Source organism: Lissotriton helveticus, chromosome 2_1 (assembly GCF_964261635.1).
Source record: "Lissotriton helveticus chromosome 2_1, aLisHel1.1, whole genome shotgun sequence".
NCBI lineage: Eukaryota > Metazoa > Chordata > Amphibia > Caudata > Salamandridae > Lissotriton > Lissotriton helveticus.
This window is the reverse complement of record NC_136059.1, coordinates 287354830-287499008: the sequence shown is the minus strand read 5'-3', so window position 1 is coordinate 287499008 and position 144179 is coordinate 287354830.

Below are 144179 nucleotides of genomic sequence, written 5' to 3'. Positions count from 1 at the left end.
GGTAGCTATGACCCGATGTGAAAGCCTCTAGTGATCATCATTTTGTAGTAAACAGTCTGATGACACTTCTCTCATTCCCCCACAGTTTTTATCATACCTATGCGGAAGTAAAGAACGCCGATGAGTTAAAATATTGGGAATTGCTGTAAAAACCCTAACCCCTTTTTTAGATATGTGATCATCACCCCAGAGCCCCCCTGTGTTCACCCGAACCAGGCCTAATCTTAGACGTAAAAAGCCCGTACATATAGAAAAAAAGATGGCCATCTATTTTAAAGAGACTGACAACTTTAGTGCTGCGTTAGTTTTGCGCATATAAGATGCCCATATATATATAGAAAAAAGATGGCCGTATTCTTAAAAAGATAATGATAACTCTGATGCTGTGGATCTCTAACGGATAATTAGGTTTACACATATATTCTCTAAGCACGTCTATCCTTCTGTCCTTTTGTTCCTATCCCTTCTTTAGCGCAACTCGACCTGAATGGGGAAGAAAAACTCGATTTTATCATTGTTATATCTAAGACCCTACTGAAGTACTGTGTCAACTATGGACCCTCTGAACCCCAAATGTGGTTGAAAATAATTTTAACCTCAGGTATTTTCCAACCCTAGTGTAATAGTCTAAGGTTCTGAATTCTATCGTCAACACAGGGAATTTGCTTTATTTAACGGATACATTTGTCCCCTTTCCTGCCTAGAATACCTGAGATCGAATATCTGTCCAGATATACGTGATTTCTTACAAATCTTCATCCTTGACTCTCCCTCTGTAAGTATCCCTTTTGTTATCTGGATTCATATGCTGTATCCCCTATGGAATCTTCATCTACCACTACGATAGCGCTATTTGATTAACATTAAAAAAAAACCTCTCTGGCAGACATTCTATACCAAAGCTTACACTGGCCCCACTATGGTATAGCGATAGCGCTATTTGATGAACATTAAAAAAAAAACTCTTTGGCAGACATTTTATACCAAAGCCTACTCTGGCCCCACTATGGTATACCCTTGTGAACTCTTAGGGGAATGTAGCGGCACCTATGATGAGTGTGAATGAACCATAAAAGATAGTGAATGAGTGTTGAAAATTTAGAATGCGGCTATACCCACCTTCTCCCTGGTCTATCATGTACTGACCTTTGGCTTCTCCATTTTGGGAAGACTAAATGTGGGAGTGAATATATGATATCAGAGCCTTGACATATATATCTAAAGATATCTGTTAACATGAGTGACCAAAATATCGGATGTTTTATTGATGTTGAAATTGTTTTTTTTAAATCCATATGTGATCATCGTAATGAGAAATGTTTTTTATTCACAGCTTGTGTGTCCCCCTCCCAGGTTGTACACCCCGGCCCTGACGAAGGTGCGGCCTACTTCGGCCTAACACCGAAATGCGCGTCGGCGTGATTCATATGGACGGCAGCATCCTAGTCCCTGTGGACAATATTTTTTCCATCAGTACTGCCTCCATAAACTGCACCCTTGCCCATGCAGCCATAATTCCTTCTATCGGTTGCAGGCTTTGCTGTACAAGTATGAATGATGTGTACGAATGAATATGTATTTAATTGAATCCCTGAGTATATGTATGTATGTGAATTTACCCTGTATGTATGGGAGTGTGTAGAACACCTATGTATGTTTAATCCTTCTCTTAGATATATCGGGTGAAATATCCCCTCTTCTTTTCTTGTTTTATCAAATGAATCCTAATTGTTTGTATATGGAATATATCCAATTTGAGAAATGCTTAATCCGAAAATATAAATAAATAAATAAATAATGGACTAAAACATCAGTGATGTTATTGGCTCTGATACATAGTTGATGTCACCCCATTTATAATTTTGTGGATCCCCTAGGGGACCTTTTGAGACTTATCTTGGCAGGGTTGTTTGTTTCTTCTATTTTGTATTGCCAACCTTTGATGATTGCTGCGCTATATGGATGGGCCCAATAACGATGACCCTGACTTCTTTACACAGGTGTGTCACCACATATCATCCCTTGGCCCGGCTGCGCTCCTTTGGGGGGGCGGGGGACTTCAATGTCACACTCTCCACTGACCTGGACCGTTCTGGCCCCCATGCCTCTCACCCACGTGCTGAGGCTCTCCTCAGTTCCATTCTCACTGAAAATTCCCTTTATGGTGCATGGTGTCATCTGAGCCCCGAGGCTCGCGAGGGCACTTGCGTCACTGGCACACGCAGCTGTTGGTCTCGGCTGGATCTCTGGATCACATCCCCTGATGTCTTGTCCATGCTCACCTCTACCGTTCACATGGCACGCACCTTTTCTGATCACGCACCTGTCCAGCTCTGCCTTCGTCTCCCCCTATCTCCTCGGTGTGCGTTCTCCTGGCGGTTTCCCACTAACGGGCTGCATGGCTCCATTTTCTGCAATGAGATCCAAACAGCAATCACTAATTACTTTGAACTCAACGAAGGCTCTGTGGATTCTCCTTCCACATTGTGGGAAGGCTTCAAAGTCATTATTCATGGAGAATGCATCTCCAAACAGTCCGGAGTCTTCCGGTCCATCCGCAGCACGCTCGATAAATTGGAATCGGAAATCAAATCGCTGGATTCCTCCCACGCGCCGACCCCGGCCCAGAATTACTTGCCCAATTTCGCGGTAAACATACAGAATTCACTGAGGAGGCCGATAGGCAGCTCTCCTTCTTGGGCAGGGAGGCTCGGGCACGCCAATTTGGCGGGGCGATCGACCCGGCAAGACCCTGGCCGGTCTGCTTTGCCTGCCTCACGCCGCATCCTACATTACAGCACTTCAGGACGGTGCCCCAGCTCAAACCACTTCCTCCACTGAAATCCAGACGCGTTCACGGATTTCTACACAAAATTGTACACGGCGGGCTTCACCCCCTCGCAAGAGGTTTTCGAACAGTATTTTGACACTATTCAGCTTCTATGACTCAAATTACAATTGGGAATTTCTTGATGTGCCCTTCTCTAAGGAAGAGATACTCGCCGCTATTAATGGTATGCCCGGCGACAAGGCCCCTGGTCTGGACGGTTTACCTGCATCTTTTTATAAGACTTTTGCCCCGCTTCTAATACCGCACCTGGCCGCCATGTATAATGAATCATTTGAGTGCGGTCAAATCCCTCCCTAACTTCGCAAGGCCATGCTGACCCTCCTTCTCAAATCGAATAAACCTCCCGAGCTCCGGTATTCCTATTGCCCTCTTTCCCTTATCAATACGGACAATAAAATCTTTGCCAAACTGCTCGCTTCCCGCCTTCTCCCTCTTATGCCACATATCGCCCTTCCAGACCAGTCTGGGTTCATTCCCGGCCGTGTGACCTCCCACAATCTCCGGACCATTTTTTCCGTATTACACCAGATAAACCCATCGCTCCCTGCGGTTGTTGCCCTGCTTGATGCTACCAAAGCCTTTGATACCCATGAATGGCCTTTTCTGTTTTCACTCCTTGGATTCAGCCCGGTTTTCATGCGTAAAATCTTGCTCTTGTACACTCTTCCCACTGCCTGTCTCCGGGTCAATGGCCAAATATCCGATCCCATCCCCATCGAGAGTGGCACCCACCAGGGAAGCCCGCTCTCACCCATGCTTTTCGCTATCGCAGTGGAACCACTGGCAGCTAGACTATGACAGCACCACACTCAGAGGGGCATCGGATTCGCATCCCGCGCCCTCTTGGTCTCTTTGATCACGGATGATGTCACTTATACATCTAGAACCCCCAAGACAACCTCAGTCCTCTGGTATGCGAGATTATTAGGTTTGGGGGTTAATCAGGTATACAGGTGAACTGGGACAAGCCAGTCCTTTCCCTCTCCGCGAAGCCACCGTGCTCTTCACCCCAGACTACCCTTTTGTGTGGGTGTCTGGCCCTACTCGCTATTTAGGTGTCTGGCTAAGCAGGGACGTGGACGAGTTATGGAGGGCTAATTTTGGGTGCGCAGTCGACTGGCTCGAGTCTAAGATTCCTCATTGGAGCCAGCTGCCTCTGTCATTAGCGGGTCGGATAGCAATCACCAAGATGGTAGTGCTGCTGAAGTTTTTATACTTATTTCTTAACGTACCCGCTCACCTCACTGCTCATTTTTTCGCAGGGTCAGTTCGCTACTCAACTCACTTATCTGGACTGGTAGGCAGCCCAGGATTGCTTATGACACCCTCACCCTTCCGATGTCGCGCAGTGGTCTTGGTGGTCCTAACTTTAAATTCTATGCACTCTGCGCTTAGGCCAGCTTTTTGAATTTTTGGATTCACCCCACTCCTTTTCAACCGCACGTGGCTGTGGAGGCAGATCTTACTGCCCCAGTGCCTTCTCTCTACTGCCTTGTTCGCTCCGGCCCCACTCCCACGCACTGAAATTGACACCGTCTGGACCTTGCGTTGGGCCTGGGAGGGACTCCGCCGCTCCCATGCTCTCAGCAAACACGATGCCTACCGTTCGACATCCGGCGTTCCCTCCTCTTCAGCCCTCTGGTATAGCTAAACATGCCTCCTGATTAGGGTTGAACACACTAGCGGATCTCTACCCGGGAACACTTTCTTCTCGCTCGCAGACAATTCCGGTCCTATGGACACTTTACTTTTTTATCAGGTTCGGGCGATCTGCAGGGAGTTGCACCCCTCGTTCCCCCGGCCTCCTCCCTCAATGGCTGCTCTTGATCTTCTGTATGCGTCCTCTTCTCCTCGGAAGTTGGTGACCAGGCTTTATGGCCTCTCGCTTGCGGCTACCTCTGTCTCCACTGATCGTGTGGCTTGGGGAGCGGACCTTGGTATTGATATCTCCCAATCTGACTGGCTTTATTGATGTAACCTGACTACGCGTTTGTCCCCCAGCTATTGCCTGCGCCTTATCCATTTTAAATATTTGCACAGGCTTTCCTGCACTCCGTTCAATTGCACAAGCGGGGGCTCATCCCCAGCGACTGATGCCTGTGCTGCGCTGCTCCGCTCCAGCTGCAGATTTCTCCCACCTTGCCTGGCTCTATCCCAAGGTCTCCGACTATTGGCAAGAGGTCTGCACTGCTATTTCGAGATCACCTCCTCGTTGGTCCAGCCTGACCCCCCGCTCTGCCTCTTAGGTTTTGTTAAGTTCTGCCCAGACGCCTCCAGTCACTTGACTGACATGCTGCTGGTCCTCACGCGACGCAGGGTTTCCATGTGCTGGGGTCCCAAACCTGCACCCAAGTTCGCTCAATGGCTCGAGGATGCCTTGCGCTGCCAAACCTTATTGTCTGAATTCTGGGACCTTGTGCCTGCCAGATCTCATCCACTTGACACTTGGTGTCAGATCTCCTTGCCTGCACCCCCACAAGCCCTGCGCCCTCTCCTGCGCTCCCCGCCAGCACTGTGCCCGCGCAGCCGCCGGTGCTGGTCCGCGATCCACTCTCCCCTTTTCCCCACTCCCTTTGCTTGGGCCTGCTCCTCCCCACACTGCTCTGGCGCCGCCCTTCACTTAATGTCTTTTATTCTGTTGTGCCTGACGACATATGTGATATGCTGTAGCCATTTGATGTTTTATATACTGGGTCAACCTTACAATCTTCCTTTGTTTACAAGTATATGGTGCTATTATTTGGTGCATGTCTGCAACCTGCCTTGCCATTTTTTTAATAAAGGTTTTCGAAATAGAAAAAATAAAAAAACAACCTCATCACCACTGACACCAATACACTTACTCTCCTAAATAAAAAACACCCAATCCAAAAGATCCAACAAGCAATCTAGCTGGTACAACGCTGACCTCAGAGAGTACAAAGAGTTTGCAAACAACTCGAAAGGAAAAGGAGAATCACCTGAAGAACCACAGTGGTGTATTAAGACCAAGTGAATGGCCCTGACCCTGAGAATTGAGTCTAGCTTCAACAACTGCAGGGAACGAAGAACTCTGCAATGAACTCTGCAATAACTGCTCTAAAAAAAAATCACCAAGTTCTACAGCAACTTCGAGCCCCAGCCACCCCATCCACCTTCTCAGTCTGCTAACCTCATCAACCAAAAACTACTAACTGACCCCATAGAACCCTCTATCCATCGAGTATAATACAGCAATAATGATGACTGTCCACTCTGGAGCTCTCACAGACCCCTACCCCACCATATCTACAATTTGCGAAGAGCCATGATCCGAGCTGCACTCACTTTGATCAATACCTCCCTCAAGACAGCGACCTTCCCAGATAGCTGAAATGACACCAAAGTCGCCACCATCCTCAAAAAACGTTCAGTGGACCCTGAAGTTCTCAGCAACTACTGACCCATCTCGTTGCTCTCCTTCCCAGCCACATTCATTGAGTTGACCCTTGACAGATAACTTCCTGACCACCTAGAATGCCACAAACTCCTGGACGACTCACATTCAGGATTCCGAAACAACCACAGCACTGAAACAGCCCTCATCACTGTTACAGATGCCATAAGCACCATTCTCGACTGTGGACAGACTGCACCCCCCATCCTCCTCGATCGCTCTGCCACTTTTGACGTCATCTCGCACCACACACTAATCATCAGACTACACACAGCGGCAATACAAAGACCAGCCCTCTAATAGATAGATTTCTTGTTCTCTGGGAGAACACGATGAGTCAGGCTCACACCGTTTACATCAGAACCCAAGGACCTCATATGCGGAGTCCCACATGAATCATGATTGAGCGCTACACTTTTCAACATATATATATGACTCCTGTGGCTAACATCATCAGATCCCACAGAATCAACATCATCTCCAGCTTATTCCCCCCCCCCTCCAAGACTATACCGTCACTACCAAGATCGACTTCAAACAATGCATGGCCATCCTCATCCTGGACAACAACCACCATGAAGTCCCAGGTCAATGCTGTCATCTCCACATGCTTCCACATCATCCGCATATAAACTTTTGTGGCTCCCACTGGACACTAGACGATCATCATGCAGGCCTAATCATTGCCACAAGCTGGGATGCAATCCTGGCGGAACTACCACAGAGCACAGGCGAAATAGGAGGTGACCCCCCAGTAGACTAACACAGTTGATTGAAAACATGCGTGTGCACCACAATTCCAGACTAATTGAGACACTCGGATAGTAGCTATGTATTTGAGGTACATACACACATATTTACAAGCTACCGTAGGGTATGAACGCACAGGCTGTAGACATAAGAAAAATAAGCAGGATCTGAATAGGGAGGTGGGTGGGGTGCTCGGGGTTGGTTTAATGTTTCTTTTTGGTTTCTCAGTTTTAGTCAAACTAATCTAATACTCCTATTGAAATGTTCCTGGACATCACAAATTATGAGTAGTGTAACAACAGTATGTTCTGGTCAAAACGGTCTGCCTACTCTCGTAGGGATATTATGGTATACTATGCATAAATAATGCACACTGGACTTAAACAACACCCACGGCATGAGCAGTTGCGACCCTATAATTTTTAAAGCATATGTGATGTAACAAATGTTTCCTCAATATATGGTGATGACTGTAATGCAAACTGTTGATAAAATGCAGGCCGAATCACAAACAGATTGGACTTCGGCAAAGCACTGTATGCTGGTATCCCAACCCATCTTTCTCACAGACTTCAAGCCATGTAAAACTGCACTGGCAGATTCGTCCTCTACCTCTCACGCTGATAACCCACCACACTCCTGCTCAGAGAGCTCCAATGGCCCCCCTTCCAAAAGTATTGCAAGTTCAAACTTCTCACACATGCATTCAAGTCACTACACAACATGGGACCAGCATACCTCAATCACCGGCTTCACTTCCACCAACCTACTAAACAACTAAGCTCAGCATCACTCTCATACACACCCTGCACCTACATAAGCCGAACGGGAGATCGATCATTCTCCTAGCAGGCTACCAAATCCAAGAGCGACTGCTCCTTACACAACAGGACTTCTTCCTCAATTCTTGAATTCCGCAATAGCTGAAGACCTGTTTTTTATGTCGTGGACCGTAGGCTGCGCTTGCGCAGTCTCGCTCCGAGATTTAATGTTACTTAGTATGGGGGCATTAACCCCCCCTCTTCTCCATTGGCTGGCTTCCTAAACGGAGGCCAGCCATTGGAGGAGAGGGGTGTCACTCCCTTTAACCCCCGTCTTTTTCAGATTCGGGGGTGTCTTTTTTTCGCTTCTTTCTTGTTTTCTTTCTCTCCTCTTCCCATTGGCTGGGATTTTACCTTCCAGCCAATGGAAAGAGGAGAGAACGAAAACCACGCCCCCGAATCTGAAAAATACGATGCTTTCTCCGAGGCATTTCTGCTTCGCCTCGGAAAAAGATGGTAGTGTGATGGCCGCCTGTTCCCTCGTTGTGCGTGTGTTCCCTCCCAGGCACGGGAGTTAGCAATTAATAAAATGCCACTCAGAGATTCAACTAACAATGGGACATTAGGCAATTACGATACAATAGGAGGTTAACCACCTTGCAATTCAGAAAAAAGCAACCCGGCACTTCATACGCTGAGCTGCTTTCTAACTCCGCATTAAACACTCCATGATGCAAGCACATTATCAACTTTTTAAAGTATCTCAATTATTTACACTTGCTCCTAAAGTTGGCGGCTTCCTTTAATGCTTGGCACTCAGTCGGTAGAAGGCGGGGAAAATGGCTGGCCAGAAACTAGACCCTGCAAGCACGTTTTGTATTCGTTTTATCCGTTGCCCAGCTTCTGCGTCGCCCTCCCTTCCCCCCCACAATATATTAGCTTCATGACCAGCAAACAAAGCGTGCGCGGGGGCTGCGGCGGCAGCCATTATCACCGTCCTTTGAGGGTGAGCAGCCGCTTTCTTTCTCATTATGACAAAGAGGTTTTTGCAAAAGGTGCACTCCGTCTGGTGAACGGCCCTGGGAACAGTGAGAAAAACAAAAACAGAATCACAGCCCCCCTGTGCCAGATAAAATTAGGCAGGTTTCACGTTAGGTGAATTAACAAAAAAAAAGCCAAATATTTAGCCCGTTGGTCTCCGTGGAAACGCTACCAAACTCCCGATGTCCCCCATCCTTCCTCCTGCGAGCCTCTTTTAAGCATTTCGCACAGTGCTTATTATCCATTTCCTTGCACTCACCTCGCGCTCACCTTTACTTCAGACGCGGCGCGCGCCTCAGTCCGCCGCGAGACAAGGCCCAAATGAGAGACTGATTAGAATGATCCCGGCTCTGGCCTGACCTCTCTTCTCTGCAGGTGAGAGTGTCCCTCATTCACCGGCTAAAAGAAGTAGAAACGATGGAGTGTTTGTTTTCCTTGACTCCGTTCTCCTCAGCCCATCGGCAAATTTACAGCGACGAATATGAAGTTTTAATGTTCCCACTGAGCATCTCATTGTCACCAAAGGCGTTGAGTCCCTGAGAGAGAAAAAGGTTAGCTCTTGCAGAAAATGACCCTTATGGCGTGATTGTCTCCAGACCCTGGCCAGCGGCGAGCTGGCAGCCAGAGTGCCCTGGTTGCCAGTGCAGTGCATTTGGATGTAGGTTAACGCAGCGCCCTGTATGTTGTTGCAAAAGTGGAACCACTTTTAATGTCTTCTTGTTTACGAGGGGCCCTCACACGGGCAGACCCTCACCCAGTCCACGCCACTCCATGAGTCAGGCCGCGGCAGCACATGCCGGGTGCACTGAAGGCCCTCCGGTCTGCTCAGACGCTGCAGCACCCATGCCCAGGAGCCCCTCACGTGCCCCAGTCCATCGCCAGGGCCACAGGCACTCACTCACTGTGGCACAGAGGCATGGAACCGGTGTGTGCTCTCCTGCCCCTGCCCACCACGTTCATTGTGCTTGCTCTCCTAGCCCCCCCTCGCTGGTTGTGCTTGCTCTCCTGCCCCTGCCCCCTCGTTTGTTGTGCTTGCTCTCCTGCCCCCTCGTTGCTTGTGCTTGCTCTCCTGCCCCAGCCCCCTCGTTGCTTGTGCTTGCTCTCCTGCCCCCTGGTTCGTTGTGCTTGCTCTCCTGCCCCTGCCCGCTTGTTGCTTGCTCTCCTGCCCCTGCCCCCTCTTTGCTTGCTCTCCTGCCCCTGCCCCCTCTTTGCTTGTGCTTGCTCTCCTGCTCACCCATCGTTGCTTGTGCTTGCTCTCCTGCCCCCTCGTTCGTTGTGCTTGCTCTCCTGCCCCTGCCCCCTCGTTGCTTGTGCTTGCTCTCCTGCCCCCTCCCCCTCGTTCGTTATGCTTGCTCTCCTGCCCCTGCCCCCTCGTTCGTTGTGCTTGCTCTCCTGCCCCCTCGTTGATTGTGCTTGCTCTCCTGCCCCTGCCCCCTCGTTGCTTGTGCTTGCTCTCCTGCCCCTGCCCCCTCGTTGCTTGTTTCAATTAGTCTTCTTGCAGGACTAACAAGACTGCTTGTACTAATGCCCAGCCTCATCACATGCCTATTCTCATGCCCACCCTCATCACACGCCTACTAAGCGACCGAATTCCCTTATGGGTGACAAGCAGAACACAAATCCACCTTCCATTACATTAGTGGCTACATAAAGTTTGCAAGAAGGGGTGACAATGGCAATTCACACCTGTCACCTCAAAAATTCTTATCTTTTTTTCTTAAACCGTGATTAACTGCAATAATTTTGTGAAGGAAGGATATAATGTCTATAGTAGTTACACAATTGTGCAGCTAATTCTATCTTTCGTAAGATTATTGGGAGAAAATCACACTTAATTCTTTTAAATGATTTCTCACTGCTAAGAGTTTAACAATGTGTGACACCTCCTCTATAATAGGTACTTTGTAGCTACATCAGAGTGAGCAAATATGTTTATTCAATTGAATATCTCCTGGGAATCACCACTTGCTGATCCTTTGGAATAATGTTAGAAATACATTGTGTTGTTTTTCAAGCTGTCATTTTATAAATGATTTGAATCTGCAAAGAAATTATGTAGGATGATCTTGATAATTCTGTCTCTTTGGCTATTTCAAAAAAGATTGATATTTCTTTACAACTTTGAGATAAAAGTCTGGTCTACATCAGCCTGAGCATTTTGTAATTCTGTGTGATAGCGTCGCCTTCACCTTTCCTGGAAACTGTTAATTGTAATGGCCAAAAAGATTCCTGAAAAAGACATAATAGCCTCCCCTTGCATCTAATGTCTATCTGGTGCACGTGCAGTCATCAGTTTCCCAAGTTCTTCGTGGATGCTCTTAGCCACATTATACATGGGAAAAGCTGCAGAGCTGCTAGTCCAGGCTCATGCTTCATCAATGTTTTTGTTTCTAGAAAGGAGCAGTGAGAGACGTTACCTGTTTGTAGACTGCTGTTGGACTCCTGCCTTTTGCAAAAGTGTTTGTAGGAAGGGAAATCCACAACAATCCATGTGTTCTTCCATGGATGTGGGGTTTCTTCTGCAAGCACAAAGGCTGCATTAAAAAGGGGGAATCCTTACATGTCCATGTTATGATATTTGAGAAGTGGATCAGTACTTTGCAAATAGTGCCCAAACCAGTAAAATCAATAGGCAAAAATATAGCTAGTGTAGAAATAAAGGTTCAGTCCTCAAAATATTTGCAACATTTGATGGTATTTGTGAATTAACTTTGCCAAACTATATGTTCTGTCTGTTTAACAGAAAGTTGTCCCAATTATGATCCAAATAGGGATCTAATTAAAACCCAAATACTGAACTTTTATTTGAGTTTCAATGTTCACAATAACCTGCCATCCTCTTTTGGCATCCCTAATTATTCCTAATGGCTATATTGTTTTTTTTATTTGAACCAATTTCTATTTTATTCATATACGTAAAAGAGAAGATTATGTCTTACAGTCATTTTTAAACAAAAAGTTTTCATGATGGGCTCTGAGATATGACTGTTTCAAACCTCAACACTCAAAAAGAAATCCCCAGTCTGGATTCCATTGACATTTGTAAAAATAATTGTAAGTTATGTGCTAGACATATATTTCACACTTCATGGGAAAGAGTACTGTACCTAACTTTAAGTAGACATATCATTATTTTAATAATATTGACCACTGCATGTTTCTGAACCTTAAAAAGACCAGGGCACCAATTTATCCATCTAACATTTCTCTTTTGGGCTCCTGGGTCCCTCAATGCCTCCTTGTAAATCCTTGCTCTAGCAGAATTTAAGTTTGCACTTTGTCACTACCATATAATTGTAAGAAAATTAGAAGAATATAATGTTGTATGAAATTAGAGTATTGTTTGAGGGGATGGGGCACCCATATCAAGTAATAACTACATCATGTGTCAGGATGAACCCTCAAAGTCACAAAATGAACCTAAGCTAAGCCACCTGGTAGCTATGGCACAGAGAAGACAAGCTTACTTAGAGGCAGTGTGTTTATGTGGTACCAAAACAGTAATAGGCACATTATAGTAAATGAATAACGCCAACGCAACAGAAAACCAATATGGTAAATCGGATTTATGATTATTAAAAAATGTAAGGCTCTATAAACACCAAAATGTGTTACGTGCCAATGGAGGTCATCTAGTTTTGCTTGACCAGATCCTAGGCACAAGTTAAGGCCAACCTCGCTTGGTCACAAATGAGATACTGAAACCAGGTCAAAGGTTTTACTTTCGGACATAGTCTCTGAGATGGAAGTCAAAAATCTTCAGCAGGGTAAGGCAGCAGGAAATAGCCGAAGAGGGCACCACGTTGACAAATAGCCACTGGACAAGGTCTTTGTGACGCCATTGTCTTTTGATGAGAAAAGACAAAACATGAGATATTTTAACTTCACACCCAAGGAAGGTCCCTATCCTGACAGATGCTTTTGATGCTTTTGCGTGGTGAAGATTTCTACCTTTAGACTTAGTCACATTTTCGGAATGTGGATTCTTCCAGCGGGGCAAGGCAGCAGGCTGGAGCCAAAGAGGGCTCCATGAGGACTGAAAGCTTCTCCTTGGGGTCCTGCTGGAGCAGTCTTGCTCAGGAGGAGTACACTTTGATAACAGGGGACAGCACTTGGGGAGCAAGACTCACCCCAACAGAAGCCCTTAGCAGGGTGTTGTCATTGCTACTCAGTTTACAGAATCATGTGAGTCACTGAACATACCAGGGAGGTGGTCTTTTTTTGGATACGTTCATGGAGATGCAAAATGATGATTCCCAAAGCTTTGAAAGCAGGGGTGAGTCTCAAGTGTTAAAATGTAATAGTACCATAATGAACAAACATAAATAGAGACTGTTGGTAAAAGAAAACAAGGTTGTCAACTAATTGCTTATAAATTTACTTTGAAAGCACATTACAATCTAGCTGGAACACTCCTGAAGGTTCTGGATCAAGTGTGAAGGGTCTGGAACAAACCAGAAGATTCCTGTGCAAACCAGTAAATACATTGACGGTACATGGCAATCCAACTGGAACAAGCCAGAATGTTCTAACACAAGCCAGAAGGTTCTGAAAACAGTAATGTGATTGTGGCAGCACTCTTTGATTTCAGGAGTGTATAGATACCATTCCCTTGGACCACACCCTTTGCTACGCAATTGAAGTTCCACTGAAGACATCACCCGTGTTTCTCCTGCTGACACAACTTACCTGCATATCCAGGAAATCCTCTGTGGACCTTGCACTTCCTGGAGAGTGTTCTCAACCATCTGCAAGAGATGAAAGAGGCAAGAGAAAGCTCAGTACATTTAATGTTTACCTCCTTCGCACGCGCATGCAAGTCAGGAATTCGAGGCAAGGGAATCATGATTGAGCAATAGTAAAATAACTTGGTGAACAAAAATCCAAGATACTTGATTACTTACAAGGTACTTAATTATTATTTGGCGATTCATGCAATCTGCGCTGACCAGAGAGAGACATTAAGGAAACCATGCAGCATGCAGGCAGAAAAGGCCTCTTGGAACTTCTTATATCCTTCTAGCTTCACTTCACTTTTTTGTCTTGGGTTCAGGAGGGAAAGCATATCCAGTCTTTTAGGCTCTTCTCATGACACAGACAGCAGCGCCAGTCCTCTTCGGCTCTTCTATAGATCCAGCAGGATGTGTTCTGAGGAGAGAACTGTGTGGATGCCACATTTATTGCTGGCAACAGCCAGTGGGCGAGGTTGACTCCTGGTCCCTCCCTAACCCATAGGTTAAACGTTCCCTAGGGGCAATCCTAACCACTTTAGCTATACATCCTGTGTGCCCTACTGCAAACAATCCCACAGTGCCTCTCCCTGCCTAAATCCAAGATTGCTATACCCTTCTTCTTTTGTGCAAATCCTGTGTACCCAACCCCGAGGTGTTGTCAGTGGAACGAACAACCTCCCATCTGTGGTCACACTAAACCAGTTCCGGTGGCAGCTCCTCTTCCACAGGGATTGGTGCCGGCATGACTGGAGGAACAAAGAAGGGCACGGCCCAGGTATCAGCTAGCATTTGCCTGTGACCAGGGAGGCCTCTTTGAAGTTGATTAAATTCCTGGGCACAGCCCAGATGGTCATCCTGATGGAGGATTATAACACCTCTTCACGCCCTAGACCTTTATCTCAGCTCTGGGAGCAAGTTAACACCTCATCAAAGGGGCTATTCAGCTCCTAGATAACAGTTGGTGCTCATGCAATTGGCCCTCCAGAGGCTTTAGGCAAGAAAAATGTCAATTTATAAAATCACTGTAACAAAATAAGTAATTACATATGCTGGAATATAGTTGAGAAGACATTGGTTTATTGCTACTCCACCAATAAACAAAACAAGAGTGTCTCAAGGAGTAGGCTTTGCCACAGTAGGGAGCAATGGACTTAAGATACAGAAACGACCTCACTGGGACGTTTGAAAAAAAGCCCTCACTCACCACCTAGTGATGACATGCTTCATCATCGGGCTCCACCAAAGAGACCGAGTGTCTCTTTGGTGTGCTGCAACGCCAGATCTACTGCGGAGCGGGATAGTGAGTTCAGGGCGTGTTGTGCAAAATTAAGCTAACGAGTGGTGAGGGTATAAAAAAGTCAGTAGTGTATCAAAAGGTAATTTTTATTCTATGACCACTAAAGACAATAATTAAAATTATGTGTATGGAAGCAGTCCACATTAAGATGAGTGGTAGATTACTATGTATCAGTCGACATGTTTCTTGCCATCGAAACGGTGTAATTTTACCCGGCAATTCTTCAGGACTAAAAGTGTTCTATACCCTGGTGGTATGGACGCGCTAAGGCCCACCCTTACCTAGGGGCGTGAAAGTGAAAATTAAACAAAACAGTGAAAAAGTGCGAAAAATTAGGAAGAATAAATGTCTTCCTAATAACTCCTGGTTTAGGAGGCTTCAACTTTGTGGTTTCTGCACTTGGAATGGAAAAGGGGGACATAGACATACATATAAAACAGAACAAACATTTAGTATTGATACTGAATGCTACTGTAGGTCTATGGTGCTCCAGTCAGTGGCAAAGAGACAACTGTGGTAGAATAACATTATTGTTATCACCATCTTATGTCCCTGGGTACTTAGCTGCTAATAATTGGGAAGTGCTGTGCACTATACGTGATCTGAGCTACGTGTAACTGTGAATAAAAACAAGAAGAAAGACTTCCACGTTAGCGATCAAGTTAATGGTCACAGATTGATCTCAATAAGTAAATAATAGAATAGAATAGAATAGATGTGGATTTGTAGAGCGCGAATTGTTGCCCGGAGGCGTCCAAGCGCTAAAATAACCAGAACCTACCAGAGGGCTATAGAGGAGGTGAGCAGAAGTTAGCAAGGTAAATTAAAAAGGTAGGTCTTTAACTGTTTACGAAACACAGAGAGGTTGGGATTGAATCTGAGGTGCAGTGGCAGGGTGTTCCACGTTCTGGACGCATTGTGGGCAAACGTCCTGCCACCCGATCTGGCTCTTTTTATTCTTGGAACCACTGCTAGGAAGGTCTGGCTGGAGCGAAGACTTCTGTTGGGGGTGTAGTGGGTGACTAGGTCGCGGGTAATACTAGGGCCAGTGTCCCAGAATGCTTGGTGGGCTATGCACATTGCTTTAAAAAGAACTCTCTGGCGAACCGGTAGCCAATGCAGGCTGACCAGTCCGGCCCTCACAGACTGTCTACGAGGGATTTTTAGCAGTAAGCGCGCTGCGCAATTCTGCACTGTCTGCAGCCTGCGCAGGGTGTACTCTGGGGCGCCGAGATAGAGCACGTTGTTAAAATCAATGCGTGAGTGTATAAGCCCCTGTATAGCCACCTGTTTGGCTTCCATGGGAAGGAGGGGAAAGATTTTATTTAACATCCTCATGATGCCGAAACAGGTGGCTGACAGTTTTGTTGCCTGCACATTGAAAGACAGAGATCTGTCTAACCACACTCCGAGGCTCTTGATATTGTCTTTGGGAACTGGAGGAAGACCCAGACACGGAGGCCACAGAGAGTCGGGGAGGCAGAGATCTGGGGGGCCTAGGAGCATCAGCTCTGTTTTGTCCCCATTCAGCTTGAGGGATGAAGAGGACATCCAGGACTTCACCTCCTCTAGGCATTCTCTAAGCCCACCTGGCGTAGGGCGGTTGGCCTCCTGCGCCAGTGAGACCACCAGCTGCGTGTCGTCCGCATAAGAGATGATCTTAACCCCGAATGGACGGACGACCTCTGCCAGTGGTCTCATGTACAGGTTGAAGAGTGCGGGCTCAGAGAGGAGCCCTGCGGAACTCCGCACTTTAGAGGCCTGCTGGAGGACACGGACTCACCCTCAAAGACTCTAAAAGATCTGTCCTCTAAAAAGGACTTCAACCACGACCAGGCTTTATCCTTAATCCCGGCGCTGGACAAACGGTACAGTAAGGTGTCGTGACTGACCATGTCAAACGCCGCACTTAAGTCAAGGAGGATCACTGCCACTGATCCTCCTTGATCCAGGATCTTCCTAGCTTCCTCAGGGACCATGAGGAGAGCGGTCTCAGTCCTGTGTTTCGGTCTGAAACCCGTCTGGGTGGGGTCTAGTAGGTGATGGTCTTCCAGAAAGCTTACTAGTTGTTGGTTTATGTGTTTTTCCAAGACCTTGCTCACCCAAGGGAGCAGGGAGATGGGACGGTAGTTACCCAGGTCAGTCGGGTCTAAGTTGGGTTTCTTCAGTAAAGATCTGACCATGGCCTGCTTCCATACGGTCGGGACAGTGCTGGAGGTAATAGAAGCATTTAGTACCTCCCTAATAGTAGGCAGGGTGATCTGGGAAGCAGCCATTATTATGTCCGGCGGGGCAGGGTCGTCCGGAGAGCCGGATTTAACTCTGTGCGCTAATGATTCAAGGGTAATAGAATCTAGTAGGGAAAAATGAGTCAGGGTGGGTTGAGGAGAGGAAGGGGGGGAGTTGGGGGTATATTAGATTGGGTTAAAAAGGTAATCTTTTTAGGGGGGAAGGCTGAGTAGATAGTATTAACTTTCTGATAGAAGAACTCAGCAACGTTATTACAGTGAGTGATGGATTTTTCGGCCTGCGGGGCAGAGGGGGGAGTCATTAGCTTTTTGACGATCTGAAAAATCTCCCTAGGCTTTGACTTGGCCAACAGTATTCTATTGGAGAAATAGGTGGCCTGGGCTGCTTTTACTTGGGCTTTGTACTCGCCGATAGATTCTCGGTAGCGGGTTTTATTGTCTAGCGAGTAATCTAACCGCCAACGTCTTTCCGACCTTCTACATAGACGTTTCTTGTCTCTGAGAGCCTCCGTGTACCAAGGGGCGGTTTTGTGGGGACGTTTCAGCGTGACCTTACTTATTGGAAGTATTGCGTCAAGGGTTTGCGTGATCCAGTTAAAGTATGCCTGGTTGGCTAGGTCGGGGTCCTCCTGATCACGGGGTTGAGAGCTGGCAAGTTTGATAGACCAGTTATCAACCGCGAGACGGGTCCAGGCTCGCATGAGCCTCGTGGTGGGTACCGTTGAGGATGGTTTGAGCGAGGTCCAGCAGATGGGGAGCAGGAAGTGGTCTGTCCAAGGCAGGGGGATTAGCGGACCGGCTAAAAGATCAGGGCAGTTACTGAAAACAGGGTCCAGCAGGTGGCCCTTGACGTGAGTGGGAGTAGTGACACGTTGGGTGAGTTGCAGGGCTGCTAGATCGTCTGCCAAAGTGACGGCTGTGTGGTCTGAAGGGGAGTCAAAGTGGAGGTTAAAATCGCCTAGCAGAGTAAAATTGGAGGTGGTACTGATTCGGTAATAAAGTGAATTAAAATGTCTCACTTTTCTGGTGTTTAAATAAATCACCATGGGTCACAGGAGGGTGGTGGGAACGTATTCGGCACACCCTGTTCAGTGTCGAAACCAAAGGAAAGACATGACATAACTGTAAATACGAGCAGACATTGGTAGCAAGATCAGTACTTAGCTTGGTGGTCTCGGTCACATGGATAGGAAGGATTTACTCACGCCCTTGATGCTCGGCACCCTCAGTCTACCTGCATCGCCCTCGGACTGGACCCTGAAGATATTAGCGCGGCGTCCGGTTGCCGTTTAAGTCAGTAAAACAGCGAGGCAGCGAATGCTTCCGGGTAGGCGTGGCCTGGAACGATGCCTCGTCATCGGACTGTATCAGCCAATCGGAATACAAGGAGACTAGTGACTCTGTGGTCACATGAGCGGGACTGTCAGGAAAGTGGTTGCTAAGTGACAGCGAGTAAACGAGGGAAGGGCGCTTCATAAAGCACATAGAGATTACTCGTATAACTTCGCCGGAGATGCTTTCAAGTGAAGTATTAAGGCAGCGCGGTTATGTTAATAGATCACGGGAGTCTGATTTGTCAGTACTCCGAAAGAGCTCGTAACCAACGCTGGATGGTAGTTTGCATGCCTAGAACTATTAAAGGATGCCTGATAAGTAGGGTGGTGGAGACAATGAGTAATTCATTCGATGTCTGACCCTTATTGTAATCCATTAAGTCTACAGCTAAAATAAAACGGAATACTGATTATATTGTTAGGCTATGGGTGAGGTGGAGACAGCATCATGTTGAATATCAGATAAGGGGTGATTAATCGAACTCCATGTGACCATTACTGGACTCACTAATTTATTTGATCACAGTGTTCCAGGGGATATCATCGTTAAGACCATTGAGGTGTGTCCCTAGTCTGTAGACCCACCTCTGTTCTTTCTCAAAAAGGCGGTTATTCATGTTATTTCCGCTATTCAAATGTTCAATGATAGTCCATTGCATGTCATTGGTGGTATGATTCAGTTCCAAGAAATGCCTGCTCATTTTGGTGGTTAACTTTTTGCATCTTATATTGGAGCGATGCTCGCAAATTCTTTGTTTTACCTTATGGCTCGTCATTCCTACATATCGTAGGTCACACGGACATGTGATTAGGTATAACACGTTTTGTGTGTTGCAGTTCGTGTGGTCTTTTTGTGCCCAGATTTTTCCTGGCTCAAGCTCCAATGCTTTAGAATGTGCAGTGAGATGGCAGACACTGCAATTTGCGCAGGGGAAGTGTCCCGTAACCCTAGGTAGGCCCCAAATGTCAGTGATAGATCTTTCTATGACTGGGGCTACAGTCTTTGGTCGTGTGTGTACCAGAGCATCTCTTAAGCTTCGTCCTTTCTTAAAGAAAAATAGTGGCTTGTCCCAGTCTTTGTTGGTGCTGGACAGAATCCTCCAATTTTTGTTGATTGATTTCTTCATGTAATTTGACAGAGTGCTATATGTGGTTACACACGTGAGCGGTATGTTTTCAGTGTTAACAACCTTATCTTCTAGGAGTGCTTCCCGTGGCTGGTTACGAGCCCTTTTGTAACCTTTATTTAGAGTGCACACTGGGTAGCCTCGCGATTTTAATTTTTCGGTGAGGTCTGCAGATTGCGTCTTGAAGTCTTGGAGATCCGAACAGTTGCGTCTTATCCGTAAATACTGACCATATGGCAGATTTTCTTTCAATGGGCGAGGGTGAAAACTCGTGAATTCAAGAAGGTTATTCCGAGCAGTGGGTTTCTGGTACGTTTTCGTAGTGAGTCTTGTGCCGGTAACGTTTATCGTCACATCCAGAAACGTCGCCTCAGATTGACTTGTTTCAAAAGTGAATCTCAAATTCGGGTCAAGTGTGTTGATCCAGCTAAGGAAGGCCTGTAGCTGAGCGTCACTGCCTGTCCATACCACCCGGACGTCGTCAATGTAGCGTTTCCTGATTTTGATGGATCTCGTGTGGGGGCCGTTGGGTTGTAAGATATATTTCGCCTCGAAATCCGCGACGTACAGGCCCGCCACACTGGGGGCAAAAGTACTGCCCATTGACGTCCCAATGGTTTGCAGGTAGAGATTGTTCTTATAGGAGAAAAAATTCTCCTTAAGCGCTATAGTAGCGCAATCCATGATAAAACTTTTCGATGCCTGATAGTTCCAGGTTATTGAGTCTAAGGCCGTCCCCAGGACCCTGATAGTGTCGTCCTGGGGAATGCTGGTGTACAGACTCTCGATGTCTAGCGTCACCAGTGTCACCGTATCACCTGTAAGGTCTAGATCTTGGAGCAGCTGGAGGAGGCTTTTGGTGTCTTTTAGATAGGTAGGGGTACTTTGAACTATCGGCTTCAGATAGTGGTCGCAGAAGCGTGATAGGGGCTCTAACAATGAGCCTATGCCCGACACAATAGGCCTTCCTGGTGGTGGCAGCCGGTTCTTATGCGTTTTGGGTAGCATGTAAAAGTAAGGTGTAATACTTTCATTCGTGCTAAGAAAATCTGCTTCATTTTTGGAGATTTCTCCCATCTCTTCCGCTCTCCTGACTCGGGTGTTGATTCGTATTTTGAGGTCTGGTGTTGGATCTCTTAGTAAGGGAGTGTAGTTCTTTCTATCATCTAAAAGGATTTGGCAAGCCTTCTCATAGTCAACCGTGTTTTGTATTACCAGTCCACCACCCTTGTCTGCTGGCTTAATTGTGATATTTTGGTCATTTTGCAGTGATTCCAGTGCATGGTATTCTGCCGTACTGAAATTACTAAAGGACTGAGTGTTCTGGTAGGTTTCAAGGTCCAGAAATACCGCTTGCTCAAAAGCAGTAATGGCAGCTGGTACTGATTGAGTCGGGGGAATGAAAGTAGAGCTTTGTCTCAGTCCAGCGTCTCCTTTTCGTGACATTTCATTCGGATCTTCCTTCCCTTCGAAGAAAGCCTTGAGTTTGAGCTTTCTAAAGAATGCTGCAAGCTCACAATGGACCTTAAATGTATCTGGACGAGCCGTTGGAACGAAACCAAGACCTCTTTCGAGGACCTTGATTTAGATGGGGGACAGAACTTTGTCCGAAAGGTTAGTTATTAGGCTTAGAGGCCGCTCGTTCCCGGCTGTTGTTCTCTGTTGCGGGTGTGGTTACTCACCGCATCGTTGTCTTCCCATGACACATGGTTCGTCGGTTGGTTTGTCCCTCTTCTCTTCCCTCTTCCCCTCCTGCCCAAATCTAAAAAAGGCTGGCGGTATTGTTGTTGGAAGTCGGGAGGTGGCATGAAGCCTGGGTTCCAACCCATCATCGGGTATGGTGGTTGGTGAAAGGGGAACTGGTGACCCATTACTGGCATCTGGGGTGGTGCTGGCCATCTTGGTGGCTGGTTATGGAAGCCCTGGCGTCCTCTGTTGTTGCGGTTTCCCCTGTTGCCTCGCCTTTTGCCTTGTTGGTAAGACCCGTTGCTGGATCCACTGCTGTTGGATGTGTCGTCATGCGACTGATCGTTATTGTTTGGATTTCTAGTGGGTGGTGTGAATGAGGTAGCTGAGTATGGATAAACGTTCTCGAATTCAAACTTTTTCAGGTCTTTCTGAAATGTATTGACCTTGGCTTCCATCAAGTTATCCTTATACTCATTGAGTTATTTGTTTATTTCCTCGAGCTTCTTTTTGTAGCCAGTTATTGTTGTTCGGAATTGAGACTCAGTCTCCTGAATTTCCACCTGCAGGGTATCGGAAAGTCTTAGGGCAGTTTTGATAATTAGAACAAGCCAGTCGCGGATACAGTGCCACGCGATCATGGCCCATTCTTTTCTAAATGTGGCATCATTCGAAAAAATCCGAGGGGCATTCGTAACTAGTAGTTCTCGAGGTGCCGCGTTTTTAAGGAGATACTGTTTCAGTATTGTCCCGTGGAGTATGGTCCGTATTCTATCACGTTTAATTTCCGTGAGCTTTTCCCATTCGGAAGTATGGGCTATCACCTGTGAGATTGCTGGGTCAGCAAACAAATTAGCATCCGACAGGATGTCAGCTACTTCTGACTCAGAGTATGTCAGTCCAAAGTTCAACATGGTGGCTACACAGTTAAGGAGACAAAAAGGGGGTAAAATTCTTAAAAGAGCCACTATGTGCGCTCGTTAAGAAAAGCTCTCACAGCTATGCGCTGCTCAGTATACTTCAACAAGAAGAGAGGTAGGGAGAGTAGTATTCCCCGGTCATTCATCAATAAACAAAACAAGAGTGTCTCAAGGAGTAGGCTTTGCCACAGTAGGGAGCAACGGACTTAAGATACAGAAACGATCTCACTGGGACGTTTGAAAAAAAGCCCTCACTCACCACCTAGTGATGACATGCTTCATCATCGGGCTCCACCAAAGAGACCGAGTGTCTCTTTGGTGTGCTGCAACGCCAGATCTACTGCGGAGCGGGATAGTGAGTTCAGGGCGTGTTGTGCAAAATTAAGCTAATGAGTGGTGAGGGTATAAAAAAGTCAGTAGTGTATCAAAAGGTAATTTTTATTCAATGAGCACTAAAGACAATAATTAAAATTATGTGTATGGAAGCAGTCCACATTAAGTTGAGTGGTAGAGTCCTATGTATCAGTCGACATGTTTCTTGCCATCGAAACGGTGTAATTCTACCCGGCAATTCTTCAGGACTAAAAGTGTTCTATACCCTGGTGGTATGGACACGCTAAGGCCCACCCTTACCTAGGGGCGTGAAAGTGAAAATTAAACAAAACAGTGAAAAAGTGCGAAGTTGATTAAATTCCTGGGCACAGCCCAGATGGTCATCCTGATGGAGGATTATAACACCTCTTCATGCCCTAGACCTTTATCTCAGCTCTGGGAGCAAGTTAACACCTCATCAAAGGGGCTATTCAGCTCCTAGATAACAGTTGGTGCTCATGCAATTGGCCCTCCAGAGGCTTTAGGCAAGAAAAATGTCAATTTATAAAATCACTGTAACAAAATAGGTAATTACATATGCTGGAATATAGTTGAGAAGACATTGGTTTATTGCTACTCCATGCACAGCTTGGAGCAACTAAATCACTGTCCTCAAATTCCCTCACCTGTTCCATCCTATGGAACTTAGAAATCACTATGACTCACAATGGTCCCCTGTGTGAGCCTTAGCAAATATCGCAAGTACATTTTCCAAAACATTATTGCAAAGCAGACTTGTCATGTGAATTGGGCTTGTAGTAAATATTTCAAGACGATCAAGAATGAAATTTGTAGTAGTGTTTTAGCCAGAGATTACATTATTAAATGTAATATTGTATCTCAACAACCAACCCTTCTACAGTGAAAATTGCTTTTAGGACCTTGTTACTGTAAGGGCATGTTTAACAATATATATATATATATGTATATATATATATATACATGTTACTTACAAGAGTTGTGAATTTAAATCATTAATCAATGCATATTGTTTAAAATGTACCAAGATAAATGACACTTGTCGGTTATTTTTTATCTTTTACATATCCTATGCATTATTTGGGATGAATTATGTACATTGTTACTAATTCTCTATGAATTGAGCAAAGCGTTTCACAATAATTTGAGATTTCCATAAAAGTGATAAGATTTATATGGCATTTTTTACAGTTGTACTTGCAATATGGCGCCTATTATAGTCCTTTCTTTATTTTCACTATAGCACTTTCCTGTGTTTGAATCAAATCACCTGTGCACTGATTATAAAATGTGGTCAATCTACGGGGCGCGTTATGTGAACAAGCTTCTTCTAGGAGTGAAACGCGTCATGGACGACACTATGTCTGTTTATTTCATCCTTGTGGAATAAATATTTATACTTCACTGGATAATATCGTTGCTGCTTCTTTTCATCTGTTTTGATTACGGAAAAATCACGTAAAGAGGTCCTTACCTGATCTTCTTTTCACCACGGATTGGTGAAACAGGAACATTGTTATATCTAACACCGGAGAAGCTGCTTCCGGCTTTTGGACCCTCCCGCTTTCTGAGGCACAGCGTTGCTGCAGCACACTACGTTTTTACGTATCTACAATTGGACTGGTTCGAGTCGTGCTTTGCTGTGCCCCCTGCCTGGAATTTGAAAGGTCTATAGCGCCGGGGCAGGAGCAGTCGAACGGCGTGGTAGCTGGTTGACCGGTCGGTCAGCTGACTGACACAGAGCCCGGCACCGATTCCGGTAAGACGCTCCTGCGAGTGGGCGTTCAGCACCTTCTTCATTTCTTTTCCAATAGGCGGGTTGTGGGATTGTGACCTTTTTCGAGCTCGTAAGACATTATTGAACTTTGAGCTCGTAACTAATCAAGGCAGCAACCTCTTGTTTATCCGTAAAGATATTATCCGAAGCTAAAAATATATTAACAAGCCTAATTGTTTACACAAGATGATATCCAGTGACGCGCTCCGGAACTGCGAAAGCGCCGCAGAGGCACGTTTTGAAAATCTACCGACTGTTGCCAATGAACAAACAAAGAACATTGCTATTGATTCTAACAAAGATGTTAAATCACTTTTAAAAACACTTGAGAAGCTTTTGCGAATTGAACTTTCAAAGTGGTGGGAAAAGAAGTCATTAGAGAAATACCGTGATGTAAATAGAGTCCCACGTGGTCTACGTGTCCTCATTGTGCCAACCTATGAAAATCCGAATCCCAAATGTTGCAGGAATGGGCAGTTAACAATTTACAAAGCTCAATGAATATGATTTATATTCTAATTAAATACGCGGAGATTGACCGCGATGCAATTTTGGTGGAGATTGACAAAGTAAATACACTCTTAGAGGCAACTGGCGAAACCGATTTATTACAAAAGAACAAAGCAGACATTGATGTGAGGATTAAAAAACTGGAGGAAACGATTATAGAGCGAAAGGTATTTAAATTCGCCCGTGACAGAGATGACTATGCAGCTGGCCATATATTTACTTTTTCTAAAAAAAAGTATGACAACTATAAACGAAAAGCTATAGCGGGCAGTAGCAAAAAGAATTCAAATCTATCTGGAGCAGAAAGCAATGATGCAACTACAACACCGCAAGATCATTCTGACACGATTTCGTTAACCTCTGTTAACTCATTAACCTCCAATGATTCTGAGGATAACCAAACCTCTGTGCAACCTGGTCTGTCGAGTCTTGCAGGTTCCTCTCTAATCGATTAACTAAATTTTGTCAACGAGGACCGGCGATATTCCCTGCGCTCCCGCAATCCTCCATCAAAGCGAGTAAATCAAACAGCGAAAACCGGCACGCAAGGAAACGAAAACACAAACAAAAATATTTCGCAATCAAGAACAAAAAGGAATTGGAGAAAGTGACTCACATCACGGAAAATACAGTGGTAAATCTTACTGATACTATTCTTACTAAAGCTGAGGAACAGTTACTATCGTTGGGTTTGAGTTTTTGTCCAAGTAATAGATTTTCTTACAACCAAACACGTATTGATGTTTTTAAATTCATTAGAAAGATCAAATTAATGAAATATTTCAAGTTGAATCCTGAACGTAAAAAAGAGTCAAGCGTTCCAATAAGTGGGGATAATTTGCCATCAATACAAGTTGGGGACTCTGGAGGCTTACAAAATCTTTATGACTTGGCACATGAATGTGACTCACAGCCAGGCCCTACTGCGAGTCAAGTCTTAAATGTGAATTCACCTGCCCCCAGCCCTTTCAAACCCAAATCCACCTTTCTTCCTATTATGCCTAGGGATGCTTTGGACGTTTACAGTGACAGGGTGATTACTGAACTGAAGATTTTAAATCGTAGAGTTTTGAACAAAACCAGACAAACTGATTACTTCAATGCACAATATCATCAATTGGTGAGAAAATTGCAAAGCAATCATGAGGTAATAGTAAAAAACTCAGACAAAGGAGGGAATACTGTACTTTGGGCACAAACTGATTATCTTATTGAGGCTACTCGTCATCTCTCAGACTCCTCATGCTACACAATATCTAGTCAGCATGTCATGATTAATACTGAAGTGGCCACTCGGAAGAGACTATCAAATTGGTATAAATCAGGTCTACTCTCTAAGAATGAGTTCAATTTTCTTAATGTTGAAAATCCAATTATTCCATTTTTGTATTTCCTCCCCAAAATTCATAAGTTGGTATCCCCAGTACCTGGGCGTCCGATCATCTCAGCGATTGGTAGTATCAATGAAAAGATTTCTAAATATGTTGATTTTTTCTTACAACCCTTTATGATTTCTTTACCCTCGTATCTCAAAGACACCACAGACTTTCTCAATAAGGTGACAAATGTATGCTGGCATTCTGACTATATATTTCTGGTAATGGACATTGAGTCATTGTATACCTCGATTAACCATTCTCAGGGTTTGCATGCTTCAGAGTACTACTTAAATAAATGGGACATTATGTTTCGAGGACACAACACAATGCTGCTTGAAATTATACGGATTTGTTTAACCTCAAATTATTTCAAATTCCAAGGTAACATCTACGAACAATTGCGTGGTGTGGCAATGGGTTCGTGCTTCTCCCCCAGTTATTCGTGTTTACATGTTGGCTGGTGGGAGGAGCGCGTCCTCCGGATCACACACGCCAAATGGTTGCCATACATTTCCCACTACTGGCGCTACATCGATGATGTGTGTATTTTTTGGAATGGAACTGTAACAGAGGCTATGTCTTTTGTTAATGAAATTAACAACAATGAGTTAAATCTAAAATTCACGGCATCTATTAATAAGGATGTAGCAGAGTTTTTGGATGTTCAAATGTATGTGGAGAATGCTGAATTGAAAACCAAACTTTTCCGCAAAACCACCTGCAGGAAACTCCATATTGCATGCCCACAGTGCGCATCCGACTCACACTATTAACAGCATTCCTTACGGTGAATTCATTCGAATTCGGCGTATCTGTAGTGATATAATGGCAGCTAATGTTTGTTTAGACTCCTCTGTAGAAAGGTTTCTCAGAAGGGGGTACACCAGGAGAACATTAGAGCAGGCTCTTGTTAAGGCAAAATCCCTAGATCGTAATACACTATTGGAACCTAAACTTGCTCCAGATCTTCAAACGGAATGCACGATCAGACTAATTACCACCTTTAGTTCACAAGAAAGAGCTATTCGCCGTATTATCTGTTCCGAATGGCCAATTGTCCTTACGGATAATATTCTGAATCCAATTTTACCTACATTGCCATCAATCATATTTAGACGAGCACCTTCAATGCGTGATGCCCTAGACAGACCAATGCCGGAAGTTCTACCAAAAAAACCATGTTTTTTTAAAACAGTTTTTTTTAAATGCACTTCGTGTCGCGCATGTACTTTTGCCCGCAATTCCACATACTATACATCGGCTTTCAGCGACACAAAAATTCCTATAAAAGAACATCTGACTTGCAGGTCAGACTTTGCAGTCTACAAATTAAGATGTACCTGCAATTTGGAATATATTGGGAGTACAAAAATCCCTGTGCATCAGCGCATACTACAGCATATACGCGCAATTGTGAACAGTAATAGTGATTATCCTGTCGCCAGACATTTTAAAGCTGTTCATAATAATCAGTTGAAAGACCTAGAGTATACTGTCTTATGTTCTGTACCAGTCCCCGGGCGGGGTGGTAATCGTGAACGTTTACTGAGACAAAAAGAAGCACATCTTATTCTTTTACTCGATACTAGAGCTCCCAATGGTCTCAATTTTACAGAAGATTTATAGGTCTTTCTGTAATTTAGTCAATAATGCAAAATATGGGCATCCTAACTGTATCTGTAAAAGATATGTCTATGCAGCATCTCATTTCAGTTTTGGTGTCTTATGAGATACCCTGGGTTTATTTTTGAATTGCTCTCTAACGTATTGATCTGCATCTCAATTTTGCAATGTTCTAAATATACACTGTAATCTAGAGTCTAATTTTTAAAAAAATTGGCTACATTTTGGTTTTTGTTCTTTAGGTCCCTCTGCTGTAGCTTTCTATTAATATTTTTATACACTGTTTATTTAATGATTTAGCACGCTTTAGTCATGTTCTTTTTTATAAATATATTTTTTGTTTATATTTTAGGCCATATTTTGCAACATGATTTTCTACTGCCAACTAAACTTGTCGATTCCAAAAAGAAACAAATTCCCCTTGGATTACATCTAAAAAGTTGTTCCATAAAATGAATCTTTGATGATGGACTTTCTTAATATGGATATGATCTGAAACGTTTATTGGTTTTTTGCTCATCTTTGTGTATGTTACTATAATGTACTTTCGATTAAGACACTTGTCGATCATCTTCAGTTTTCCATCTCTTTTTACTTACAAGAGTTGTGAATTTAAATCATTAATCAATGCATATTGTTTAAAATGTACCAAGATAAATGACACTTGTCGGTTATTTTTTATCTTTTACATATCCTATGCATTATTTGGGATGAATTATGTACATTGTTACTAATTCTCTATGAATTGAGCAAAGCGTTTCACAATAATTTGAGATTTCATTAAAAGTGATAAGATTTATATGCCATTTTTTACAGTTGTACTTGCAATATGGCGCCTATTATAGTCCTTTCTTTATTTTCACTATTGCACTTTTCTGTGTTTGAATCAAATCACCTGTGCACTGATTATAAAATGTGGTCAACGGGGCGCGTTATGTGAACAAGCTCCTTCTAGGAGTGAAACGCGTCATGGACGACACTATGTCTGTTTATTTCATCCTTGTGGAATAAATATTTATACTTCACTGGATAATATCGTTGCTGCTTCTTTTCATCTGTTTTGATTACGGAAAAATCACGTAAAGAGGTCCTTACCTGATCTTCTTTTCACCACGGATTGGTGAAACAGGAACATATATATATATATATATATATATATATATATATATATATATATATATATATATATCAAATACCCTGCCTTATGGACAGTAAAGCCTCCTTAAGGGTGGTGTTAATATTTAAAAGGAGTATTTAGGCCTGTCAAATGGGGTATTTTGACAGGTCTAATTTTCAGTTTAAAACTGCACACCCAAGCTACAGAGGGTAGGTCTGCAGTCATGTTTGCACTGTCACTGTAGAGGATGGCACAATGTGTGCTGCCGTCCACCTATTACACTTAATTTACAGACCCTAGGTACACTTTTGTACCATGTACTAGGGACCTATGGATAAATTAAATATGCCAATTAGGGGCATGGCAATTTCATCATGTTGAAAGGGGGATGACTAGTGCAGAATTCTACAGCCAACAAAAACACTCAAGGCAAAAGTCTTGGGACGAAGGGTACATCACACAAAAGATGATTATTTCCCAAAAATCTTATATTATATCTATCTAATTGTGTTTAAGGAACACTTCATGTAATAATGATAACTACATTCATAGCCAGATGTGTTGAGGATCTGGCAAAAATGTATATGTCTTTATTTCCTGAAGTGGGGGCAATGCTTTTTTGAAGAATTTTAAATTCATCAGAGCAAACACTTGCATTAATGTGAGCTACATAGCTGCCTGTCCGAAGGACCTACCAAATGGCCTTTTGGGACTCCTTCCCGAGGTAGTATCTGCAAATTGAAACAGATAGAAGTTGGATCCGAGGAGTAGACCTCTGAAATAAACAAGCAATGGCTAATTATTTGTTGGACCTCCATTTTAATATTCTTGGGGTTATCTGATCTCCTCCCCTTTCCTTTGGAGTAAGTTTCTGATAATTTAGTTTTATAGGAATAAGTAGTTTGACTCACTTGTACTTGGTTTTGTTTCAATGCATCCGAATACAAGTATAATGAGGATGTGACTAGCAAGTGTTGTAAGTGGTGGCATAGTATTAACCCTAGATTATATATTGAGAAATTGTAGCTCAGACTATGACCAATATGTCTCAAGTGTGTTTGCTACTTACTTAAGCAGTACGCTTCTTTCCATAAATAATGTTAGACATTGCCTTATGTTTAAATTTGCAGCTATAGTAGCTTCAACATTCCGCCCTTTCCAGCCCAACATTTATAATCAAAAGGAGAGAATGGAAAGAAAACAAACAAGGTGAACTAAGAATAGAAAAAAAAAAACCTTCCCGAGGGTGCCAGAGCTAACAAATGGAGTAGTCCAATCATTTTGTATATCACGTGTGATGGGAGGCTGTTAATCTTAAGAGTCTTCGATATAACGGGCAGTTTAGTGCTGTGAACTCCTGTGACAAGAGTGCAATGAATGGATTCCTGGTTTCGTTTTAAGCGTCACCTTGTTGTGTAAGTGTGAGAGACAGCCTTCCATACCCAAAAGGTGCCTTAGGCGATTCAACCAATTCAGTCTTGTAGGGGCTCTGTCTGTGCCCCAGTGTGCCAGTATGGTATGATGTGCTGCCCCTAGAGCTAATGCTATGTGTCAGCCTCTTCTAGATTCAAGCAGAAATGTTTGTGGATTAGGAAGGCCCAACATTACATACACAGGGAACCTGGACAGCTGGGTGTCAAATTGTGTGTCTATGTCTGTCAGGGTGTCAGTCCAAAACTGTGCTAATTTAGGGCAGACCCAAATAAAATGAAGCAATGTCCCAGGGTTGTTGCAACCTCTCAAGCACTTTCTATTTTCTCAGGGTTCTCTCTATGGAGGCACACTGGTGTTCAATACCAGTATTTGGCAATGTCTGTTGCTGTTTCCATACTGGCCATGCTAGAAGCTGTGTGCCTTGCTCGATAGTATATATCTTCCCACTCCTTGGTACTGAGTTGCCTACCTATCTCCTCTCCCATCTCTTTTGTGCCAGATTGTCTAGGTCAGGTCTGGTCAGGTCTTTGAGAGCATGGTGTATAGTTCCAAGACAAGGCGCCTATCAGTCTTTTTAGTCAGGAGCCATTTCTCAAACTTGGTGAGGTGTCGCTGCTCCGCGACCCTCGTTGTAGGTTGTGTCATCCAATGACGTATCTGTGTATACCTAAATCGTTCAGTCTCTGGGACCCCCTTCTCAATGCGTAGAGTGTCAACTGGAATAGGACTGTCCATGTCAAATATGTGGCCGATTGATCCTTGTCAATCTCTTTGCCACTCTTTGTATGCAGCGATATCCAAACCCGGAGTGAAATCCTGGTTGTCTACTACTGGGGTGAGTGGAGAGGGGAACGTAGAAAATCCCTAACAAGTCCCCACTGTCTCCCAGTCCCTCAGGATGGGCGAAGTGACCGCCAACAGGTAGAGATCAGTGGGGCGCTGAGGCTCATCCAGGAGGGGAATTTTCCACAAGGACGTTTTGGCAGGGGCTCTGTCCATGAACAGCCAACCCTTTTTGGACTTGGGGCGGCTCCACTCCACTATATATCGGAATTGGGCAGCTTGTAAGTAGCGGAGAAGGCATGGGACAACCAAGCCGCTCTCCGTTGGAAATCACCAACTTCTGTCCCTCTTCATTCCAGGGCGCCGGCCTGCCCAGAGGAAGCTCTGAAATAAGCTCTGAAGAGTCTGCAGTGTCCCAGTTTGTGGCCACAGGGGTAGAAGAAATACAATATACCGGGAAGGACCGTCATCTTAAGAGCAGCTATTCAAACCATCCATGAGAGTGGGTACTGTTGCCATCGTAAAAGGTCTGATTTCACTTGTGTGACGAGGTTGCAGTAGTTGAGGGAGATCACCTCTTCTATCGTCTGCGCTAATTGAATACCCAGATATGGGACAGTGTCTCTCGCCTACTGGATGGCAAGTAGGTGGGTTAGGTGGTCTTGCTTGTCCTGAGAAACAGTAAGGCTTAGTGTCTGTGATTTAGAGAGATTAATCTGGAACCCTGACACAGACCCAAATAGTCTCACTACCGCTAAAAACCTGGGGAGGGTCTCTCTGGGATTATCAAGCAGGGCAATGACGTCGTCCGCATACAGCGTTATTAGATGTTCTTCCCCCCCCCAAATTGAATCCCCTTAATCCCAGGGTTATCCCAAACCCTTTGGGCGAACGGCTCCTTGTAGAGCATTAACATCAGGGGCAACAAAAGACATCCCTGGCGAGTGCCCCGTCTGATGGGAACACGAGATGTTCTGCTGTTAACACAAACTAATGCACACGGCCTGCCATAGCTGCTTAGAACTCAAGAACAGAATCACTTTCTTAAGCCAAAGTGTTTATGGACAGCAAATAAATAGGACCAATGGACGCAGTCAAATGCTTTCTCCATATCAATGGAAAAAAGCATGGATTCTTATGGAGAACTGGGAGCCTTTCGTATTATCTGGACTCTGTCCATTGGGGATAAAGCCAGATTGATCAGGGTCCACTAAGCTAGGCATGTGTGGGGCTAGTTGCGCTGCGAGAATCCCAGTAAAAAGCTTAGCTTCTATGTTTAAAAGCGATATAGGTCGGCAAGACCCACACTATCTCTAATCTTTTCCCGGTTTGGGTATAACCATGAGAGATGCCTCCATCATGGAAGGGGTAAGTGTTGACAGGCTAGATATTGAGTTAAACAGTCGAGTGAGGACTGGCGCTAACATAGTACACAATGTTTTATAAAAAGATGGCGTATATCCGTTGGGGTCCGGAGATTTGTAGGGTTTCAGTCTGGATATCACAGAGATTACCTCATCTATTCTAATGGGTGCATCTAGAGTCGTTGCTTGATCATCTGTTAGGCGAGTGACCCTTGCCCCTTGCAAAAACGTCTCGAGTTCCTGAGAGGGGAGGTCTTGAGCGGCATAAAGCCTACTGTAGAACGCTGTAAAGCTAGTGTCAGGATTGTTGTTCCTTGGGACTTGCACGATGATAGAAGGACCCACCTCCAGGCACCTCCAACTCTGAATAGTCATTATGACACAGAGTTTTAGAGTGGCCAGGTGAGGGGATTGGGTGTTAGGAAAGGAACAGCGAGGAAGGAGATCTGTAATATGACAGACATAAATAAAAAGACCGTGAACATAAGTAATTCTTAATATTATAACATAGATATAATTATATATTCACCTGAATTTCACTACTGTTATAATCAGCATAATGAAAGAGAACAAGCATATGTTCTTCCTTTTAAAATGTTCAATTGTTCCTGTAGTCTCCTTATGAACGAAGAAATGCTGGACCAGCCACACAACTTAATACAATAGGCCTTTAAAAAAGCATTTGTCTCTAAAAGGTTCAAAAAATTATCCTTGTAAATCAGTAATGTTTAATTCAAGAATGTCTCATAGGAAAACCTCCTAAAATCCGTTCCTTAAAGATCAAGTAATGAGCCCACTACTTAGTTATTAAAAAATTAGCAAGTTTTGTTGTCAGGAAGGTTCGTTCAAAGCCCTATCCGAGTTGTTTGCCAAACATCCCCCTGACGCTCACGTTTTGCCTCTAAACATCCTACCGAGTCTCAGGAGTCTGCTTAAAGATTCGATGCCAGGATCCTGAAGTCTGCAGCTGAAGCGCATAGTTCCTACACCACCGCAAAACCTCCAGCAGATGGCCCAGTAAGACTGCTGTTCAGACGCGGTGAAGAGAAGAATAGCGAGTGGCTCAATGCGGACGTGATCTCCTTTTATAGGAGGAAACCGCCCTAGGAGCCGCAGGTGTCTCAGGTACGCTCGTCGAACGGAATGACATTTAGATAAGGGGCGTGGCCTCAGATTTACCGGCAACCAGGTGAAGTGTGAAATAGGAAAAAACAAACTGGCAATAATACTTTTAAATATAAGAAACGCGTGATAAATTGACAATGGCCATTTTTTCTGTTACTTTACTGCTTTAACAACATAGTCCGATTCAGAAAATAAGAACAGTTATTACACTGAATTTCTAAAACATCAGAGTCTGTCACATAATTGCACTTAATGCACAAGCTCAGAATTTCTAATGATTCAGAGGAAATATTATGAAACAGATAAGAGAAATACATGGGAAACAGAACTAAGGGTTCCATGCTCGATGGCAGAACCACCAATGACTTGCTTTGGAAGTGGTATTATGCATCTTACCACACAATGAGCACGAGCATTTGCCAGTGCCCCTCGAGCCACAGCCCGTAACCATGACAGTACTCCCCTCCCTCCCCCCCAGTGGTCTCTAGGGGCAGGTTTTGAAGGGTGGGAATCATGGAATTGACGCACCAAACGTGGTGCATGAACATTTGTAGCAGGTTCCCAAGAATCAAACTCGGGTCCATAACCTTTCCAGGAAATCAGATACCACAGACGGGAACCCCGCCTGCGGGAGTCTAAAATGCGACGTACTTCGAACTCCTCTTGACCATCCACAATCAAAGGGGCTAATTCAGTGGAATAATGCTGATGAGCATTTTTCAACAAAGAGGTATGGAATACCGGGTGTATTTTCATTTGAGATGGCAAACGTAGTTTATAAGTTACTGGATTTACCTTTCTTAAGATAGTATAAGATCCAATGAACCTAGGGTGAAAAGCCTTCTTTAGTTTGAATTGTATGTTCTTTGTGGCTAGCCAAACCCTATCTCCAACTGAATATTGGTGGGCCTGTATGCGATGGCGATCCGCAGCGACCTTGTATTTTTGTTTTGCTAATTCCAGTTATTGCATTATCGAGGAATGTACTTTTTGGATTTACTTAATCCCTGTTGCAATGGAAGGGACTACTTGTGTGTCAGGAAGAGTTACTGGTAAATACGAAGGATGAAAACCATAGGTAGAATAGAAGGGAGAGGTTCGTAATGATGTATGGTGAGCGGAATTGTAAGCAATCTCTGCCAACCATAATAACTTAACCCAGGAGTCTTTAGTATTTGAGACGTAACAACGGAGATATTGTTTTAAGGTTTGATTAAGTCTCTCTGTTTGACCATCGGTCTGAGGATGGTAACTTTTAGAAAGGGCTGAAGATATTTGCAAAGGCTTGCACTATTGGGACCAGAAGGTGGCTGTAAATTGGGTTCCTCAGTCTGAGATATTCTTTTTTGGGATTCCATGGAGACGAACAACATTAATCAATAGGAGGTTAGCTAGTTCGCTTGAAATTTTTTTGCAAGCTACAAAATGTCCCATTTTGGAGAAGCTATCCACAATTACGAGTATACAAGTGTAGCCTTGATCATTTGGTAGATCAGTAATAAAGTCCACTGAACAATGTTCCCAAAGTTTTTGGGGAGTTTGTAGAGGCATCAATAATGCTTTGTATTTTCCATGTTCACTTTTGTTTCAAGCACATATTTCACATTTGGAAACCCATTTGCAAATGTCTTGATTTAATTTTGGCTACCAGAAGTTTCTACTGATTGCTTCTATTATTTTCACTCTTCCTGGATGTTCTTCACTTGGGTCTGTGTGAAGCCAGTCAAAAAAAAATGTTCTGCAAATGTTCTGTAGGAATAAATAATGCATTCTCGTGGAAGGGTAGATCTCGAATGATCTGTCGATTTGCTTCTTCTGTGAGCCAATTCTTCCATTTGTATCCTGAAAAATGATCTCGCACTGAGTCTAAGAATTCTTCTGTAGATATTAGACAGAGGACCTTGTCTGGGTTGATTATGGCTTGTTGTTGTTCAAGAGCAGGAAGTAGTGTTGTGTCTTGACGAGTTAAAGCATCAGCTTTTCTATTGTCAACGCCAGGAAGAAAGGTGACTATAAAGTCATACTCAGAAAAGAACATCATCTATCTCATTTGATGTGGGATTAGAGACCGAGCAGTCTTCATAAATTGTATGTTTCGATGGTCTGTGAAGACCGTGATGGTTTGTCGCGCTCACAATAAATGGTGTCTCCATTCTTTAAATGCGTCTTTAATTGCCAACAATTCTTTTTCTGCAATGGTGTAATTCTTTTCGGCTGGAGTTAGTTTCTGTGACATGAAAGCCACTGGATGAAGTTGACCTGTCTCACAATTTCTTTGTGACAAAATTGCTCCAACAGCAATGTCAGAGGCATCTGCTTCTACTATGAAAGGTTGTTCTGGATTAGGATGGATAAGGATGGGAGCTGAAGTGAAAGCCTTTTTTAGTTGGTCAAAAGCTTTTTGAGCTTCTGAATCCCAATGAAAAGGAACATTTTTACGCAAAAGTCGTGAGACTGGGGCAATTAGTTGAGAAAAGTGACTAATAAAATGTCTGTAGAAATTTGCAAAACCCAAAAAACATTGAACATCACAAACAGTTTTTTAGGTTGGGCCAATTGAGTACTGCGTGGATTTTTCTTTCTGCCATTTGAAAGCCTTTTGGGGTTAGGATGCCACCAAGAAGTTCTACTTCGGTAACATGGTAATCACATTTAGTAAATTTACAGTACAAACCATTGTTTTGTAGGACGTTCAGAATCATGGATACGTGATGTGTATGAATGTGTCATGAGATTCTGAATAAATCAGAATGTCGTCAATATAGACTATGACGAATATGTCTAGGAACTCCCACAAAAAATCGTTCAGAAAAAAATGAAATGCTGCAGGGGCATTACAGAGCCCAAACGGCATAACTGTGTATTCAAAAAGGCCATATCTGGTTTTGAATGCCGTTTTCCACTCATCTACAGGTCTCATTCATACTAAATGATAGGCACCTTTTAGATCTAATTTGGTGTATACCACTGCTGATTTTACTTGATCTAATAGAACTGGGATAAGTGGAAGTGGATACTTGTTTTTAAAAGTAACTTTGTTCAATGCTCTGTAATCGATGCAAACACGGAGTTCGCCATTAGCCTTTGGCATGAAAAATAATAGAGAGGCCGCCGGTGACTTGAAGGGTCTAATGAAATCACTTGCTAAGAACTTGTCTAGATAGTTTCTCAAATGTTCATTCTCTTTTTCTGCTAGAGCACATATCCGACAATTAGGTATTATTGCACCAGACACAAGACCTATTTGACAGTCATATTCCCTGTGAGGTGGTAATTTGTCTGCCTGTCCTTCATTAAAGGCCTCTCGGTATTTTTCATATTGTTTTGGTAACTTGGTTTCCTTTTCTTCTGCTGTGGCTAGTGAATGACGTATACTTTGTTCTTTAGGTGTTTCCACAATAAAGTGTTGAGCACAAGATGTAGATAATCCAATAATTTTTCGTTGATCCCAGTCAATTTGTGGGTTATGAGATTGTAGCCAAGGCATGCCAAAAATAAAACCATATTGGGGGGCATTGATTAAATTGAAAGAGATTTTTTCCACATGCATCAAGTTAGTTACGGTAAATTCTAATTGCATATTGTGAGTATTTTTAGTGATGGGACCTGAGGTTAGTATTCTTCCGTCCACATTTTGTACTAGTTTGGGTTTTTTCTTATTCTTACAAGGTAGGGACAATTGACGAGCTAATGTTGCATCCACAAAATTACCAGTTGCTCCTGAATCAATGAGAAAGATGATTGCTTTCTTCTTCTGATCTAGTGTGATTTCTAAAAGCATTTCTAAAGTCAAATGGGCAACTTTTCCATTGTTGGGTATATTTGCTGAAGGGATTTGCCAGATACTCAAAAGATTCCCTTCTTTTTCCTTTGAGCTAACACAGTTGTGCGTGCTTTGGAGTCTGGTAACTCCTGCTGCACCCGTCCTAATGCTTTCACAATATCTGGCAATATTCTACAATCGGGCAAGTCAGGAGGAATATAATCAGTGTGCTCGCTAATCTGTCAGGACTGTTGTTCCTCAGGACTTGCACGATGATAGAAGGACCCACCTCCAGGCACCTCCAACTCTGAATAGTCGTTATGCCACAGAGTTTTAGAGTGGCCAGGTGAGGGGATAGGGTGTTGGGAAAGGAACAGCGGGGAAGGAGATCTGTAAGACAAATATGACGGACATAAAATAAAAGACTGTGAACATAAGTAATTCTTAATATTATAATATAGGTTTATAATTATATATTCGCCTGAATTTCCCTACTGTTATAATCACCCCGCATTATTCAAATCCAAGCCAGCTAACTCTTTTCTAGCAGTTTCCAATTGTCACCAGACTTTAGGGGCTCCTGTGTGATGGTGTATTTGTTCAAGTTCTTGAACTTGTTGCTGGGGTTGAGAACGTTATCCCTCCTCAGCTTATTATCTGCTGCTGAGTAAGCGGAGGACACTCCCCTTATCACTGCATTGAGGGCATCCCAGATTATAGATATGAGTGTCTCTCAGCATTATCATTAGATTCTAGGTAATTTCTAATTGCCTTATCTATCTGTAAGATGACTGCTGGCCTACGAAGCAAAGACTCTCTCTGCCGCCAGGAGTGGGAAATCCAGACTTCGGATGGAATATCGAGGTCTAATCGGACCGCTGAGTGATCCAAAAGAGAATGAGCTCTATCTCTATGGACTTAGTTGCAACTTTCAGGGAACCTAAAAAGTAGTCCAGCCTCGCATAGGACTTGTGGGCATGTGGGTAAAAGGTATATCCCCTAGCTGTGGGATGAGAGGCGCGCCATAGGTCCTTTAAACCCAACTCTTGTAACCATCGGGTCCCCCCTAATTCAAGTGCCCCCGCAATCCAATGTCTATGCGTCTACCTATTTAGATCGTTGTGGAACACTAAGTAGAGATAGAAATTGGGAGGACATGCTGCTTGCAGTAAAAATAAATGTTAATAGCCTCTTCCGGCGCCCCGTGTCCCAAACTAGAGAGGAGAACGATAAGAGTCACCAACATTATATATCAGCTGACAGGTAAGTTTCCCATTTCTCTGAACTCTATGAGCCTAAGGAAGATATCCTTCTAGGTTCTTACAGTGCCATGGTGCCCTTTAGGGGCTCACCTTGTTATAATACCTTACAATTTGATGGCCCGGCTGTTACCTTTAGTTTAGAGGCTACCATGAGTGCCATCTCTGCGCTAAAAACAGCTAAGGCACCAAGACCTGATAAAATCCAAGGGGACCTTTACAAATCGGAACCCCAGATCTAGTCACTTTATTTTAATAAATGCTATAGCGCGAGGGGGAGAGATACCTGATTCTTGGAGAGGGGCCAAGATTGTTACCATAAACAAGAAGGGCGATGCATGTGCACCCTCGAATTACAGGCCAGTCAGCGCAATTGACAATACCCAGAAGATCTTGGCTAAACAAATCCATGACAAATTGCTCCACTGGATAGACACAAATAATATCATGTCAGATCTTCAAGCTGGGTTTTGCTCTAAGATGAGCACTATAAATCAAGTTTTTTGATTCACCACGTTGCACTGGAAATATACCCTATTACAACAGCAGAATCTTTATGTGGCGTTCGTTGATCTTAGGGCTGCCTTTGATCTCATTCCCCATACTAATCTGTGGTCTGTCTTAAATATGATGGGGGTCCCGGGGACTTTAATCTATCTCATGTCCCAGCTGTATAGTAACAACTTTGCACAGGTACAGTGTGGGCATGCAGGAGAGCTACCTAAACGCATCCCTATACAGCAGGGTGTACGACAAGGTTGTGTCCTTGCTCCTACGGTCTTTACCCTCTATATAAGTGAAGTGGCTGATATCTTGAAAAACTGTACTAATGACTCCCCTTCACAAAACAGCAATAAGGTACTGATTCTTTTATTTGCAGACAACTCCCTTCTAATTTCTAAAACTCCAATGGGTCTCCAGCTCCTTGTTAATAAATTTACAGATTTCTGCGTGTCAAGGGGCTTGGAGCTCAAATAAAACCAAATATATTGTTTTTGGGAACGGAGTGGTCAAAACGTCTATCATGCGGGCTGGGGGAGAAGTGCTAGAGAGGGTGAGGAGCTTCGATTATCTAGGAGTTAAGGTAATAGAGAGCCTATTACTTGGGCACAAATGTTATTGATAGGCTGCATAGGCAAACAAGCTCCCGTGCAGTTCCGCCAGCCCTGGAAGTTTACCGTGGCAAGGCGCAGCACTATATGGAGCCAAGACTTGGGGATGTACTGACGTCTCTCAACTTACTGCTGCAGAAAACAGATTTGCTAGACGGCTGGTCTTTGGCCCCAGTAGCACACGGCTAACACCCCTGTTCCTCAATTTAGGGCTTAAAAGAATTACAGATTTGTATTATTCCCATATGTTGAAACTTGAAATTGTCAAAATATTTAGTGGCTTTTAGAATTTTAAAGAGTGACACTACCCCGGTAATAGTTATTGCTACGGGCACATTTTTACAGGAAGTCTGGCACAAACGTGGCCGACTACTGACTGTGCCTTCAAGTGACTAGGTCAAATTTTTTTAACTATTGTTTTATTCCAATGACATTTATTTTATATATAAAGTCGAAAGATAATTTTTATGTGTTTTCATGTACTCTTTTCTCAATTTGCACATAGCTCTGCTTCACTCTTATTTTGCACATAATGGCCAAAGAAATGAATAGTATTCTTTTTAAACGAATTGTGTTGTGACATGTCTTAAAATGTTTTTTTGATATATTTTTGCAATGTTTTGCACATGTGCACTTTGATGGTACTTGGATACTGAATAAAGTATACTACTACTAATTAGGTTGAGATCTATGCCCATGCCCACCCACCAGTCCTGAGTGGACATAATTTATGCCACCGCTCCCTTTAGAAATTGGTCCTGAGCATAATTATGTGCGTATACTGACCCTACGATGAAAGAGAGAGAAACAATGTGAATACGGTAACATAAAAGACGTCCCTTGATCTCTGCTACCTTTAATGCTATTTTCCCTTGAAGTGTGCGTGAGAATAAGCACGCCACCCCCGCTGATTTGTGTGAAGGAGATGAGTAGAATTGCTGTGGAAAGGCTCGTGATTGCATTCTAGGCCAGTCTTTACGAAGTAGATATGTCTTTTGCAATAAGCATATGTCGGCTTGAGAATGTTCTAAATATGACACATTTGCCTTCCTCTCTACAGGATTATTCAAGCCCTTCACATTAAGGGTAATCACTCTCAGGGGCGTCATTTAAGTCACAATGTTCACCCTCCCTCACCCCTAATGCTGACCCCTGTAGTGTCGTGGGTCAATAAGGACAGACACTATGATGGATATCACTGAGCTTTATTAAACACCTCTTATCTCTTCCCTGTCCCTACACTATCTGCCTTCATCCTGTCCCTGCTCCTCCTCTTCCTCTCCCTGACCACCTAACTCCACCCACCCAACTACTAGACCGTCGAACATATAACATCTCCCCCTTTCTTAACAAAGACAAAACGATGTGTGAACTCATATTTCTTCAATGAGTCTCTTTGGTCGCTGGACGTTTCGACGCGGCCTTGTGTTCACTTCTCCAGTGTTCACATCAGTCTGGGGTACACCCAGTTGACCCAGATCCTCCAGAGCGCCCTGTTCTGGTGTTTCAGAACTGAGTGACGCGGTTGGGTCGAGTAAAGATCCCGTCGTGTCTCTGGAGCATTTCTTAAAGTGAGACACATTTCTCGTAATTCGCCGGTGGTCAGACTCCGCAGTCAGCATGGTGCCTTTCTGTTGAGTGACCAGTAAGGGTTCATCACGAAAGCGACAGTCAGTTTTCTTCTGTTGGTCTTGTCTAACCAATACGTAATCTCCTTCATGTAAGGAGGGTGATCCCGCCCTTCTCTTGGCATCGGCGTGTGATTTCACCTTGTCTTTGTTGTGCTTGTCCGTTTCCGTCATCTCTAGATGGTTGTGAGTGGGCGACACAGCTCGCAGGGCTCCATCCCAGGTTGGGATGCGGTTTCTCATGGGGCGACCCAACATAGGCGTGGCGGGACACTTGCCGGTGGTTGAATGGGGAGTCGTCCTGTAAGCTCTGAGGACCTCGTTGAGAGCTAACTGTAGGTCCTTCCTTTCAGCAGTGGCCTGCTGGAATTTCTTTTTGATCGTGGCCATGAAGCGTTCAACGGTGCCGTTTGCTTGTGGCCAGAGAGGTGTGACTTTCCTGTGATGGAAGTCCAGGTGCCTTGCGAATGCGCCAAACTCCTGCCCATTGAAGGGAGGTCCATTGTCTGTCTTCACCTCTCTAGGGACACCCCAGGTTGCAAATAGTTCGTCCAACACCTTGAGGGTACTGGAGGCACCAGTGGAAGGCACGAACTGTGCGAAAGGAAAACGAGAGTATTCGTCGATTATGGCTATCACATACTTGCCGGAAGGTAGTGGTCCATAGAAGTCTACAGCAATTTCTTGCCATACTCCAGCCGGTAAGGTGGTCATTTGTAATGGGGCCGGGGGATCGCCTTTGCTTGTCAGCTGACACGGGTGACAGTCCTTCAGGGCGGACTCTACCATTTGGTCGAGGAGGGGAAACCACACACGTTCCCTGAGCGCTCGCTTGGTGGACACAACTCCCCTGTGGCCTTCATGAGCAAGATCGATGACGCCTTGCCGTAGTCGACTGGGGATCACAATCCGCTGTCCACGCAGTATGATTCCATCTGAGGTCACCGACAGCTCCTCGTGGACGTGCCGGAACGCTTGCAGCTCTTGCTTGGTGTCCGGATCATTGTCTTTGTCTTGAGGGTCATGCCTCCACCTGTTGGTTTGAATCTTGCGGAGTACCTTCTGCAGGACGGTGTCCTGCGCAGTGGTGTCTCGGATGGCATCCATGGGAATGGCAGGAGGTAGCGGCTGATCAGCCACAAAATGGATATATTCCTCCGCAATAGAAGGACTGGAACTGGTTGAGGCGGGCGGATGCCGAGACATGTAGTCCGCTGGGTTTTCCGACTTTCCCGGCTTGTGTATGATCGTAAAAGTATACTCCTGGAGCCTCAGGCCCCACCTCTCAATTCTGGGGGGCATTTTAGACCGGGGGTTGCAGTAGATGGTGACTAGCACCTGGTGATCAGTGATCAGGGTAAAGTGCTTGCCGTAGAGGAAGACATGACAATGTTCACATGCCCAGACCACTGCAAGACTCTCCTTTTCGGGCTGCGAGTATGCCCTATCAGGATCGGACAGACTGCGGCTGGCATAAGCAACTATACGTCTCTGGTCAGAGTCATTGTCGTATTGTGCCAGAATGGCCCCCAACCCTACGGGGCTAGCATCTACGGTGACTTCAGTCATTCGTCTGGGGTTGAAATAAGAAAGGTTATCGGCGGATTCCACTGCCCGCTTGATATCTGTGAATGCTTGCTCACACTGGGGAGTCCATTCAAAGGGCTGTCCTTGTTTGGTCAGGGTGCGGAGCGGGTGGCTGATGGTCGCGTAGTCTCGGATATAACGGGCACAATAGCTGGCCATCCCCAGGAAAGATCTTAAATCGCTGACGTCCTGAGGGCACTTGGCGTTGTTCAAGGTTGCCACCTTGTCCAGATCAGGTCTCATTCCCGCTCCCGAGAAAATATGGCCAAAGAATTTTAACGTGGACTGGTGAAACTCGCACTTTTCCTTGTTTAGTGTCAAGTTCGCATCTAGCAGGGCATGGCAGACACGGTTAAGTGCAATGTCGTGCTCACGGGTGTCGGAGCCATACACAAGGATGCCGTCGCTGTAATTGAGCGTGTTGGGGATGTGTTGGATGATCTGCCGAATAGCTTCCTGAAAGATCTCGGCAGCCGATGATACACCGAAACTCAGCCTCTTATACCTAAAGAGTTCTAGGTGTGTTGCCAATGTTGTGATGGGGCGTGACTGGACATCCAGCTCCAGCTGGTGATAGCCCTTGTTTAAGTCCAACTTTGAAAATACCTTGGCCCCGTTTAAAGCTGAGATCATGTCACATAGAAGTGGCCCTGGATGGCGCTCACGTTCTATCGCAGTGTTGGGTACTCGAATGTCAACACACAGTCTTACTTTGCTGGTGGTGCCCTTTTTTGGTACAATGACCACTGGCGTTACCCACGGGGTCGGGCCATCCGTGCGTTCAATGATGTCGGCCGACAGAAGATCATGGATCTCGTCCTCGATGGCCTTTTGAAGATGGAAGGGTACACGCCGAGGGTGCTGAGCGACGGGCCTAATCTGTTTGTTGACGTGCAGATGTATCTGGCAGCCCTTCAACTTCCCTAGCCCCATGAAAAGGCGAGGAAAGCGGTTGACGATGTTCTGGTCATCACAGACTTTGAAGAGGATTTCAACGAGACGGAGACGTTCCGCAGTTGGCAGGCTGAGCAAGCAGTCCGCTTCGGGGCCCTTGATGACGTGAATGACTGCATCTATGGTAACGTTGTCATGTTCAAGCGTTGCCGGGAATTTGCCCAGACATTGAAGCAGCTTCTTGGACATCCAAGTGAAGACTCCGACGGGAGCGGTGGCTTGGGCCGCATCCTCTCATACTCAGTGACGGGGATGTAGTTCAGCGAGGCTCCGCTGTCCATCACAAATCTGGTGTCATGATTCCCCACTTTTATGTGCAGCCGAGGATACTTCTTCAGTTGGTCTGGGTCCGCGATCATGTTCGCATAGTGAGTTGTATATTCTCGAGATGATGATCTGGAGTCCCGGGACGGGGATCGGCGCTCCCATCGGGATCTGTGCGACTCTCTGCTGGAGTGTGACGAGCTGGAGGACCCTGTGTTTTTGTCATGGACGGCTCTTATGTGATGTTTTCTGGTGTCCGACCGAGATGACCTCCCGGTTCCACTTCGCCTCTCTTTGTTGTATTCGCCGCACATTGCCTCGAAATGGTTCGTCCGACCACATTTTCTACATCGCTGGCCCATGGCTTGGCAGACGTCCACATGAGGATAATCATATCCGCACCTGTAGCATCTTCTCGTTCTCTCTGGTCTCCTCTCTCTCCGGCCGGTTTCTCGCCTTCTGTGCTCTGAGTGTCTCGAGCGAGACGACGGTCGGGGGTTCCATTGTTTGTCTCTCGAGCGTCTTCGACCGCCACCATGGTCTTGAACTCGATGTGCCTGCTCATGACTCACCTTGCGCCCCGATTCAATGGTGGCGGCATGCTCCTCGGCCTGATCATAGACGCGAGTCATTTCTTCAATGTCATCTAGTTCGTGAGGCTTTCTCAGCAGTCGTCTCCTGAGCGATTCTGAGTGGCACCCATCCATGATCTGTGATTTGATGGCGGCGTCTGTTGAAAAGTTGTCAAACTCACAGTGTCTCGACAGTCGCCGCAGGCGGGTGATGAATGTGCTCATTGCCCCGTCTTTCCCTTGACGTGCCTGATGAAATGCATGACGCTCATGGTCTACGTTCCTTTTATGGAGAAATTTCCTGTTCAGCGCTTCACGTACTTTGTCATATGTTCCGGTATCTGCGGGTGGGAGGTCCTTGATTATTTTGCTTATTTCGCGCCCCGCCAGGTTGCGGAGTGCGATCAGTTTGTCCTTATCAACAGTCACTTTGGACCCCTCGATGTAGTCTTCGAAGTCTTCGAGCCATTCCTGCCACTTGGGGCCCATGCTTCCTCCTGTCGTTAGGGTGACTGGCTCTGGAGCCCTCAGATGCGACCCTCCTGCAATGATGGGCTTGACTTCGTCTCGTCGTGGCGATGTCGACATTATGGCACCGCAAAATCCTGCCTTGGTGACTTCTGATTAACTTGGCACTGCTTGACTTTAGGCGTCTGCGCAGTGTGATTCTGAATGTCCGTTTGTTTGGCTTGGCTCGTGCTTGTTTGCTTGCGTCGCACTCTCACTGTGCTGTTCTGTGGCTTTTTTTTTTTTTTTTTAAATTTTGCTCGATATTCTGCTGTTTGTTGCTTTGCCTGACCTTAAGATGGCCGCCCCACAATGACTGTGGGATCTGTCCCTGCAGCTGCCTGACTCCAAGATGGCCGCCGTCACTGGCTGCACACGAGGTTGTCTTCTCGGCCCATTCAGCCTCAGTCAGCACGTTGGGACTCACCAGTCGCCGACTTCAGGGGTGATCAGTGTTTTTCTTGGTGCCCACACTCAGGGCCTCGGCTGCTGGGCTCAGGTAAGGTCGGGCGGGTCCCCCCCCTCGCTTCCCGCAGCTTTGCGTGCTCGATCGGCGCTGCCAGGCTAAACCTCACGCATCCGGCGTGAGGCGCGATTTCAGCATCACCGGACAAATGGATCCCTGGCTCCCCAAGCGTGTCGGCGCTTGTTTCTTCGGCCCCTCTCCACTCCCGCTCAGTGATCAGGCTGGGAGTAGGGTCACCGGCTGCTGGCTCCTCACTTTGAGCGGCAGCGCTAGCTTCGGCGGCAGCGCTCCTCTTCCTGAGTGCTACGCGGGACAGGGCGCCTCATCAGGGTTCTGCTACCGGTGGGGAATGTCGCATCCCACCCTCGTCACCAGTTGTAGTGTCGTGGGTCAATAAGGATGGATATCACTGAGCTTTATTAAACACCTCTTATCTCTTCCCTGTCCCTACACTATCTGCCTTCATCCTGTCCCTGCTCCTCCTCTTCCTCTCCCTGACCACCTAACTCCACCCACCCAACTACTAGACCGTCGAACATATAACAACCCCCATTTCGCATGACCCCCAAGCAGAGTGATGGACATTATCTCTGCATTACGGAACACTTTTTGTTGATAGACATAGATGTTTCTGAAATGGCTGGCACCCCCTAACAAACCCCAAAACGTAACTGATTAACATCAAAGTCCCTGTATTAGTAGAAAGACTAGAGTCTAGTCCCTTACCAGTGGTGAAGTCTTTGTCCAGGGTAGTGGACAACCTTGGAAGGTCAGTCTCCCCCCACCCCAGCCCCGACCCTCCCCACTCACCAAAAGTATTTCTGTTATCACTCCAGAAGGCTTGTTGGAGGTAGTACCCTCTACCAGCGTATCCAGAAGTGCCTTCCTCTCTGAAGCCATCCGGCTGGTGGGTCTGCATCCTGTTGGCACCTGCCGCTGTCTCAGATGGTCTGCAGTATGTGAGGCTTTGATGATCCCTGGTCCTCATCTTGTGGCAGGTCACAGGCGTCCTTTAGTGAACGTATTTGGGTAGAGTCGATCTTGGAAAATTAGCCTGAAGGGGTGGCTCTAAGAGTGATGGTTCATGACTGCGCGGATTGCCTGCCGTTTCTGCAGGGTAGAGACAGCCAGATCCTAATATAGGTGGAGTGTGTGCCCTTGGAAGACCACCGGAGCTGAAGAAGAGCCACCCTTAAAATCTTTAGTTTGAGAGGAAAACTGTTTAGACAGGTCAAGATGTCTAATGAGCTTAGCTACTCTCACACTGCTGCTGTTTGTGTCGGGACGATGCCCCTCCTCTTAATGTCTCACCTACATTTCACAGCAGACCACATTCAAGCAGTTAAGTAGCATTACAGCGTACAGCGTTACTGGCCTTTTCCACTGGTAGCTACAGCCTCATCCTTTAGCTGGCCTGCAAAGGGCTTGAGTCTAAGATGTCCCCTGCATTCTTTTTCTCAAAGACAGAACCTCCCTGTGTCACCTTTTATCCCTTTCGAGCACTTACAAAGCATGTGTAGCAGCTTGTTTACTAATTTGCTTTGCAAGATACACGATTTCCTCTTCCAGGTCAGTGACGGCAGTCATTATCTGCACAAGCAGGAGCACCAACCCCTGGCAGCCTCAACCTGTCTTTGCTTATGCCAGTGATCCTCACTCACTTCTATGGTCTTAATGGAAATCGCCAATACACCCCAAAATAATTTTTCCTCTCAATGTTTGCCTGTTTTTAAGTTTAATCATGAGGAAAGGAGCAGCACTTGTACGTAGTCTATTATGCAAGACGTGAACATTGTGTTTTGTAACAGATGCAATCTTTTTTGTTGTGTTTTTTGTTTTTGCAGTAAGACATGAACAAACAAAAGTAATACAGTCACGTGTGGAGAAGCATAACTTTACACTTTAAGTTTGGTTCTGTTTTCTTTTAATAGTTTTTGTAGGAGTGCATCATAATGAACAAGTTCTTAGCTAATTTCCTAGCTATCCTAAAGGAAAGTTTCTATTGGATTAATCACTCGAAGGCGAGGATTAGACTTTTCTTTCCTTGCTTTATTTTTAACAGAAGCCATCCAAACGTCAACAATAAACTACATGTCCCATCAATCCTAGGGAAGAAAACAAATGAACAGATCCTCCAATCAGAATGAGATCAGAATCAGAGTTCCTGTCAACGCTCTGTCTTTCTCTTTCTTTCTGCGATCACGGCCTAGACCATTCCGATTCATTCTGATGGATACATCTGCCTGTGGATTTCTCACCTTTTAAATTACCCAATGCACAGCATTCCACAGAAACGTTTCTCCTCAGCTCTCCCACATCGACGAGGACGTCCCAATGGAATGGCTCCACACACAAGTCTGCATGACATCATCGGAGCCATAAGAAGACCTCGTCAGTGTGCTGACACAAGTTCCCCTTTTTACGTGTTGTCTGGTCAAGTACCTCCTCGAAGTCACTGACTCCACACATGTTGAGAGCTTTGAAGAAACATAAAAAGAATCGGTGCAATGGTTCTCGACAGCGTTCTTTGAAGGATGCGACTCCGAAGTCGGTGTCCCAGAATCCCAGACGTCATTGCAGGGATGAGATGTCTCCGACTCCTTTACCTGGAGGGACTTCGGTCCCGTCTCCGAGATGCTACCGGCTTTGAGAGATGCAACACCTCCACTGTTGCCAAAGTCAACCACTCTACCTCTGGCTGCGGAGTCTCAGGGCTGCAACCGGAGCCAAATTTAGTGCTTCCCGAGCAGCTTCAGAGCCTGTGGTACCGGATCAGACATATCCTGCTTTCCCAGCTCCGGGATAAGGTCCGTTGCATTTTTTAAATGAGATGTTTGGCATGTTTGCCACAGCTGTCAACCCTACTGGTGCACCTGTTGGCCGCATGGGTCCATTGGCATATTCCCTGGGAGGTCTGCCACCTCACTTTCACTTTCTCACTTTCCCTTTGACACTGATCCCGAAGTCACCGGCGCAGCGTCTGGTGCCGCCGATGCAAGTTCTGAGGATAAGGTCTTGTAGGTCTCGTAGAGAAGCTCAAAGACTATTGGAAGACTAGAGTACCTGGAGGAACATGGAGGGGCTGAGGAAGGGGAAATTATGTATCTTGACCTGGATTTTGAGGGTTTACAGGAGGCTAGTGGCCTGGACATCTCTCTTGAGTGGGAGCTTTCATCCCCAAAGGGCTTGCCGATGCAGGAGGTGACCACATATCACTCTGTGATCAGAAAGGCTGCAAAGGAGTTGAGGTCTAATATTCTGACAGAGGTGCTCCATTCTCCTTCCTTTATTTCAGAGTCTTTACTTCTCTTCAATGAAGTGGTGACAGAGCCCTTTCTTGATGTATGGCAGAAGCCAATGTCCACTCCAACAGTTTCCAGGACTGTGGCAAAGAGGCACAAGGTGGCTCTGGGGATCCTGCTTTTCTGTCCACCTATCCTTTGCCGAAAATCTTGGTGGTCCAGGCTTTGTGCTCTTCCAGGTAGCCTGACGGTCCTTCCCAACTATGCCTGTGGATAGGGAGTCAAAACGCATGGAGCAAACAGCAAAGAAGGTGTGTAACGATGAGTATGGCCCTTAAGCCCAAAAATTACACATACCTTTTGGGTCTCTACATTCCCGCCCTCATAGACTCAACCAGGGAGCTTGTTCCAAAATTGCCCGAGGAGGTACAAGGGCATTTCTCAGAGGTGTTGTTGGATGCCCAAGCTGCTGCCGGTCAAGTGATACAATCTGGGTTGGACATGACCATTCGGTAGCAGGGCGATGGGATCGCCTGGGGCTATTATGAGACCCACATGGTTGTGTGGTTCCGGATTCTCTCCTGATGTCCAGACTACTTTACTGGATTTGCCCCTCGATGGATCTCACCTGTTTGGAGGTTAAGCAGACTCGGCACTGCAGCCCTTTAAGGACAGTAAAGCCAGAGTGAGGTTTTTGGGACTTCAATCTCAGTCCAGGAGCTTCGGGCAGTTCCGCAGATTTCGTGGCTTTGGAAGAAACTTGGCCTTTCATACCAGGCAACAGCCACAGCAGCAACAGGCAAACCCCTTGTACAGATCCTATAGGGGAAAGGGCAGAGGTTGTCTGTGTAGTGCTGCATGACAGCAAGTCTCCTCCTCCTCGTCTTCTGCTTCTCCAGCTAGTGTGGCAGAGAAGCAGCTCTAGCTCCACCATACTAGAGAATATTTGTCCCGTGGGAGGATGGGTGTCCCATTTTCTACTGCCTTGGAGGTCTGTTACTACAGATATCTGGGTTTTCCCCCCTCCTTGCCCTCCTGGTCAGGGCTCATGCTCGAAAGAGAATCTTCTGCAGGAGGTTCTGTCATTGCTACAAAAGGGTGCAATTGAAGTGGCTCCAGAGCAGGAAAGGGGTCAAGGGTGCTACTCTCTGTACTTCCTGATCCCCAAAAAGGACAGTCATTTACAACCGATCCTTGACCTCAGGGTTTTGAATTTTAACCTCAAACTGGAGAAATTAAAAATGTTGACCCTGGCACAGGTTCTTCTCACGCTAGAGAAGGAAGAGTGGATGGTGTCGATCAATTTTCAGAATTCGTATTTTCCCATTCCCATCCTGAAGTTGCATCGGAACTATCTTCGTTTTACAATGGCGTCTCAACAATACCAGTTTGCGGTTCTTCCGTCGGCCTAATTTCCGCACCATGAGTCTTCACAAAGGTAATGGCAGTGGTGGCAGCTCATCTCAGAAGATCGATGATTCCTGTTCTTCCCTACCAAGACGACTGGCTGCCCAAAGCAAAGCCACCAGAGATGGTGCTGCATCATTTGTGGGTAATAACACAACTGCTGTTCGAATTGGGGTTTTCAATAAATGTACCCAAATCTCACCTGGATCCCCCTCAGGCTCATTGGGGCAGTACTGGACACTAATGTGAGTCGTTCCCGCCAACACAGAGGATTCAAGACATTCAGGCTATGATTCCACTTTTTCAGAATGGAGCGGCTGTTCCAGTACTAAAGGTCTGTTTGCTTCCTACATACTGTTGGTCAACCATGCACTCTGGAATATGAGGGCCCTCCAGTGGTGCTTCCGCAAGCAGTAGTTTCAACACAAAGGAGATCTCGAAGAGGTGGTCAGAATCTCCAAAGACACTGCAGCGGAGTGGTGGAGTGTTCCAGGCAACCTGTCTCAAGGGAAGCTGTTTCAGCCTACTTCTCCTGTGGCCACAGTGATAACGGATGCCTTCACTCTAAGGTGGGGATCCCACCTGGAGGATCTGGAGATCCAAGCTCTTTGGTTTCCAGATGAAAGATTGTTTCACTTCAATCTTCTGAAATTGTCGGCAATACGTTTGGCTTTCAAGGCCTTCCTCCCTGCCCTTCACAGGCAGTTGGTTCGGTTCCTAATGGACTACACTACCACAGTGTGGTATATCAACAAACAGGGAGGAGTAGGGTCGTATCTTCACTGCAGAGAGAGTCTGCAACTCTGGTCCTGGGCTTAGGATCATCAGATTTGCGTAATCGCAAATCTGGCCGGAGAGCTGAATGTGCGTGTGGACAGTTTCAGTTAGCAGTATTTGGCTGATTGTGATTGGCGTCTCCATTTGTAGGTGGTCCATCACATTTTTAGGATGTGGGGGTTTCCTCAGTTGGTTCTGTTTGCTAACATGAGAACATGCATTGCCCTGCATTCTGCACTCTTCAGTATCCAACGCGGGGAGCATTGGGGGACACATTTCAGTTAGATTGGGGCTAACAGCCTCTTTACACGTTTCCTCCATACCCTTGATTCCTTGAGTTCTGAGGAAGATTCGCCAAGACCGGGCCCAAGTTATATTGATCACTCCGGATTGGCCATGAAGGGTATGGAACAAAGACCTCCTTTGCCTCTCATTGCACAGTCAATCAATCAATCAATCACTGCATTTATAAAGCACGCTACATACCCGTGAGGGTCTCAAGGCGCTGGGGGGGGAGGGTGTCGCTACTGATTGAAGAGCCAGGTCTTGAGGAGTTTCCTGAAGGCCAGCAGGTCCTGAGTCTGTCGTAGGCTGGTGGGGAGAGTGTTCCAGGTCTTGGCGGCGAGGTAGGAGAAGGATCTGCCGCCGCCCGTGGTTTTCCGGATACGAGGAACTGTGGCGAGGGCGAGGTTGGCTGAGCGGAGGTTTCGGGTGGGGATGTGGAAGCTGAGACGGGTGTTGAGGTATGTGGGTCCGGTGTTGTGTAGGGCTTTGTGTGCGTGGATGAGGAGTTTGAAGGTGATCCTCTTGTTGACGGGGAGCCAGTGCAGGCCTCTCAGGTGGGGTGTGATGTGGCTGCGAAGGGGGATGTCGAGGATCAGTCGTGCCGAGGCGTTCTGGATTCGTTGAAGTCGTCTCAGGAGTTTGGTAGTTGTTCCTGAGTAGAGGGCGTTCCCTTAGTCGAGTCTGCTGGTGATGAGGGTTTGGGTGCCGGTTTTTCTCATGTCGGGAGGGATCCATTTGAAGATCCTGCGGAGCATGCGGAGGGTGTTTAAGCAGGACGCGGAGATGGCATTGACTTGCCTGGTCATGGAGAGGGTGGAGTTGAGGATGACCCCCAGGTTGCGTGCGTGGTCTGTGGGTTCCGGGGCTGTGCCTAGCGATGTGGGCCACCAAGAGTCGTCCCAGGCTGATGGGGTGGGTCCGAGGATGAGGACCTCCGTCTTGTCTGAGTTCAGCTTCAGTCTGCTGTCCTTCATCGATTCGGCGACGGCCTTCATACCTCTGTGAAGGTTGGCTTTGGCGGTGTGGGTGTCTTTGGTGAGGGATATGATCAGCTGGGTGTCACCGGCGTAGGAGATGATGTTGAGGTTATGTTGTTGTGCGACGTGGGTGAGCGGTGCCATGTGGATATTGAAGAGCGTCGGGCTGAGGGAGGATCCCTGTGGGATGCCGCAGATGATCTTGGTGGTTTTCGAGCGGAAGGGTGGGAGGCGGACGCTCTGGGTTCTGCCGGATAGGAAGGATGTGGTCCAGGCCAGGGCCTTCTCTTGAATTCCGGCGTCATGGAGGCGTGCTGATAGGGTGCGGTGGCAGATAGTGTCAAAGGCTGCTGATAGGTCCAGGAGGATGAGGGCGGCTGTTTCTTCTTTGTCCATCAGGATCCTGATGTCGTCGGTGGCGGCGATGAGGGCAGTCTCGGTGCTGTGGTTGCTGCGAAAGCCGGATTGGGAGCGGTCCAGGATGTTGTTGTCTTCGAGGTGGCGGGTTAGCTGTTTGTTGACAATCTTCTCTGTCACTTTTGCCGGGAACGGGAGCAGGGAGGTTGGCCGGAAGTTCTTGAGGTCCTTGGGGTCCGCCTTGGGCTTCTTCAGAAGGGCGTTGATCTCGGCGTGCTTCCAGGTTTCTGGGAAAGTTGCTGTCTCGAAGGAACTGTTGATTGTTTTTCGGAGGTGGGGCCCTATGGTTGTGCTGGCTTTGTTGAAGATGTGGTGAGGGCAGGGGTCAGATGGGGATCCGGAGTGGATGGAGTTCATGATTTTGATAGTGTCTTCGTCGCTGACGTTGGACCAGGCGGTCAGTCGGCTGGTATGGGTGGTGGTCGCAGAGGTGGTGGACTTGGTAGTGGGTGCGGGGGTGTCGGAGTTGAAGCTGTCGTGGATGTCGGCGATCTTGCAGTGGAAGAAGGTGGCCAGGGAGTCGCACAGGTCTTGTGATGGTTGGATGTCGTTGGTGATGGAGCTGGGGTTGGAGAGTTCTTTCACGATGCTGAAGAGCTCTTTGGTGTTGTGTGCGTTGTTGTCTAAGCGGTCCTTGAAGGCGGTCCTCTTGGTGGTCCTGATGAGTTGGTGGTGTCTGCGGGTGGCGCTCTTGTGGGCTGTGTGGCTGTCTGGTGTTCGGTCTTAGAGCCATTTCTTCTCCAGCTTCTGGCAGGTGCGCTTGGAGATCCGGAGGTCTTCGGTGAACCAGGCGGCTTTCTTGTTGGTGTGGTTGGTCGTGGAGGTCTTGAGGGGGTCGTGGGTGTCGGCGCAGTCATTGATCCACTGTTTGAGGTTGGTTGCGGCGGTGTCTGGGTTGGTGGGGTCGGCGGGTGGTCTCAGGGCGTGGGTGCTGGTCAGTTGGTCCTTGGTGATCTTGCCCCCAGCAGCGGCGTGGCAGCTGTTGGGTGCGGTGGTGTGTGGTGGGTTTCCTGAAGGTGAAGTGGACGCATCTGTGGTCGGTCCAGTGGGGGTCAGTGGTGTGGTTGAAGGAGACGTGGGGGCTGGTGGAGAAGATGGGGTCCAGCGTGTGTCCGGCGGCGTGGGTGGGTACCGTCACGAGTTGTTTGAGTTTGAGGTTGGCGAGGTTGTCGATTAGGGCGGTGGAGTTGGCGTCGTTGTTGTTCTCAAGGTGGAAGTTCAGGTCCCCGAGGAGGATGTAGTCTGTGGAGGTGAGGGTGTGGGTGCTGACAAGGTCGGCGTTGGTGTCACTGAACTATGGTCGTGGTCTGGGTGGTCTGTAGACGAGTGTTCCTCTGAGGGTGGTGTTTGGGTCGGTGTGGATCTGGAAGTGCATGTGTTCGGCGGAGGTGAGTGTGTCATCGGTGTTGGTTGACATTCTGATGGTGTCTTTTTGGATGATGGCGATTCCCCCTCCTATCCCATTGGTGCGGTCTCTGCGGGAGATCTTGTAGCCCTGTGGGATGGCTATGGTGATGTCTGGTGTTGAGGTGGCGGTCAGCCAGGTCTCCATTAGGAAGGCGACGTCGGGGGCGGTAGAGTCTAGGAGGTCCCAGAGTTCGATGGCGTGTTTGCGAGCGGAGTAGGTGTTGAGGAGGATGCAGCGGAGGTGGTTGGGTTCTCCGGTTAGTGGTTTGGCGGGCTGGATGCTGGTGAATCTGCAGTGCCGGCAGGTGAAGGGCCCTTGGGTGCGCTTCGTGGTGGCCCGGTAGCAGGGGTGGTCTCGTACGATGTTGAGTGCGTGGAGGGTGCTGGAGTCGTAGTGCAGTCTGGTGTTACGGGGGCACGGGGTCCAGGGGTACTGGCGCTGGGTGCGGTCCAGGCATGGACGGGCGCAGACGGGCTTGCCTTTGGCGCGGCTTCCATAAGAGGCGAAGTGGGAGGGAGGGGCAGCTGGGAGGCGGGAGCAGGGTGGCCAATGGCAGGCAGGGGAACAGAAGGAAAAAGGGGGCGGGCCGTGGGGGACCAGCGGCGGGGAGTGGGGGGGGCACAGAGGGCAGGGGTGCACAAGGAGCGCCTAAGAGCACACAGTAAAAATAGCACTTATAAATACAGGAGCAAACAACAGTATTACAGTGAGGAAAAAAGGAAATTTGAACCCGGGGCACACTAGCGGCAAACCCTTGGCAGCACTCGGGTCCCGGAGGAGTCGAGTGGCGTGGGGAGTGACCTCATTGCACAGTCTGCTTTGTCTCCCTCTCAGGGAAGACCTCATCTTGCAGTTGCAGGGGCAGGTTCTACACCCCCACTTCCAGAACTGGCACCTTCATGCCTGGAAATTGAACGGGGCAACCTGAGTTCCTTCTCTCTCCCACCAGATGTGATGGACGTTATATTATCAGCCAGAAGACATTCCATCAGATCTGTATATTCTAGTAGGTGGGACAAGTTTGTTAAATGCTGTGGAGTGAGATCGATTGAACTTTAACATGCCCATTTGTCTGATGTTTTGAGTTTTTCTCTTTCCCTATTGCAACAGGGTTGTGCAGTGACTTTTCTCTGCTTACCATATCAACCCTTAAATCTCCTGTAGTTATGAGATTTATCAAGGGTCTCACTAATAGGTTTCCTTTCACTCCTTTTATCATGCCTCAGTAGCTTTTTAATTTGGTTCTCACATTCTTGATGTGTTCACCCTTTGAACCATTACATAGTTGTCCCTAATGTTTCTAGCATTTAATACTATATTTTTTAGTTGCAATTACAGGCTCTTAGCTCCAATCCTCTTTTTACACCACTCTATGTGGAAAAGGATGGTTCTTAGGACCAGAGCTGCTTTCCAGCCTAAGGTGGTCAGTCCTTTCCACTTGGGGCAGTCCATCACCTTACCCACTTTCTACCCTCACCCTTCAAAGGAGGAGGAGAGACTTCATCGCCTGGACCCCAAGAGTGCGGTCAGCTTCTACTTAGGAAGAACCAAGGACTTCAGGTTGAACGATAACTTTTCATTGACTATGTGGGCAAGATGTAAATGTAAATGTAGGTGTACTTATATAGCGCAAACCTGTCACCCAAAGGGCATCCTGGCGCTTGCTTAGGGAACCCGTCCTGGTATTCCCCTGTGAGAAACCCCGGCAGGGTGTCCACAAGGTGAAAGCCAGGCATCCCGCCGCGAGGGGCCGTAGTGGAGATTAAGCAAGCTATTGCCCAGAGTTGCAGAGTGTGACCCCGTGATTCGAGTAGGCACCGGAGCGAGAATTGTCGACTCCGTGGAATTTTTGAGCCCGAGACCCGCCGAGGCGGGGAATCGAACCCTGGTCCACGGTCGATCTCAGCTTCCTGGTCTGCCGCCTCTAACCACTGAGCCACGCTTCTCCACTAAAGATGAAGGACAAAGCTGTCCACAAAAGAATGCTGTCCAGATGGATCATCCTGTGTATCAAGATTTGCTATGCCTTGGCCATGAACCAGCCTTCTGAAGGTATTTGCGCTCATTCTACTAGAGCTTCTGCAGCTTTGGCTAGAGGTGTCCCTGTAGTAGAAATCTGCAAGGCGGCAACTTGGACCTCCCTCCACACTTTTGCAAAGCACTATTGCTTGGATTTGAAGGCATGGAGGGACGGGCATTTTGCTCGTTCTGTGCTGCAAGATCTTGTGGTATAGGCAAACAGGTACCCTCTTCCGTGAGAGGGACTGCTTGGGGATTCAAATCAAAAGGTGAGGAATTCACAGGTAGATACCTTTTTCTTTGGAAGGATTTATCATCAGTAACTCTTTTTCCAGTGGATACAGTATCTGCCTGTGGATTCCTCACTGACCCACCCGCCTCCTTGTTGCCTGTCTGCTTATACCGAAAAATAATCAATGTATATCTTATGTGATTTATTGTTAGGATCATGTGATACATATCACTAGGAAATGTCTGATGAAGAATTTCCAGTTTTGGGTTGTGTTTGTATATTGTGTATACTTGTATAAATGTTGTTGGTTCACCAGTTCACCTCTAAGGCACTAAACAAATGGGTAGAACTGACGTCAGCACGCAGTCTAGGTCTTCTTATGGCTCCGATGACATCACGCGGAGTCGCGTGTGGAGTCATTCCATTGAGACATCCTTGTCGACGTGGGAGAGAGGAGGCGAAAAGATTAAGTGGAATGCTGAGCATTGTGTAATTCAAATGGTGAGGAACCCACAGGCAGATACTGTATCTACCAGAAAAACTGTTACCATAGGTAACTAACTTGTGTGTCCTGTTTATTCACATCTGAAACTAAATAGACAAACATTCATTGCAGATCAGGAATGTAGTGGTGAAAAAGGTAACTTAAAATACATTATAGAATAGTAACTTGCACATGAATAGCAATCTCTTCATCAATAAGAGCAATCTAAGAGATGACTGATAGCAAGTCATAACAACATATCCTCAGAACCCTAGAATCAAGTACCACAATCAGAAGGGTAGGAGCATGGAGCCCAAGAGTACAGGGTGGGCTAATCATCGCTCCTGAGTCCTTAATAGAATTTAAACTTTCCATTACGATAGTTAGGACATTTTTCATATTATATTAGGACTAGGCTAGTTTAACCCCTTCGACGCTCATGACGAGCTGAGCTCGTCATGACGTACACCTCTCGTACGCTGATGACGAGCTGAGCTCCTCATGAACCGTGGGTTTTTTAAAACCTTAGCGTACAGCGGGAAAATGCGCCGCACGCATGGCGTTAAAGCTTCTTTACCACCAGAGATGCCCGATGTGTAACTGGCTTGAAGTAGAACTTCTTGAAAGTGGAATCTGAGGACCAATCTGCTTCCTTCAGAATGTCCTCCGAGCGAGCACACAGGGGGAAAGCCCTGGACGCCATTGCTCCTCTAACCAAATGTGCTCCAAACTGGGAAACATCAATTCCCACTTCTTGCATTGCCTAACTGACCCATCTGGCAATGTTAGGGGAAGACACAGCCTTATGAGGTTTGTGAGAGCAATAAGTATCTGGTTCTCACCCTGGGGGCAAATTTTCTCTGTCAAATTCTCATACGCCTTCAGTGTGCGAACTACACATAATTTAGGAACCTGTGAAAAAGAGGGTCAGACACGGTACTAGAATTACATTTGGTTTGTCTAGAGATAGTAAAAGTGACCCCATCCAAAGTAAATACTCCACCTTTCAAATCCGACACTCTAACATCTGAGACTCTGCGACAGGAAATAAAATATAACAACGTAGCCAGTTCAGCTGATAATTGCTTACGGGAACAGGTATTTATTGGAAGGCCAAGATTTATAAAGATTAAGGACTCTATTCACATCCCACAGGCGGGAATATCGGCCTTCTGGAGGTACCAATAACCTAACTCCCTGAAGGAGCTTACAAATAAATGGATGCTCCCAAACCGGACGACCATTCACCGGTAGATGACCAGCTGAAATAACTGACCTGAATATATTTATAGATCTGTATACCCACCCAGAAGAGGCCATATTTGCCAGAAAATTCAAGATACAGACAATGTCCGTCCCCACGGGATCCAACTGCTATTTGTGACACCAACACAGACACCTTTACCAGGCAGACCAATACCTCTTATTGGTGCTGTACGCCCAAGCCCGGGCAAGCAGCGCTGCAGCATTTGCCGAAATGCCAGGGACTTTCCAACGTAACGGGTATTCCTCCATACCATGAGGTGGAGAGTGTGCGTGCGAGAGCACCAGGTGATGTTGGTCCCCGAGTGGATCCCAGAGTAGATCCTGAAACTGGGGTAGAGGGATTGGAAAAACCCAAGAAAGTTCCATCAGAACTGAAAACCAGACTTGAGATCTCCACATCGCGGTGATCAACACGAGGTCCGCAGCCTGTGCTTCCTCCGAACTTGAGTGGACAACCTCATGATCATCTCAAATGGAGGGAAGGCATATGCCTGCTCCTTCCTCCAGTCTTGGAGAAATGCATCAGTTGCCACCAATATAGGGTCTGGCCTCCAACTGCAAAATCTCTCCAACTGACGATTCAGTTTGGAGGCAAAAAAGGTCACTCGAGAATGGACCCCGATGATCCTGGAGATCTTGGAAACACTCCTTGGGGTAACTGCCTGAGGCTGTCATTGTGCCAGTGGCAAGAGTGCCAATCCACTATTTGATTGGATACTCCTGGTAAATGATCCGCAGCGAGCGCAACCCGATTGTCTAGACAGTAGATCCAAAGAGAATGCCCCATGTTGGAGAGAGTTTTCGACCTGGTGCTTCCTAAAGTATTGACATATCTGACCACCGCCAGGTTGTCCATCTTCAGGAGAACATAACACTGGGTCTTGTTCTTGATACAACGATTCACTGCGAAGGATCCTTCCATTAATTCCAGGCAGTTGATGTGGAGTCCCTGCTCTTCAACAGACCATTTTCCACCTGTGGAGAATTCCCCACAGCGAGCACCCCCCAATCTGAACCACTGTTGTCCGATTCTATGACCAGGTTGGGTTGATAGCCAAAGATAGTGCAGCCATTCCATGCCTCCATATGGGTAATCCACCATTGCAGCTCTTCCCTTGCTTCCTCCATTAGAGGGACCAACTGAAAGTAACTTGGGCCCTGACGCAGATTGACTATTTTCAGCTGTTGCCTTGCCCTGTAATCAAAGGGTCCTCAGAATATCGCCTGAATGGACCAGGAAAGGAGGCCCCCTATCCAAGCTAGATGTCGGAGGGAGATAGAAGATTTTGCCACCGTCCTCCTCAGGTTCCTGTTTGATCTTAGATATTTTGCATGAAGGAAGGCTGAAGATGGCTGCCACTGAGTCCATCACAAAGCCCAGGAATTGGGTACTGAGAAGGAGTCTAGGAGGATTTCTCTGTTTTGGTGACAAAGCCCAGGGATTTCAACAGTAAGATTGCCATCTGGAGATGGTGGTAAAGTCGGATGGGACATTGATCCATAATCAGAATATCGTTGAGGTAAATTATTAATCTGACACTCCAGACCCGTAGATGCTAAATGACTGGCTTCATAACCTTGGTGAAGCACCACAGTGTGGAGGACAGACCAAAAGGAAGGGAAGTGAATTCATACATTTAAGACTTCCATTGGAACTGAAGACATCATCTGTGTGGGGGGAGAAATCGGGACTGTAAGGTAGGCATCCTTGAGGTCCAGGCGGACCATCCAATTGCTGACCTGCAAGAGATCCTTGAGAAGATGGATGCCTTTCATCTTGAAGTGATGTATACCAGCCACTTGTTGAATTCCTTCAGATTGATCATTAGTCAGTGACCTCCGTCCCTTTTCTCTACTAAGAAAATATTGCTGAGTAAACTGTGAGGGTAGAGCACAGTTTCTGCAATCACCCTTTCATAAGAAGCTGCTGAATTTCGGCCTCCACGAGCAAAGAGTGCGCCGGAGAAAACAACAGGGGAATTGGGCGCACCGGCTGCCTCAGGATTCCCCAAAAATTCTATCCAGGACCCATGCATCTGTGGTGATAGCCAGCCAATTGTGGGCAAAGTACCCTAACCTGCCCAGAGACGGATCCCCATGGGGTCCTGCACACTCACCTTGGGTGAAACTATAGGAGCTGTTGCCCCTGCCTTTTGCACCTCGCCTGCAAGGGTATGTCCTGGTGGCGTAGAAATTGCCACCTGGCTGGGTCTTGCCAGTGGCCTCGGTGCTGGTTAACATTCGAGGGAGCTTGTAACCTGGACGGCCGGTCGAGCCCCACTACTAAGACTGGCTCTGGCAAAAACATGAGACGTGAAGATGTGGCGAATAGAAATCTGGGCCTTGTCCAGAGAGGTAAATGTAATGGTGAATGTGCCTAGTTCTATACTAAATTGGTTCCCAAAATGATTACCCTCAGCTAATGGGCCTGCCTCTTAAGTAAAAAGGTCCCTTAATTTAAGGTCTATCTTGATCAACAGCGATCTACGGCGTTCGGTGGAATATCGCAGTTGGCGTTACCCAGCAAAATGATGGCCCTTTTGGCCCAGCTATGGAGGGCATCTGGTGAAAGGAGCAACCCAGATGATTTCACATGCTCGGCCATATCTAGTATTTTTTTACAGAGGTCCGTGAAATCCTGTAGTTTGTCCTGGCATGAGCGCCAGGACCTGTGGATGATGCTCTTTGGATCCGTAACAAATCTGACCTGAAAGGTCACTATCTTAGGGTCAATTTCTGGGGTTTGGGCTATCTTCAACTCCAGCGTTGGTCGAGGGCACTCCGCATGGAGACGGTTCCTGACCTCCTTGTCTGAAGGCTTCCTCAGTCTCCCAGCAATATATGAGGTCACTTTAGGGGCAGGGAACCATTCTGCTGCCCGTGGATGAGCAAGGTCATCTGGATCAAGCATGTCAGAGCCCATGGGCAGGGTGATTGTCTCAGAATCAGTGTTGTCCATGGGGGCGGGGTCCTTGGATGGGCTCCAGGGCCTGCTGGTTTTCCCGTCCCCATCCGAGGTGTAGGGAGAGTCACCTCCATCCAGGCGTTTAGGAGCAGGGGAGTGGGGTTAGGTTCCGAATCAATTTGTGGGGCAGAGGAGATGGGTTGAGACTGGATAAATATCAGCTTGAGGCGCTCAAAGGCATCCATGTTGACTCCAGTATTCTCTGAGCGTTTACGCTTGCCCCCTTGGGGCACAGAAGTGGGGATCCTTGGGGTTCTGAGGCCCTGAAAAGTCTTCCCTTGCTTTGAGGGGCCATAGGCATGGTGCCTGCAGCTCTTCAGTACACTTCTACGGGGGTGGCACCACATGGGACACTGCTCTAAATATGGATACATCCATGATTTGACAGAAGCAGTCATTAATTGGGAGGTAGATGATGTCCTCCTCCTCCTAGTAATCACCATACTCTTCCACTGCTAGTAATTTTGTTGGGCAGTATATGAGGCCTTGATTATTGATACGTGTCCAGAGGTAATTCAGGAAAAGGGAAAAGCCAGTGGGATCAGTACTCCCTTACTGTCTAGAGGGAACTGTAATTTTGCCATGTGGGCGTGTCCCAGTGATTCACTGTGTAATTTATCTCTTTCCCCATTCGCAGGTGTCATGCTCCAGGCAGAGGCTCTCAGGAAAAATTGCTCAGAATCTATTGATTGTAAGCCCCTAATATCACAACGGCCAGTCGCGCTTCACTGAACTAGTGAATGGGTGCTCGGGAGTTGAGACAAGCTAGGCGTATGTTAAAATCAAGCACGGGCCCTCTAGCGGTCGAAACACCACACCACACCACACAGAGAGCTGATGACAGCGTAGCCATGAAGGAGCGTGTATAGAAAATGCTGGCAAAGTACATGTGTTTCAAGAGACTTCCCACCCCCACGTGCGGATATATATATATGTTTTTGAAATATGTTTTATTTACCGCATCAATTATCACAGCATTACATCATTCATTATCAGGGTGATACATTACAGAAGGTCTGCTGTGCACATACGACTTAAGCATCTATGACAGTGCAGTATTCTTTTCCAAACAACTTATCTCCCATGATACTTAATCCCCCCTCCCATAGCTCCCCTCGCACTTTTAATCAGATCATCCAGTTATTTCTCGTTGTATTGAACCAATTCTATACATTACAGTGATATCTCTTGTTCCTCCTACTTTCAACACCTCGTTCGTCAGTGTTAATTATATCCGTAGTTAACAACTACTGCACCCTACAATGCGCAGATCAGATGGGGGGGGAAAGGGTTGGGGAAAGGGAGAAAAGGGGGGGAAGGAAGGAAGGGAGGAGGGTGTAGGGGGGGACCGGGGGCCCAAAAAATAAATAAATAAATAAATAAAATTAAAAATTAAAAAACGCATTCTTTATTCGCTATATTCAACATGCCAAATCACCTTTGCCTATTCCGCTGCAGCGATGTCATATGTTTCAAATTCTAAGAGTACGGCCTGCCATTCCATTGAGATGTGCGTTTTACGGAGACCTCTACGCTCCTCCCTTTGCAGTTCGGCTCCTTCTGCCTTCCCCCACCCTATCACCTCCCCATGCCAGTCATCGGGGTTAGGGGGTCTAGCGGATTTCCATCTCATCGTTATCGTTCTTTTAGCCAATAGTAGGGCCAGATCTACAAAACGTGTGGTGGTGCTTTTCTTCTTTTCAGTGGGGTCCAGTCCCATGATACAGTAAATCGGGGAGGAGTAAGGTCTTGCGGGAGCTATCGCTGTCAGCGCCTCGTGAATTGTTCCCCAGTAATGACCCAGCCTAGGGCAGTCCCACAACATGTGCATAAGGCCAGCATCCGCAGCCATACAGCTGGGGCACACGTCCGCTGCACTAGGGAACATAATGTGCAGTCGGCGGGGGGTAAGGTAAGCTCTGTGCAGAATCATTAATTGGCTAAATTTAAATCTTGGGTTGCGCGACACCTTTTTAGGGAATTTCAGTACCTTTTCCCGTTCCTTTTCCCTGAGCGCCCGTCCTATATCTTGCTCCCATCGCTCCCGGGTGGATTATAGGGAGGTCGCCCTGCTAGTTCGTGGCTGCCAGTTCCCATTAAATATTGCATGGTGGGCAGTGGTTTCGTAGTCGGTTCTGTTCCGTCCCTTGACCAAGTCGTTGTAATGTAATGTGTTACTCGCGCATGCATTACAAACAAAGCTCCAGGGGTCTGGTGCGCTTGTGCAAAGTCCTCGTGTGTCATAATGTTGCCGTCCGTAAAGAAGTCGCCTATTTGCATAACGCCAGAATCATGCCACGGTTGGAGTGCGCGCTCCGTCAGTGTCCCTGTCCCCAGGGGAAGTCCTAGTAAGGGTATTGTGGGTGCGTAAGGGGTCGTCATACCCGTGTATTTGATAGCTCTCTCCCAGCACCTGATAGCTAGTTGTAGGAGGTGTGGCGCCGCTCTGGGCATCATGATGATTGGTAGTAATAGGCGGTGTATGCTGCCTCGTTCCCTATCTGTCTTGGTCATGTCTATCTCGTGGAGATTACGGCCCGCCAGCCAGTAAGCCAGCCATTGGAGTTGGCAGGCGTAGCTATACGCGGCCATATCCGGGACCCCCATGCCGCCCTGAGATGTAGATAATTGCAACTTGGCAAGACTTACACGTCTTCTACCCGGCCCCCATATGAGTTCGGTCAGTAGTGTATTTAGCAGTTTAAGTGTGCACATCGGGACGAGGAGCGGGAGGTTTGTAAAGTAATAAATCAGGCGGGGGAGGACCACCATCTTGGAAATTGCCACCCTTCCCGGTATTGACAATGGCAGAGTAGTCAAAAATGTTATTTGTGATTTAAGGGTAGTAAGCGCTTTGCCTAGGTTACCATCCAGTAGATCTTGCGTGTCGCGGTATATTTGGGTCCCCAAATATTTAAATGTTGACGGCGCCATCTGGAACCTATGTGGGGGAAATTGTAAGTGGGTAGCACTTGCAGCGACTCCAAAACAGTAGCCATATGATTTTGATTAGTTTATGGCTAGTCCCGACATTGTTCGGAAAGTTTCAGCTATTTCAGGGATAGGAGTAAGGCAGTCTGACATGTCCTTAATATATAATATTATATCATCGGCGTAGGCCGAGACTATGTGCGGCACAAAGTTGCGTACTACTCCCCGCGGCATAGCCAGCACTCGGAGTTTGTGTAGTAAATGCTCCATGGCCAATATAAAGAGGAGGGGCGACAATGGGCAACCCTGCAGTGTACCTCTAGCTATCATGAACTGTCCCGATATGCAGTTGGTAGTGCGAACACGTGCCGTCGGACGTAGGTATAATAGATTCACCCATGCTAGATATTCAGGCGGTATGCCGAACTTAGCCAGAGCCGCGACCATATAGTCCCATCTTAAGGAGTCAAATGCCTGCTTTAAATCCAGGGATATGCAGCCCTCCGCCCCACTCTTGGCATCGTCATGTACGTGCGGGATATTATAAACACAGTGGAATACAAAATTTAATGAGCAAACAAGCAAAGTACACCAGAAAAACACATCATCACTGGAGAAGGAATGAGCACTTATCTGATGGCTGCTGGAGCAGCAAAGAAAGAGGAGGACGGAGCGTCGACAGGAACTGTTGAAGGATGGACGCCTCTCCGATTAACCCATTCCCCTTGGGGCTAATTCCCCTGCTCTGCTCATGATGAGCTCGGCTTGTCATGCAGCACGGTGGCGCTGTGCTCATGACGAGCTGAGCTCGTCACGACCACGCCCGTTCCAATGGAACGCCCAGCCCAGCAGGGGAATTATCCCAGCGTGGGGGCGGCGCAATGGTCATGACGAGCTCAGCGCGACCGTGCCTCATGACGAGCTGAGCTCGTCATGAGCACGGAACGGGTTAAAGGATCTGTTCATTTGTTTTGTTCCCAAGGACTGATGGGAAATGTAGTTTATTGTTGACTTTTGAATGGCAGCTGTTGAAAATAAAGCAAGGTATGAAAAGACTAATCCTTGCCTCTGATCCTGACACAGAATTATGAGTGGCCTGCACTCACATGTATTTTGTGTGACTAATTTAGGAATAAAAGAGTTTATTTTCGAGATGTTAAGGTATTTCTCTGCCTTATAGAATTTGACGTGCTTTAGAAATGTAACTGATCACTTCGAACTTCATATTGACACTCAAGTATAACTTGTCCTTTAAACGTGTTTGTGAAATAGTCTAGCGTTATCATTGTCATAATAATAATGTAGTAGAAATTGGATATTTATGATATTGAGAATAATAAAGTAAAGTGTTTATGGGTCGCAGAGAAGTTGTATTTGAACCCATGTGATGCTAATTCAGCCAAAGCAAGAGGCCCAAATTGTTTTTCTAACTCATTTCCTGATTCGCTTTTAGCGATATTTTGCCTGTACTGTGAAATGTTGCATGTATTTGTGTTCCCATTGCAGGTGGACGAGACATCCTTAGTTAGAGAAGAGTCCATTGTTCAATTGATAGTTAGGCCTGGGAAGGAAGGGGATTATGAAGATGTAACTCATTTTTGTGGGAGACGGAAATGGTGCCAAGGACGAAGGGATATTTTTAGTGTGAAGCAGGAGATGGAGAAAGGAGTCGATGAAAGCTGCTGGGATATTGGAAAGCTACTTCAAACTAAGGGAGGTGCCAGGTTTGGATAGCTGTTTTATACTAATGAAGTTAGGGGCAGGTGACACTTTTTGCTGACTTTTTGCAGTACGGACCTCTCTTGGTGATTATGGCGTTAGGCTATAAGACCACAGTTAGAGTTTCTCTTAGGAGGACACTGACACCTGCCACCTTTTTTTATGCTTCCATTGAATCTTGCTTAGCTTTCCCTTCTGTAGTAAAGGGATAGTTGGGGGATTAGGGAACATTATTTCTAAAAAGTTCAATGTAAACTAACTTGCATTTTTGTCTTTTAATAACCTATGTGGCAATGACTGAATTAGTTGTTTTCTTTTTGTTCTATACGTTGAATCGGTTTCGGAGATTTGGCTTCATCCTAGTTTATCTGTATTTTATACAATTATGCTAAGATTGATATATCTGAATTTGTTTTAAAATTTACAATAAATAGACTAACGACAATCCAGTTGTAGACCTGAGTCCATGAGAAATTTCTGTGTTACGTGATCTGGGGCAGGGAGGGTAATGAGGGGGGAGCACGGAGGTCAAAATACCCTTGAACCTCCTATTTCGATTCTTGTCATATTAAGCCTGCGAGATTTATTTTTGCAACTGTCCCTCTCACAGGGGGTCTGTTGTGAGACATTGTAGTGTAGTTCCTATATTCCCAATAGGCTCTGCGCATTGGAATAATATAAACAGCAGTGTAGACGAAGGACTGAGGTCGACTAGGTCGCTACTGACTATATTAGACTTAATTAGTTTTGCCAGCTAGCTCAGAGGTCACTAGAAACTTTCTCGAATAAACAAGGAGTTTAACTTCCCTGTATGGACAAGAAGGGATTAGCTTCTGACAACCATAAACATGACAACTTTGCTCCCTCAGAATAAGAGTGTATCTCTAGAGTCGTGTGAAAACAATAGACAGCTATTTTACTCAGTTAATCGTGCATACTTAATTTCACCAGAGTGCAGAGAATAGAGAGACGGGCGTTTTCAATAAAAGGTGTTATTTATTGAGCAGTCTTCTTTCTCATGCAAGAGAAATGAATTGCCACAGTTGCAATACTTATAGTAAAGTAAAGTGCGTACAGTAAAAGGAGTATTATAAAATAATACTGTAAAAGCATTGATATGGTTTCTTAGCCATATGATACTTTAAAATGGATAAAATATATACATACATATATACATTGACTAACGAACTCAACTGGTGCTTCTAAATACGCCTACCCCGGTGTACCTGACCTAAGCCTAATACTTGGGAAGGAGTAAGTAAGTAGCAGTTTAAGTTAAGTTGCTTTTGCCAAGAATCTGAATCAAGTATTCTCTTTAAGGGTTTAGTCAGCTCCGTACCTGGGTAATAGAAAGCAGGAGGTCTGGTATCTCTCTCTCAGGACTCGATATCCCAGCAACCCGCAAGGGCGGCTGAAAACACCAGAGCTGGATTTTCTCGGCTGGAGAAAAAGACAGCATCTCTCTCAGTGCGTCAAAAGGGAGGGGCGGCGTCCGTGGGCTCTCGCATCAGCTGGGCTCTCGGGCAAGTAGATAGCCGCTGTGCTCCAAACCACCGTGTGTTTGCTTAAGGCAACGTTGGTATATTTATACCTGAAAGGTGCCGGGTTTGACGTAAGGTTGGACATAAGACGTCAATAAAGATGTCACTAAGAACTGGCCATTCTTTCAGTGTTCACAGGAGTTCTAGGACAAATCAAAACAGAAGCATGGGGATTTCCCAGGTTGCTGGAGGTTTGTTTTGTTTAAAGAACTCGTTGTACTCTCTAGGAGCCTGGGAAAGTAGCCTTGCTTAATTTGGACTGCATGGGCTACCACTAAATATGGATATGATTCTTATGCCTTTATAAGGATATTATTTATTATAACCACATAAGGGCATAAATCAGGAATATCGAATTAGGGTCCTAGATAGAATTACAACAACCTCATCAATGGCCCCAATCGAGATAGGAAACTTTGTTTGACTGGTAAAATTGAGAATGGTTTTCAAACCTTTTTGCACAGAAGAGAAACTACCCTGAGTCAGATGATTCCCGACAGGTCGAGGTTTCATTTATGAAAGAGTGCATTCTTTATTGATTGACTTCTATCGCTTCTTTTAGAGTAGCAGACAATTGTCGATTAAGAAAACGTGTGCAAAGAGAATTTGTGAACGAGGGTGAGCCGCTGCGAGGAGGAGTGACTTCAGAAGGTGCTGAGCTGGGATAGTCTAGATTGGGAACTGTAATTGTACTATTGTGAGAACTCTGACGTTTACAATTGAAGGTGAATTATACTTATTGTAACAGAGGAAAGGAAAATTAAGTGTTTTAAAGCGATCAGAGAAATGTTTAGAGGAGATGTGCCTGTTCCGACTAGAGTGGAGGAAGACGCTCACTATATGACAATGAATGTAGGGCTTCACACAATTATTTGGCTTAAAAATTAGCATAAGATCACAGAATAAGAGGACACATTGGCATTTCCCGGCTATCGTACCTTCAATTTGAGAATAATAGATCACTTGAAGGGACTGTTGTATGCTATGAAATTTTTATCTAGACCCACACAGTTTGAAGCACTTGATTCATTGCTGTGTGCTGCACATGCTAAGCAGAGAGACCGTTAATAAGGGAAAGATTGAAAAAGCGATGCGTGCATACCAGGAAGCACAGTGGAACAAGAAGCAAAAGAGATGGAGAGTAGACATGATTGAAGGAGTGAAATTGCACCCTGCACCGAGACAGATGAGGGAAAAGCAGAGGAGGATGGGAAAAAAGAGCGGGAGGGCAAAGGGGAGGCGTATAGTGACAGTGATGTTGAGAATAGTTTTTTGGATGGGTTGTTGGCGGAGCATCCACCCCCGTATAGTCAATCGTACCCAGGGAGTGGGGTAAATCCTAATTTAAAAGTGAGTCTGGGGGAGCACTTGTGGCTGCTAATCTGAATGTTATTTCTACGAGGAAAGCCCAGATTATGCGACTGGAGGAAACACCTACAGGAGTCCTGGAGGCACCCGCACACTTGTGTGTTCCTGGCTTGCTTCAAGGATCCAGGATGCCTTCACTGTACCTGTCACTATTGGCCCCATTGGTCCCGTATATGACCCAAACTCTAGTGGAGATCAAGGTATGCCGATTGTGCCCGAGGGGGGAGTATCACATGGCAAAGAGCGGTGGGTCCTCACACAAGATTTCTTCCTGTGACTCAGCAGCACCCCTTGTGCTGCTACCACACTAAAGCATAACTGGCCATGTTCCCCGTAAAGAAAATGATATGAGGAGGTAAACCAGATGCTTCGCCCTCATTAATGTGATGCATTATCTTGATCTCTAGAATGGCAATGGCTTAGACACGTTACCAGAAAACAGAATTCACATTTAGGGCCCTGACAGAGGAAATCGCCTCTTTTGCAATGGTAGAACATCAATCTGTGAAGGTGCTAGATTTATAGTTCCCTAAAGAGGAGAAGAAGGTTAACCTTAGCAAAGTCAGTCTACATTATTTTCCCACTTCACCACTGAACGGAGATTCTATGAAAATAGTATCTGCGGGCAAATGAGTATTCTCTTTGACTTTGTTCATTAAAGTTAAAAGTTTTGTTTATAACACAACAATCATGCCCCCTGGGGCATGGTGAGTGAGATTTTGTCTGCTTTGTCAAAGATTTCCAGAATTCACCAGGATGCAGCAAAGTATATTTTAAGGTCGTTCCTAGCCACTACACTGTGCGGTCTGGGTTTCGGTACTAGTGTTGTTAGAGTCATGGTTATAGGCATGTATCCGGGTGTCCGGGAATGTTTGAGTTTCAGTAATAGTCATGTCCTTTCATGGGTCCGGGTTGTCGTGTTCTTCCAGCCCAGGAACCACACAGGAACCATGTAAGGGTTTGGTTTCTCTTTATTTAGTATTATTCCTTCCCTGCCCACATGCACGTCTGTCCTCGTGCCCTTCTCCTTCCGACTGACCTATCCACCCCCTGACCGGAAGTGGTGTCCAGTTGCCTTCCTGCCTTGGTGCAGGGTCCTAGTACCTTTCACCCAGGCCACAACATCTCCCCCCCTTTGTCACAAAGAAATAATGAGAGAAGAGAGAGAAAGAAAAGGTGTAGAGATAGTGAGAAAGAAAGAAGAGATAGCTCAGAACAAAGAAATGATACATATGCATCCCCATCACTGCCTTTCTTCAATAAGTCTTTTCAGCCTTCTGCTTGCTCTTTTTGGACAAGTCTATTCCTGTAATTCTTCTGCTCGCTCTTCATCCTTGTCCTTTCCCTTTCCGTTGTGATACATTGCTTCATCTCCTCCGGTCGCAGTATCTTGGCCGTCTTCATTCAGAGTCTTCAGTCCTTTGGAATGAGAACTGTTCAGGGTTATTAGGTGATGTTCTTACGCAGCCGTAATCATTGGCCCCTTCACGTGATTATCGTTAGCGGTTCCTTTGAGAACAGGCTGTCGGACTTTCTTTGCTGTCGCTGACACACTACCACTGCATCTTCTTCTTTGAGTTGTAACGGGATGGCATGATGCCTTGCATCTACATATGCTTTCATCTTTTCTTTGGCTTCCTTGTCTTTAGCTGCAATGCTGCTGTGCTCTGGTGACACCTTTGCTTCTATCTGTGATAGCCTTGTCCTGCTTGTCCTCCCCAGTACCAACTCATCTTCCCGTGGAGCTGTGTGGTGTGTTTCTATAGTCTCGTAGAACCTGACATAGGGTTTGTCCGATGGAGATCTGCACCAGCTTTGCTAGTTGGACAGCTTTCTTGATGTTCCCCATGAACCGCGCCACCATGCCGTTTGCTTGTGGCCATAGCGGTGTTATCTTTCGGTGAGGAATGCCCAGGTAGGACATGAACTTTCGGAACGCTTCTCTCGAGAATGGAGGACCATTGTCTGTCTTTAGGGTTTCTGGGGAGCCCCAGGCCGCAAATATGTCATCCTTGATTGGTAGCGTCTCTGTTGCCGACGATGATACGTGTCGCACTATTGGGAATCGTGAGTACTCGTCAATGATCACGAGCAGGTAATCACCCGTGTCTAGTGGCCCAAAAAAGTCAGCTGCCAATGTTGTCCACACTGCCCTTGCGAGTTCTGACATTTGTAGCGGTTCGGGTTTAGCTGGCTGTCCTGTTGTTTGACAGATGTGACACGTCACGATGGTGTCTTCCACCATTCTATCCAGGCCAGGGAACCATACTTTTTCCCTTAGCAGCTTTTTTGTTGCCACCATTCCGTGGTGTGACTCGTGTGCCACATTGACAGTCTGTCTCCTTAGTGAACTTGGTATCACTATCCTTGTTCCTCGCATCATTATTCCTGTTTCTGTCTCCGACAGTTCTTCATGTCTTTTTTTTAGTGCCAGCATTTCCTCCTTGTTTACTTCTTCTCCCCAGGTGCAGTTGTTGTTTATGTGTCTCCATCTCTGCATCCTTGTCGTTTCTTTGGCCAGCCACAGGGTGGCATCTATCACTGTCTCTTGCTCTAGTTCCGCTAACGTTATTGGCGCCGGAGTTTTTTGCTTGAGTACAAAATGTAGATATTCCTCGGCCATTGATGCAGTCTCTGGTGACTGTGGTAGAGGGTGTCTCGACATGTAGTCAACCGAGTTATGTTCCTTTCCTGGCTTGTGCACAATTTTGAAGTCATAGTCCATCAACCTTATGCCCCAGCGCTCAATGCGTGGCGGCATCTTCGCTGATGGATTGCCATATATTGTCACCAGAGCCTGATGATCTGTGATGATGGTGAACGACTTCCCGTAGATGAACATGTGATAGTGTTCACATGCCCATACCACTGCTAGGTTTTCTTTTTCTGGTTGAGAGTATGACTTTTTCAATGTCACACAAGCTTTTGCTTGCATATGCAACAATCCTTCTTTGTGAATCTCTCCCCGGCAGGTGCTGTGGTAGTATGGCTCCTAGTCCCACTGGGCTGGCATCTACCGTCAGCTCAGTGCATAGCAAAGGGTCAAAATAGGCGAGTTGATCTACAGTCATTACGGCCTTTCTGATGGCTTCAAATGCTCAGATGCATTCCTGTGACCAGAAGAACTTCTGGCCTTGCTTTGTTAACTCTCGGAGCGGTGAGCTCGCCATGGCGAATTCCTTGATGTAGCGAGCACAGTAGCTGGCAGTTGTCTTCCTGCCTTATTGTCTGGTGCATGGTCCTATTGCCCTTCACACAGACCACTACACAGGTTGTTTAACAAGGAAGCAGATTTAGCACTACAACACTACAAGGGTCACATAGCTAGTGCTTGTTCTCATGGGCTGCTTTCTCCCAATTGGCAGTTCCAATAGCTTCACTGAAAGTTCAGAATATATGCAAGACACCTTGCCTATCACCAGAGACTGCCATTGCAGCCTGTCCAGCCTTTCTTTGTATCTGGAAGCAGGATTGGTGGTAGAGGAAAAGGTTACTAGCAGCTGCAGCAGTGTTTACCTCCTCTTTACTTGGCACTGTTTCGACCAAGCCTGTTTACTTTCTGCTCCAACTACCACTTGAGGCCAGGAAGGGTCACAGCCTTCCCTTCTAGCGTTTTAAAACTTGTGGACCATTCTGGCCTTCACATTGCCAATCTTAGTTACTCATCCCCACTTACCTCTCTTATGTGCCCAACGGTGAATGCTTTAAAGTTGTACTGTGATAAAAACAAACTTTGAGCTTGAACTATTTTTGAACTGTCAAAACTAGGGTTAAACTCAGTACAGTGTTTCAAAGAACACTTAGCCGTATTTTTGAGGAAAAATAAACTTTCAACTTGAACCATTTTTCGAACTGTTGAAACTGGAATGAATCTACTAGAAATCAGTAGGTAAAGTTGTGTTGTTGAATTGAATGAACTTGAATCATATTGAAAGCTTAATGACTTTATATACCCATATGTCCAAACTTTCATGAATAAGGTATTTGAAGTTTCAGTTAGAACATTGCTGATGTATACTTCTAAGTTAACCCCAGATTCCTTACCTTTAGAATATTCACCAGGCACCAGGCTGGATCTGTAAACTTTTTATAGCAATACTCTGACACACTACTAGGTTTCGTCGTGCTACTCTGCTTAGGCTTTGTTTTGCTAAGGAAATGTCAGAGAGGAGTTACATATAAGTGCCACACCTCCATGCCAGCATCAGTTCCTTACTTTCTGCACCTTCAAATACAGATCCAAAGCTCTGCTCCGTCTTTTGTCAGTCTTCAAACCATCACATGACTACAGAAAACACATGTTGGTTGCAGACCTGAGCAAGGTGTGTATTTGGGGCTTGGATTTTGGACAAGACGCATAGTTGTGTGATGAATGCACATCGCTAAACACAGGATTTAGTGCCAGACCTTGCTTAAGTCCCGCTGTAAGTCGAGGGTGCTAAACCAATACTGAACCCACTCCAGTGAGACATCTTGTTTGTGGTCAATGTCCTCTGCTAAGTCCAAGTTCAAGTGGAAATATCATTGTCATCTATTGTGACTCTATGCGGAGGGTGTAAAAGAGCCAATTGATCTCACTCTCAATCTTCGATTGAAGAGCCAATCCCACAGTTGATCCCGATGTGCCCTGAGTTTCTTGGGCCACCAGCAATGCCACATCAAGGTGAGGCCTTTAAGCAGGCCATGCTGCATATCACTGGCACTCTTCCAGCTCCCTCTGGAACATCTTCAGGCCCCAAGGATCTGCAGGACAACTCTATCAGTTTACCACCAGAAGATTCATCCTTGGTGCATCTGAACCTGATCTGTCATGTGTTCAGCACCAAGTCCATGCAGATTTCCACCCCAGCTCTGAGACCTGTATCGATCCATTCTTCACCAACACCAGTACTGGCACCGGAGGTGAATCGGCTACAGACTCTGATGCCCAGCCCCCAAACTAGCATCTGCTCGACCTCGACTAAGGTCAAATTCTGAATTGGCTACAGCACACCCAGCCTCCATGCAGCCCAAGTTTGACCCTATTCTTCTGCAGAGGTGCTCAATGTCTTTTGTTGGCTCCAAATCTGACCAGTGCTTGCCACCAAAAGATTTCATTTTGTTTATAATGTTTATTAAGTTTTGCAGTCAAATATACAGAAGTATATAAACCGTATCCACCAAGAGATGTTGATGGTGAGGATGGAGATGATGTAACCTGCCATTATGATGATAACAGTCTTTACATGGTCTTACAGGAAACCAGTAGGCATGATACATCTCCTGATACAGGGTTGAATTCACCTCTTGGGCATCCAAAAAAAGAGAGTGCTTTCTTTGTTACCTGGATCACCCTCACCTGAGACATTGATTCCATTCAGTGAAGCACATACTGGCACCCTAATGGGTATTTGTTCCAAGCCTTGTTCATACCCACCAGTGAATAGACAGGTGGCCAGGTGCCATTGACCGGCACCCGGTGACCCTGATTTTCTTACAAAGTATCTTACTCGGAAGAGTCTGATAGTCCAGGCTTTCACCAGCAAGGTGAACCTCAATTTTTTCCCTATGACCCCATCAGAAAAGGATTGAGGTATTCGAAGACACATTGTCTCCTCGGCTATACCAAGCATTGAGTTCAGTCAATGCTGTTTTTTATTCGGCCTGTACATTCATGCCCACTGGGACATGGTCAGTAAGATCTTGCCCGCAGTCCTTGAAGAACCTTAGGGCCTCTTTGGGTTAGAGCATTCAAGATGATCGAGATGCTACTAAATAGGTGATTAGGGCTGGCCTTGATACTACTGAATGTCTGGGGTGAGTGATTGACACATGTGGGGTGCTCTGTTGCCATGTGTAGATGTGATCCACAGGTTTCTCAGGAGATTACAGGCCTCCCTTATGGCCTGCAAAGGCTCCTGTTTTTAACGGGACCAAAAAGACAATTCTGCCTCAGAGCACTTTTTGGAGAGTAGGGCCATTGCATGCTATCTGGGTCTTTTGATGCCTTCCAGGCAGTTTTCCCATCAGTTCTGGAATTTCCAGAGCTATTGCAGGGGATTGGCGTACAGAGAACACCAGTCACCCCAGTCCTTTCATGGCTGGGATGTGTACCTGGCAGGCAGCATGTAGGTCATCTTGGGTATCAGTCTCCCCAGTTCCCCTCCCAAGCAGCAACAGCCTCCAAGCTGCTTTTGCTTGCCAATAATGGCCACAACCACCCTGTGGGAGGCAGAATCCAGTATTTTCTCCCAGGGTGGTGACCCATCACACATCTGACACATGGGTCCACCAAATCATTCAGCATGGTTGTTAATGGGAAATCCCTCTTCCTGTTGGGTCACTTAGGATTTTTTGCCTTTTTATTGAAGCCCTATTTTGTTTGCTATAGAATTATATGCACTTTATCCCTGCTAACCAGAGGTAAGGTGCATGTGTTTTCCCCGATAAACAAAACAAAATTGTTATTCCTCTGATTGGCACATTTACTTTGTTTGTAAGTCCCTTGTATGTGGCACCACCGATACCCACGACCTGCAAAATAAATGCTACTAGTAGGCTACAGTACTCATTGCGCCAACCACTACAGCAGCCCTGTAAAACATGTCTCTAGGCTTGGTACTGCAACCTGGGTGTGTAATTTTAAACTCCCATTTCAACCAGGCAAAATAAACCTTTTTGACTGGTCTAACCTTCCTTTTGAATAATTTTAACAATTATAAGACATTTCCAAGGTAGGCCTTGAAAGCCAATAGGGCAGGGTGCATGATGTTTAATATTTTTAATGTCCTGTCAGTGAAAAACCTCCAAAGTCATTTTTCATTGTTGCAATGCTGCATTTCCCCTACCTTAACACTGGTTACACTATCATATGCAATAAGTGCTACATTCAGATTGGTAGGAATAGCTAGGAAAATGGCTCAAGAACTAATTTTAATAGTAATTTAAAATCTAATCAAGTTGGATTTTAAATTACTGTTTTGAAAATGACACGTTTAGAAAGTTTTCATTTTCATACCTAAAACCAAAAAGCATACCTGTCAGTGTCCAGTTGTCACCTGACCCCTGATGGCTCCCCTGTGGTGAGATGCGTATTGCTCCCAGACAGTGGACAAATGTTGCTGGATGTGAAGAGGGACACTCCTCCCTTGATAGGATAGCCTTGGAGTCTGTGCCAAGCCCTTCCTGAGCTTCAAACGATGCCTACCTTGTCGCTGACAGATCAAGCTCACACCTAGATCTGCCTGCCCTTGTCTCTCTAGTCAAGCCGGCACCAAACCCAGTAGGAGTAGAGGAATGGACTAAGAACAGTTTAGCGGGTGGACAAAGCCTGCCACTGGACCAATATTACCTCTAACTGTTTTCCTGTCTGTGCCGCAGTGTAAGACCTTTACGCGCTGCAGCCAAGTCTATATGCACAAAGGAACTGATCATGGATGCAAGTGCGGCGCTCAGCTAAATAATCTGTGGCAATAACAACTCCAAACGTTTGTTTACAACAACAGTAAAAACAGGTTGCATTCCACACAACCAGCTCCATCTAATCGGGGTGTATGGCAGTTTTGCAATGTAGATACACACAGTCATGACATAAATTATTTACTATAGTGGTACTTACACTACAGGTTTAGTTAAAAAACAGGACTTAGAGCTTTGTATGAATATTAGATTTTACTGAAGGTAAAGTGTCTTGGTGACAATGACCTAAAAGGGTTAGAGCTCAATAATGGAGCTTTTATGACCCCAGAATAGGGGGCTTTGGGTGGTGGCATTAACATCAACAGCATGCAATAAGGTAACATCTCTCAAAGTAAGCCTAATGTCTAACAAGTCATAAAGGACTAAGGAATCGTCATACCTATAGGAGGATGAGTCTCTTTTTCTGTGAAGTTTTAGATCATCAGGGTGATCATCAGGGTCATCATCGCCAGGTTGAAGTACGGGCTCTTGGCATGGCATTGTTTGTTTTTTCTTCTACTTTACTTTCTCCTTCTGGTTTTGCTCCCTCCGAGTCAAGTCCCCTACCGCTGAGCCCCCTCTCCTCAGTCTGTCCTCCTTCATGAAATCCAGGACCTCCACGGGTGCTAGGCTGTGGATCTTGAACTCCACACAATCCATTTTCTTATTAAATCTGTCTAATAACACCATCAGTGTCCCCTCACTCCTGGAAAGACCCGCTATACCACTCTCTTCTTTGATGTTGCTGTCTGCTGAGCCACCATGGAGCTGCAGGTGAAAGCATTTGTCTCATCACACTGAGTCCCAAGTAGGGCACAGCGTATTTTCCAATTGTTGAATAATTTTGAGAATTACTTGACTTGACTATCAAAGTCAAGTTTAAAAGGGTACTGGACTCAGACTGTGACATTACTGAGAGCTTTTGCTTGGAATCCTTGAACCTAAAAATTGGGTGTTTGCATAAAGCGCCTCTACTTGTGACTTGATTATGGGGTACAATTCTACAAGAAAACGGGTAGGGTAAAAGGGGCTATGCAATATGTAGACAGTCATGAGAAATGTACCATTTTATACCAGAGATTACAGTGGATGAATTTGTTGTGTTCCAATACTCACTATATCATTGAGGTTCGTTGCTAAATGTGAATACACAGAATTTGACATGCTAACTCCCAACTACAAAAGCTACAATGTTAATCATGTCACTTTTAATTCAGTCTTCTGTATAACATAGACGTGATTTAGTGTTGCACTTGTTACATACACACACATGTATTTCCTGACATGTGCAGTCTGAATCGAAGTAGACAGTTTAAGAAAACTGCATTAATACAGATCAGCCTAGTCATTGAATGTGAGTTTTGACATCTCCGGTCAGCACTTTATATGCTGTTATTTTTTTTTAAATGCTTGGAATTTTGCATCCATGCAACCTCAGGTTGTAAAGGGGTGTTAATGGGGCATGATGGAGAGCTCTGGAGTTGAGGCTGATGGAAGTGTGAGAGTTGCAGAATCTCTTTCAGATGCTCAGAGTGGTCTTCAGAATATAGAACATCCAATTGTTGGCCGATCTAATTGTGGGCACCTCTGCAGAGCACACATCTCATTGGTGCCATTGTAACTGTGATTATATGCAAAAATGTGAAAAGGAGGTACGAGCACCATAAACAGCGACAGGTTTTGCAGTTCTTGCAGGTGATTGTGACACTCTGAAGACCACTACGCCTTCAACAAACCACAGTTATATTTCTTTTTGCCATGTCTGTTTTATTAGAAATTACCAATTTTTTCATCCCATTCCACTTAAAGTCTAAGTAATAGGTATTATTTTTCCTTTTACTGGCAGCATTCTTGAAACATTATAAAATAGACTGAGGAGCAGTCCATCTGTGCCATGGACGGGATGGGGCACAAATTAACAACTGTCTGCAGCCCACAACTTTGCAGATAGTAAGTAGAGGTGGGCAAGCCAATGAATTGACAGGAAGAGCTGAGCCATAGGTTGGCTCTAACTCTAAGAGCCCATGTACGAGACGAGCCCTCAAAATATTTGACATGTAAATCTTGCTACAAACATCATGTTAGAATATGATAAGTTGTCTTCAAGATTCAAGAAAACATTTGTTTTACATGCAGGAGCTTTTCACAATAACAGATCAGTTTATTTGAAAAGTATTTACTAAAAGTGGTAGTTTTTAAACTTGAACCGAGAAAAAATCCTCCCCTGCTCTGATGACAATTCTATAAGTGAACATAGAGGCAAGTCAGTTGTCATGTATGCAGTATACGTGGTCTAGATGCTTATTAAATATGGAGCAACTTTATAGGCTATTATATGAAACACATGTTTTTTGTAGAAAGAACATTATTGGAGCTGCTCTCATGTGATAACGAACAAAAAGGATGCTCGGTAAAATTGTGTATTTGCCTAGGATCACACAAGTTGGTAAAGAAGGGATTGATACCAGATTTTCCAGTTTCATGCTGTCAATTCAGCCACTAGAATGGTATTTCTTTCTGCCATCAAATGATAATGTTTTGTGTTTAATGCTTTGTGCTTAATTCCTAAAGATGTGATTAGATTTTGGTGAGGGGCAGAATCCACAGTTTATTTTCCAAAGTTTTACATAGTGTGAACTTTGGGCAGTATTGCCCAGTGCTTTACAACAGATACTGTATATTATCTTTATCAGTGCTACTGCCAACAATAGATACATTCCTGGATCGGGCTGCTGGACACTGCTGTTGCTGCTGAATCCTTGGCTGCCCCATGCCCCTGACACTAATCAAGCAAGACTGGTAATCCATTGCGGTCAGGCTTGACTTTTGAGTTTGACCCCAGTATAGGGCAACCATCTGTCTGGGATTGGCGCTATGAGCTTTTTGGTACTATTTTTAATTTAAACTTCATATCTTTTGTGCTACGTATTAGATTTTTGTCTATTTTGGTGTAATTTTATGTATTCAAATATTCTCTATTTTCCTAAATTGGTTTGGGACTTTTCTTATGTTGTGTTTTCACTTTATTTTTGTTTGAGTACTGTACAAATACTTTATATGTGCCTCCAAGTTACCAGAGGGTTATGCACAGGTTTACTTAGTGACTTCAGTGGTTCACTCAGACACGAATTGTGATTATTATTTGAAGTAGGTTCTCACTACCTTCAAATATAACTTCATTTTCTTACAGATGTGACTTACTGTTTCTTTCTGCCCCAGCCAACTCCCTCCCATACCAAAACATCTCTCTGAGGAGCACCTCCCATTCCAATGCAGGAGGTGCAAGCTTTACTCTCAAAAAGAGCATTTAAGACATTGTTATTCTCGCTATTTCCTTGTGCCAAGAAGGATGGAGGGCTCTGTCATATCTTAGATCTTTACTCTCTGAATGTCTTCCTACTGAAGGACAAATCAAAAATGTTCATGTTGAATTTTGAATTTGAATTTGAATGGGGATTTATAAAGCGCTTAGCTATCCTGGGGCGTCCCAGCGCTGTAAATCGACCTATTGTTCCGGAAGGGGAGCAGAGGAAGTGGGGTATTTATGGAAAGAGCCATGTTTTTAGTTGCCTACGAAAGGCCAAAAGGTTGTGTTCTCGCCGCATGGACAGTGGAAGGGCTTTCCATAATTTTGGAGCATTGTAGGAGAACAATCGTCCACCGGACCGGGCCTTTTTTATTCTGGGAACAGTGGCCAGGGAGAGGGAGATAGATCTGAGTTGTTTGTTAGATTGATGGGATTTGACGAGGGATCTCAGGATCGGCGGACCTCTGCCTTGCATTATTTTGTGTGAAATGCATAGGGTCTTAAAGGTGATCCTTTCCTTCACCGGGAGCCAATGTAGACTCTTGAGGGCTGGTTTGGCCGAGCATCTCGCTTTGGTTCCGGTTTAGAGTCTGGCGGCGGCGGCATTCTGAGCGCATTGCAGCCTATTAATGACTGATGCGGGTGCCCCTAGGTACAGGACGTTACCGTAGTCCAGTCTGGAGTTCACCAACCCCTGCATCAGCAATTTTCTGGATTGGAAGGGGATCAGATGTAGGATCTTTCGCGCTGTTCGGATGAGGCCGAAACAGATGCCAGTGGTTTTTCTGGCTTGAGCCTTGAAGTTGAGGGCTTGGTCCAGCCAGATACCAAGGCTTTTAACTTCGGATTTGGGCTTAGGAGGGGATCCCATGCATGGTGGCCATGATAGGGATAGAGGGAGTTTGCGTGGGTTTCCCAGGAGCAGTATCTCGGATTTTTCTCCGTTTAATTTTAAGCGTGATTCACACATCCAGAGGAAGATGTTCTCGAGGCACATTGCCAGGTTGTCCAGGCTTTTGTTCGACTGGTTTAGGGAGAGCACCAACTGGGTGTCATCGGCATACAATACTGTTTTTATGCCGAATGGGGATATGCTGTCCTCTAGAGGGGACATGTAGACATTAAACAGTGTGGGGCTCAGGGAGGATCCCTGGGGGACCCCACACTGTAACGGCATGGCTTTGGACACGGCTGTGCCATCGGACATTTGAAAAGTTCTTCCTTCAAGGAAGGATTTAATCCAGGAAAGAGCCGTGCCGGAGACTCCTATCAAGCTTAGCCGGGTTTTGTTAGCCCAGGTTTTGTCTGTCTTGTATTTGGGAGACTTGATGATGGCCTTGGACCTGCCGAAGACAGATATTCATAAACACATCCTGAAAGTCCCAATGAAACCAGACCGCAGGCCGCGCTACATGCGCCGATATTGCCAAGGATTCGGATATCGAGCTGGGACTTGTCATGATCCTTATATACCCTCCATTGATGGGATGAATTTAAACCCATACATATCGGGTGATTACCTCATGATGATACAGCGGTTAACACTGGAAAACTTTGTGAACACACTATCATTTACATTAAGCCCTGATACCGTTCCTAGTGTGACAGGAACAAAACACGTTGGCTGATTGTAATTGATGTGCAATAATTCTGAAAAATAAAAGATGATGCTGAAATTTGCCACATTGAAGTAATTTCTTGTGCACCTCCCATTTGAAGTATTTCCTTGTGCCAAGAAGGGTGGAGGATTTCATCATATCTTCGGTCTTTACTCTCTGAATGTATTCCTACTGAAGGACAAATTAAAAATGCTCATGTTAGCTCAGGTTTTGTCTGTCTTGGATTTGGGAGACTCGATGATGGCCTTGGACCTGCCGAACACAGATATATATATATAGACATCCTGAAAGTCCTACTGTTACCTGTGGTTCAAAGTAGGCTAGGAGCATTTTCAATTTACCAAACTCCCCTTCAGCCCCACTAGTGCCCCTCTGGTGTTTATGAAAGTGATGGCGGTGGTCACCACCCATCTTCTGGGGTCTGGAATACCAGTTTTTCCTTTTTTGGATGACTGACGGTTGAAGGCAAGCTTGCCGCAGTCAGTTGTAGACCACCTTCAGATGATAGCTAACCTCAAGACATCGCCACACCTGACTCCTTCCCAGGTACTACTTTGTATAGGAGCCACCTTAGACACAGTTAAGTTTAGGGTTTTTCCTCAATGCAACTAGTCCAGGACATTCAGGCTATGATCCCGATATTCAGTTTCGGTTAGAGATGCTCTGAGACTTTGCTTGCTAGCCTCCTACTTCTCATCTACACCAGGTGCTATATGTGGGCTCTGCAGCGGAATCTGACGTCACAGTGGTCCGAGCACCAAGGAAACCTGTCAGAGGCCATCCAGGTTTCGGAGGTGACTACATGCAATCTGCAGTGGAAGCTGCTTGACTACAATTGGACTAGCAGCAGGCCCTTTTCCTTCTCCATCCAGAGCTCCAGAGGTAGTTATGGATGTGTCGCTGCTGGGTTTGGTAGGTAGAGATCTGCAAACTCTGGTCTCCAGTGAAAACTCTACTCATATCTGCTTATACCAGTCTGTTGGAGTTTCTTTCCTTTCATCTGGAGCCAAATGCCTTCAGGCTGTCCAAGGAGAGGGTTACAGAGGCTATCATTGATCACACCACTATGCTGTGGTACTGCAACATCACTTTCCCCCAGGATCTCACTCCGGGCGGTGAAGTGAGATCCTGGGTCCTGTCCTAGAGATTCTGTCCCACTGGGGTTGGCTGAGGCATCACAGCATATCCCTGATCATGATCCACCTGGCAGGAACCCTGAAAATCAGGGCGGAGAGCTCAGTCAGTGGTGCCCAGTAAATCATCAATGGCGTCTGCATCCCAAAGTAGCACAGGGCATCTTGCGACAATGGGGGGACCCATGGATAGAGAGTTCCACTGCTGTGGAGAATGTCCAGTGTTCAAACATTTGCGTTTTGGAGTTCCAGCTAAAACGTTCGCTAGGAATGCATTTCAGTTGGAGTAGAGCATGGAACTCCTGTACGTCTTTCCACCTATTGCCTCTTCTGCCACAAGTTCTGAAGAAGGCCAGGCCAAATTAGTCCTAGTAGTAGGATCTCTCTCACAGCAGCAGGGCAGGGTACTTCTCCTGAACCTGGAATTCTACATCTCTCTACGTAGAGATTTAGAGCAGCAGCAGCTGACTTACTGATCTAACACCTGAGGTTGCGGATGTCATCCTTGCTTTCAGGTGTCTCTCTACAAAGTCCTTTTACTTTGGGCACTGATACAAATTTGAGGCCCAGCAAGGTCTTGTAATGAGCACTATTAAAGGTTATTTATCAGCCTTTTCTTTATTTTAGCATTTGCCTAACTAAACATCCTTGATTAAATCACCTTTTTTTTTAAACACACTGTTATTGTTTTCACAGTTTATTGCAATTTACAACAATAGTCCATAGTTGTCAATATTACATATTTTTCTGGTGATGCAGATGGCGTTGCAGGCATGGATAAATGGAAAAAGAGAAGCAACTTAAGTCTTGTACTAAAACAACAACCATAGGCATTTGATGATAATGACAAAAAAGAAGAATATGTAACAATCCAAAAACTCCCTAACCCACCCCATACCAAGTTTGAGTGGTCCTAGTGTTGACTAAGAACTAAGCAACAGGGTGCTTGTGCAGTCCAATGCAGCCTGGGCGGTGTCAGAATGTCTAAATATGTGCACCCCAACTAGTATGTGTAGAGCTATTTCAATATCAGGGAGGGGAGTGTACTCTCCATAGGGATAGGGACACTCCGCTGAGTCGACAATAGGCACTTGTCCTGGTCTCATATGTGACTATCAGTAACGCCTTTAGTTCTAAAGTGTCCAACGTGAACAGTTATTGATGCCAGTGGACTAGTAGAGTTTACTCCACCTCCATCATATCTCAGATACTTGTACTCGAAACTGTTCAAATAGGTCATTCCAATCAAAAGAGATTTTCTTCTTATGGAGGCCCCTATACTCCTCCTGCCACAGTGCCTCACCTTCAGCTGTACCCCAACACAGTACCTCTCCCCCCCACCCCCAGGCCCCTATTCTAGGAGCACGCGGAGATTTCCATCACTGGGTAATTAATCTCTTAGCCAGGAGTAAGATTAAATCACTTTTTGTGTTGTGGTTTAATAAAGGTTTAACACACATGTTCCTCATGAACCTTTTCTGATTCTACAGTACGGCCTTAACTTGGTCTTGATATTTTCCATGTGTACTCCCTTTGAGCTGATGCACAGATGCAAGTTGCATTTTCTGATGATCTTAAAGACTGTCTTCCTAATTACAATCACTTCAGATTGACTCGTGAGTGAACTCCGGGCTTTTTTCCAATATAACCTCCCTACAACACTTTTTTTCTATGCAAACTGGCACTAGCGACTCGGGCTGCCTTCTTACTCAAAGTTGTTACTCCTTTCCATGTGGCACTATTGCCAACACAGGGTGTACCCGATCAGTAGCACAAGGGGCTTAAGCAAGTAACATCAAATACATAGAAAAAGTCACCCTTGGGCAACAGATTATGAAGCTGCTCTAATGTAGATTAGTCTTTTTTTTTTAAAGTGTTGGTACAGCAGGTTAACCATACTGAATACATGTTGCTGAAATACGAAAATTGGGGCAGAACGCTGTTCAATCATAACTATTATAATAGTTCTCAATTATAAATTATAGCAAGCAAGAGAGAAACTCCTCTGCATATACCACACGTAACATCTAAATGTACTACTACAAATACATAAGTAACATACAAGAAGCAAGAAAAAACAAGGTGAGGTCCTAAAGCTGTTTATACAGTCATGAAAAAGAGAAGCAAATCATCTGTTTCCTTCATGATAAAGTTAAAATTTCTGTCCCATTTAGCAAATCACCAAGACAATCATCAGGACAAGGGACAAGGTGTGGATCATGGATTTCATCTATTACTTTTGCCGTTGGGAATGAAGAAGAAATACATTACAACCCCCTTTGTTAAACATGATAATTATTCTAAACAGTTATAAACAGAACAACCTAAACAGAATCAGTCATCATAAGAATGATTTACTTGTTAATTTGAAAACATACATATTTTCTCATGTCATATTTAATATATACGGTACAAAAGGGGGTGGTGATGGACGGAGCATCAGAACCAATCAAACACTCACACCCAGTCAAAAGATCTGGGTTTGATCCATCACCGGTCTTTAGCCCACTCTGCCACCCCAGTTCGGACATGGCTATATGCAAATCAGTCTGACCCCTGATAGCCAGAAACCGGTCCTTGGATGCTTGATTCCGGTCTGGGAAAGACATGGCTTGGTAGTTCGGACTGGACTGTTCCCATGAGGCACACGGTCAGAGCTGATTTGCATATAGCCAGTGTCTAACCCAGGGTGGTGTAGAGTGCAAAAAAATGATGGATTTAGGCCCAGATCTCTGTACTGGGGTGAATGTATGACATTGTTCTACATTCTGTCCATCAACTGTGTTTTTTGCAATTTTCACCCCGAGTGGGCTGGGTATGCTCAGACATGAGTCCCAGGATCTCCACACCACTGGAGTCAAGCTATCCAGGCTGATGAAGGCTGATAGCCAGAAACCGGTCCTTGGATGCTTGATTCCGGTCTGGGAAAGACATGGCTTGGTAGTTCGGACTGGACTGTTCCCATGAGGCACAGGGTCAGAGCTGATTTGCATATAGCCAGTGTCTAACCCAGGGTGATGTGGAGTGCAAAAAAACGATGGATTTAGGCCCAGATCTCTGTACTGGGGTGAATGTATGACATTGTTCTACATTCTGTCCATCAACTGTGTTTTTTGCAATTTTCACCCCTAGTGGGCTGGGTATGCTCAGATGTGAGTCCCAGGCTCTCCACACCACTGGAGTCAAGCTATCCAGGCTGATGAAGGCTGATAGCCAGAAACCGGTCCTTGGATGCTTGATACCGGTCTGGGAAAGACATGGCTTGGTAGTTCGGACTGGACTGTTCCCATGAGACACAGGGTCAGAGCTGATTTGCATATAGCCAGTGTCTAACCCAGGGTGGTGTGGAGTGCATAAAAACGATGGATTTAGGCCCCGATCTCTGTACTGGGGTGAATGTATGACATTGTTCTACATTCTGTCCATCAACTGTGTTTTTTGTAATTTTCACCCCGAGTGGGCTGGGTATGCTCAGACGTGAGTCCCAGGCTCTCCACACCACTGGAGTCAAGCTATCCAGGCTGATGAAGGCTGATAGCCAGAAACCGGTCCTTGGATGCTTGATTCCGGTCTGGGAAAGACATGGCTTGGTAGTTCGGACTGGACTGTTCCCTTGAGGCACAGGGTAAGAGCTGATTTGCATATAGCCAGTGTCTAACCCAGGGTGGTGTGGAGTGCAAAAAAACGATGGATTTAGGCTCATATCCCTGTACTGGGGTGAATGTATGACATTGTTCTACATTCTGTCCATCAACTGTGTTTTTTGCAATTTTCACCCCGGGTGGGCTGGGTATACTCAGACGTGAGTCCCAGGCTCTCCACACCACTGGAGTCAAGCTATCCAGGCTGATGAAGGCTGATAGCCAGAAACCGGTCCTTGGATGCTTGATTCCGGTCTGGGAAAGACATGGCTTGGTAGTTCGGACTGGACTGTTCCCATGAGGCACAGGGTCAGAGCTGATTTGCATATAGCCAGTGTCTAACCCAGGGTTATGTGGAGTGCACAAAAACGATGGCTTTAGGCCCAGATCTCTGTACTGGGGTGAATGTATGACATTGTTCTACATTCTGTCCATCAACTGTGTTTTTTGCAATTTTCACCCCGAGTGGGCTGGGTATGCTCAGACGTGAGTCCCAGGCTCTCCACACCACTGGAGTCAAGCTATCCAGGCTGATGAAGGCTGATAGCCAGAAACCGGTCCTTGGATGCTTGATTCCGGTCTGGGAAAGACATGGCTTGGTAGTTCGGACTGGACTGTTCCCATGAGGCACAGGGTCAGAGCTGATTTGCATATAGCCAGTGTCTAACCCAGGGTGGTGTGGAGTGCAAAAAAACGATGGATTTAGGCCCAGATCTCTGTACTGGGGTGAATGTATGACATTGTTCTACATTCTGCCATCAACTGTGTTTTTTTGCAATTTTCACCCCGAGTGGGCTGGGTATGCTCAGACGAGAGTCCCAGGCTCTCCACACCACTGGAGTCAAGCTATCCAGGCTGATGAAGGCTGATAGCCAGAAACCGGTCCTTGGATGCTTGATTCCGGTCTGGGAAAGACATGGCGTGGTAGTTCGGACTGGACTGTTCCCATGAGGCACAGGGTCAGAGCTGATTTACATATAGCCAGTGTCTTACCCAGGGTGGTGTGGAGTGCAAATAAATTATGGATTTAGGCCCAGATCTCTGTACTGGGGCGAATGTATGACATTGTTCTACATTCTGTCCATCAACTGTGTTTTTTGCAATTTTCACCCCGAGTGGGCTGGGTATGCTCAGACGTGAGTCCCAGGCTCTCCACACCACTGGAGTCAAGCTATCCAGGCTGATAAAGGCTGATAGCCAGAAACCGGTCCTTGGATGCTTTATTCCGGTCTGGGAAAGACATGGCTTGGTAGTTCGGACTGGACTGTTCCCATGAGGCACAGGGTCTGAGCTGATTTGCATATAGCCAGTGTCTAACCCAGGGTGGTGTGGAGTGCACAAAAAAAGATGGATTTAGGCCCAGATCTGTGTATTGGGGTGAATGTATGACATTGTTCTACATTCTGTCCATCAACTGTGTTTTTTGCAATTTTCACCCCGAGTGGGCTGGGTATGCTCAGACGTGAGTCCCAGGCTCTCCACACCACTGGAGTCAAGCTATCCAGGCTGATAAAGGCTGATAGCCAGAAACCGGTCCTTGGATGCTTGATTCCGGTCTGGGAAAGACATGGCTTGGTAGTTCGGACTGGACTGTTCCCATGAGGCACAGGGTCAGAGCTGATTTGCATATAGCCAGTGTCTAACCCAGGGTGGTGTGGAGTGCAAAAAAACGATGGATTTAGGCTCAGATCTCTGTACTGGGGTGAATGTATGACATTGTTCTACATTCTGTCCATCAACTGTGTTTTTTGCAATTTTCACCCCGAGTGTGCTGGGTATACTCAGACGTGAGTCCCAGGCTCTCCACACCACTGGAGTCAAGCTATCCAGGCTGATGAAGGCTGATAGCCAGAAATTGGTCCTTGGATGCTAGATTCCGGTCTGGGAAAGACATGGCTTGGTAGTTCGGACTGGACTGTTCCCATGAGGCACAGGGTCAGAGCTGATTTGCATATAGCCAGTGTCTAATCCAGGGTGATGTGGAGTGCAAAAAAACGATGGATTTAGGCCCAGATCTCTGTACTGGGGTGAATGTATGACATTGTTCTACATTCTGTCCATCAACTGTGTTTTTTGCAATTTTCACCCCGAGTGGGCTGGGTATGCTCAGACGTGAGTCCCAGGCTCTCCACACCACTGGAGTCAAGCTATCCAGGCTGATGAAGGCTGATAGCCAGAAACCGGTCCTTGGATGCTTGATTCCGGTCTGGGAAAGACATGGCTTGGTAGTTCGGACTGGACTGTTCCCATGAGGCACAGGATCAGAGCTGATTTGCATATAGCCAGTGTCTAACCCAGGGTGATGTGGAGTGCAAAGAAACGATGGATTTAGGCCCAGATCTCTGTACTGGGGTGAATGTATGACATTGTTCTACATTCTGTCCATCAACTGTGTTTTTTGCAATTTTCACCCCGAGTGGGATGGGTATGCTCAGACGTGAGTCCCAGGCTCTCCACACCACTGGAGTCAAGCTATCCAGGCTGATGAAGGCTGATAGCCAGAAACCGGTCCTTGGATGCTTGATTCCGGTCTGGGAAAGACATGGCTTGGTAGTTCGGACTGGACTGTTCCCATGAGGCACAGGGTCAGAGCTGATTTGCATATAGCCAGTGTCTAACCCAGGGTGGTGTGGAGTGCAAAAAAACGATGGATTTAGGCCCAGATCTCTGTACTGGGGTGAATGTATGACATTGTTCTACATTCTGCCATCAACTGTGTTTTTTTGCAATTTTCACCCCGAGTGGGCTGGGTATGCTCAGACGTGAGTCCCAGGCTCTCCACACCACTGGAGTCAAGCTATCCAGGCTGATGAAGGCTGATAGCCAGAAACCGGTCCTTGGATGTTTGATTCCGGTCTGGGAAAGACATGGCTTGGTAGTTCGGACTGGACTGTTCCCATGAGGCACAGGGTCAGAGCTGATTTACATATAGCCAGTGTCTTACCCAGGGTGGTGTGGAGTGCAAAATAATTATGGATTTAGGCCCAGATCTCTGTACTGGGGTGAATGTATGACATTGTTCTACATTCTGTCCATCAACTGTGTTTTTTGCAATTTTCACCCCGAGTGGGCTGGGTATGATCAGACGTGAGTCCCAGGCTCTCCACACCACTGGAGTCAAGCTATCCAGGCTGATGAAGGCTGATAGCCAGAAACCGGTCCTTGGATGCTTGATTCCGGTCTGGGAAAGACATGGCTTGGTAGTTCGGACTGGACTGTTCCCATGAGGCACAGGGTCTGAGCTGATTTGCATATAGCCAGTGTCTAACCCAGGGTGGTGTGGAGTGCAAAAAAACGATGGATTTAGGCTCAGATCTCTGTACTGGGGTGAATGTATGACATTGTTCTACATTCTGTCCATCCACTGTGTTTTTTGCAATTTTCACCCCGAGTGGGCTGGGTATACTCAGACGTGAGTCCCAGGCTCTCCACACCACTGGAGTCAAGCTATCCAGGCTGATGAAGGCTGATAGCCAGAAACCGGTCCTTGGATGCTTGATTCCGGTCTGGGAAAGACATGGCTTGGTAGTTCGGACTGGACTGTTCCCATGAGGCACAGGGTCAGAGCTGATTTGCATATAGCCAGTGTCTAACCCAGGGTGATGTGGAGTGCAAAAAAACGATGGATTTAGGCCCAGATCTCTGTACTGGGGTGAATGTATGACATTGTTCTACATTCTGTCCATCAACTGTGTTTTTTGCAATTTTCACCCCGAGTGGGCTGGGTATGCTCAGACGTGAGTCCCAGGCTCTCCACACCACTGGAGTCAAGCTATCCAGGCTGATGAAGGCTGATAGCCAGAAACCGGTCCTTGGATGCTTGATTCCGGTCTGGGAAAGACATGGCTTGGTAGTTCGGACTGGACTGTTCCCATGAGGCACAGGGTCAGAGCTGATTTGAATATAGCCAGTGTCTATCCCAGGGTGGTGTGGAGTGCAAAAAAACGATGGATTTAGGCCCAGATCTCTCTACTGGGGTGAATGTATGACATTGTTCTACATTCTGCCATCAACTGTGTTTTTTTGCAATTTTCACCCCGAGTGGGCTGGGTATGCTCAGACGTGAGTCCCAGGCTCTCCACACCACTGGAGTCAAGCTATCCAGGCTGATGAAGGCTGATAGCCAGAAACCGGTCCTTGGATGCTTGATTCCGGTCTGGGAAAGACATGGCTTGGTAGTTCGGACTGGACTGTTCCCATGAGGCACAGGGTCAGAGCTGATTTGCATATAGCCAGTGTCTTACCCAGGGTGGTGTGGAGTGCAAGAAACCGATGGATTTAGGCCCAGATCTCTGTACTGGGGTGAATGTATGACATTGTTCTACATTCTGTCCATCAACTGTGTTTTTTGCAATTTTCACCCCGAGTGGGCTGGGTATGCTCAGACGTGAGTCCCAGGCTCTCCACACCACTGGAGTCAAGCTATCCAGGCTGATGAAGGCTGATAGCCAGAAACCGGTCCTTGGATGCTTGATTCCGGTCTGGGAAAGACATGGCTTGGTAGTTCGGACTGGACTGTTCCCATGAGGCACAGGGTCAGAGCTGATTTGCATATAGCCAGTGTCTAATCCAGGGTGATGTGGAGTGCAAAAAAACGATGGATTTAGGCCCAGATCTCTGTACTGGGGTGAATGTATGACATTGTTCTACATTCTGTCCATCAACTGTGTTTTTTGCAATTTTCACCCCGAGTGGGCTGGGTATGCTCAGACGTGAGTCCCAGGCTCTCCACACCACTGGAGTCAAGCTATCCAGGCTGATGAAGGCTGATAGCCAGAAACCGGTCCTTGGATGCTTGATTCCGGTCTGGGAAAGACATGGCTTGGTAGTTCGGACTGGACTGTTCCCATGAGGCACAGGATCAGAGCTGATTTGCATATAGCCAGTGTCTAACCCAGGGTGATGTGGAGTGCAAAGAAACGATGGATTTAGGCCCAGATCTCTGTACTGGGGTGAATGTATGACATTGTTCTACATTCTGTCCATCAACTGTGTTTTTTGCAATTTTCACCCCGAGTGGGATGGGTATGCTCAGACGTGAGTCCCAGGCTCTCCACACCACTGGAGTCAAGCTATCCAGGCTGATGAAGGCTGATAGCCAGAAACCGGTCCTTGGATGCTTGATTCCGGTCTGGGAAAGACATGGCTTGGTAGTTCGGACTGGACTGTTCCCATGAGGCACAGGGTCAGAGCTGATTTGCATATAGCCAGTGTCTAACCCAGGGTGGTGTGGAGTGCAAAAAAACGATGGATTTAGGCCCAGATCTCTGTACTGGGGTGAATGTATGACATTGTTCTACATTCTGCCATCAACTGTGTTTTTTTGCAATTTTCACCCCGAGTGTGCTGGGTATGCTCAGACGTGAGTCCCAGACTCTCCACACCACTGGAGTCAAGCTATCCAGGCTGATGAAGGCTGATAGCCAGAAACCGGTCCTTGGATGTTTGATTCCGGTCTGGGAAAGACATGGCTTGGTAGTTCGGACTGGACTGTTCCCATGAGGCACAGGGTCAGAGCTGATTTACATATAGCCAGTGTCTTACCCAGGGTGGTGTGGAGTGCAAAATAATTATGGATTTAGGCCCAGATCTCTGTACTGGGGTGAATGTATGACATTGTTCTACATTCTGTCCATCAACTGTGTTTTTTGCAATTTTCACCCCGAGTGGGCTGGGTATGATCAGACGTGAGTCCCAGGCTCTCCACACCACTGGAGTCAAGCTATCCAGGCTGATGAAGGCTGATAGCCAGAAACCGGTCCTTGGATGCTTGATTCCGGTCTGGGAAAGACATGGCTTGGTAGTTCGGACTGGACTGTTCCCATGAGGCACAGGGTCTGAGCTGATTTGCATATAGCCAGTGTCTAACCCAGGGTGGTGTGGAGTGCAAAAAAACGATGGATTTAGGCTCAGATCTCTGTACTGGGGTGAATGTATGACATTGTTCTACATTCTGTCCATCAACTGTGTTTTTTGCAATTTTCACCCCGAGTGGGCTGGGTATACTCAGACGTGAGTCCCAGGCTCTCCACACCACTGGAGTCAAGCTATCCAGGCTGATGAAGGCTGATAGCCAGAAACCGGTCCTTGGATGCTTGATTCCGGTCTGGGAAAGACATGGCTTGGTAGTTCGGACTGGACTGTTCCCATGAGGCACAGGGTCAGAGCTGATTTGCATATAGCCAGTGTCTAACCCAGGGTGATGTGGAGTGCAAAAAAACGATGGATTTAGGCCCAGATCTCTGTACTGGGGTGAATGTATGACATTGTTCTACATTCTGTCCATCAACTGTGTTTTTTGCAATTTTCACCCCGAGTGGGCTGGGTATGCTCAGACGTGAGTCCCAGGCTCTCCACACCACTGGAGTCAAGCTATCCAGGCTGATGAAGGCTGATAGCCAGAAACCGGTCCTTGGATGCTTGATTCCGGTCTGGGAAAGACATGGCTTGGTAGTTCGGACTGGACTGTTCCCATGAGGCACAGGGTCAGAGCTGATTTGAATATAGCCAGTGTCTATCCCAGGGTGGTGTGGAGTGCAAAAAAACGATGGATTTAGGCCCAGATCTCTCTACTGGGGTGAATGTATGACATTGTTCTACATTCTGCCATCAACTGTGTTTTTTTGCAATTTTCACCCCGAGTGGGCTGGGTATGCTCAGACGTGAGTCCCAGGCTCTCCACACCACTGGAGTCAAGCTATCCAGGCTGATGAAGGCTGATAGCCAGAAACCGGTCCTTGGATGCTTGATTCCGGTCTGGGAAAGACATGGCTTGGTAGTTCGGACTGGACTGTTCCCATGAGGCACAGGGTCAGAGCTGATTTGCATATAGCCAGTGTCTTACCCAGGGTGGTGTGGAGTGCAAGAAACCGATGGATTTAGGCCCAGATCTCTGTACTGGGGTGAATGTATGACATTGTTCTACATTCTGTCCATCAACTGTGTTTTTTGCAATTTTCACCCCGAGTGGGCTGGGTATGCTCAGACGTGAGTCCCAGGCTCTCCACACCACTGGAGTCAAGCTATCCAGGCTGATGAAGGCTGATAGCCAGAAACCGGTCCTTGGATGCTTGATTCCGGTCTGGGAAAGACATGGCTTGGTAGTTCGGACTGGACTGTTCCCATGAGGCACAGGGTCTGAGCTGATTTGCATATAGCCAGTGTCTAACCCAGGGTGGTGTGGAGTGCACAAAAAAAGATGGATTTAGGCCCAGATCTGTGTACTGGGGTGAATGTATGACATTGTTCTACATTCTGTCCATCAACTGTGTTTTTTGCAATTTTCACCCCGAGTGGGCTGGGTATGCTCAGACGTGAGTCCCAGGCTCTCCACACCACTGGAGTCAAGCTATCCAGGCTGATGAAGGCTGATAGCCAGAAACCGGTCCTTGGATGCTTGATTCCGGTCTGAAAAAGATATGGCTTGGTAGTTCGGACTGGACTGTTCCCATGAGGCACAGGGTCAGAGCTGATTTGCATATAGCCAGTGTCTTACCCAGGGTGGTGTGGAGTGCAAAAAAACGATGGATTTAGGCCCAGATCTCTGTACTGGGGTGAATGTATGACATTGTTCTACATTCTGTCCATCAACTGTGTTTTTTGCAATTTTCACCCCGAGTGGGCTGGGTATGCTCAGACGTGAGTCCCAGGCTCTCCACACCACTGGAGTCAAGCTATCCAGGCTGATGAAGGCTGATGGCCAGAAACCGGTCCTTGGATGCTTGATTCCGGTCTGGGAAAGACATGGCTTGGTAGTTCGGACTGGACTGTTCCCATGAGGCACAGGGTCTGAGCTGATTTGCATATAGCCAGTGTCTAACCCAGGGTGGTGTGGAGTGCAAAAAAACGATGGATTTAGGCCCAGATCTCTGTACTGGGGTGAATGTATGACATTGTTCTACATTCTGCCATCAACTGTGTTTTTTTGCAATTTTCACCCCGAGTGGGCTGGGTATGCTCAGACGTGAGTCCCAGGCTCTCCACACCACTGGAGTCAAGCTATCCAGGCTGATGAAGGCTGATAGCCAGAAACCGGTCCTTGGATGCTTGATTCCGGTCTGGGAAAGACTTGGCTTGGTAGTTCGGACTGGACTGTTCCCATGAGGCACAGGGTCAGAGCTGATTTACATATAGCCAGTGTCTTACCCAGGGTGGTGTGGAGTGCAAAAAAATTATGGATTTAGGCCCAGATCTCTGTATGACATTGTTCTACATTCTGTCCATCAACTGTGTTTTTTGCAATTTTCACCCCGAGTGGGCTGGGTATGCTCAGACGTGAGTCCCAGGCTCTCCACACCACTGAAGTCAAGCTATCCAGGCTGATGAACGCTGATAGCCAGAAACCGGTCCTTTGATGCTTGATTCCGGTCTGGGAAAGACATGGCTTGGTAGTTCGGACTGGACTGTTCCCATGAGGCACAGGGTCTGAGCTGATTTGCATATAGCCAGTGTCTAACCCAGGGTGGTGTGGAGTGCACAAAAAAAGATGGATTTAGGCCCAGATCTGTGTACTGGGGTGAATGTATGACATTGTTCTACATTCTGTCCATCAACTGTGTTTTTTGCAATTTTCACCCCGAGTGGGCTGGGTATGCTCAGACGTGAGTCCCAGGCTCTCCACACCACTGGAGTCAAGCTATCCAGGCTGATGAAGGCTGATAGCCAGAAACCGGTCCTTGGATGCTTGATTCCGGTCTGGGAAAGACATGGCTTGGTAGTTCGGACTGGACTGTTCCCATGAGGCACAGGGTCAGAGCTGATTTGCATATAGCCAGTGTCTAACCCAGGGTGGTGTGGAGTGCAAAAAACGATGGATTTAGGCTCAGATCTCTGTACTGGGGTGAATGTATGACATTGTTCTACATTCTGTCCATCAACTGTGTTTTTTGCAATTTTCACCCCGAGTGGGCTGGGTATACTCAGACGTGAGTCCCAGGCTCTCCACACCACTGGAGTCAAGCTATCCAGGCTGATGAAGGCTGATAGCCAGAAACCGGTCCTTGGATGCTTGATTCCGGTCTGGGAAAGACATGGCTTGGTAGTTCGGACTGGACTGTTCCCATGAGGCACAGGGTCTGAGCTGATTTGCATATAGCCAGTGTCTAACCCAGGGTGGTGTGGAGTGCACAAAAAAAGATGGATTTAGGCCCAGATCTGTGTACTGGGGTGAATGTATGACATTGTTCTACATTCTGTCCATCAACTGTGTTTTTTGCAATTTTCACCCCGAGTGGGCTGGGTATGCTCAGACGTGAGTCCCAGGCTCTCCACACCACTGGAGTCAAGCTATCCAGGCTGATGAAGGCTGATAGCCAGAAACCGGTCCTTGGATGCTTGATTCCGGTCTGGGAAAGACATGGCTTGGTAGTTCGGACTGGACTGTTCCCATGAGGCACAGGGTCAGAGCTGATTTGCATATAGCCAGTGTCTATCCCAGGGTGGTGTGGAGTGCACAAAAAAAGATGGATTTAGGCCCAGATCTGTGTACTGGGGTGAATGTATGACATTGTTCTACATTCTGTCCATCAACTGTGTTTTTTGCAATTTTCACCCCGAGTGGGCTGGGTATGCTCAGACGTGAGTCCCAGGCTCTCCACAACACTGGAGTCAAGCTATCCAGGCTGATGAAGGCTGATAGCCAGAAACCGGTCCTTGGATGCTTGATTCCGGTCTGGGAAAGACATGGCTTGGTAGTTCGGACTGGACTGTTCCCATGAGGCACAGGGTCAGAGCTGATTTGCATATAGCCAGTGTCTATCCCAGGGTGGTGTGGAGTGCAAAAAAACGATGGATTTAGGCCCAGATCTCTCTACTGGGGTGAATGTATGACATTGTTCTACATTCTGCCATCAACTGTGTTTTTTTGCAATTTTCACCCCGAGTGGGCTGGGTATGCTCAGACGTGAGTCCCAGGCTCTCCACACCACTGGAGTCAAGCTATCCAGGCTGATGAAGGCTGATAGCCAGAAACCGGTCCTTGGATGCTTGATTCCGGTCTGGGAAAGACATGGCTTGGTAGTTCGGACTGGACTGTTCCCATGAGGCACAGGGTCAGAGCTGATTTGCATATAGCCAGTGTCTTACCCAGGGTGGTGTGGAGTGCAAAAAAACGATGGATTTAGGCCCAGATCTCTGTACTGGGGTGAATGTATGACATTGTTCTACATTCTGTCCATCAACTGTGTTTTTTGCAATTTTCACCCCGAGTGGGCTGGGTATACTCAGACGTGAGTCCCAGGCTCTCCACACCACTGGAGTCAAGCTATCCAGGCTGATGAAGGCTGATAGCCAGAAACCGGTCCTTGGATGCTTGATTCCGGTCTGGGAAAGACATGGCTTGGTAGTTCGGACTGGACTGTTCCCATGAGGCACAGGGTCTGAGCTGATTTGCATATAGCCAGTGTCTAACCCAGGGTGGTGTGGAGTGCACAAAAAAAGATGGATTTAGGCCCAGATCTGTGTACTGGGGTGAATGTATGACATTGTTCTACATTCTGTCCATCAACTGTGTTTTTTGCAATTTTCACCCCGAGTGGGCTGGGTATGCTCAGACGTGAGTCCCAGGCTCTCCACACCACTGGAGTCAAGCTATCCAGGCTGATGAAGGCTGATAGCCAGAAACCGGTCCTTGGATGCTTGATTCCGGTCTGGGAAAGACATGGCTTGGTAGTTCGGACTGGACTGTTCCCATGAGGCACAGGGTCAGAGCTGATTTGCATATAGCCAGTGTCTATCCCAGGGTGGTGTGGAGTGCACAAAAAAAGATGGATTTAGGCCCAGATCTGTGTACTGGGGTGAATGTATGACATTGTTCTACATTCTGTCCATCAACTGTGTTTTTTGCAATTTTCACCCCGAGTGGGCTGGGTATGCTCAGACGTGAGTCCCAGGCTCTCCACACCACTGGAGTCAAGCTATCCAGGCTGATGAAGGCTGATAGCCAGAAACCAGTCCTTGGATGCTTGATTCCGGTCTGGGAAAGACATGGCTTGGTAGTTCGGACTGGACTGTTCCCATGAGGCACAGGGTCAGAGCTGATTTGCATATAGCCAGTGTCTATCCCAGGGTGGTGTGGAGTGCAAAAAAACGATGGATTTAGGCCCAGATCTCTCTACTGGGGTGAATGTATGACATTGTTCTACATTCTGCCATCAACTGTGTTTTTTTGCAATTTTCACCCCGAGTGGGCTGGGTATGCTCAGACGTGAGTCCCAGGCTCTCCACACCACTGGAGTCAAGCTATCCAGGCTGATGAAGGCTGATAGCCAGAAACCGGTCCTTGGATGCTTGATTCCGGTCTGGGAAAGACATGGCTTGGTAGTTCGGACTGGACTGTTCCCATGAGGCACAGGGTCAGAGCTGATTTGCATATAGCCAGTGTCTTACCCAGGGTGGTGTGGAGTGCAAAAAACGATGGATTTAGGCCCAGATCTCTGTACTGGGGTGAATGTATGACATTGTTCTACATTCTGTCCATCAACTGTGTTTTTTGCAATTTTCACCCCGAGTGGGCTGGGTATGCTCAGACGTGAGTCCCAGGCTCTCCACACCACTGGAGTCAAGCTATCCAGGCTGATGAAGGCTGATAGCCAGAAACCGGTCCTTGGATGCTTGATTCCGGTCTGGGAAAGACATGGCTTGGTAGTTCGGACTGGACTGTTCCCATGAGGCACAGGGTCTGAGCTGATTTGCATATAGCCAGTGTCTAACCCAGGGTGGTGTGGAGTGCACAAAAAAAGATGGATTTAGGCCCAGATCTGTGTACTGGGGTGAATGTATGACATTGTTCTACATTCTGTCCATCAACTGTGTTTTTTGCAATTTTCACCCCGAGTGGGCTGGGTATGCTCAGACGTGAGTCCCAGGCTCTCCACACCACTGGAGTCAAGCTATCCAGGCTGATGAAGGCTGATAGCCAGAAACCGGTCCTTGGATGCTTGATTCCGGTCTGAAAAAGATATGGCTTGGTAGTTCGGACTGGACTGTTCCCATGAGGCACAGGGTCAGAGCTGATTTGCATATAGCCAGTGTCTTACCCAGGGTGGTGTGGAGTGCAAAAAAACGATGGATTTAGGCCCAGATCTCTGTACTGGGGTGAATGTATGACATTGTTCTACATTCTGTCCATCAACTGTGTTTTTTGCAATTTTCACCCCGAGTGGGCTGGGTATGCTCAGACGTGAGTCCCAGGCTCTCCACACCACTGGAGTCAAGCTATCCAGGCTGATGAAGGCTGATAGCCAGAAACCGGTCCTTGGATGCTTGATTCCGGTCTGGGAAAGACATGGCTTGGTAGTTCGGACTGGACTGTTCCCATGAGGCACAGGGTCAGAGCTGATTTGCATATAGCCAGTGTCTATCCCAGGGTGGTGTGGAGTGCAAAAAAACGATGGATTTAGGCCCAGATCTCTCTACTGGGGTGAATGTATGACATTGTTCTACATTCTGCCATCAACTGTGTTTTTTTGCAATTTTCACCCCGAGTGGGCTGGGTATGCTCAGACGTGAGTCCCAGGCTCTCCACACCACTGGAGTCAAGCTATCCAGGCTGATGAAGGCTGATAGCCAGAAACCGGTCCTTGGATGCTTGATTCCGGTCTGGGAAAGACATGGCTTGGTAGTTCGGACTGGACTGTTCCCATGAGGCACAGGGTCAGAGCTGATTTGCATATAGCCAGTGTCTTACCCAGGGTGGTGTGGAGTGCAAAAAACGATGGATTTAGGCCCAGATCTCTGTACTGGGGTGAATGTATGACATTGTTCTACATTCTGTCCATCAACTGTGTTTTTTGCAATTTTCACCCCGAGTGGGCTGGGTATGCTCAGACGTGAGTCCCAGGCTCTCCACACCACTGGAGTCAAGCTATCCAGGCTGATGAAGGCTGATAGCCAGAAACCGGTCCTTGGATGCTTGATTCCGGTCTGGGAAAGACATGGCTTGGTAGTTCGGACTGGACTGTTCCCATGAGGCACAGGGTCAGAGCTGATTTGCATATAGCCAGTGTCTATCCCAGGGTGGTGTGGAGTGCAAAAAAACGATGGATTTAGGCCCAGATCTCTCTACTGGGGTGAATGTATGACATTGTTCTACATTCTGCCATCAACTGTGTTTTTTTGCAATTTTCACCCCGAGTGGGCTGGGTATGCTCAGACGTGAGTCCCAGGCTCTCCACACCACTGGAGTCAAGCTATCCAGGCTGATGAAGGCTGATAGCCAGAAACCGGTCCTTGGATGCTTGATTCCGGTCTGGGAAAGACATGGCTTGGTAGTTCGGACTGGACTGTTCCCATGAGGCACAGGGTCAGAGCTGATTTGCATATAGCCAGTGTCTTACCCAGGGTGGTGTGGAGTGCAAAAAACGATGGATTTAGGCCCAGATCTCTGTACTGGGGTGAATGTATGACATTGTTCTACATTCTGTCCATCAACTGTGTTTTTTGCAATTTTCACCCCGAGTGGGCTGGGTATGCTCAGACGTGAGTCCCAGGCTCTCCACACCACTGGAGTCAAGCTATCCAGGCTGATGAAGGCTGATAGCCAGAAACCGGTCCTTGGATGCTTGATTCCGGTCTGGGAAAGACATGGCTTGGTAGTTCGGACTGGACTGTTCCCATGAGGCACAGGGTCAGAGCTGATTTGCATATAGCCAGTGTCTATCCCAGGGTGGTGTGGAGTGCAAAAAAACGATGGATTTAGGCCCAGATCTCTCTACTGGGGTGAATGTATGACATTGTTCTACATTCTGCCATCAACTGTGTTTTTTTGCAATTTTCACCCCGAGTGGGCTGGGTATGCTCAGACGTGAGTCCCAGGCTCTCCACACCACTGGAGTCAAGCTATCCAGGCTGATGAAGGCTGATAGCCAGAAACCGGTCCTTGGATGCTTGATTCCGGTCTGGGAAAGACATGGCTTGGTAGTTCGGAATGGACTGTTCCCATGAGGCACAGGGTCAGAGCTGATTTGCATATAGCCAGTGTCTTACCCAGGGTGGTGTGGAGTGCAAAAAACGATGGATTTAGGCCCAGATCTCTGTACTGGGGTGAATGTATGACATTGTTCTACATTCTGTCCATCAACTGTGTTTTTTGCAATTTTCACCCCGAGTGGGCTGGGTATGCTCAGACGTGAGTCCCAGGCTCTCCACACCACTGGAGTCAAGCTATCCAGGCTGATGAAGGCTGATAGCCAGAAACCGGTCCTTGGATGCTTGATTCCGGTCTGGGAAAGACATGGCTTGGTAGTTCGGACTGGACTGTTCCCATGAGGCACAGGGTCTGAGCTGATTTGCATATAGCCAGTGTCTAACCCAGGGTGGTGTGGAGTGCAAAAAAAAAGATGGATTTAGGCCCAGATCTGTGTACTGGGGTGAATGTATGACATTGTTCTACATTCTGTCCATCAACTGTGTTTTTTGCAATTTTCACCCCGAGTGGGCTGGGTATGCTCAGACGTGAGTCCCAGGCTCTCCACACCACTGGAGTCAAGCTATCCAGGCTGATGAAGGCTGATAGCCAGAAACCGGTCCTTGGATGCTTGATTCCGGTCTGAAAAAGATATGGCTTGGTAGTTCGGACTGGACTGTTCCCATGAGGCACAGGGTCAGAGCTGATTTGCATATAGCCAGTGTCTTACCCAGGGTGGTGTGGAGTGCAAAAAAAACGATGGATTTAGGCCCAGATCTCTGTACTGGGGTGAATGTATGACATTGTTCTACATTCTGTCCATCAACTGTGTTTTTTGCAATTTTCACCCCGAGTGGGCTGGGTATGCTCAGACGTGAGTCCCAGGCTCTCCACACCACTGGAGTCAAGCTATCCAGGCTGATGAAGGCTGATAGCCAGAAACCGGTCCTTGGATGCTTGATTCCGGTCTGGGAAAGACATGGCTTGGTAGTTCGGACTGGACTGTTCCCATGAGGCACAGGGTCAGAGCTGATTTGCATATAGCCAGTGTCTAACCCAGGGTGGTGTGGAGTGCAAAAAAACGATGGATTTAGGCCCAGATCTCTGTACTGGGGTGAATGTATGACATTGTTCTACATTCTGCCATCAACTGTGTTTTTTTGCAATTTTCACCCCGAGTGGGCTGGGTATGCTCAGACGTGAGTCCCAGGCTCTCCACACCACTGGAGTCAAGCTATCCAGGCTGATGAAGGCTGATAGCCAGAAACCGGTCCTTGGATGCTTGATTCCGGTCTGGGAAAGACATGGCTTGGTAGTTCGGACTGGACTGTTCCCATGAGGCACAGGGTCAGAGCTGATTTACATATAGCCAGTGTCTTACCCAGGGTGGTGTGGAGTGCAAAAAAATTGTGGATTTAGGCCCAGATCTCTGTATGACATTGTTCTACATTCTGTCCATCAACTGTGTTTTTTGCAATTTTCACCCCGAGTGGGCTGGGTATGCTCAGACGTGAGTCCCAGGCTCTCCACACCACTGGAGTCAAGCTATCCAGGCTGATGAAGGCTGATAGCCAGAAACCGGTCCTTTGATGCTTGATTCCGGTCTGGGAAAGACATGGCTTGGTAGTTCGGACTGGACTGTTCCCATGAGGCACAGGGTCTGAGCTGATTTGCATATAGCCAGTGTCTAACCCAGGGTGGTGTGGAGTGCACAAAAAAAGATGGATTTAGGCCCAGATCTGTGTACTGGGGTGAATGTATGACATTGTTCTACATTCTGTCCATCAACTGTGTTTTTTGCAATTTTCACCCCGAGTGGGCTGGGTATGCTCAGACGTGAGTCCCAGGCTCTCCACACCACTGGAGTCAAGCTATCCAGGCTGATGAAGGCTGATAGCCAGAAACCGGTCCTTGGATGCTTGATTCCGGTCTGGGAAAGACATGGCTTGGTAGTTCGGACTGGACTGTTCCCATGAGGCACAGGGTCAGAGCTGATTTGCATATAGCCAGTGTCTAACCCAGGGTGGTGTGGAGTGCAAAAAACGATGGATTTAGGCTCAGATCTCTGTACTGGGGTGAATGTATGACATTGTTCTACATTCTGTCCATCAACTGTGTTTTTTGCAATTTTCACCCCGAGTGGGCTGGGTATACTCAGACGTGAGTCCCAGGCTCTCCACACCACTGGAGTCAAGCTATCCAGGCTGATGAAGGCTGATAGCCAGAAACCGGTCCTTGGATGCTTGATTCCGGTCTGGGAAAGACATGGCTTGGTAGTTCGGACTGGAGTGTTCCCATGAGGCACAGGGTCTGAGCTGATTTGCATATAGCCAGTGTCTAACCCAGGGTGGTGTGGAGTGCACAAAAAAAGATGGATTTAGGCCCAGATCTGTGTACTGGGGTGAATGCATGACATTGTTCTACATTCTGTCCATCAACTGTGTTTTTTGCAATTTTCACCCCGAGTGGGCTGGGTATGCTCAGACGTGAGTCCCAGGCTCTCCACACCACTGGAGTCAAGCTATCCAGGCTGATGAAGGCTGATAGCCAGAAACCGGTCCTTGGATGCTTGATTCCGGTCTGGGAAAGACATGGCTTGGTAGTTCGGACTGGACTGTTCCCATGAGGCACAGGGTCAGAGCTGATTTGCATATAGCCAGTGTCTAACCCAGGGTGGTGTGGAGTGCAAAAAAACGATGGATTTAGGCTCAGATCTCTGTACTGGGGTGAATGTATGACATTGTTCTACATTCTGTCCATCAACTGTGTTTTTTGCAATTTTCACCCCGAGTGTGCTGGGTATACTCAGACGTGAGTCCCAGGCTCTCCACACCACTGGAGTCAAGCTATCCAGGCTGATGAAGGCTGATAGCCAGAAATTGGTCCTTGGATGCTTGATTCCGGTCTGGGAAAGACATGGCTTGGTAGTTCGGACTGGACTGTTCCCATGAGGCACAGGGTCAGAGCTGATTTGCATATAGCCAGTGTCTAACCCAGGGTGATGTGGAGTGCAAAAAAACGATGGATTTAGGCCCAGATCTCTGTACTGGGGTGAATGTATGACATTGTTCTACATTCTGTCCATCAACTGTGTTTTTTGCAATTTTCACCCCGAGTGGGCTGGGTATGCTCAGACGTGAGTCCCAGGCTCTCCACACCACTGGAGTCAAGCTATCCAGGCTGATGAAGGCTGATAGCCAGAAACCGGTCCTTGGATGCTTGATTCCGGTCTGGTAAAGACATGGCTTGGTAGTTCGGACTGGACTGTTCCCATGAGGCACAGGGTCAGAGCTGATTTGCATATAGCCAGTGTCTATCCCAGGGTGGTGTGGAGTGCAAAAAAACGATGGATTTAGGCCCAGATCTCTCTACTGGGGTGAATGTATGACATTGTTCTACATTCTGCCATCAACTGTGTTTTTTTGCAATTTTCACCCCGAGTGGGCTGGGTATGCTCAGACGTGAGTCCCAGGCTCTCCACACCACTGGAGTCAAGCTATCCAGGCTGATGAAGGCTGATAGCCAGAAACCGGTCCTTGGATGCTTGATTCCGGTCTGGGAAAGACATGGCTTGGTAGTTCGGACTGGACTGTTCCCATGAGGCACAGGGTCAGAGCTGATTTGCATATAGCCAGTGTCTTACCCAGGGTGGTGTGGAGTGCAAAAAACGATGGATTTAGGCCCAGATCTCTGTACTGGGGTGAATGTATGACATTGTTCTACATTCTGTCCATCAACTGTGTTTTTTGCAATTTTCACCCCGAGTGGGCTGGGTATGCTCAGACGTGAGTCCCAGGCTCTCCACACCACTGGAGTCAAGCTATCCAGGCTGATGAAGGCTGATAGCCAGAAACCGGTCCTTGGATGCTTGATTCCGGTCTGGGAAAGACATGGCTTGGTAGTTCGGACTGGACTGTTCCCATGAGGCACAGGGTCTGAGCTGATTTGCATATAGCCAGTGTCTAACCCAGGGTGGTGTGGAGTGCACAAAAAAAGATGGATTTAGGCCCAGATCTGTGTACTGGGGTGAATGTATGACATTGTTCTACATTCTGTCCATCAACTGTGTTTTTTGCAATTTTCACCCCGAGTGGGCTGGGTATGCTCAGACGTGAGTCCCAGGCTCTCCACACCACTGGAGTCAAGCTATCCAGGCTGATGAAGGCTGATAGCCAGAAACCGGTCCTTGGATGCTTGATTCCGGTCTGAAAAAGACATGGCTTGGTAGTTCGGACTGGACTGTTCCCATGAGGCACAGGGTCAGAGCTGATTTGCATATAGCCAGTGTCTTACCCAGGGTGGTGTGGAGTGCAAAAAAACGATGGATTTAGGCCCAGATCTCTGTACTGGGGTGAATGTATGACATTGTTCTACATTCTGTCCATCAACTGTGTTTTTTGCAATTTTCACCCCGAGTGGGCTGGGTATGCTCAGACGTGCGTCCCAGGCTCTCCACACCACTGGAGTCAAGCTATCCAGGCTGATGAAGGCTGATAGCCAGAAACCGGTCCTTGGATGCTTGATTCCGGTCTGGGAAAGACATGGCTTGGTAGTTCGGACTGGACTGTTCCCATGAGGCACAGGGTCAGAGCTGATTTGCATATAGCCAGTGTCAAACCCAGGGTGGTGTGGAGTGCAACAAAACGATGGATTTAGGCCCAGATCTATGTACTGTGGTGAATGTATGACATTGTTCTACATTCTGCCATCAACTGTGTTTTTTTGCAATTTTCACCCCGAGTGGGCTGGGTATGCTCAGACGTGAGTCCCAGGCTCTCCACACCACTGGAGTCAAGCTATCCAGGCTGATGAAGGCTGATAGCCAGAAACCGGTCCTTGGATGCTTGATTCCGGTCTGGGAAAGACATGGCTTGGTAGTTCGGACTGGACTGTTCCCATGAGGCACAGGGTCAGAGCTGATTTACATATAGCCAGTGTCTTACCCAGGGTGGTGTGGAGTGCAAAAAAGTTATGGATTTAGGCCCAGATCTCTGTACTGGGGTGAATGTATGACATTGTTCTACATTCTGTCCAGCAACTGTGTTTTTTGCAATTTTCACCCCGAGTGGGCTGGGTATGCTCAGACGTGAGTCCCAGGCTCTCCACACCACTGGAGTCAAGCTATCCAGGCTGATGAAGGCTGATAGCCAGAAACCGGTCCTTGGATGCTTGATTCCGGTCTGAAAAAGATATGGCTTGGTAGTTCGGACTGGACTGTTCCCATGAGGCACAGGGTCAGAGCTGATTTGCATATAGCCAGTGTCTTACCCAGGGTGGTGTGGAGTGCAAAAAAAACGATGGATTTAGGCCCAGATCTCTGTACTGGGGTGAATGTATGACATTGTTCTACATTCTGTCCATCAACTGTGTTTTTTGCAATTTTCACCCCGAGTGGGCTGGGTATGCTCAGACGTGAGTCCCAGGCTCTCCACACCACTGGAGTCAAGCTATCCAGGCTGATGAAGGCTGATAGCCAGAAACCGGTCCTTGGATGCTTGATTCCGGTCTGGGAAAGACATGGCTTGGTAGTTCGGACTGGACTGTTCCCATGAGGCACAGGGTCAGAGCTGATTTGCATATAGCCAGTGTCTAACCCAGGGTGGTGTGGAGTGCAAAAAAACGATGGATTTAGGCCCAGATCTCTGTACTGGGGTGAATGTATGACATTGTTCTACATTCTGCCATCAACTGTGTTTTTTTGCAATTTTCACCCCGAGTGGGCTGGGTATGCTCAGACGTGAGTCCCAGGCTCTCCACACCACTGGAGTCAAGCTATCCAGGCTGATGAAGGCTGATAGCCAGAAACCGGTCCTTGGATGCTTGATTCCGGTCTGGGAAAGACATGGCTTGGTAGTTCGGACTGGACTGTTCCCATGAGGCACAGGGTCAGAGCTGATTTACATATAGCCAGTGTCTTACCCAGGGTGGTGTGGAGTGCAAAAAAATTGTGGATTTAGGCCCAGATCTCTGTATGACATTGTTCTACATTCTGTCCATCAACTGTGTTTTTTGCAATTTTCACCCCGAGTGGGCTGGGTATGCTCAGACGTGAGTCCCAGGCTCTCCACACCACTGGAGTCAAGCTATCCAGGCTGATGAAGGCTGATAGCCAGAAACCGGTCCTTTGATGCTTGATTCCGGTCTGGGAAAGACATGGCTTGGTAGTTCGGACTGGACTGTTCCCATGAGGCACAGGGTCTGAGCTGATTTGCATATAGCCAGTGTCTAACCCAGGGTGGTGTGGAGTGCACAAAAAAAGATGGATTTAGGCCCAGATCTGTGTACTGGGGTGAATGTATGACATTGTTCTACATTCTGTCCATCAACTGTGTTTTTTGCAATTTTCACCCCGAGTGGGCTGGGTATGCTCAGACGTGAGTCCCAGGCTCTCCACACCACTGGAGTCAAGCTATCCAGGCTGATGAAGGCTGATAGCCAGAAACCGGTCCTTGGATGCTTGATTCCGGTCTGGGAAAGACATGGCTTGGTAGTTCGGACTGGACTGTTCCCATGAGGCACAGGGTCAGAGCTGATTTGCATATAGCCAGTGTCTAACCCAGGGTGGTGTGGAGTGCAAAAAACGATGGATTTAGGCTCAGATCTCTGTACTGGGGTGAATGTATGACATTGTTCTACATTCTGTCCATCAACTGTGTTTTTTGCAATTTTCACCCCGAGTGGGCTGGGTATACTCAGACGTGAGTCCCAGGCTCTCCACACCACTGGAGTCAAGCTATCCAGGCTGATGAAGGCTGATAGCCAGAAACCGGTCCTTGGATGCTTGATTCCGGTCTGGGAAAGACATGGCTTGGTAGTTCGGACTGGAGTGTTCCCATGAGGCACAGGGTCTGAGCTGATTTGCATATAGCCAGTGTCTAACCCAGGGTGGTGTGGAGTGCACAAAAAAAGATGGATTTAGGCCCAGATCTGTGTACTGGGGTGAATGCATGACATTGTTCTACATTCTGTCCATCAACTGTGTTTTTTGCAATTTTCACCCCGAGTGGGCTGGGTATGCTCAGACGTGAGTCCCAGGCTCTCCACACCACTGGAGTCAAGCTATCCAGGCTGATGAAGGCTGATAGCCAGAAACCGGTCCTTGGATGCTTGATTCCGGTCTGGGAAAGACATGGCTTGGTAGTTCGGACTGGACTGTTCCCATGAGGCACAGGGTCAGAGCTGATTTGCATATAGCCAGTGTCTAACCCAGGGTGGTGTGGAGTGCAAAAAAACGATGGATTTAGGCTCAGATCTCTGTACTGGGGTGAATGTATGACATTGTTCTACATTCTGTCCATCAACTGTGTTTTTTGCAATTTTCACCCCGAGTGTGCTGGGTATACTCAGACGTGAGTCCCAGGCTCTCCACACCACTGGAGTCAAGCTATCCAGGCTGATGAAGGCTGATAGCCAGAAATTGGTCCTTGGATGCTTGATTCCGGTCTGGGAAAGACATGGCTTGGTAGTTCGGACTGGACTGTTCCCATGAGGCACAGGGTCAGAGCTGATTTGCATATAGCCAGTGTCTAACCCAGGGTGATGTGGAGTGCAAAAAAACGATGGATTTAGGCCCAGATCTCTGTACTGGGGTGAATGTATGACATTGTTCTACATTCTGTCCATCAACTGTGTTTTTTGCAATTTTCACCCCGAGTGGGCTGGGTATGCTCAGACGTGAGTCCCAGGCTCTCCACACCACTGGAGTCAAGCTATCCAGGCTGATGAAGGCTGATAGCCAGAAACCGGTCCTTGGATGCTTGATTCCGGTCTGGTAAAGACATGGCTTGGTAGTTCGGACTGGACTGTTCCCATGAGGCACAGGGTCAGAGCTGATTTGCATATAGCCAGTGTCTATCCCAGGGTGGTGTGGAGTGCAAAAAAACGATGGATTTAGGCCCAGATCTCTCTACTGGGGTGAATGTATGACATTGTTCTACATTCTGCCATCAACTGTGTTTTTTTGCAATTTTCACCCCGAGTGGGCTGGGTATGCTCAGACGTGAGTCCCAGGCTCTCCACACCACTGGAGTCAAGCTATCCAGGCTGATGAAGGCTGATAGCCAGAAACCGGTCCTTGGATGCTTGATTCCGGTCTGGGAAAGACATGGCTTGGTAGTTCGGACTGGACTGTTCCCATGAGGCACAGGGTCAGAGCTGATTTGCATATAGCCAGTGTCTTACCCAGGGTGGTGTGGAGTGCAAAAAACGATGGATTTAGGCCCAGATCTCTGTACTGGGGTGAATGTATGACATTGTTCTACATTCTGTCCATCAACTGTGTTTTTTGCAATTTTCACCCCGAGTGGGCTGGGTATGCTCAGACGTGAGTCCCAGGCTCTCCACACCACTGGAGTCAAGCTATCCAGGCTGATGAAGGCTGATAGCCAGAAACCGGTCCTTGGATGCTTGATTCCGGTCTGGGAAAGACATGGCTTGGTAGTTCGGACTGGACTGTTCCCATGAGGCACAGGGTCTGAGCTGATTTGCATATAGCCAGTGTCTAACCCAGGGTGGTGTGGAGTGCACAAAAAAAGATGGATTTAGGCCCAGATCTGTGTACTGGGGTGAATGTATGACATTGTTCTACATTCTGTCCATCAACTGTGTTTTTTGCAATTTTCACCCCGAGTGGGCTGGGTATGCTCAGACGTGAGTCCCAGGCTCTCCACACCACTGGAGTCAAGCTATCCAGGCTGATGAAGGCTGATAGCCAGAAACCGGTCCTTGGATGCTTGATTCCGGTCTGAAAAAGACATGGCTTGGTAGTTCGGACTGGACTGTTCCCATGAGGCACAGGGTCAGAGCTGATTTGCATATAGCCAGTGTCTTACCCAGGGTGGTGTGGAGTGCAAAAAAACGATGGATTTAGGCCCAGATCTCTGTACTGGGGTGAATGTATGACATTGTTCTACATTCTGTCCATCAACTGTGTTTTTTGCAATTTTCACCCCGAGTGGGCTGGGTATGCTCAGACGTGCGTCCCAGGCTCTCCACACCACTGGAGTCAAGCTATCCAGGCTGATGAAGGCTGATAGCCAGAAACCGGTCCTTGGATGCTTGATTCCGGTCTGGGAAAGACATGGCTTGGTAGTTCGGACTGGACTGTTCCCATGAGGCACAGGGTCAGAGCTGATTTGCATATAGCCAGTGTCAAACCCAGGGTGGTGTGGAGTGCAACAAAACGATGGATTTAGGCCCAGATCTATGTACTGTGGTGAATGTATGACATTGTTCTACATTCTGCCATCAACTGTGTTTTTTTGCAATTTTCACCCCGAGTGGGCTGGGTATGCTCAGACGTGAGTCCCAGGCTCTCCACACCACTGGAGTCAAGCTATCCAGGCTGATGAAGGCTGATAGCCAGAAACCGGTCCTTGGATGCTTGATTCCGGTCTGGGAAAGACATGGCTTGGTAGTTCGGACTGGACTGTTCCCATGAGGCACAGGGTCAGAGCTGATTTACATATAGCCAGTGTCTTACCCAGGGTGGTGTGGAGTGCAAAAAAGTTATGGATTTAGGCCCAGATCTCTGTACTGGGGTGAATGTATGACATTGTTCTACATTCTGTCCAGCAACTGTGTTTTTTGCAATTTTCACCCCGAGTGGGCTGGGTATGCTCAGATATGAGTCCCAGGCTCTCCACACCACTGGAGTCAAGCTATCCAGGCTGATGAAGGCTGATAGCCAGAAACCGGTCCTTGGATGCTTGATTCCGGTCTGGGAAAGACATGGCTTGGTAGTTTGGACTGGACTGTTCCCATGAGGCACAGGGTCTGAGCTGATTTGCATATATGTGGAAAATTAGTACGGTCTGGTAAACATTATCTGCGCCATCTTGCCTTTTTCCCCTGATGCCACACTTTTTGTCGTGCGCACCCGCCATTTTAGGTGCCTCGATCAGAACAAACCCTTTTGCATGCCACTGGCCCCCAGCATAGCCCTCCTCCCTCACAAAGCCCACACTCTGACAACCCCCGCTTGCACATGCCTTGGGTCATAAACCCCTCTTCAGCGCAGCTCTGCCTCAGAACCCCATCCTGTCCCCGGCGCGACACCTCCCTTCCTTCCTTTCATGGTCCCAGGCCTTTTTGATACAAATCCCCTTTTCCTGTGTGCCCGTTTGTCTTCCTCGTTCCCAGGCCGACACCTAGCTCTGCCGATACTGTTTGTTGCCCCTCCCCGTACAGTAGAAAGCTTCCCTCATCAAAGGACCCCCGAGTTGATCAAAGCCCCCACCCTATGAGATCCGATCAAATCCCCACATTCCATGAATCGGCGGAATGTCCAGCTGCGCGGTAATCATCACCTGTTGTGATCGGGGTGGGGACTTCAACTGTAAATATGTGTGGGAAAGGGCCTGAAGGGGAGAGTCGGAGGATATCCCTCCGTACATCAAAGCATTGCCAAGAATGTGTTGTATGTAATAAAGCAATAAACCTGTGTATAAGAGGCCAGGCCTCAGAGATGCGGATAGAGCACCTCATGACGATACCTGCTGTCTGAACTGATGTGTTCTCCTCCGGAGAGAATAAACCTTGTTTCCTGCCTTCCCGTCTCCAGCGCCTGCCTCTTCATTGATTAATAATTTGTGGGTTAAAGAGGCGATACCGCCGGGCAAATATCGATTGTCCCTTGACGTTAGATTTAACAATTGGCGTCCCAAGCGTGGGGCCCATCAGCGACTCGTGGATCCAGTGGGAGAGGTCCTGACGACAGAGTGAACGACTGCAATGATCGGGAGAGCTCTTGCCCAATAGACCCTCATCTGGCAGCCGATCATCCGAACTTCACTGGTTCCGAACAGACCTCTCCCGAGTGATCTACGGTCCTGACTGGGAACCATCAGGAGTGCTGCGAGGAATACAAAGAAAAGAGGACGATCGGGCGCTGGATTCGGAAGACAAGAAACTGTCCATACGGTCCGGGTAAGGTCGTGTAGACACGACGAAACACGAAATAATTGTTTAATTGTTCAGAAAATACTAGTATTACTCTTTGTTGACCTATTTGGAGATTCACTGTCTGCGCACGAAGAAACAGTAGGCTCTTTCTCTTTGCAAACAGTGAAGGATAGGTAACGCAGCCGTCGCGCCTATCTTTCTCCCCCACTGAATCGATTATTTATTAACGGCCACTGATTAACTGTTTTTGACCCCGAGCTACTGTTCGCGGATTGTTTTCTGGAGATTCTCTGTCTACAAACAGGAAAGAACAGGTTCCCCTTTGCAGATAGTGAAAGGGTAGAGGACGCAGATTTTTTGCGAATCTACTTATTCTTCCCACTGGTCCTCTTTTTGTTCATTTGATATTGGTTCATGAGGTATTCACTGCCTGCAAACAACGTAGAATAGAAATATTCTGTCTAGTCTTTGCACACAGTGATAAGATAGGCAGTGCTGACTTTTGTCCCTCGTTGTGAGCTGTCATGTCTGTCTTCTCCCCACTGGTCGATAGCTGGTTCAGCCCGGACCGTTTATTAGAGGTGGATCATCTAGCTCCGCTGGAAGGCACCCCTAATAAAGACATGTTCATAAACTATGGATTAGTTACCATAGCCTATAGTAAACTGTGGCACAGGTATACCAAAGAAAGTCAAGAGAAACAGTGGCCACTGATAGGATCCTTCGATCTTGATAAAATAGAAACATTAGAAATAGCCCTTCGTGATAATAAGACAACGCCTATTATGCTCGACTGCCTCGGTATGTGGCGCAAAGAAGCAATGCAACAAAAGAAAAGAGACGAGGACAGAGCAGGTAAAGGAACATATCGACAGGACGACCCCAGGACACAACGTCCCGAAAGTAATCCCCCGACACTACGCACAGGACGGCCAGACTTAGGACAAAACCAATGTGCTTTTTGTAGATATGCCGGGCACTGGAAAGCCCAATGCCCGACTCTACTGAACGTGAGTAGGAATAGAGGACCGACAGGAATAACAGGCCGGCAGAAAGGGAAAAGGCGTGAGACAAAGATGAATCAGACTGACATGGACAGGCCAGATAGAACCACCACGTTCGATTATGCCCGATGGCACAGATTTCGCCAGGCCGATTTCAGCGACATGTTCGAGTCCTCATTGATCAAACAACGATAAGACGGGAAAACCCAGTCTAGCTCTAAATTGACAGACGACAAACCCCGAAGAAACCCGAAAGAATAATGTACACACATGATCAAGCATCCTTACGTTTAGCCAAGTAGGGAAAAGTTTAGGGTATTTCGAGGTAAGGGTTACACAAGTATCCTTCGCCGAGAGGACTAGGGATATTGCCAATGTCTGAAAACCTACTACCTCCTTTCTTCCGCATCCTTATAGGCATATAACTAAAGCCTGCCCCATTGCTCTAACAAAAAGTATGCGCAGCATATAGAAATAAGATAATTATGGCCAATAACTGTTTTATGTTTGTCTTGGGTCTTTTTATATAATATTTGTACTGTCTCCCCGTCTGAGTTTGTGTGTACGTGATGCATGAATCTGCGTCATCCCTCTGCCTGTGTTACCGTGTTACTTAAACTTCTGTTAACAGAAGCTTTAGCATGGAACAACCTGGAAAGAAAGGAATGGGAAAACGAAATCCGTAGGCCACTGATGAACTTGAACTTTTATTTAACATAACGAACAAGAAACAAATAACAGTACGTAATAATAACACCTATCAATGCCCTAACAACAGAAAACGTTTGAAACAAGAATGGTAAACTAGAAAATGAAAGTCAGCAGAACATTCGCCCCCCCCCCCATTCTGGAACCTTCCAAAGTAGGGCAGGGTTACGGCTACGCCCAGCCGGCAGCAACCCATATAAGGCGGGTCCTGCTGCCAACAGTCGGCCAGGAAATCGTAACATAGGGTGGAGCCGGAGGAGAGACAAGGGCCAGCGGGACCCAACCAGGGGATCACCTTGACCACACCGGAGAGTTGTAGGGGGGGGAATGTCTATGTCCTCGACCCCCCTCTCTCTCTCCCCCAGTCCGGCCACGGTGGCGCGTGGGAGTTTCAGGTAGTCCCGCCACATGTCTTCCCGGTCCGGCCACCAATGGCCGGGGACTGGGGCCAACTGGATCCGGCTGCAGCCGATGAGCCAAGGAACCCGTTCATGGGGCCAGAGCAAGGGGGCGTCCGGCCGACATCCACCGGAAGCCCGGCCCAGAGAAGGACGGGACACTTCTTTCTTTTCCCCTCCGTAATGGCCACAGCAGCACGCCCGGCGCCACTTGAATAATGGCTGCGACAACTCTGGGGGGAGGGATGTCTTGTACATACCTCCGCGAAAATTAGTCCAGGTCGGGCTGGGAGGGAGAGGCGACGCGGACGAGCCTCTCCCACCTCCACGGATAGGAGGTTTCCCAGCCCCCGGCCCGGCGCCGAACTCCTCCAGCCAGGCGGCGGTGCCAATACCTGCGTAGCACCGAACATACCATGGTGGCGCCCCAGTACTTGCGCAGCACCGAACATGCAACGGTGCCGATACTTGCGCAGCACCGAACATGCAACGGTGCCGATACTTGCGCAGCACCGAACATGCAACGGCTGCGCCAATACCCGCACAGCACCGAACATGCACCGCAGGTGGCCATACTTCCGCAGCACTGGACATGGGTTCACTCCAAAAGGTCTCCTCCACTCTTGCAGACTCGACGAAGGGCGGCTGCTGCAGGCCTCAAAATGGCGTCTGGGCCCCCTGGAAGGCGGGTCTCGGCCGCTAGAGTAACTTTGAACAGCAACGTAACTCGGGCGCTTGCCCACCGGGGCACGAGCCCCCACCTCCGACAGCACCCCCACAGCCTTGAAGATTCTACAAAAGTCCCAGGAGCCCTCGGCCCCTGCAGGCTTCCGGTGAGGAACAACTGCCTTGATCGCTAACGAAATAAGCATGACATAGCCACTCCTTCTGTTAGCATGAATTCTCGAACTGCCGAAAAGGACTCTGGTCCAACTGCCGGTTGTAGGAAACATTTTTTCCCTGACGCTACTTCCGGACTAACCCGGCCCCGCCCAAAATGGCGCCGGTATCAATAGGAACTCACGAACACCTTGTGGTGTTTTTTTAGCTAAAAAGACTCGATGTTCTGAAAAATATATATGATCCTTTGTACACTTGACGAAAAAGAGGGAGGGTTCACTCGATGAACATGTAGAAGGGCCCCGTGAAAACTGTTTTTTCAATGTACGATTCATTATGATATTATCATGTAACCTCGCTTATAACACACACCCATGGTATACCTATAGGAATTTGATTACAACTAGTCCAACTGTGTTTCCAATTATGAAATGAAATGCCCCTTGGTCCCTCAACTATTCGATAGACGTTTTTAGTTCCCTGCAAATGAATGAATGAACCTTTTTAAACATGTTTTTAATCCTACAGGATAGCCCCCCCCCCTCTACTGTACGCACTTTAGCCATTGCCGTATCCGGCCAACCCCGATCACATTGTCCTATCAACATGCTGAACGATTGTGCAAATAAAGGTTTTCGAAACTATGAACGGGTATTGCATGCTTTATTTAAAATGTGGGATTGGCGGGAGAGCTTTTTCTGTGCACCCTACTCTGCTCTCTCTTTAAGGTTAATAGAAGATGGTTGCCCAGCCCCGGATGGAGGATCGAATCTAAGACACGACACTCTGCCGTCAAATATGTGACTGACTCAGGGACTCGCGCATGGAGAAAGACCTCGATTTCTGGGGTCGGGTAAAGCGAAACGGTGTAAAAGATGGAATTTAAAGGATGGGTAAAGTGAAACGATGTAAATGATAGAATATTATAAAGATACGACACTCAAAGGTACTAGGGAACAGAGTTGACCGAAGAGCTGATAAACCTTAGAACATCACAGCGTTGGAAGAGATTTAAGGACCCCGATAGCTAAGTACACCTACCAACTAGAAACCTCGCGCTAAGTGCTTCTGATTCTCTAACGTTTTCCTACTCACAGCCTATAAGGACACACTGCCCCCCCCCCTTGGCTCCAGAAAACCACAACCCCAGGGATTCTATCCCGAGGAGATAAGACGAGTATGAGGTAAGTAAAAGACCTTCGTACCCGTGCTTTTGATATGCTCGAATGTTGTCCCCTCCCCTCCCCTCTTTTTCCCCCCCCTGCAGGCCACATCGGAATCACGACCAAGGTATGGTGAAGATCTGAAGCCTCGCCATGTCTGATACACGAAGCGGACTAACACTGCCTGGTGGCACCTAAACACACCCACAAACTGCTCTTGTACCAAAAGAGCCAATAAATTGTATGACATGATGAAAGCGATCACCCTTAATCCGTGTTGCGTGAATGGACACCTGTCACGTATGTCTGAAACTATGAGATGATGTTTGTGTATGACTGACGCGTTGACTTAACTGGTTAAAGGACCGAGAATGCAAGAAATGCGACACAATGGTGCCCTTTTTACTCGATGCATGTCCCCTGTACCCGGCCTAATGCTCGTCCATCCCAAACTGCATGCTTTCAACATTCTAACACAGACCCGTAATGTCTTATGTTGTATAATGCGCTGAATAGCCTATCTTAATGCACGGCCACTCCCCATGTCGCACGTGTACTATTTAGCCTGTTGTTGCACATCTCTCTCTCTCTCCCTCTCTCTCTCTCTCTCTCTCTCTCTCTCTCTCTCTCTCTCTCGCTCTTCCGAACGACTAGCACCTAAATTGGCAAACCGCCACCCCTAGTGCACCACCCAAGTGGCTCCAAATACCACAAGTATTTGCTCAAAATTTATCCTAAATAAAAATCACCCTGACGCCGTGTCACTACCTCTCCTTTCTGCTAAAAATTGATGAAACCGAGATTTGGCCATTAGGGAAAGGACAGGTAAGACGACTGAGGTTCCCTAATCTGACCCGAAATAAGGGAACTACATGTCAGCGGCTCCTGTGTTATAAAAAGATGCCTCAGATAACGCGACCTTCCCCGTCCCGAATTGTCGCAATACCCAAACAGTAAAGGTGATCGAAACATCCTCATGTTCCCGGAACGCCCCCTGTTTCGTATCAGCTGCCCCAGACGAGGGTTATAAAACTGTCCCTCACCCCCGGTTGTAAGAGATGGGTCTATTTACGCCCTTACCACAGTTTTCTATGTCCCTAGTTGTTTCCCATAAGACCCCTGTCTTTTCTAATTAAGTAGTCAGGCCGTAAGAGGCTACGTAGGAACCAGAATGGTGTTTTACAAAGTTAAAGATTAGACCGAAGCGAAGAAATCATTGCAATGAACCCTGTTGAAAGCGAAAATGTTTAGTTGAAAGGCAGGATGCATTGATAGAATGAAAAATGTTTAGCCTATGTTCGTCCCTCAGCAAGATACCTGTCAGACCATGGTGATAGCACACAGCACCCTTTTTAAATATAAAGCCCTGGAGAACGGTATAGCTTCGTAAGGCTCGTATTAGGAAGGTGGGTCTCCGTCAGAAGAACTGACGTAACTGTAATGCAATAAAAGGTGCCAGATCTCGTCCCACGACCAACAAACACCAGAGAAATAGCTGTGAAGGAAAGTTATAGTAAATCCAGCAGGCCCATCATCAATCATTTATATGTTAGTTGCGAACCCTAATATAACGGACGTTTCCATTTTTTGCCTGGAGCTGGGAGAGAAATAGACTTATGTGATTACCTTCCTCTGCCAATTCTCTAAAGACTGTCTTTTCAAACTCATTTAAGGGTACGACTATCGGAGGAAAGAAGGACCGGATGTGGGAGCACGTGGCCTGACTACAGATCGTGGAACATCTGCGACATTGGCCAAGGCGAGACCGCGACAGAAAGGAGTTGCAGAATGAGGCACTGTTTCCGTCAAAGTGAGAGGAAAGGGCTGACCTGATGCCCCTGCTCAATGTTCAATGTGTGCCGAAAAGTCCCCGCTCTCTGAATTCGGTCATGAGCCCGCCTACCTGAAATTTCCGCCCCCCTGATCTGTTCCCGATTTGGCCCAGCTCCATCCCCCCTTTTTTCTCCGACCTACCCTATGGACTACACACTCTTCTTCCATATTAACCTTTTTGACAATCAACTCAAAGGACACAGGGCGAAAAGGACCTTTTTGACCAGAAACGCGAGGAAAAGGTCATGCCCTGCAACGCGGGACCTAGAATAGAGCTGGACCCGTAGCTCCACCGCCGGTGCTCCACAGCGCCAACAAAAGACGACAAAGAATGCTGAGAACTCATTAACTTCGAACATTGACACCCTCAATTATCGTTTCTACTACGTCTCATTTCTCTCCCAGCCACCATTGTATTAATTATGCTCCAACCAAACATGAACAGAACTCACATATGTAATGACCTATCAATTTACATTCCGAACGACTATAAGCAGCTATGAAATGTACCCAATGCTCTCACTACAGAATCATCTTTGTCTGTTATTGCATTACTATGGCTTTCCTGCAAACGAGTTTTTTATCGATAGACACGCCTCCTAAGATGAAAGATTTTAAAATGTAATGTTTATAACTCCTTCACCTGGGTACCTACTTCTTTTCCTATGACCACCACAGTCGACATGAATTGGAAATAGGCCAGCAAGATGTCTTGGATATGTTAAAGGGAGGACTGTGGAAAATTAGTACGGTCTGGTAAACATTATCTGCGCCATCTTGCCTTTTTCCCCTGATGCCACACTTTTTGTCGTGCGCACCCGCCATTTTAGGTGCCTCGATCAGAACAAACCCTTTTGCATGCCACTGGCCCCCAGCATAGCCCTCCTCCCTCACAAAGCCCACACTCTGACAACCCCCGCTCGCACATGCCTTGGGTCATAAACCCCTCTTCAGCACAGCTCTGCCTCAGAACCCCATCCTGTCCCCGGCGCGACACCTCCCTTCCTTCCTTTCATGGTCCCAGGCCTTTTTGATACAAATCCCCTTTTCCTGTGTGCCCGTTTGTCTTCCTCGTTCCCAGGCCGACACCTAGCTCTGCCGATACTGTTTGTTGCCCCTCCCCGTACAGTAGAAAGCTTCCCTCATCAAAGGACCCCCGAGTTGATCAAAGCCCCCACCCTATGAGATCCGATCAAATCCCCACATTCCATGAATCAGCGGAATGTCCAGCTGCGCGGTAATCATCACCTGTTGTGATCGGGGTGGGGACTTCAACTGCAAATATGTGTGGGAAAGGGCCTGAAGGGGAGTGTCGGAGGATATCCCTCCGTACATCAAAGCATTGCCAAGAATGTGTTGTATGTAATAAACTAATAAACCTGTGTATAAGAGGCCAGGCCTCAGAGATGCGGATAGAGCACCTCATGACGATACCTGCTGTCTGAACTGATGTGTTCTCCTCCGGAGAGAATAAACCTTGTTTCCTGCCTTCCCGTCTCCAGTGCCTGCCTCTTCATTGATTAATAATTCGTGGGTTAAAGAGGCGATACCGCCGGGCAAATATCGATTGTCCCTTGACGTTAGATTTAACATATAGCCAGTGTCTAATCCAGGGTGGTGTGGAGTGCACAAAAAAAGATGGATTTAGGCCCAGATCTGTGTACTGGGGTGAATGTATGACATTGTTCTACATTCTGTCCATCAACTGTGTTTTTTGCAATTTTCACCCCGAGTGGGCTGGGTATGCTCAGACGTGAGTCCCAGGCTCTCCACACCACTGGAGTCAAGCTATCCAGGCTGATGAAGGCTGATAGCCAGAAACCAGTCCTTGGATGCTTGATTCCGGTCTGGGAAAGACATGGCTTGGTAGTTCGGACTGGACTGTTCCCATGAGGCACAGGGTCAGAGCTGATTTGCATATAGCCAGTGTCTATCCCAGGGTGGTGTGGAGTGCAAAAAAACGATGGATTTAGGCCCAGATCTCTCTACTGGGGTGAATGTATGACATTGTTCTACATTCTGCCATCAACTGTGTTTTTTTGCAATTTTCACCCCGAGTGGGCTGGGTATGCTCAGACGTGAGTCCCAGGCTCTCCACACCACTGGAGTCAAGCTATCCAGGCTGATGAAGGCTGATAGCCAGAAACCGGTCCTTGGATGCTTGATTCCGGTCTGGGAAAGACATGGCTTGGTAGTTCGGACTGGACTGTTCCCATGAGGCACAGGGTCAGAGCTGATTTGCATATAGCCAGTGTCTTACCCAGGGTGGTGTGGAGTGCAAAAAACGATGGATTTAGGCCCAGATCTCTGTACTGGGGTGAATGTATGACATTGTTCTACATTCTGTCCATCAACTGTGTTTTTTGCAATTTTCACCCCGAGTGGGCTGGGTATGCTCAGACGTGAGTCCCAGGCTCTCCACACCACTGGAGTCAAGCTATCCAGGCTGATGAAGGCTGATAGCCAGAAACCGGTCCTTGGATGCTTGATTCCGGTCTGGGAAAGACATGGCTTGGTAGTTCGGACTGGACTGTTCCCATGAGGCACAGGGTCAGAGCTGATTTGCATATAGCCAGTGTCTAACCCAGGGTGGTGTGGAGTGCAAAAAAACGATGGATTTAGGCTCAGATCTCTGTACTGGGGTGAATGTATGACATTGTTCTACATTCTGTCCATCAACTGTGTTGTTTGCAATTTGCACCCCGAGTGGGCTGGGTATACTCAGACGTGAGTCCCAGGCTCTCCACACCACTGGAGTCAAGCTATCCAGGCTGATGAAGGCTGATAGCCAGAAACCGGTCCTTGGATGCTTGATTCCGGTCTGGGAAAGACATGGCTTGGTAGTTCGGACTGGACTGTTCCCATGAGGCACAGGGTCAGAGCTGATTTGCATATAGCCAGTGTCTATCCCAGGGTGGTGTGGAGTGCAAAAAAACGATGGATTTAGGCCCAGATCTCTCTACTGGGGTGAATGTATGACATTGTTCTACATTCTGCCATCAACTGTGTTTTTTTGCAATTTTCACCCCGAGTGGGCTGGGTATGCTCAGACGTGAGTCCCAGGCTCTCCACACCACTGGAGTCAAGCTATCCAGGCTGATGAAGGCTGATAGCCAGAAACCGGTCCTTGGATGCTTGATTCCGGTCTGGGAAAGACATGGCTTGGTAGTTCGGACTGGACTGTTCCCATGAGGCACAGGGTCAGAGCTGATTTGCATATAGCCAGTGTCTTACCCAGGGTGGTGTGGAGTGCAAAAAAACAATGGATTTAGGCCCAGATCTCTGTACTGGGGTGAATGTATGACATTGTTCTACATTCTGTCCATCAACTGTGTTTTTTGCAATTTTCACCCCGAGTGGGCTGGGTATGCTCAGACGTGAGTCCCAGGCTCTCCACACCACTGGAGTCAAGCTATCCAGGCTGATGAAGGCTGATAGCCAGAAACCGGTTCTTGGATGCTTGATTCCGGTCTGGGAAAGACATGGCTTGGTAGTTCGGACTGGACTGTTCCCATGAGGCACAGGGTCTGAGCTGATTTGCATATAGCCAGTGTCTAACCCAGGGTGGTGTGGAGTGCACAAAAAAAGATGGATTTAGGCCCAGATCTGTGTACTGGGGTGAATGTATGACATTGTTCTACATTCTGTCCATCAACTGTGTTTTTTGCAATTTTCACCCCGAGTGGGCTGGGTATGCTCAGACGTGAGTCCCAGGCTCTCCACACCACTGGAGTCAAGCTATCCAGGCTGATGAAGGCTGATAGCCAGAAACCGGTCCTTGGATGCTTGATTCCGGTCTGGGAAAGACATGGCTTGGTAGTTCGGACTGGACTGTTCCCATGAGGCACAGGGTCAGAGCTGATTTGCATATAGCCAGTGTCTAACCCAGGGTGGTGTGGAGTGCAAAAAAACGATGGATTTAGGCTCAGATCTCTGTACTGGGGTGAATGTATGACATTGTTCTACATTCTGTCCATCAACTGTGTTTTTTGCAATTTTCACCCCGAGTGGACTGGGTATACTCAGACGTGAGTCCCAGGCTCTCCACACCACTGGAGTCAAGCTATCCAGGCTGATGAAGGCTGATAGCCAGAAATTGGTCCTTGGATGCTTGATTCCGGTCTGGGAAAGACATGGCTTGGTAGTTCGGACTGGACTGTTCCCATGAGGCACAGGGTCAGAGCTGATTTGCATATAGCCAGTGTCTAACCCAGGGTGATGTGGAGTGCAAAAAAACGATGGATTTAGGCCCAGATCTCTGTACTGGGGTGAATGTATGACATTGTTCTACATTCTGTCCATCAACTGTGTTTTTTGCAATTTTCACCCCGAGTGGGCTGGGTATGCTCAGACGTGAGTCCCAGGCTCTCCACACCACTGGAGTCAAGCTATCCAGGCTGATGAAGGCTGATAGCCAGAAACCGGTCCTTGGATGCTTGATTCCGGTCTGGGAAAGACATGGCTTGGTAGTTCGGACTGGACTGTTCCCATGAGGCACAGGATCAGAGCTGATTTGCATATAGCCAGTGTCTAACCCAGGGTGATGTGGAGTGCAAAAAAACGATGGATTTAGGCCCAGATCTCTGTACTGGGGTGAATGTATGACATTGTTCTACATTCTGTCCATCAACTGTGTTTTTTGCAATTTTCACCCCGAGTGGGCTGGGTATGCTCAGACGTGAGTCCCAGGCTCTCCACACCACTGGAGTCAAGCTATCCAGGCTGATGAAGGCTGATAGCCAGAAACCGGTCCTTGGATGCTTGATTCCGGTCTGGGAAAGACATGGCTTGATAGTTTGGACTGGACTGTTCCCATGAGGCACAGGGTCAGAGCTGATTTGCATATAGCCAGTGTCTAACCCAGGGTGGTGTGGAGTGCAAAAAAACGATGGATTTAGGCCCAGATCTCTGTACTGGGGTGAATGTATGACATTGTTCTACATTCTGCCATCAACTGTGTTTTTTTGCAATTTTCACCCCGAGTGGGCTGGGTATGCTCAGACGTGAGTCCCAGGCTCTCCACACCACTGGAGTCAAGCTATCCAGGCTGATGAAGGCTGATAGCCAGAAACCGGTCCTTGGATGCTTGATTCCGGTCTGGGAAAGACATGGCTTGGTAGTTCGGACTGGACTGTTCCCATGAGGCACAGGGTCAGAGCTGATTGACATATAGCCAGTGTCTTACCCAGGGTGGTGTGGAGTGCAAAATAATTATGGATTTAGGCCCAGATCTCTGTACTGGGGTGAATGTATGACATTGTTCTACATTCTGTCCATCAACTGTGTTTTTTGCAATTTTCACCCCGAGTGGGCTGGGTATGCTCAGACGTGAGTCCCAGGCTCTCCACACCACTGGAGTCAAGCTATCCAGGCTGATGAAGGCTGATAGCCAGAAACCGGTCCTTGGATGCTTGATTCCGGTCTGGGAAAGACATGGCTTGGTAGTTCGGACTGGACTGTTCCCATGAGGCACAGGGTCTGAGCTGATTTGCATATAGCCAGTGTCTAACCCAGGGTGGTGTGGAGTGCAAAAAAACGATGGATTTAGGCTCAGATCTCTGTACTGGGGTGAATGTATGACATTGTTCTACATTCTGTCCATCAACTGTGTTTTTTGCAATTTTCACCCCGAGTGGGCTGGGTATACTCAGACGTGAGTCCCAGGCTCTCCACACCACTGGAGTCAAGCTATCCAGGCTGATGAAGGCTGATAGCCAGAAATTGGTCCTTGGATGCTTGATTCCGGTCTGGGAAAGACATGGCTTGGTAGTTCGGACTGGACGGTTCCCATGAGGCACAGGGTCAGAGCTGATTTGCATATAGCCAGTGTCTAACCCAGGGTGATGTGGAGTGCAAAAAAACGATGGATTTAGGCCCAGATCTCTGTACTGGGGTGAATGTATGACATTGTTCTACATTCTGTCCATCAACTGTGTTTTTTGCAATTTTCACCCCAAGTGGGCTGGGTATGCTCAGACGTGAGTCCCAGGCTCTCCACACCACTGGAGTCAAGCTATCCAGGCTGATGAAGGCTGATAGCCAGAAACCGGTCCTTGGATGCTTGATTCCGGTCTGGGAAAGACATGGATTGGTAGTTCGGACTGGACTGTTCCCATGAGGCACAGGGTCAGAGCTGATTTGCATATAGCCAGTGTCTATCCCAGGGTGGTGTGGAGTGCAAAAAAACGATGGATTTAGGCCCAGATCTCTCTACTGGGGTGAATGTATGACATTGTTCTACATTCTGCCATCAACTGTGTTTTTTTTGCAATTTTCACCCCGAGTGGGCTGGGTATGCTCAGACGTGAGTCCCAGGCTCTCCACACCACTGGAGTCAAGCTATCCAGGCTGATGAAGGCTGATAGCCAGAAACCGGTCCTTGGATGCTTGATTCCGGTCTGGGAAAGACATGGCTTGGTAGTTCGGACTGGACTGTTCCCATGAGGCACAGGGTCAGAGCTGATTTGCATATAGCCAGTGTCTTACCCAGGGTGGTGTGGAGTGCAAAAAACCGATGGATTTAGGCCCAGATCTCTGTACTGGGGTGAATGTATGACATTGTTCTACATTCTGTCCATCAACTGTGTTTTTTGCAATTTTCACCCCGAGTGGGCTGGGTATGCTCAGATGTGAGTCCCAGGCTCTCCACACCACTGGAGTCAAGCTATCCAGGCTGATGAAGGCTGATAGCCAGAAACCGGTCCTTGGATGCTTGATTCCGGTCTGGGAAAGACATGGCTTGGTAGTTCGGACTGGACTGTTCCCATGAGGCACAGGGTCTGAGCTGATTTGCATATAGCCAGTGTCTAACCCAGGGTGGTGTGGAGTGCACAAAAAAAGATGGATTTAGGCCCAGATCTGTGTACTGGGGTGAATGTATGACATTGTTCTACATTCTGTCCATCAACTGTGTTTTTTGCAATTTTCACCCCGAGTGGGCTGGGTATGCTCAGACGTGAGTCCCAGGCTCTCCACACCACTGGAGTCAAGCTATCCAGGCTGATGAAGGCTGATAGCCAGAAACCGGTCCTTGGATGCTTGATTCCGGTCTGAAAAAGATATGGCTTGGTAGTTCGGACTGGACTGTTCCCATGAGGCACAGGGTCAGAGCTGATTTGCATATAGCCAGTGTCTTACCCAGGGTGGTGTGGAGTGCAAAAAAACGATGGATTTAGGCCCAGATCTCTGTACTGGGGTGAATGTATGACATTGTTCTACATTCTGTACATCAACTGTGTTTTTTGCAATTTTCACCCCGAGTGGGCTGGGTATGCTCAGACGTGAGTCCCAGGCTCTCCACACCACTGGAGTCAAGCTATCCAGGCTGATGAAGGCTGATAGCCAGAAACCGGTCCTTGGATGCTTGATTCCGGTCTGGGAAAGACATGGCTTGGTAGTTCGGACTGGACTGTTCCCATGAGGCACAGGGTCAGAGCTGATTTGCATATAGCCAGTGTCTAACCCAGGGTGGTGTGGAGTGCAAAAAAACGATGGATTTAGGCCCAGGTCTCTGTACTGGGGTGAATGTATGACATTGTTCTACATTCTGCCATCAACTGTGTTTTTTTGCAATTTTCACCCCGAGTGGGCTGGGTATGCTCAGACGTGAGTCCCAGGCTCTCCACACCACTGGAGTCAAGCTATCCAGGCTGATGAAGGCTGATAGCCAGAAACCGGTCCTTGGATGCTTGATTCCGGTCTGGGAAAGACATGGCTTGGTAGTTCGGACTGGACTGTTCCCATGAGGCACAGGGTCAGAGCTGATTTACATATAGCCAGTGTCTTACACAGGGTGGTGTGGAGTGCAAACAAATTATGGATTTAGGCCCAGATCTCTGTACTGGGGTGAATGTATGACATTGTTCTACATTCTGTCCATCAACTGTGTTTTTTGCAATTTTCACCCCGAGTGGGCTGGGTATGCTCAGATGTGAGTCCCAGGCTCTCCACACCACTGGAGTCAAGCTATCCAGGCTGATGAAGGCTGATAGCCAGAAACCGGTCCTTGGATGCTTGATTCCGGTCTGGGAAAGACATGGCTTGGTAGTTCGGACTGGACTGTTCCCATGAGGCACAGGGTCTGAGCTGATTTGCATATAGCCAGTGTCTAACCCAGGGTGGTGTGGAGTGCACAAAAAAAGATGGATTTAGGCCCAGATCTGTGTACTGGGGTGAATGTATGACATTGTTCTACATTCTGTCCATCAACTGTGTTTTTTGCAATTTTCACCCCGAGTGGGCTGGGTATGCTCAGACGTGAGTCCCAGGCTCTCCACACCACTGGAGTCAAGCTATCCAGGCTGATGAAGGCTGATAGCCAGAAACCGGTCCTTGGATGCTTGATTCCGGTCTGGGAAAGACATGGCTTGGTAGTTCGGACTGGACTGTTCCCATGAGGCACAGGGTCAGAGCTGATTTGCATATAGCCAGTGTCTAACCCAGGGTGGTGTGGAGTGCAACAAAACGATGGATTTAGGCTCAGATCTCTGTACTGGGGTGAATGTATGACATTGTTCTACATTCTGTCCATCAACTGTGTTTTTTGCAATTTTCACCCCGAGTGGGCTGGGTATACTCAGACGTGAGTCCCAGGCTCTCCACACCACTGGAGTCAAGCTATCCAGGCTGATGAAGGCTGATAGCCAGAAACCGGTCCTTGGATGCTTGATTCCGGTCTGGGAAAGACATGGCTTGGTAGTTCGGACTGGACTGTTCCCATGAGGCACAGGGTCAGAGCTGATTTGCATATAGCCAGTGTCTATCCCAGGGTGGTGTGGAGTGCAAAAAAACGATGGATTTAGGCCCAGATCTCTCTACTGGGGTGAATGTATGACATTGTTCTACATTCTGCCATCAACTGTGTTTTTTTGCAATTTTCACCCCGAGTGGGCTGGGTATGCTCAGACGTGAGTCCCAGGCTCTCCACACCACTGGAGTCAAGCTATCCAGGCTGATGAAGGCTGATAGCCAGAAACCGGTCCTTGGATGCTTGATTCCGGTCTGGGAAAGACATGGCTTGGTAGTTCGGACTGGACTGTTCCCATGAGGCACAGGGTCAGAGCTGATTTGCATATAGCCAGTGTCTTACCCAGGGTGGTGTGGAGTGCAAAAAAACAATGGATTTAGGCCCAGATCTCTGTACTGGGGTGAATGTATGACATTGTTCTACATTCTGTCCATCAACTGTGTTTTTTGCAATTTTCACCCCGAGTGGGCTGGGTATGCTCAGACGTGAGTCCCAGGCTCTCCACACCACTGGAGTCAAGCTATCCAGGCTGATGAAGGCTGATAGCCAGAAACCGGTTCTTGGATGCTTGATTCCGGTCTGGGAAAGACATGGCTTGGTAGTTCGGACTGGACTGTTCCCATGAGGCACAGGGTCTGAGCTGATTTGCATATAGCCAGTGTCTAACCCAGGGTGGTGTGGAGTGCACAAAAAAAGATGGATTTAGGCCCAGATCTGTGTACTGGGGTGAATGTATGACATTGTTCTACATTCTGTCCATCAACTGTGTTTTTTGCAATTTTCACCCCGAGTGGGCTGGGTATGCTCAGACGTGAGTCCCAGGCTCTCCACACCACTGGAGTCAAGCTATCCAGGCTGATGAAGGCTGATAGCCAGAAACCGGTCCTTGGATGCTTGATTCCGGTCTGGGAAAGACATGGCTTGGTAGTTCGGACTGGACTGTTCCCATGAGGCACAGGGTCAGAGCTGATTTGCATATAGCCAGTGTCTAACCCAGGGTGGTGTGGAGTGCAAAAAAACGATGGATTTAGGCTCAGATCTCTGTACTGGGGTGAATGTATGACATTGTTCTACATTCTGTCCATCAACTGTGTTTTTTGCAATTTTCACCCCGAGTGGGCTGGGTATACTCAGACGTGAGTCCCAGGCTCTCCACACCACTGGAGTCAAGCTATCCAGGCTGATGAAGGCTGATAGCCAGAAATTGGTCCTTGGATGCTTGATTCCGGTCTGGGAAAGACATGGCTTGGTAGTTCGGACTGGACTGTTCCCATGAGGCACAGGGTCAGAGCTGATTTGCATATAGCCAGTGTCTAACCCAGGGTGATGTGGAGTGCAAAAAAACGATGGATTTAGGCCCAGATCTCTGTACTGGGGTGAATGTATGACATTGTTCTACATTCTGTCCATCAACTGTGTTTTTTGCAATTTTCACCCCGAGTGGGCTGGGTATGCTCAGACGTGAGTCCCAGGCTCTCCACACCACTGGAGTCAAGCTATCCAGGCTGATGAAGGCTGATAGCCAGAAACCGGTCCTTGGATGCTTGATTCCGGTCTCGGAAAGACATGGCTTGGTAGTTCGGACTGGACTGTTCCCATGAGGCACAGGATCAGAGCTGATTTGCATATAGCCAGTGTCTAACCCAGGGTGATGTGGAGTGCAAAAAAACGATGGATTTAGGCCCAGATCTCTGTACTGGGGTGAATGTATGACATTGTTCTACATTCTGTCCATCAACTGTGTTTTTTGCAATTTTCACCCCGAGTGGGCTGGGTATGCTCAGACGTGAGTCCCAGGCTCTCCACACCACTGGAGTCAAGCTATCCAGGCTGATGAAGGCTGATAGCCAGAAACCGGTCCTTGGATGCTTGATTCCGGTCTGGGAAAGACATGGCTTGATAGTTTGGACTGGACTGTTCCCATGAGGCACAGGGTCAGAGCTGATTTGCATATAGCCAGTGTCTAACCCAGGGTGGTGTGGAGTGCAAAAAAACGATGGATTTAGGCCCAGATCTCTGTACTGGGGTGAATGTATGACATTGTTCTACATTCTGCCATCAACTGTGTTTTTTTGCAATTTTCACCCCGAGTGGGCTGGGTATGCTCAGACGTGAGTCCCAGGCTCTCCACACCACTGGAGTCAAGCTATCCAGGCTGATGAAGGCTGATAGCCAGAAACCGGTCCTTGGATGCTTGATTCCGGTCTGGGAAAGACATGGCTTGGTAGTTCGGACTGGACTGTTCCCATGAGGCACAGGGTCAGAGCTGATTGACATATAGCCAGTGTCTTACCCAGGGTGGTGTGGAGTGCAAAATAATTATGGATTTAGGCCCAGATCTCTGTACTGGGGTGAATGTATGACATTGTTCTACATTCTGTCCATCAACTGTGTTTTTTGCAATTTTCACCCCGAGTGGGCTGGGTATGCTCAGACGTGAGTCCCAGGCTCTCCACACCACTGGAGTCAAGCTATCCAGGCTGATGAAGGCTGATAGCCAGAAACCGGTCCTTGGATGCTTGATTCCGGTCTGGGAAAGACATGGCTTGGTAGTTCGGACTGGACTGTTCCCATGAGGCACAGGGTCTGAGCTGATTTGCATATAGCCAGTGTCTAACCCAGGGTGGTGTGGAGTGCAAAAAAACGATGGATTTAGGCTCAGATCTCTGTCCTGGGGTGAATGTATGACATTGTTCTACATTCTGTCCATCAACTGTGTTTTTTTGCAATTTTCACCCCGAGTGGGCTGGGTATGCTCAGACGTGAGTCCCAGGCTCTCCACACCACTGGAGTCAAGCTATCCAGGCTGATGAAGGCTGATAGCCAGAAACCGGTCCTTGGATGCTTGATTCCGGTCTGGGAAAGACATGGCTTGGTAGTTCGGACTGGACTGTTCCCATGAGGCACAGGGTCAGAGCTGATTTGCATATAGCCAGTGTCTTACCCAGGGTGGTGTGGAGTGCAAAAAACCGATGGATTTAGGCCCAGATCTCTGTACTGGGGTGAATGTATGACATTGTTCTACATTCTGTCCATCAACTGTGTTTTTTGCAATTTTCACCCCGAGTGGGCTGGGTATGCTCAGATGTGAGTCCCAGGCTCTCCACACCACTGGAGTCAAGCTATCCAGGCTGATGAAGGCTGATAGCCAGAAACCGGTCCTTGGATGCTTGATTCCGGTCTGGGAAAGACATGGCTTGGTAGTTCGGACTGGACTGTTCCCATGAGGCACAGGGTCAGAGCTGATTTGCATATAGCCAGTGTCTAACCCAGGGTGGTGTGGAGTGCACAAAAAAAGATGGATTTAGGCCCAGATCTGTGTACTGGGGTGAATGTATGACATTGTTCTACATTCTGTCCATCAACTGTGTTTTTTGCAATTTTCACCCCGAGTGGGCTGGGTATGCTCAGACGTGAGTCCCAGGCTCTCCACACCACTGGAGTCAAGCTATCCAGGCTGATGAAGGCTGATAGCCAGAAACCGGTCCTTGGATGCTTGATTCCGGTCTGAAAAAGATATGGCTTGGTAGTTCGGACTGGACTGTTCCCATGAGGCACAGGGTCAGAGCTGATTTGCATATAGCCAGTGTCTTACCCAGGGTGGTGTGGAGTGCAAAAAAACGATGGATTTAGGCCCAGATCTCTGTACTGGGGTGAATGTATGACATTGTTCTACATTCTGTACATCAACTGTGTTTTTTGCAATTTTCACCCCGAGTGGGCTGGGTATGCTCAGACGTGAGTCCCAGGCTCTCCACACCACTGGAGTCAAGCTATCCAGGCTGATGAAGGCTGATAGCCAGAAACCGGTCCTTGGATGCTTGATTCCGGTCTGGGAAAGACATGGCTTGGTAGTTCGGACTGGACTGTTCCCATGAGGCACAGGGTCAGAGCTGATTTGCATATAGCCAGTGTCTAACCCAGGGTGGTGTGGAGTGCAAAAAAACGATGGATTTAGGCCCAGATCTCTGTACTGGGGTGAATGTATGACATTGTTCTACATTCTGCCATCAACTGTGTTTTTTTGCAATTTTCACCCCGAGTGGGCTGGGTATGCTCAGACGTGAGTCCCAGGCTCTCCACACCACTGGAGTCAAGCTATCCAGGCTGATGAAGGCTGATAGCCAGAAACCGGTCCTTGGATGCTTGATTCCGGTCTGGGAAAGACATGGCTTGGTAGTTCGGACTGGACTGTTCCCATGAGGCACAGGGTCAGAGCTGATTTACATATAGCCAGTGTCTTACACAGGGTGGTGTGGAGTGCAAACAAATTATGGATTTAGGCCCAGATCTCTGTACTGGGGTGAATGTATGACATTGTTCTACATTCTGTCCATCAACTGTGTTTTTTGCAATTTTAACCCCGAGTGGGCTGGGTATGCTCAGATGTGAGTCCCAGGCTCTCCACACCACTGGAGTCAAGCTATCCAGGCTGATGAAGGCTGATAGCCAGAAACCGGTCCTTGGATGCTTGATTCCGGTCTGGGAAAGACATGGCTTGGTAGTTCGGACTGGACTGTTCCCATGAGGCACAGGGTCTGAGCTGATTTGCATATAGCCAGTGTCTAACCCAGGGTGGTGTGGAGTGCACAAAAAAAGATGGATTTAGGCCCAGATCTGTGTACTGGGGTGAATGTATGACATTGTTCTACATTCTGTCCATCAACTGTGTTTTTTGCAATTTTCACCCCGAGTGGGCTGGGTATGCTCAGACGTGAGTCCCAGGCTCTCCACACCACTGGAGTCAAGCTATCCAGGCTGATGAAGGCTGATAGCCAGAAACCGGTCCTTGGATGCTTGATTCCGGTCTGGGAAAGACATGGCTTGGTAGTTCGGACTGGACTGTTCCCTTGAGGCACAGGGTCAGAGCTGATTTGCATATAGCCAGTGTCTAACCCAGGGTGGTGTGGAGTGCAACAAAACGATGGATTTAGGCTCAGATCTCTGTACTGGGGTGAATGTATGACATTGTTCTACATTCTGTCCATCAACTGTGTTTTTTGCAATTTTCACCCCGAGTGGGCTGGGTATACTCAGACGTGAGTCCCAGGCTTTCCACACCACTGGAGTCAAGCTATCCAGGCTGATGAAGGCTGATAGCCAGAAATTGGTCCTTGGATGCTTGATTCCGGTCTGGGAAAGACATGGCTTGGTAGTTCGGACTGGACTGTTCCCATGAGGCACAGGGTCAGAGCTGTTTTGCATATAGCCAGTGTCTAACCCAGGGTGATGTGGAGTGCAAAAAAACGATGGATTTAGGCCCAGATCTCTGTACTGGGGTGAATGTATGACATTGTTCTACATTCTGTCCATCAACTGTGTTTTTTGCAATTTTCACCCCGAGTGGGCTGGGTATGCTTAGACGTGAGTCCCAGGCTCTCCACACCACTGGAGTCAAGCTATCCAGGCTGATGAAGGCTGATAGCCAGAAACCGGTCCTTGGATGCTTGATTCCGGTCTGGGAAAGACATGGCTTGGTAGTTCGGACTGGACTGTTCCCATGAGGCACAGGGTCAGAGCTGATTTGCATATAGCCAGTGTCTATCCCAGGGTGGTGTGGAGTGCAAAAAAACGATGGATTTAGGCCCAGATCTCTCTACTGGGGTGAATGTATGACATTGTTCTACATTCTGCCATCAACTGTGTTTTTTTGCAATTTTCACCCCGAGTGGGCTGGGTATGCTCAGACGTGAGTCCCAGGCTCTCCACACCACTGGAGTCAAGCTATCCAGGCTGATGAAGGCTGATAGCCAGAAACCGGTCCTTGGATGCTTGATTCCGGTCTGGGAAAGACATGGCTTGGTAGTTCGGACTGGACTGTTCCCATGAGGCACAGGGTCAGAGCTGATTTGCATATAGCCAGTGTCTTACCCAGGGTGGTGTGGAGTGCAAAAAACGATGGATTTAGGCCCAGATCTCTGTACTGGGGTGAATGTATGACATTGTTCTACATTCTGTCCATCAACTGTGTTTTTTGCAATTTTCACCCCGAGTGGGCTGGGTATGCTCAGACGTGAGTCCCAGGCTCTCCACACCACTGGTGTCAAGCTATCCAGGCTGATGAAGGCTGATAGCCAGAAACCGGTCCTTGGATGCTTGATTCCGGTCTGGGAAAGACATGGCTTGGTAGTTCGGACTGGACTGTTCCCATGAGGCACAGGGTCTGAGCTGATTTGCATATAGCCAGTGTCTAACCCAGGGTGGTGTGGAGTGCACAAAAAAAGATGGATTTAGGCCCAGATCTGTGTACTGGGGTGAATGTATGACATTGTTCTACATTCTGTCCATCAACTGTGTTTTTTGCAATTTTCACCCCGAGTGGGCTGGGTATGCTCAGACGTGAGTCCCAGCCTCTCCACACCACTGGAGTCAAGCTATCCAGGCTGATGAAGGCTGATAGCCAGAAACCGGTCCTTGGATGCTTGATTCCGGTCTGAAAAAGACATGGCTTGGTAGTTCGGACTGGACTGTTCCCATGAGGCACAGGGTCAGAGCTGATTTGCATATAGCCAGTGTCTTACCCAGGGTGGTGTGGAGTGCAAAAAAACGATGGATTTAGGCCCAGATCTCTGTACTGGGGTGAATGTATGACATTGTTCTACATTCTGTCCATCAACTGTGTTTTTTGCAATTTTCACCCCGAGTGGGCTGGGTATGCTCAGACGTGCGTCCCAGGCTCTCCACACCACTGGAGTCAAGCTATCCAGGCTGATGAAGGCTGATAGCCAGAAACCGGTCCTTGGATGCTTGATTCCGGTCTGGGAAAGACATGGCTTGGTAGTTCCGACTGGACTGTTCCCATGAGGCACAGGGTCAGAGCTGATTTGCATATAGCCAGTGTCTAACCCAGGGTGGTGTGGAGTGCAAAAAAAGATGGATTTAGGCCCAGATCTATGTACTGGGGTGAATGTATGACATTGTTCTACATTCTGCCATCAACTGTGTTTTTTTGCAATTTTCACCCCGAGTGGGCTGGGTATGCTCAGACGTGAGTCCCAGGCTCTCCACACCACTGGAGTCAAGCTATCCAGGCTGATGAAGGCTGATAGCCAGAAACCGGTCCTTGGATGCTTGATTCCGGTCTGGGAAAGACATGGCTTGGTAGTTCGGACTGGACTGTTCCCATGAGGCACAGGGTCAGAGCTGATTTACATATAGCCAGTGTCTTACCCAGGGTGGTGTGGAGTGCAAAAAAATTATGGATTTAGGCCCAGATCTCTGTACTGGGGTGAATGTATGACATTGTTCTACATTCTGTCCATCAACTGTGTTTTTTGCAATTTTCACCCCGAGTGGGCTGGGTATGCTCAGATATGAGTCCCAGGCTCTCCACACCACTGGAGTCAAGCTATCCAGGCTGATGAAGGCTGATAGCCAGAAACCGGTCCTTGGATGCTTGATTCCGGTCTGGGAAAGACATGGCTTGGTAGTTCGGACTGGACTGTTCCCATGAGGCACAGGGTCTGAGCTGATTTGCATATAGCCAGTGTCTAACCCAGGGTGGTGTGGAGTGCACAAAAAAAGATGGATTTAGGCCCAGATCTGTGTACTGGGGTGAATGTATGACATTGTTCTACATTCTGTCCATCAACTGTGTTTTTTGCAATTTTCACCCCGAGTGGGCTGGGTATGCTCAGACGTGAGTCCCAGGCTCTCCACACCACTGGAGTCAAGCTATCCAGGCTGATGAAGGCTGATAGCCAGAAACCGGTCCTTGGATGCTTGATTCCGGTCTGGGAAAGACATGGCTTGGTAGTTTGGACTGGACTGTTCCCATGAGGCACAGGGTCAGAGCTGATTTGCATATAGCCAGTGTCTAACCCAGGGTGGTGTGGAGTGCAAAAAAAACGATGGATTTAGGCTCAGATCTCTGTACTGGGGTGAATGTATGACATTGTTCTACATTCTGTCCTTCAACTGTGTTTTTTGCAATTTTCACCCCGAGTGGGCTGGGTATACTCAGACGTGAGTCCCAGGCTCTCCACACCACTGGAGTCAAGCTATCCAGGCTGATGAAGGCTGATAGCCAGAAACCGGTCCTTGGATGCTTGATTCCGGTCTGGGAAAGACATGGCTTGGTAGTTCGGACTGGACTGTTCCCATGAGGCACAGGGTCAGAGCTGATTTGCATATAGCCAGTGTCTATCCCAGGGTGGTGTGGAGTGCAAAAAAACGATGGATTTAGGCCCAGATCTCTCTACTGGGGTGAATGTATGACATTGTTCTACATTCTGCCATCAACTGTGTTTTTTTGCAATTTTCACCCCGAGTGGGCTGGGTATGCTCAGACGTGAGTCCCAGGCTCTCCACACCACTGGAGTCAAGCTATCCAGGCTGATGAAGGCTGATAGCCAGAAACCGGTCCTTGGATGCTTGATTCCGGTCTGGGAAAGACATGGCTTGGTAGTTCGGACTGGACTGTTCCCATGAGGCACAGGGTCAGAGCTGATTTGCATATAGCCAGTGTCTTACCCAGGGTGGTGTGGAGTGCAAAAAAACAATGGATTAAGGCCCAGATCTCTGTACTGGGGTGAATGTATGACATTGTTCTACATTCTGTCCATCAACTGTGTTTTTTGCAATTTTCACCCCGAGTGGGCTGGGTATGCTCAGACGTGAGTCCCAGGCTCTCCACACCACTGGAGTCAAGCTATCCAGGCTGATGAAGGCTGATAGCCAGAAACCGGTCATTGGATGCTTGATTCCGGTCTGGGAAAGACATGGCTTGGTAGTTCGGACTGGACTGTTCCCATGAGGCACAGGGTCTGAGCTGATTTGCATATAGCCAGTGTCTAACCCAGGGTGGTGTGGAGTGCAAAAAAAACGATGGATTTAGGCTCAGATCTCTGTACTGGGGTGAATGTATGACATTGTTCTACATTCTGTCCTTCAACTGTGTTTTTTGCAATTTTCACCCCGAGTGGGCTGGGTATACTCAGACGTGAGTCCCAGGCTCTCCACACCACTGGAGTCAAGCTATCCAGGCTGATGAAGGCTGATAGCCAGAAACCGGTCCTTGGATGCTTGATTCCGGTCTGGGAAAGACATGGCTTGGTAGTTCGGACTGGACTGTTCCCATGAGGCACAGGGTCAGAGCTGATTTGCATATAGCCAGTGTCTATCCCAGGGTGGTGTGGAGTGCAAAAAAACGATGGATTTAGGCCCAGATCTCTCTACTGGGGTGAATGTATGACATTGTTCTACATTCTGCCATCAACTGTGTTTTTTTGCAATTTTCACCCCGAGTGGGCTGGGTATGCTCAGACGTGAGTCCCAGGCTCTCCACACCACTGGAGTCAAGCTATCCAGGCTGATGAAGGCTGATAGCCAGAAACCGGTCCTTGGATGCTTGATTCCGGTCTGGGAAAGACATGGCTTGGTAGTTCGGACTGGACTGTTCCCATGAGGCACAGGGTCAGAGCTGATTTGCATATAGCCAGTGTCTTACCCAGGGTGGTGTGGAGTGCAAAAAAACAATGGATTAAGGCCCAGATCTCTGTACTGGGGTGAATGTATGACATTGTTCTACATTCTGTCCATCAACTGTGTTTTTTGCAATTTTCACCCCGAGTGGGCTGGGTATGCTCAGACGTGAGTCCCAGGCTCTCCACACCACTGGAGTCAAGCTATCCAGGCTGATGAAGGCTGATAGCCAGAAACCGGTCATTGGATGCTTGATTCCGGTCTGGGAAAGACATGGCTTGGTAGTTCGGACTGGACTGTTCCCATGAGGCACAGGGTCTGAGCTGATTTGCATATAGCCAGTGTCTAACCCAGGGTGGTGTGGAGTGCACAAAAAAAGATGGATTTAGGCCCAGATATGTGTACTGGGGTGAATGTATGACATTGTTCTACATTCTGTCCATCAACTGTGTTTTTTGCAATTTTCACCCCGAGTGGGCTGGGTATGCTCAGACGTGAGTCCCAGGCTCTCCACACCACTGGAGTCAAGCTATCCAGGCTGATGAAGGCTGATAGCCAGAAACCGGTCCTTGGATGCTTGATTCCGGTCTGAAAAAAACATGGCTTGGTAGTTCGGAGTGGACTGTTCCCATGAGGCACAGGGTCAGAGCTGATTTGCATATAGCCAGTGTCTTACCCAGGGTGGTGTGGAGTGCAAAAAAACGATGGATTTAGGCCCAGATCTCTGTACTGGGGTGAATGTATGACATTGTTCTACATTCTGTCCATCAACTGTGTTTTTTGCAATTTCCACCCCGAGTGGGCTGGGTATGCTCAGACGTGAGTCCCAGGCTCTCCACACCACTGGAGTCAAGCTATCCAGGCTGATGAAGGCTGATAGCCAGAAACCGGTCCTTGGATGCTTGATTCCGGTCTGGGAAAGACATGGCTTGGTAGTTCGGACTGGACTGTTCCCATGAGGCACAGGGTCAGAGCTGATTTACATATAGCCAGTGTCTTACCCAGGGTGGTGTGGAGTGCAAAAAAATTATGGATTTAGGCCCAGATCTCTGTACTGGGGTGAATGTATGACATTGTTCTACATTCTGTCCATCAACTGTGTTTTTTGCAATTTTCACCCCGAGTGGGCTGGGTATGCTCAGATATGAGTCCCAGGCTCTCCACACCACTGGAGTCAAGCTATCCAGGCTGATGAAGGCTGATAGCCAGAAACCGGTCCTTGGATGCTTGATTCCGGTCTGGGAAAGACATGGCTTGGTAGTTCGGACTGGACTGTTCCCATGAGGCACAGGGTCTGAGCTGATTTGCATATAGCCAGTGTCTAACCCAGGGTGGTGTGGAGTGCACAAAAAAAGATGGATTTAGGCCCAGATCTGTGTACTGGGGTGAATGTATGACATTGTTCTACATTCTGTCCATCAACTGTGTTTTTTGCAATTTTCACCCCGAGTGGGCTGGGTATGCTCAGACGTGAGTCCCAGGCTCTCCACACCACTGGAGTCAAGCTATCCAGGCTGATGAAGGCTGATAGCCAGAAACCGGTCCTTGGATGCTTGATTCCGGTCTGGGAAAGACATGGCTTGGTAGTTCGGACTGGACTGTTCCCATGAGGCACAGGGTCAGAGCTGATTTGCATATAGCCAGTGTCTAACCCAGGGTGGTGTGGAGTGCAAAAAAACGATGGATTTAGGCTCAGATCTCTGTACTGGGGTGAATGTATGACATTGTTCTACATTCTGTCCATCAACTGTGTTGTTTGCAATTTGCACCCCGAGTGGGCTGGGTATACTCAGACGTGAGTCCCAGGCTCTCCACACCACTGGAGTCAAGCTATCCAGGCTGATGAAGGCTGATAGCCAGAAACCGGTCCTTGGATGCTTGATTCCGGTCTGGGAAAGACATGGCTTGGTAGTTCGGACTGGACTGTTCCCATGAGGCACAGGGTCAGAGCTGATTTGCATATAGCCAGTGTCTATCCCAGGGTGGTGTGCAGTGCAAAAAAACGATGGATTTAGGCCCAGATCTCTCTACTGGGGTGAATGTATGACATTGTTCTACATTCTGCCATCAACTGTGTTTTTTTGCAATTTTCACCCCGAGTGGGCTGGGTATGCTCAGACGTGAGTCCCAGGCTCTCCACACCACTGGAGTCAAGCTATCCAGGCTGATGAAGGCTGATAGCCAGAAACCGGTCCTTGGATGCTTGATTCCGGTCTGGGAAAGACATGGCTTGGTAGTTCGGACTGGACTGTTCCCATGAGGCACAGGGTCAGAGCTGATTTGCATATAGCCAATGTCTTACCCAGGGTGGTGTGGAGTGCAAAAAAACAATGGATTTAGGCCCAGATCTCTGTACTGGGGTGAATGTATGACATTGTTCTACATTCTGTCCATCAACTGTGTTTTTTGCAATTTTCACCCCGAGTGGGCTGGGTATGCTCAGACGTGAGTCCCAGGCTCTCCACACCACTGGAGTCAAGCTATCCAGGCTGATGAAGGCTGATAGCCAGAAACCGGTCCTTGGATGCTTGATTCCGGTCTGGGAAAGACATGGCTTGGTAGTTCGGACTGGACTGTTCCCATGAGGCACAGGGTCTGAGCTGATTTGCATATAGCCAGTGTCTAACCCAGGGTGGTGTGGAGTGCACAAAAAAAGATGGATTTAGGCCCAGATCTGTGTACTGGGGTGAATGTATGACATTGTTCTACATTATGTCCATCAACTGTGTTTTTTGCAATTTTCACCCCGAGTGGGCTGGGTATGCTCAGACGTGAGTCCCAGGCTCTCCACACCACTGGAGTCAAGCTATCCAGGCTGATGAAGGCTGATAGCCAGAAACCGGTCCTTGGATGCTTGATTCCGGTCTGGGAAAGACATGGCTTGGTAGTTCGGACTGGACTGTTCCCATGAGGCACAGGGTCAGAGCTGATTTGCATATAGCCAGTGTCTAACCCAGGGTGGTGTGGAGTGCAAAAAAACGATGGATTTAGGCTCAGATCTCTGTACTGGGGTGAATGTATGACATTGTTCTACATTCTGTCCATCAACTGTGTTTTTTGCAATTTTCACCCCGAGTGGGCTGGGTATACTCAGACGTGAGTCCCAGGCTCTCCACACCACTGGAGTCAAGCTATCCAGGCTGATGAAGGCTGATAGCCAGAAATTGGTCCTTGGATGCTTGATTCCGGTCTGGGAAAGACATGGCTTGGTAGTTCGGACTGGACTGTTCCCATGAGGCACAGGGTCAGAGCTGATTTGCATATAGCCAGTGTCTAACCCAGGGTGATGTGGAGTGCAAAAAAACGATGGATTTAGGCCCAGATCTCTGTACTGGGGTGAATGTATGACATTGTTCTACATTCTGTCCATCAACTGTGTTTTTTGCAATTTTCACCCCGAGTGGGCTGGGTATGCTCAGACGTGAGTCCCAGGCTCTCCACACCACTGGAGTCAAGCTATCCAGGCTGATGAAGGCTGATAGCCAGAAACCGGTCCTTGGATGCTTGATTCTGGTCTGGGAAAGACATGGCTTGGTAGTTCGGACTGGACTGTTCCCATGAGGCACAGGATCAGAGCTGATTTGCATATAGCCAGTGTCTAACCCAGGGTGATGTGGAGTGCAAAAAAACGATGGATTTAGGCCCAGATCTCTGTATTGGGGTGAATGTATGACATTGTTCTACATTCTGTCCATCAACTGTGTTTTTTGCAATTTTCACCCCGAGTGGGCTGGGTATGCTCAGACGTGAGTCCCAGGCTCTCCACACCACTGGAGTCAAGCTATCCAGGCTGATGAAGGCTGATAGCCAGAAACCGGTCCTTGGATGCTTGATTCCGGTCTGGGAAAGACATGGCTTGATAGTTTGGACTGGACTGTTCCCATGAGGCACAGGGTCAGAGCTGATTTGCATATAGCCAGTGTCTAACCCAGGGTGGTGTGGAGTGCAAAAAAACGATGGATTTAGGCCCAGATCTCTGTACTGGGGTGAATGTATGACATTGTTCTACATTCTGCCATCAACTGTGTTTTTTTGCAATTTTCACCCTGAGTGGGCTGGGTATGCTCAGACGTGAGTCCCAGGCTCTCCACACCACTGGAGTCAAGCTATCCAGGCTGATGAAGGCTGATAGCCAGAAACCGGTCCTTGGATGCTTGATTCCGGTCTGGGAAAGACATGGCTTGGTAGTTCGGACTGGACTGTTCCCATGAGGCACAGGGTCAGAGCTGATTTACATATAGCCAGTGTCTTACCCAGGGTGGTGTGGAGTGCAAAATAATTATGGATTTAGGCCCAGATCTCTGTACTGGGGTGAATGTATGACATTGTTCTACATTCTGTCCATCAACTGTGTTTTTTGCAATTTTCACCCCGAGTGGGCTGGGTATGCTCAGACGTGAGTCCCAGGCTCTCCACACCACTGGAGTCAAGCTATCCAGGCTGATGAAGGCTGATAGCCAGAAACCGGTCCTTGGATGCTTGATTCCGGTCTGGGAAAGACATGGCTTGGTAGTTCGGACTGGACTGTTCCCATGAGGCACAGGGTCTGAGCTGATTTGCATATAGCCAGTGTCTAACCCAGGGTGGTGTGGAGTGCAAAAAAACGATGGATTTAGGCTCAGATCTCTGTACTGGGGTGAATGTATGACATTGTTCTACATTCTGTCCATCAACTGTGTTTTTTGCAATTTTCACCCCGAGTGGGCTGGGTATACTCAGACGTGAGTCCCAGGCTCTCCACACCACTGGAGTCAAGCTATCCAGGCTGATGAAGGCTGATAGCCAGAAATTGGTCCTTGGATGCTTGATTCCGGTCTGGGAAAGACATGGCTTGGTAGTTCGGACTGGACGGTTCCCATGAGGCACAGGGTCAGAGCTGATTTGCATATAGCCAGTGTCTAACCCAGGGTGATGTGGAGTGCAAAAAAACGATGGATTTAGGCCCAGATCTCTGTACTGGGGTGAATGTATGACATTGTTCTACATTCTGTCCATCAACTGTGTTTTTTGCAATTTTCACCCCAAGTGGGCTGGGTATGCTCAGACGTGAGTCCCAGGCTCTCCACACCACTGGAGTCAAGCTATCCAGGCTGATGAAGGCTGATAGCCAGAAACCTGTCCTTGGATGCTTGATTCTGGTCTGGGAAAGACATGGCTTGGTAGTTCGGACTGGACTGTTCCCATGAGGCACAGGGTCAGAGCTGATTTGCATATAGCCAGTGTCTATCCCAGGGTGGTGTGGAGTGCAAAAAAACGATGGATTTAGGCCCAGATCTCTCTACTGGGGTGAATGTATGACATTGTTCTACTTTCTGCCATCAACTGTGTTTTTTTGCAATTTTCACCCCGAGTGGGCTGGGTATGCTCAGACGTGAGTCCCAGGCTCTCCACACCACTGGAGTCAAGCTATCCAGGCTGATGAAGGCTGATAGCCAGAAACCGGTCCTTGGATGCTTGATTCCGGTCTGGGAAAGACATGGCTTGGTAGTTCGGACTGGACTGTTCCCATGAGGCACAGGGTCAGAGCTGATTTGCATATAGCCAGTGTCTTACCCAGGGTGGTGTGGAGTGCAAAAAAACAATGGATTTAGGCCCAGATCTCTGTACTGGGGTGAATGTATGACATTGTTCTACATTCTGTCCATCAACTGTGTTTTTTGCAATTTTCACCCCGAGTGGGCTGGGTATGCTCAGACGTGAGTCCCAGGCTCTCCACACCACTGGAGTCAAGCTATCCAGGCTGATGAAGGCTGATAGCCAGAAACCGGTCATTGGATGCTTGATTCCGGTCTGGGAAAGACATGGCTTGGTAGTTCGGACTGGACTGTTCCCATGAGGCACAGGGTCTGAGCTGATTTGCATATAGCCAGTGTCTAACCCAGGGTGGTGTGGAGTGCACAAAAAAAGATGGATTTAGGCCCAGATATGTGTACTGGGGTGAATGTATGACATTGTTCTACATTCTGTCCATCAACTGTGTTTTTTGCAATTTTCACCCCGAGTGGGCTGGGTATGCTCAGACGTGAGTCCCAGGCTCTCCACACCACTGGAGTCAAGCTATCCAGGCTGATGAAGGCTGATAGCCAGAAACCGGTCCTTGGATGCTTGATTCCGGTCTGAAAAAAACATGGCTTGGTAGTTCGGACTGGACTGTTCCCATGAGGCACAGGGTCAGAGCTGATTTGCATATAGCCAGTGTCTTACCCAGGGTGGTGTGGAGTGCAAAAAAACGATGGATTTAGGCCCAGATCTCTGTACTGGGGTGAATGTATGACATTGTTCTACATTCTGTCCATCAACTGTGTTTTTTGCAATTTTCACCCCGAGTGGGCTGGGTATGCTCAGACGTGAGTCCCAGGCTCTCCACACCACTGGAGTCAAGCTATCCAGGCTGATGAAGGCTGATAGCCAGAAACCGGTCCTTGGATGCTTGATTCCGGTCTGGGAAAGACATGGCTTGGTAGTTCGGACTGGACTGTTCCCATGAGGCACAGGGTCAGAGCTGATTTACATATAGCCAGTGTCTTACCCAGGGTGGTGTGGAGTGCAAAAAAATTATGGATTTAGGCCCAGATCTCTGTACTGGGGTGAATGTATGACATTGTTCTACATTCTGTCCATCAACTGTGTTTTTTGCAATTTTCACCCCGAGTGGGCTGGGTATGCTCAGATATGAGTCCCAGGCTCTCCACACCACTGGAGTCAAGCTATCCAGGCTGATGAAGGCTGATAGCCAGAAACCGGTCCTTGGATGCTTGATTCCGGTCTGGGAAAGACATGGCTTGGTAGTTCGGACTGGACTGTTCCCATGAGGCACAGGGTCTGAGCTGATTTGCATATAGCCAGTGTCTAACCCAGGGTGGTGTGTAGTGCACAAAAAAAGATGGATTTAGGCCCAGATCTGTGTACTGGGGTGAATGTATGACATTGTTCTACATTCTGTCCATCAACTGTGTTTTTTGCAATTTTCACCCCGAGTGGGCTGGGTATGCTCAGACGTGAGTCCCAGGCTCTCCACACCACTGGAGTCAAGCTATCCAGGCTGATGAAGGCTGATAGCCAGAAACCGGGCCTTGGATGCTTGATTCCGGTCTGGGAAAGACATGGCTTGGTAGTTCGGACTGGACTGTTCCCATGAGGCACAGGGTCAGAGCTGATTTGCATATAGCCAGTGTCTAACCCAGGGTGGTGTGGAGTGCAAAAAAACGATGGATTTAGGCTCAGATCTCTGTACTGGGGTGAATGTATGACATTGTTCTACATTCTGTCCATCAACTGTGTTTTTTGCAATTTTCACCCCGAGTGGGCTGGGTATACTCAGACGTGAGTCCCAGGCTCTCCACACCACTGGAGTCAAGCTATCCAGGCTGATGAAGGCTGATAGCCAGAAACCGGTCCTTGGATGCTTGATTCCGGTCTGGGAAAGACATGGCTTGGTAGTTCGGACTGGACTGTTCCCATGAGGCACAGGGTCAGAGCTGATTTGCATATAGCCAGTGTCTATCCCAGGGTGGTGTGGAGTGCAAAAAAACGATGGATTTAGGCCCAGATCTCTCTACTGGGGTGAATGTATGACATTGTTCTACATTCTGCCATCAACTGTGTTTTTTTGCAATTTTCACCCCGAGTGGGCTGGGTATGCTCAGACGTGAGTCCCAGGCTCTCCACACCACTGGAGTCAAGCTATCCAGGCTGATGAAGGCTGATAGCCAGAAACCGGTCCTTGGATGCTTGATTCCGGTCTGGGAAAGACATGGCTTGGTAGTTCGGACTGGACTGTTCCCATGAGGCACAGGGTCAGAGCTGATTTGCATATAGCCAGTGTCTTACCCAGGGTGGTGTGGAGTGCAAAAAAACAATGGATTTAGGCCCAGATCTCTGTACTGGGGTGAATGTATGACATTGTTCTACATTCTGTCCATCAACTGTGTTTTTTGCAATTTTCACCCCGAGTGGGCTGGGTATGCTCAGACGTGAGTCCCAGGCTCTCCACACCACTGAAGTCAAGCTATCCAGGCTGATGAAGGCTGATAGCCAGAAACCGGTCATTGGATGCTTGATTCCGGTCTGGGAAAGACATGGCTTGGTAGTTCGGACTGGACTGTTGCCATGAGGCACAGGGTCTGAGCTGATTTGCATATAGCCAGTGTATAACCCAGGGTGGTGTGGAGTGCACAAAAAAAGATGGATTTAGGCCCAGATCTGTGTACTGGGGTGAATGTATGACATTGTTCTACATTCTGTCCATCAACTGTGTTTTTTGCAATTTTCACCCCGAGTGGGCTGGGTATGCTCAGACGTGAGTCCCAGGCTCTCCTCACCACTGGAGTCAAGCTATCCAGGCTGATGAAGGCTGATAGCCAGAAACCGGTCCTTGGATGCTTGATTCCGGTCTGGGAAAGACATGGCTTGGTAGTTCGGACTGGACTGTTCCCATGAGGCACAGGGTCAGAGCTGATTTGCATATAGCCAGTGTCTAACCCAGGGTGGTGTGGAGTGCAACAAAACGATGGATTTAGGCTCAGATCTCTGTACTGGGGTGAATGTATGACATTGTTCTACATTCTGTCCATCAACTGTGTTTTTTGCAATTTTCACCCCGAGTGGGCTGGGTATACTCAGACGTGAGTCCCAGGCTCTCCACACCACTGGAGTCAAGCTATCCAGGCTGATGAAGGCTGATAGCCAGAAATTGGTCCTTGGATGCTTGATTCCGGTCTGGGAAAGACATGGCTTGGTAGTTCGGACTGGACTGTTCCCATGAGGCACAGGGTCAGAGCTGATTTGCATATAGCCAGTGTCTAACCCAGGGTGATGTGGAGTGCAAAAAAACGATGGATTTAGGCCCAGATCTCTGTACTGGGGTGAATGTATGACATTGTTCTACATTCTGTCCATCAACTGTGTTTTTTGCAATTTTCACCCCGAGTGGGCTGGGTATGCTCAGACGTGAGTCCCAGGCTCTCCACACCACTGGAGTCAAGCTATCCAGGCTGATGAAGGCTGATAGCCAGAAACCGGTCCTTGGATGCTTGATTCCGGTCTGGGAAAGACATGGCTTGGTAGTTCGGACTGGACTGTTCCCATGAGGCACAGGGTCAGAGCTGATTTGCATATAGCCAGTGTCTATCCCAGGGTGGTGTGGAGTGCAAAAAAACGATGGATTTAGGCCCAGATCTCTCTACTGGGGTGAATGTATGGCATTGTTCTACATTCTGCCATCAACTGTGTTTTTTTGCAATTTTCACCCCGAGTGGGCTGGGTATGCTCAGACGTGAGTCCCAGGCTCTCCACACCACTGGAGTCAAGCTATCCAGGCTGATGAAGGCTGATAGCCAGAAACCG